A 144,179-nucleotide genomic window follows, 5' to 3' on the forward strand; every position below is an offset into this window, starting at 1 on the left:
CGTCTTTCCACATGCTACCCGTGAAAAGTTAAACTTAGGAAAGCGTGGACACGTACATACGATTAATATAAATGAAATTCTACACAAAACGCAGCTATTCTGTAATAGCCACACGGATGTTTCAAATACGTTAGTGTTCATTGCAAACAGAAACGTAGTAACGGCACACATCCCTAAAATCAGTGAGGATTGTGCTGTCAATCATAACTATTAAAAGCAGACAAATATTGGATTTATCTGCGCTGTTGTTGCATAGCTACGCGAAAGGAGTTGGGGAGGTGGGGGAGGAACATTACGGACACTTGGAGACGAAGCTGCAGAGAGCTGGATCAATGTTTTTTCCAATTAACGTGGCATTCCTGCGGTGGTGGTTGGCCCCCCTGGAGCTGGACGTTTTGGTGACTGTCACACCGGGGTGTTGGCCCCGGGGCTTTTCTCTGGGGGTGGACTGTAGGCGGTGCTGAGGCTGACAGGAACACAATTCAACGCGTTGTGAAACGCTAAGGGTGAAAGTGAATCTCGACAGTCTGATAGCAAGACAAATACATTGTTCGAATGCAGTTGAAGAGAGTAAATAATAATAAAAAACACCCTGTCAATTAACGACTCGATTCAATCCACCACTTAGAGCGACTTCAGTCCTTTACAGCACTAAAACCTCAATTTCAAGCGCATCTGGTACTTGATCTGCAGCCAGAGGTTTTAGTCCTTCAACGTGCTTGTGTTTCCGTCTCAGGGATGCACCGGTGGAAGAAATTTTGACACTGTTTTTGGTGTAATAATAGCCAACGTAAACAAATACGTTCATGCTTCTCCCATCGTTATTTGCATTCTTGGACAGCGCAGCAGCAGCGTCCGTCCCGGCTCTGCAGGAGCCCTCTGCGAATGCTTTCGGTTTTTCATACTAAGGGCTTAGCTCGCTTTTTAAAATACAGAGCAAAGTTGTGCGAGAAGCTGACCTGGTTATTTTCTCTGTCACCAAAAGACAGTCCTGTGCGCTTTCTGCACGGAAAGTACAGCCTGGGAGCAGGCGAGCCCCGCGGCCCCCCCGGGAAGCGCCTGGAGTGTCTTTCCGCAACGTTTCATTCCCTCAACCCCGCTCTTAATTTAACCCCGACAGCCTCGGCACCGGCTCGCCCCCTCCGGGGCTCCCTGCCCTCAACACAGGTCGCACGGAGCATCCCGGCAGCGGCGGCGGCGCCGCTGCCCGTGCCCCGGCGGGGGGACGCGCGGGAGCCGGGGGGTCTCCGGCGGGACTCGCCGAAACCACCGGGGCTGCCAGCCGCGCCCCGAGGGCTTCTCCCCAGGACCTCAGGGCTCGGCCCAGGCGGGGACGGGCCCCAGTGTGGCGGCGGGGGCCGCGGGGACCCGCGCCCGCCTCCTGTTTTCAGCCGGAATTTTTACGGCCGGTTCCCAGCCCCGAGTCGCCGCTGCAAACATCTGGTAGGAGACCGCCGCCGCTCGCCACGCACAAAGCGCCGCTTTCTCCTCCGCGCACACCCCCCCCCCCCGCCGGGAGACACAAACCCGGGGCTCCGCTCCGCTCCGGGGGGGTGCGGGCCGCCCCGCCGTGGGGGGCCCCCGCCGCCCGGCGCCAGCCCGCGCTGGCGATGGGGTGCGTGGTGGCGGCGGGTGCGCGGGCGCCCCCGGGGCGCCCCCCGCCCCCCCTCCCGCGCCCCGGGCGCCGCGCCCCGCCCCGCCCCGCCGCCCCGCGCCCGGGGCCGGCCCGGACTGCGCGGCGCCAGCCCCGTGACATCAGCCCCTCGCCGCCGCCCCCCCCGCCCGCGCCGCCCGGGCCCGGCGGCGCCGCTCAGGCGGCTGCCATGGCGACCGGGGCTGCGCCCGCGGCGGCGGCAGGCGGCGGCCCGGCCCCGCTTCCCCCTCCCGGGCGCACCTGCAGCGGGGGCCGCCGCCGGACGCCCTGCCATGCCGGGGGGGTGGGGGGAGCGGAATGGGGGGGGCGCAGAAAGGGGAGAGAAAAGAGTAAAACGGGCAACGGGGGGTGGGGGGGGCGCCCGCGGGAACGATGCCGGCGCCGCTGCCTCCCCCCGCCGGGCTGCCCCGCGGGGCCGCGCCGCCGCCACCCGGGCGGGCAGGAGCGCGCCGGGCTGCCCCGGCTGCGGCGCGGGCAGAGTGCGGGGAATTTCTGTCCTGTCCCCGTCCCCCTTCAAAAAAAAAAATATCTTCTGTGAGGAAAAATCACGCTGTGTGTGAAGGTTGCCTGTCCTCCCGCGTTTTAAGGTCCTTAAGAGCCGCCCCCGGTCGCGCCGTGGCCCCGCGGGCCGGGGCTCCCGCCGGGCGCCGCGGCCGCGGGGGGTCGGGCAGAGCGCGGGGGGCTGAGCCGCCGCCCCCCCCAGGGACCGGCGGGGTCCCGCGCCCGCCCTGGCCCAGCCCCCTGATGAAATTTATCTAAAACATCTAGTAATAATGTAAATGGTTTTAATTGCCGCGTATTTAAGCCATCAAACCAGACTAAAAAAAAAAAAAAAATTGTTACAATTGGCCCGTTTCCAAGTCATTGACACCATCCAACCTATCCGAGCGGGGTGTCCAAATAGGTTCTGATACAGGACTTTTCCGTATACCAGGTGAAATATCTCGCTAAACCCGGCTGCTTTTAACTACCCGGTCCCTTTTGTTTGCCTCACGTTTCCAATTCATTCAAAGAAGTTTTAGAAGTTTAGGGGTTGGCTTTTTTTTTTTTTCTTTCTTTTGAGCGGGAGGGAGAGAGTAATGCATGCAAAATATTTAGTTACAACTTCTGCGAAAGGCACCGATCTGTAACAGCATTTTCTACTTTCACAAAGGATTTTCCTGTTACTTTTGTTCCGGTCACAAAATTAAAAAAAAAAAAAAAAAAGGCAAAAGAAAAAAAAAAAACTTGGGGGAGAGATAAGGTCTGGAAAACAATCTGGAATTGCCAGGCTGTTGGTGGGAGCTCTGCGGGGCTGGCGTCAGGAAGTCTGCGCCGCCTTCTATTACTGTTGATCCAGCTTTGTGCAGCTGCACTCAGTACAATTAGCTTGTAGAAACAATCCTGCTGTAGGCAGCCTCTTCCCTTCAAAGTGCTTTTCTATACTGATCCCCTCACATCATGATGCTGGAAATCAAGTCACAAGCCGACCACTGTTTGGCCAACATCATCTGTGGGAATTCATTAACCTCCATCCCAGAGATGCAACAAGAGATTGTTTGTCCAGAACTAAACTTACAGCTTAATATGATGTAGCCCATACAGGAAAAAACCTGTGTCCCCATTTTTTTTTTTTTTTTTTTTGTCCATAACAAGAAACACATTGTGCAGCTTTTTCCCTTTTTTTTTTTTTCCTTTTTTTTTTTTCGGGGGTGGGGAATGTAGCTGAAACCAGGCATGAGCCGGCTCCTGCTAAAACTTTGCCATCAAACTGTTTTTTGGTTCATCGGGCTGCAGTTTCCATAGAAGCAACTTATCCCCGCGATCATCTTGTTGGGTGCACTTTGCAAGCTCATTTCCCGTCTGAGTTTGCTCTGCTGCTCTCAGATGCTGCAGCTGACACATTTCCTCCCGGTGCACTTTGCACCCACCTCATCCTTGCCCAGATGCTCAGGGCAGATTGTGCCCACAGGGGGGTTTCATCGCACTCTGCAGCTGCCTTGGGGGAAGGGATTTTTTTTTTTTTTAATAAATTTTATTTCGGCTTTCCCCTGCTTCAGTGCTCAGCTCCGAGCCATGCAAGCCTCAGATCCTCCGTGTCGCCCCCCCCTCGTCCCAGCGCCGCAGTGGTGGCTCGCAGGGCCGCGGCTGTGGCCACCGGCCCTCTGCCACGCGCCTGTCACGTGCTGCCGTGCGTGAGCGCTGCCGGTGGCTGCCCCGGCCCGGCCCGGCCCCGGCGGAGCGGGACTGCCCGTGGGACACCGCTGCCGTGCACCCCCTGGGAAGCCGGACCCTGATGCGCCCCACCTGCGTGGGCAGCCCCGAGCAGCAGCGGGGCGACGGCTCCCGGCTCCCGGGGCTGCCGGTGAACCACGGTGCTGCTGGGAGCACGAGTCCTGCGTCCCGGCACCCCCGGGCTGGCCATGGCAGGGCTCCTCAGCCCCGCCGGCAGCACCGCCGAGGGCAGGAGGCCTGGCATCACCGCTCCCCCTCGCTTCCCGGTACCCCACTTGGCCCTGGGGGTGCGCGGCGTATCGCTTCCCCCCACCCCACTCCAAAGCCCTCCGTGTTCTTCAGGCAATGTATGGATGCACCTTCTCTGAGTCGCATTTCCAAACTCCACTCGTGTCTGGGCCTTATTTGCAAATGCCACAGATCTGCCAACTGTAAGATTTCTTTTCCTCTCCCCCCACTATGCTTTTAAATAACGTTGCTTTTGTACAGTATCATTCCCTTCACCCCCACTTTTAAACATCCCTCCGCTGCTGCTCTTATATTCCAAAAGCTGGGTGTTGTTGGAGCCTTGGGAAGTATTGTGAGAAAACATACATATTCTCTCATTTTTCCTAGACTTCTACTTTTTGGCCAGAAGTGTTGCACTATATGATGGACAGGCCTTTGTTCTGATTCAGTTTTGACATGCATATCATTTTGTGATCACACTCCCAAACTGTTCTGCAGGAATGTCTTTTACTCAAAGTGTATTTTCTAGCACCTCCCTGCAAAGAGGGGTGTTTCTACGTGAGTTGTGTTGTTTTGCTGGATCGTTTATATAAGTCCAAATTCAGACACTTCGGTTCTATTGTCTTCTTCTGTTCTGTAGGATTTCTAATTTCTGAAAGTAGGACCAGAGCCCTGAAGGCACTTCCACATAAGCTGCCACCTGCGAAGGGCTGTTGCTTACCTGATACTACTTGAAGAATGCTGCCATGAAATCTTCCTGAAAGCAGCATCCCTCTGGCACAGTAAGTGTCACCGGTGTGAGGTGTATTAAATCCATGTATTAACTCTTAAGGTTTTACTCAAAAGCAAATATATTTATTTTCTAAAATCATTATTTTATTAATGCAGTGTCTATGTTTTAATTAAGTTACATAGCATGTCTTCTAGAGGTGCTTATAGCAAACCAGTTAGGTGGCTCTCTAACTTAACGTGGTTCTGCTAAAATCTGGGATCAAACAAGTTCACTTCTTAGCGCATGGCTTCCATAGCAGATGGTTTTCATGTACCGTAGCTTTTCTAGTGATGCCTTTAAATTAGTATAGGACTAAAATGTTGCAAATTTTGCACTCCCAACTCTGGAAAATTCATTTAGAACAGAAAAGGGAGAGGGGCCAGACAGGAGGTTACTAACAGTACCTTGCATGTGGTAAGGAATAAACCAAGGAATAACAAATGGGCTTATTCTTTCTTTTGTTAATTATCTGGCTGGCTGGTCCAGCTCCCCTTGGCCTCCCACTTTGGCCTAACTTTGATTTTTAGGTACAGGCCTGTGGGAATAAAATCACAAAATGCTTGTCTTAATTACTCTGGAAAAGGAAGGGATTGGGAATTGGATTGGTGGGAGTAGATTTTTAAAATCTTTTCCAGGTATGGTTTTAAACACACCCCTTTCAAACTGTAAAATTATGATCATTTTACGTATAGATGTGTTTGTATAGTATGCTCTGTGTGTTTGTTCTTGCTCAGTAATAATGTTTCATGAACACTGGAGAAATGGAGTCTGTATGGCAACTGTCATTTCGTTGCTGGTGAATCTATAATCCTGCCTTCCTGTTCACTTCAGACTGAATGCCTCAGTTATGTGATAGAAAGCCTTGCAGTATCAAGCGGGCAGTACTCATTTAGTGCTTTACCAGCGATATTGTTGGTTATGTTAGGACAGGACCCACAGCATTCTCAGTCCTTTTTCACTAACGTATAGAGCAAAATTTTCAGTGGTTGGGAGAGCCTAATTCCACTCAGGGTTTGGATACTGGAAGTGCAGTTTAGCAAAATGTGTGCACCACACCCCAAATGCAAGTGCACCCTCACAAGTCCTGCTGAACCACATGAGTTCTAGTGAAGTTTCCTAGGCTGTTAAAACTTTGCTTCTTTATAGGCCCAGGATGAGCGTTATCTAGGTTAAGCTGACTTTCTTAGTGACTGTCGCCTGCATAAACCCGCCTGGGAATCACAAAATAGGTATGTGTCTAAATCTCCTGAGAGGCCTGGTCCAGAAGGTGTGCTCAGATCACGCTTAAATGCACATTGACAGCATGGAGCTTAGCACAAAGAGCAGCAGCTGTAGCTGCTGGAAAGTTCAGGGGGAGAGAAGAAAAAGAACTGCTGCTTTTTTATAAGCAATTTTTCTCGTGAGAGCATTTGCCCTGGAAGCGAGAGGCTCAGATTCAATGTTCTCCTCATCAGAGGTGATACAAACGCCCTCCTGCTTGCAAAGCACCCCTAACGACCAGAGTAGAGATAAGGCTAAGGTGGAGGACACCCACCCATCCTGTTCGAGCTTGCCACGGTAAAGAAACATGCAAATTTCAAAGGGCCAGAGGGATTATAAACAAGAGGGAGCCTGACACTGTAGCTCAGGGGTAAAGGCATCTCCTGGATGGCAAGAAGCCTGAACGCTGAGCCTGGCCTGGCAGACTCACCCATTCTTGAGGGTGAGGTTGATCTCACCTTATCTTAGCTATTTAGAGGTTTGGTGTCTATAGCCAGTGGGAAGAGAGAACAAGAGACACCTGCAGAGAGTGATTCATTCTGTGCCTGTTCAACACCTCTCTCCGGATGGAACGAATCTCCTCACTTGGGGCTGTCACTCCCTGTCAGTTCTCAGCAGAAGTTAGACAATCCGTTTTGACCAGAAGCCTGACTTACAGATGCCAAGTGAGGTGAATTCCACCATAGATGACTAATTTCTCTCATTCATCATACCCTATTTTAGCCTTTAAAAATCGGGTATGTAATCAAAGTTAGTCATTTGAGTTCTGTCTCTGTACAATGGTCATTCCTTCCATCAGGAGGCTGGAGTGAAATGTCCTGGGATGATGTGCATCTTTCTCTGAGCCTGTGTGTCCCTAGTTTGCACTTGTGAATCCTGACACTAGGTGTCTGAAAGTTAAGTATGGAGCTATTAATGTCATCGTGCAAACTTCTTTTCTGGACAGTCTAAGTGACTAGAGGCACTACATACTATTTTTAAGAAAGCAGCCAGTTGCATAAAAATATGCATAAAAAAATGTCTGAAGATATAAAGAGGCTATGACTGGGATTTTCAGAAAGCTGAAAGGCTCCTTATTTAAATCAAAGGAAGTTAAGTACTATGGAAAATATCACTAAGCGTATATATTGCATTTTATGCACTTGCATACCCAGAAGAATCTGTCTCTAACTTCTAAAACTGAAGGTTGGATGCCTTTAAAAATGTCACCTTTAATCCTAGCCCTGAAGAGATGAGCATATAATTTTCAGTTTCAAAAAGCTACAGGTTTTCATTTTTGATAGTGTGGAGTAATGCTGAGGTGTACTACAAGATAAATTCCAAATATGTACCTCATTGTTTCATCAGAGATCAGAAAAAGGTCACCCAGCCTTCTCACCAGATTACAGGAGTGCAAGTGGGTTTTTGTGCTAGTCTAAGTTTGATCCACATATATTCTTAGAAAATGGGTGATTGCAGGAAAAGACAAGCTCTGTGTTTTTATAATTTAATGTTTGTCAAAGGTCATCAAAGGGTTATATCCAGTCACTTTTTTCAAAATTTGGAGTGTAGAGGCAGTGGTGGACGGTAAATGTCCAGATTGGTGAAATTAGAGTCATATGTTCTCCTGATGGATTTTTAGCTACAAATACAGTTGGAGATGATTCCACCACATTGTTCATGTCAGTCGCTCCATAAGGCTGAATGCCTTCAACTATTACAAAACACATGCTTGAGAAACCCTTCTACTTCTTTTATCAAAATACTTAAACTATATGTGCACCCAAGATGTTTAAATTTGGCATTGTGAAAGTAATTGGGAATGGACTCAAAATTAAATTACTTAAGTCCTCAAGCTATTGTTTTCAGCAGAGACAAGAGGTCTGAAAACATTAAAAGGATGTGCAAATTTCTTAGAATATTTTGGGCCAGAATGAAACAGCTAGTTTATACCTAGCTGAGGATCTTAGTTGTCCTCTGTTGAACAGTCAGAATTTGGACTTCTTCCAGTTTCTTAATTTCCTACCTTCTCACTCTGCTTTGTTTTCACTTTAGTAGCAATAGTTTTGTGCTCCTTATTCTGTTTCACAGCTCTGCAGGTCTCTTAAGGGCTCTGGAGATGGAATTCACCTCACTTGACTTAAGGCATGTGTCTGGTTGACGTCTACATCTAAGCCTGTCTTTCAAGACTCAGTTTACAAACAATTGAGAAAATCGCTGCTCTGTGGTGACTTATTTCTTCCTAATACAGAAGTCACACAGAATCACACAGAGTCATCTAGGTTGGAAAGGACCCTGGAGATCATCTAGTCCAACTGTTCTAGCACAGTTCCCACCTATAGTATATCCTTAAGCTCTAAATCGACCCTACTCTTGAACACCTCCAGGGATGGGGACTCCACCACCTCCCTGGGCAGCCCATTCCAACGCCCAACAACCCATTCTGTAAAGAAATGCTTCCTAATTTCTAGTCTAAACTTTCCCTGGTGCAACTTGAGGCCATTCCCTCTTGTCCTGTCACTTTCTACTAGGCTAAAGAGGCTCAAACCCAGCTCTCTGCAGCTTCCTTTCAGGGAGCTGTAGAGGGCGATGAGGTCTCCCCTCAGCCTCCTCTTCTCCAGACTAAACACCCCCAGTTCCCTCAGCTGCTCCCCGTACAACCTGTGCTCCAGACCCTGCACCAGCTTCGTTGCCCTTCTCTGGACACGCTCGAGTCATTCAATGTCCTTTTTGTAGTGAGGGGCCCAAAACTGAACACAGGAATCGAGGGGCGGCCTCACCAGTGCCGAGTACAGGGGTCAGATCCCTTCCCTGTCCCTGCTGGCCACGCTATTGCTGACACAAGCCAGGATGCCATTGGACTTCTTGGCCCCCTGGGCACACTGCTGGCTCCTGTTCAGCTGGCTGTCAATCAACCCCCCCAGGTCCCTCTCTGACTGGCAGCTCTCCAGCCACTCCTCCCCAAGCCTGTAGCGCTGCTGGGGGTTGTTGTGGCCCAAGGGCAGCCCCCGGCATTTGGCCTCATTGAAACTCCTCCAGTTGGCCTCAGCCCATGGCTCCAGCCTGTCCAGGTCTCTCTGCAGAGCCTCCCTGCCCTCGAGCAGATCAACACTCCCACCCAACTGGGTGTCATCTGCAAACTGACTGAGGGTGCACTCAATCCCCTCGTCTAGATCATCAATAAAGATGTTAAACAGGAGTGGCCCAAAAAAAGTCTAAAAGACTCTATCACTATGCTGATACCCCCTCGACTTCTGAGCCCAACTGTCCTTAGCCCAGCCAGCATACAGTTTAACTAGACTGACTGGCTCTCAGACTTTTTCGACAATTCTCCAAATTTTCTGTTTGTGTGACTTGATATGTTTTAATTAAAACACTTGACAGCAACATGAAAATGAACAGTGACTAATATACTTTAACCAAGAAGTTGTTCTGGCTGTGGTCTTGTGGAGTACTGGGGATTTACAGACCACAGCGTGTAACCTCTAGGCTAGATGCTCATAGTTGTAAGATTTGTGCATTTCTGCACCATAGTTCAGCCTGTTGTTAGCTGTGGTAATCTTTGATTGCAGGACTGCTTATTCGTTTGCAGTGTAGATCTGACTTAAACAGTGAGGGAGGTTGCTTTGTGTGGGGGCCTTGCCTCAGGTTTTGTAGAAGGTATGCAAGGCGTTGTGAAAGAGGCAAGACGCTCCCATAAAACAGCTGAATTCTGCTGTGGAAGACTTAATTCAATCCATGCCTCTGCCACAGAGTTTTTTGTGAGATGATGGACAAGTCATTTAAAGCAGACTTTTGTCAGGAGACTGTTTACCACATGAGAAGTCAATGGGAGTTGTTCTTAAGTATGTAAAGTGTAATGAAAATGCCAAGCACTCTGAAGTAACAGGTCCCATCTATCACAAGCTTGGCAGCCAGAACTAGAGTTATTAACCAGTACATTTTCTGGTCAGCTGCTTCACAAATTACCATTAGGTTTAAAGTTAACAGCTTTTTTTTTTTTTTTTTTTTCCTTGAAAAGGGAATATCCCTTTTGAGGGGATATTATATTCTAGTAAGCGTGGGAAATGATTCTGGGGTGGCAGAAGTTCATTCTAATAAGGGACATTCCAGTCTCCTTTCCAGTAAGCTTTTCAGGGCCCATGGATTGCTTCTAGCTCCTGCTCTCCAGCTGGTGCAGAGCCAGTAATGTGACCATCAGGGACCAGGTGACACTGATGGAGAGCGGGAGAAGAAAGATGATGATGGGTTGGTTGGCTTGAGCTTGATAGGGCTGGAGGACCAGGGAAAGTACCAGTCACAGCTGGATGAGGACTTGGAGCTAGAACAAGGAAGTCTAAGGATTAAAGGGGAACAGGGGAGAGGGAGAATTCAAGTTTCAGATCTGTATTCATTGCTTTAGGTTTCTTTCATTTGAAATGACAAGCTGAAATAAGCAACACTATCCAGAAAGTGAGTGCTTCTGAAGAAGTTCCCTGTATTTCTGTCTCCTGTTAGGACAGCTTGTGAAGTAAACTGCTTCAAACTGTGGTGATTTTAGCCCTAGCTAGATACGTTTCCTAGCTTATGGGAGATACAGGTTGAAGACTGATCCAGTGAAGTCCTTATAACCCTCACATAAGAGACACTCCAAAAGTGGTCACCTGGGACATTCACCCGGTGCAATGGAAATTCTGTGTGGCAGTCTGAACTGGGAAGAACGGCATATGAAACCTTCGTTTTCAACATGCCTTTTAAACATCAGACCACTTCTTTGAAAAACTCCTGAGAAAACACTCAGGAGAATATTCTTGGTTTTCTTCTGAAACATCATAGTAAGACTGCTGAAATCCTGCAGTTTCACAAGGTGGGGAAAATCATTCTTCCTGTATCCATTTAGTATCATTTGGGGTAAAGGGTCTTTCTGTAGGATCCAGCATCAGATTAAATATATCTGATGTTAAAATTTGGATGAATATTTGGGGGTATTTAACTCTGTTTGCAGAAATCATTTAGTGCAGAGTGGCCGCGTTCTTCTTCAATGGTTTTGTCTTTTTTTTTATGTGAGCTTCTGCTTTGTTTTCAATAGTGTTTGTACAGATCCTGTCAAGGAAAACAAATGTCATGGGAAAGTTTTAGGTAATTTTTTTTATTGTCTGGGTGGTTTTTGCTGTAATGCAGATGTTCCTTTTTAAACCTGATAAAGGCATTACCATTTGCGGAGATGATACTCCTCTGTATCTGACAGCTGCAACACACCTTGCAGAATTGTTTTAGGGAGCAATCAGCAATGTGCCAGTTGCTCTCTTTTCTGCTATTTTGGTAGTGTTTTGTGGAGTTAAGCGCATGTGTATAAGCTGCAAATGTACATTCCTTCATAGAATAAGCAGGCTGTCTGCGTGGATCAGCTGTTATGGGGGTGGCTGTGGGTAAGATATGAAACAGGCTGTGGAAACTCCTTCGGTGGAGACTCAGTATTCTGGATGCTTTACGCACGTGGGGCCTGATGCAAATCCAGTGAAACCCAGGAAGACTCTCCCTGTCAGTTCACAGCTTTGGATCCAACTTCAGGTGTGTTTGTGAATGTATATGAGGGATGTAGCTGGTATTTGGCTAGTATAGCAGTTGCCCGTGACAGCGGGGAGGGAATTGGTTTCACTGCTCTTGAGTTGGCAAGTGAATTTTATCTGATGCTTTCCACTTGCACGTAGCCAGCCTGCTTAGGTTCTAAATAGATTCTGCCCTCAGACTGTAAAGAACAAGATAATCACTTTATGTTATGTACTTGAGAGCTAAATTATTTTAAAAGTCTGAAATTAGCAGATGAGGAGGAATTTATTTGCCAGATACATTCAGAAGCAGCTTGGGGAACCTGTCAGAGCCCAGCTTTAACTGCTTAACTAGTGGCTGTTCAACTTAATAGCTCTAAAGCATGCTTACAGTATGAGGGAGACCAAAACAAAATCCCAGGATGCATGAGATTTTCTTCCAGACAACAAAAAAATGCCATCAGTTCACAAACCAGACTGTTAAAGAGGAAAACCTGCACCTACAGCCACTAACCTCACATTATATCCTCTGTGCTCCAGACAAAAAAGAACCTTCCTCTTTTTTTGGACTCTCTTTATCCATTCTTTCCAGCTCTATTAACTTAGCGCTTTGCTGAACATGACCTTTGCTCTGCTAGCGATGTTGGCCTTTACCATACCTTAGTCCTTTTCCCACCCAGATATCTTCATGCTTTCCTGCATCCTGTCCTCCATGTATGGAACAAAGGTCTGGAAAATTCTCTCCAGCCGTTTTCCTTCAAATCACTCCTTAAGATGCACTCTGACCCTGATGCCTATGGGGCATTGCTGATAATAGCTAGGCAGAGTGCAAGTTGAAGTGTTTTCTAGGCAGCCTATGCGAAAACATGCTCATGTTACTTCTGCCATGGTTTTACTACCAATGCCTTTCGTGCTGGGGAGGACGAGGCCATAATGCCATTTTAGTAACCACCAGCTGTCACTGGAAGCCGACATAGATAAGAGCAGCTCTCAGCAATGCTGGTTGTTTCTTTCCCTCTCCTGCAGTCACAACTCTACCAGTTTGCTTTTAGCCACTGGGCCTCTTTCATTCTTCATGACTCTTGCACATCTGTGAATTTAGCTGCCTTGTCTTGCTGAGAGATTGATACAGAGTCCACCCTTTCAGAATATGTTAACACATTTTGACTTCAAGCATCAAAGGTCATTTTGGAGGGGTGTCTTTCTTGCAATATGGAGCCACCGATCTTAACCCTTCAGAGTGGCAGAAAGGCTTCCTTCCTAACTGCTATTACTTGCCTAACTGCATGTGGAAGGGGCAGGCATCCTAGCTAATCAGAGCTTCAGACAGGCAATTCTTCAAATTGTTTTAGGGTTTTTAATTAAAACTGTAGGCTCCAGCATCATATGGCAGAGAGCCAGTATCAGTCATCTGACAATAGCCTTCACCATCTACCAACAATAAGGGAATTCCTCAGCGTATGCTCCGGAGGCTTCTGAAATGCTGTGAACGGGTAAGACTGCTGTTTGCAAAGCACCCTGCAACATTCAGCCTTGCAGGTCTGCTGATTTTTAAATTATATAAACAAAACCCTATAAGCTCCACATAGCACAGAGATACTGATTTCTGTTTATACTGTCCGGATCACAGATGCTGAGCATGAATGCATGAACAGTCCTTTTGTATGGTGTTTGACACTTTCTGCGGCTGTCTGCACTGTTTTTTAATATACAGAATCCCTGATTCTCCACTGCCTTGCACCCTGTCTATTCATTCTCACCCCTGTGAAGTGAGGGTAAAACACTATCAAAACAAAATGGTACCATTTTGCATGTTTTCCACTCAGTTTGTACAGGTGTAAATAACTACAGAAAGAACAGAGCAGAGCAGAACCTGACCCACAGTCTGTCTCTCAGTGCGTCAGGGGTCTTGAAGTGGGGGGATGACAGAACAAACACAAGCTGTTACCTTGCCATTTTTGCTAATGTTTTTAAATCAGGCAGCTTGTGAGGATGACAGATGCAAAAGTCAGGCAGTACTTAGTTCCTGTAGTCCTCACGTGATGTCTTCTCCTAGAGCAATAAAAGTGTTACCCGTGGCATGGATAGATGCTTATGATAGCTGGTATGGGAGCAGAGTTATCAGTGAGAGTCATCTTTCTGAGTTGTTTAGCTGGTGCACTTAGTCCTAAATAAAGAAAAATCCTTTGTTCCCTCTGCTGTTTGTTACATTACCTTAGCTTTTATAAACTGTTGTAATGGAGAGTGACCTCTTCAAGCTGTGGTGAGCCTGCTGCTTTGTCTCTTGGGTCCTGGACATGAACAGCACTTACGGTTTTTAAAGTTTGTTTTTATTTTTGTCCTTAGAGCAACAGAAGACTGTACTCATCCCAACTAATTTTCAGTCATCTTCTAATACTGCCTGCAAGTAAGCACCCAAGCCTTCTTCCAAAAAATGATAGCTCTTTCCCTTTAGCCATCTTTCTCTTTTCACAAAGCCCAGCTTTCTGACACCTTCCTTACTTTCCTGCACACCACATTAGACCCAAGTGCTTGTTTTTACCAGGACACAGAATTTAAGTTTATTTATGACTCGTTGATAAGGCATCACTGTTACCCCTTTGCTGGATGTGTGTCATAAATATATAATATATCCTGTCCACTTTGGGCCTCAGACTGCCCCAGCTTTCTTTTTGCTCTTCTGATTTTTTACTTAGAGAAATCCTGTCCAGTTACTCCTTCAGCTGACACTGTTACCCACTTCGAATGCTATTTTCAGGCTGCCTATGAAGATTATCAGGGGCTGGAGCACCTCCCCTATGAGGACAGGTTGAGAGAATTGGGGTTGTTCAGCCTGGAGAAGAGAAGGCTCTGGGGAGACCTTACAGTGGCCTTACATACTTAAAGGGGGCTACAGGAAAGATGGGTGGTGACTTTTCATCAGGCAGTGTAGTGATAGGATGAGGGGTAAAGGTTTTAAACTGAAAGAGGGTAGATTTAGATTAGATGTAAGGAAGAAATTCTTTACTGGGAGGGTGGTGCATTTCTGGAACAGGTTGCCCAGAGAGGTTGTGGATGCCCCCTCCCTGGCAGTGTTCAAGGCCAGGTTGGACAGGGCTTTGAGCGACCTGGGCTAGTGGAAGGTGTCCCTGCCCATGGCATGGGGTTGGAACTAGATGATCTTTATGGTCCCTTCCAACCCAAACCATTCTATGATTCTGTGATTCTATGTGCTTGTAATGGAGAGGTTTATCACCTTAGTGGTTCCTGCAGGTAGCAGGTAAAGCTTCAGGAGAAGGGCCTCCTCTCTGCAGTGCCTTCTGTAGTCAGTGGGCTAGCACTGCTCTGTGCCTTACTTCTGATAACCTTCAAGATGTTGTATAGTGCTGTTTTTTAAGCGTTGTCTCTGGAAGGGAGGATAAGAAAGTCAGCAGATATTGTGTCCACAAAATAGAAAGTGATAGAGTGCACTTCACCATTAATGCAAGAAAAATAATGTTGGATTGTACCAAAAAAATCACCCTCCCTTCAAAAAAAGATATTCAAAGCTCTCTCTATATAAGTACTGGCAAGATTTGAACTGAATGAATGTTACATAGGCTGTTGTAGTAGCTAGGAGTAGTGGGGAGAAGTTAGTCTGTTTTGAAATCAGAACAGTAAATATTTTTGCTTATCATCAATTAAAATCTCAACCTTACCATTGCATTAACATATCCACTCATTTTTAGAAACTATGTGAATTTTCATGACTCATTTGAGTGCTTTGTAACTATTTGTATGCAAATGTGACTCATTAAACATTCTCACAATCGCACACTTTACCCTCCCCTTGGAGTTCATGCACAATCAGGAGTGGTGGTGTTCCTTCTCCTTACAAACCGTACCTTTCCTAAATACAGTCTTGCGCCTTTTTCACATTTATGATAACATTCGAAGAAATACTTGTGCCTGTATTTCAGAGTTGCTTTCAAATGAAGGACTCAAAACCAGAAATAAGCACTTCATATCAAAAGTAGTTTTGTTAAAATGCCGTGTTCTCACATCTAAATTTGAGAGGTTTGAAAAGGACTACATGCTTTCTTCTAACTTCCAGAAAAAAAAGTAAGTTATGTCCTTAGAACAAGCATGAGAAAGGTAATGTATCCATCAATGCGTGTGGAGACTTAGAATTAAATTGCCATCTTAACCATAGCTAGAACAAACAGCTGATGAATAAATGTATGTTGGCTAGAGTAAATACAAAGTGTAATGCCAGATGTGGACAGTGCAGAATGCAGAAAGGCAGTAAACTGAGTAAACATCAAATGAAGGATTAGCCTTAATTGTGAAGAATCAGTTCCAATGAGAAACAGAACTGGGGATCTCTTTTGTCCAAAAGCAGGCTGAGGTACCTTTCTCGCTAGAAGAGAAGCCGCCTCATCTGTCATTGCTTTCCCATTTGAGGCTCATCAGCAACAACCTGCTGCATATAACATACCGTTCAAAGGCTGCCTTTACTTCTGAATATCTCTGTCAGGGCTGTAGGCTTTACAGCCCAGCAAATTTGGTTTTAGCTTTTGTCTGATTTTCCAGAATGCACCTTCCCATTCTCCATAAACATCTGTAAGACCTTCTGCAGCAACATCCTTTGCAATGCAGTCACACAGGGTGTGTGATTGTCACTGGTAGGAAGTATGTTTTTGTGTTTCAGTCTCTAGCAAACTCCAAATTACTATGAGTCTTCCGGAGTTACTTGTTCAGAAGCGATGTTTTTGGAGTTCAGATGGGACACTTCACACAGGTGTGTCAACTCCTTGTGTGTGTGCGCTTCTCAAAGTGTTCATGCTTTCCAGATTCTTTTAAAAAGATATTTCCACTTTTTTTTTTTTTTTTTTTTCCCTAATAAAGTAACCCTTGAGAATATAAAACAATTCTAGAGTTTAATTGTGCATTGGACATTCATCCCCCTCAAACCCACCAAAACTGCTGTCTCTCAGAGGTCTACTGTGTTCCACAAAACTTATTCAGAGAGATGCACTCTAAAATCTTCTTACATATTTTTGTGAAGCTTTATTGTAAGTAAGTGTGGGATTCACCTCACAGATTAAGACACCAGCATTCAGAGGCTTGATTTAGTTGCCCACATGTAGGAGTCCAGCACTATTTGAAGTGTTCAAATCTCCCATCTGGACTGCAGCTGCTGCTCCAAATTGGTAAAGAAGTCCCATATGTGGTGTGCCATCCTTGTCAGCCCTGCATGGATTCCTTGGACACCCAGTTTCACCTCGTATGACACCAACTGTAATCAGTGGACATCTAGTCAGTACACTGGGAGGAACCATGAAGTGTGTAACCAGCTGCCCAAATGTACATGTCTACTTTTCGGTCAGTTGAATGGCTCTGTAACTTTTGACCACTAACTCACAAATTGACACCTACAGATAGACAGTAAAATAACAATTGCTCTTATTCCAGGAGCTAATTTCCACCCTATGTGTCATTTGTTTGCTATACCACACCTTTCTGGAATGGCCTGTGCACCCAGCACAGGGAGAAACTGCAGAACTGAAGCAAAGATTTGTTATGTTGGTCTACGGACAGGCCAATGCATACCCAACTGTGCACCTGCTCCTGTGCCATGCTGGTTCTCAGATGGTTTGCTTCTTTGGAAGTTCTTGTCTGCTTATCTGCTTCTGGTGTTGCTGCCATTAGTAAGCAGCCCTGTCACAGGTACTTGGGCTCTGCTGTAGTTACAGCTAATGTGGCCAAATTTTATAAATGCCAGTGAACTCAAGTATCTCCTCACTGACACACCTTTGACTGTTAGCTGGATGACCAGGTAGAGGCTAACTAAGGTTTTTAAGATGACATGAAATTAAGCAATTTGCAAAAGATGTAAACAAACTGTCAAGAAGAGAAAGTGGGGGCTTGGTACCTGCTGCAAGTTCCAGTCTGATGCATAACCTGCGAACATGTGGATCACTGCAGGATCAGGTCTTATGAAGGAACCACTCCTTCTTTTAATGACAGCATCATTAGAAGTGCAGGTATATAGATCTCTTGAATTAATAGTGCAACAGATTGTTCCTGCTGCACTTAATAAGCGGTTCAATATAACAACCCCAAGCTAAAATATTCGCAAGTTTGTGAACTTCAAAGCAAACTTTGCTTCTTTCTAAACAGTCTTACAAACAGCTAAGCATATTTTCTCCCACCTCATCTTTAAAGAAATTACAAAAGAATATATACAGCAGGACTGAAATTCCTGCCAGTCCTTCATCTCTATTTTCTTGGCATATTGGTAAGGAATCTGGAAGCTGAAATTTACTGTTAATGAGTACCTTATTTTATGGATGTGTTCTTGTTCTGTGCACTAATGCTTATCTGAACGGTTTGTGCTCTTACAGAGGGCCAAAAATACATTTAGAAAATAAATGCTGAAGTAACCAGTGAGCTATTTTGCTACTTTGTTGATTTTTTTTTAGTTTGGAAAATATGGGTGTCATTAATTGAGCTAAATTTCTTGACTGATTTATGTATCAGTTGATTATAATTCTACAAATTGTTTGCAATCTTCATTTCAAGGGCTAGACAACCATGGGAAAAATAGGTCTCTTGTGGTTTGTGATAGATTAAATGTAGAGGCAGCAAATATTAGGGAGATGTTGGTCAGTGCAAACAAAAGCTGCAGGTAGTTTGATTTAAAATGTGGATGAAGTGTACGTAAACACAAATGTCAACTGGAAAGCAAGTGGCAAGGACAGCAACTCCATAATGGAACAGATGAGGGGGAAGCTGAAAACACTCAGCTAGAAATGCAAAAAACCCAAACCGGACCAGCAGTAGGCAGGAAGGATTAAAAGAAGTGAGATAAAAAATAGAAATGCTGTACACTTACTGCTGAGTTCCAAGAATCACTGAGTAACTGTTGCTGAAAGCTGGACTAAAAGCAAGGGAGGTGAACAGTCAGAGGACTCTTTGAGAGGAGAGTAAAAGAATGTGTCTGCCCTTTGAAAGACAAAGGTAAAGATTTCTGCTGGTTTTATCACAGCTGAATTGAACACTGTGAGCTATGGAGAAGAAACGTCATTGTCTTTATCTTGTTGTGGTCCTGAATTTACATACGTGATTCATATGATGTTTTACATTCTGTAAATTGAGTATTTATACTTAAGAAAATTTTCAGGACTGAAGACCCTGAAATGTCTTTCCTTGTTCCTTCACTGGTAACAGAGCATAGTCTCCTCCATACTTTGTGCTTTTGTGCCTCAAACCCCAGCTACTACTTCTAGCTAGGAAAATGTGCTTACCTCTGTGTCTGTTAGCTTGTGTCCTCTTCTGAGTGTCTAGCAAAGCTTCTGTTCATGTTGGAGATTTTTTTCCCAGCTCATTAGTACAACTGGAATTAACTGATTAACTTGCTGCAACAAATCCCTGCGTAGATGTGAAGTAGACACTGTTTCATCCAGGGTGAGATGCACTGAGAAAAGCTGTGAAGGATTCTGCCTCCCTTTAAAAACTCTTGGGAGTTTGATTCCAACCAAAATGATGTTTTAATTTGTTTTCTTTCGTTACAACTCTAGTAAGTGTAATAGAGGACCAAAGTGTCTCTAAGTCCTGGGAGAAAGGGAAGGGAATTTTTTCCCTGTCTGGTGTAGTGTCACTAAATCAAACAGCCCATACCGCAAGTACAGAGGTGGCAGTGAAAGCACTGTTACTTACAGGAATGCACAAAGGAGCTGGAATACAGGTTTCCACCTGCAAGTATAGGTCTGGTTGGCTGAGGAGACAGATTTACCCCCTTAATTCCTCCTCACCCTCTTGTGATTAGAGCAGTGCTACGTGCGAGCAGGGCTGAACAGCTCTGACCCAGGAATAAACACCATTCTGACAAGGTGCCAGCATCCCATTTCAAACCAGCAGTCTTTTCCCTCCATCAGCATTACCTTTGACACACATCTCCAAGGGTTTATAGCTAGGTGGCAGACAGGGAGATACTACATCGCGATCTCAGAATATTAGGTGTAGTGATTTAGTAAATACATTGTGTGAGCTGTTCATAGAGGTGGATGTTTGTATACTGGGTTAAAAGACTTTCAGGCACGATTGCATTGTTCTTCATAGTAGCCTATAGGAAGAAGCAAGCAGGGGAGATGCATAATACCTAGATAATAGATAAGCAATCCCTTTGCAAATATCGGGGAAGCAATTGCAACACAATGCCATACATCTATGCCCCAGGCTGCATTTAAACAGCTATTCTGCCGAAGTTGGGAATAAAGAAGTCTAAAGTGCATTGAATAGTTAAAAAGCTCTTTCCAAGAAAGGATGAGATCAGTTGTCAGTAGGTGTCCCAGACACAGAGAATGCCCAACTTCTTTAGCATCTGTCCTCAGAGACTTGGATCAAGTGCATCTCCCCGATCCAGCACTGAGTATTTGTCCCCCCTCCCCCCTGCCCTCCACTGCTCTCAGAGGGGCGAGTCAACATCTCAGCTCTTTGCTATGCAGGAAAGCTTGGTTTTAACCAACTTGGAAACAGCTGCCTGGAGAGAAGGAGATGTACTGCACCACGGAGATGGCATGTGTGATTTCTTGAGGATGCTGATCACATTTCTTCTTCATAACTGTCTGGTGCCAAAGGGCATGCAGAAAACCTTGGTAAAAAACATCCGCTTGGTGTGCAGGGCTGCCGCAGCAGCCTGCTGCAGCAGGACTTTCTAACCAGGACTTGAAACTTGCCTGGGCTTTGCTCTCAGTTCCACATTTTTGCTGCAGCAGTTGTTGTGTCAAGGGCCAGTATCACTTCACAGGATGGGGTCCTGTACAAATTCAGAGGGACCAGAGAGGCCCGTAGGTAGTGTGGTATTCGTCTTTGCTCTGTATGTCCTGCTCGAACAGTTAACATTGTGTTAGGTGGTAGAAACTTTAGTGAACTTGAAAACTGAAGCATGGACAAATGGAGTGGGCTGACTCTGACTCAGCAGCTGTTTTTCATGGATAGGTAAAACGAAGTCATTGCAGGAAGGGTATTCTTTTGCATAATCTACTATAGAAGTTCCATATGTTTTTTCTGTGGAATGTTGCTCTGCAGATGTTATTTCTTCTTGCATTTCTTTCTATTCCTATATAAACAGATTATTTTTTTTTTTCCCAAATTGCCCTAAGTATTTTAAGGATATTGTACATTCTGATCAAGTGATTCTTCATTCTTCGTGGGTATAGGACAGGTTCGGATGAACCCAGGGTAATGTTTCTGAGTAACTGTGCTTGTGGAGCTGTCACTGTGCCTTACTGCTGTCTAGCCCTCTGGAATTAAAAGTATAGAAGGAATATCCTCAGACTTGGACCTTTGTATCCTTAAATATGACAGATTTAAAGCTGTCAGGTTTAAATACATGCTTGGCTAGTCCCATTAATAATGGATACTTCTGAGTTAATTCACCCGTGAGAAGCACATGTCCTATCAGTATTTTTTGCTGCTCTTTTCCAAATGAGTAACAAATACATCTCAAGAATCATGATGGTGCACCTTACTACACTAACCACAGACAAGAATACTTTATCCCAGGAACTAATCCAGCACAGATGCTGTCACTTAGCTATAATGCAGCATCTAGTTGAGGTATCAGTGACTGTATGTGGTCCCATATCTCCCAGGGAATTGTTTCAGACCCAGTGGGGGCTCCCCATTATGACACCCATTAATTGTTGGTCACTCATAAAGTGTGTCTTCTATTACTGGACACACTATTAAATAGTTGTGCCGATGAGAATAAGAAATTTCTCAATTTCTGCTCCGAAGCTGTTCCTGATTCTCTGTGACTTGGTCTTATGCTCAGTCTACCTTTAGATGGCTTTACTTTCAATAGCAGGTCCATCTTTGATGCCAGTTTTGGCAAAGCAGTCCTGTGGTCATTGTTTAAGTAGAATGAATGCTGAGCTCTAGGATCTGAGTGATGGCTAAGTGACACTCAGAGAATGTAAAAAAGAACTTGGAAATGGCACTAACTGGGTCAGACCTATGTCCAGCTGCCTAGGTGTTCTGTCTCCAAAAGCAGATACAGGAGATGTTATATAGGGGGACCATACTAGCCTGACCAGTTTCTGCAGTTCATTCCCCTTGACCTCCCTAGCACACAGAGCAGTTGTAGTAGGGATGTTAAAGTGTAGCTCTTCTTAGCCCTTTCAGTATCTACTTATGGAGTCTTGGTCCATCAAGTTATCTCATTTTTTTTTAATGATCCTACAGATGCAGTTTCCTTCTGCATCAGTAAGTTCCAGAAGTTCACTACGTGCTGTGTAAAAAAGTACTTTTACCTCTTTTAAACTGATCTCTTACTGGTTTCATTGTGACCCCTAATTCTAGTATTGCAAAAGTTGTTGAAGAGTTCTACTTTCAACTTTTCTACTACCTTCATGATTCTATAAACCTTACTTATATTCCCTCTCTCAGCTACTTCCTCTTCAAATTGGAGCCCTAATCTTTTTTAGTCACTTGTTCCTTCTTAGAGCAACTGCTCTATTCCTTTGCTTGTTTTAGTTACCCTTTTCTGTACATTCAGTAACTACTACATCCATCTTGAGATGCTGGGACCAGCACTGTGAAGAGTACTTAAGACTTGAGAGGGATACCACAGACAGTTTCTCTAAGAAGAGTCTTTAGTCACTTGCCTCATAAACCCACTGTGACTCTGATCCTGAGCCGCTATCTGTTTGTAAGCCATACTGCTTCCCTCAGTTACTGAGTTGGATGGATGTTATGCTAGGGTGCAGGAGAGGGATTGTGTGTGCCACATCTTTCTACTTTCCAATCCAAAATGCCAGTCTACCAGGACACAGTGTTACACATACAAAAAAAAAAAAAAAAAAAAAAAAAAAAAAAGTATTGGGATACATGCCGACCAGAAGTGGAATACATACTGACAAAACATCTCAAAAGCCTACACTAACTGTGAGGAATGAACTATTCTTTTCAGTCAGTATATGGCTAACCTTGGACATACACATCTATAATGATACCTGGTTTTATGGATCGTATTTGTCCAAGTACATTATTACTGTGAGAAAGATAGTTTTTCAATAAAAAAACTGTTGTCATATCAAGTCAGTATCTACATATTCATTGCAGATGGTATATTACAGAAATAAACCTTCTCATATTTATTCTTTAACAAATATTGAACCATTGCCGTTGAAGTTCAGATCCATACATCTGATGAACCAAAGGAAACTGTTAGAACATAGTTGCCTTTAACACAGTCTCTCTTTAGCAGTTTTTCGTATTGATGGATTTACCATTTTGTGGTTGAACAGTTTTTTGTCCTGAAATATTTCTAAAACCTCATTCTGATAGAAATCAGAAAAAAATAAGTTCATCTTGTACATCACTACTTTGGACAGCTCTATCTGGAGAAAAATAAATAGAGCAGGTATAAATTAAAAGAAAAATGGATGAAACAGTCTGAGCTGGAAAGAGAAGAGTGCAAGTTTATTTTATTTCCTTGGTTGTGTAGGAGTCTTGTTAACCAGTATGTAATGCATAGTCATGTAATAAAACATGCTAGACATTAAAAGGCAAAAACCCAGTTCACAGATGTTGTAACGTTATGAGATAATTTTAGGGAGTGAATGGGGTGAAAAGGCTGGATTTGTTAGAGAGGAAAATACCTATGGAGGCCTTTTCTGTGAGCAATACCATGACTTCATTACCATGTCAATTCTGGGAAAAGGCTCTGATTTAACACAGCAGTTGGCTGGATCCATATGGAGCTGATGAACCTCTGAATGAATAGTGAATGGAAAAACTGCTGGAATCTGCCTTCAGCTTTGTTCCCAGGATGACCAATGTAAAAGGCCTAAGAGCAATACTGCACAGATGGTGTAAAGAGGTAAGAAATCTGCAGGGTTTAGTTTACTTTTTCTTATCCTACACTGTTTTGGGTTTTATTTTTTAACCATTTTTCAGTTTCTCCAGCTCTATTTGCTTAAATGTCTTTACTCACAAAAAAAATGTGAAAAAAAGAAAAGCTTTCGGGAAATGAAATTAATTCAAAAAACATATGTAGCAGTAAACATTTACATAAAAATACTATTTAAAATGTTGAGTTTTGTATGGTATAGAAGTAATTGAAAGCATAATTATGAAATCCTGAAAAAAAAAAAGCTAGTTAAAAGTTTAACAAAGAACTTTGGAATTACTTCTTCAATTCACCCTATGTTGTGGGAATATGCAGATGTTCACATTTACACAGTCATGTATGTCCACTAGGGTTACATGCTTTTATAGTCTGAAGCATCATCACAAGTGCCAATACAGTAAATCAAAAGACTCTCTGGCATTATCTAGTTTCCTTTCTGGCTTTAAAAGTTAGAACAGATGTCACAAGAGAGGACAAAATGGATTTTACCCACCGAGAGGAGCTTTTCTTGCCATCATTAATAGGAGGCTCCTTGAAATGCTAATGTACACAGTTTGTGTTGCCGGGTTTGCATAGAGATGGTGGGAAACAGCTCTGATCCCAACAAAACCTTTTGTTATTAATCAAGAAAATCTGCTCTTCTGAAACAGCAAAGCACTGAAATGGTGTGGCTACTTGCAATGCAGAGATCTCTATAGCAATCTCCAATGAACAAAAATGTAATAAAAACTGTTCAGGAGTTCTACGAGATACGGCACATGTAGCAATTTATTTGCAGTGATTTTGTACACAGCTTCTACTTCCCTTTGCCATTTCAGCATGAGTATTTACAGTGGAAAGATTACACCATTTCTGTATTTTTTCTGAATCTCCGCTCTTTAAAATCGTGTTTCATTTCACAGCAAATCTAAAAAGCAGGCTTGGGGCAGAAAGAACTTTGAAAAGCAAGCTTTTCTTCTTGAAAAAATCTATCGTGGAGCATGAGTTTCTATTTGATTTGGTGTTAATACCATGTAAGATATTTTTGCTTCATTAGAATATGGGATTATGAGATCTTGTGAGCCCTTTGTGAGTACAAACATACTCTATGATATTAGGACTAGTATGCTTCTCCTGTTGTAAACAGGACTTAATAATTTTTGGTAGTCTTTAAGAGAAGAGGTTCAGACCCTGATGTTGCTTTGTGACATATGACCTCTTATTTTTAAGAAATACCAATGCAATTAAATCACAAAGTACTAAGTGCTGTCAGACATTCATTGCCTTGTATAGGATGCCTCAGCAGAAGCCTTCTTTCCCAAGTATTTGGAGTATGAATTAAAGCCAAAAATTCAAGGAAAACCCGAATTAAAATGTAAATTCTTTGCCTGGTATTACTCATCACTGAAATCTCTGGCCCAGTCTCTGATCAGAGTTACATTAAATTCCCTATCAATTTATTGTACACCAGTTCCACAACACATTAATGTGTCCTTTCACAGATTCATTGTGCTGAGACTTCAATATATGGGCACAAGAGAATGAATTAAGGATGAAGCATTAGCTCAGAGTTTAAGCCTCTTTTAATTTCCTTGCCTCTGTGGATCTAAAGGTACTTAACATTTTGCATTGCCATAGATTATTGCACTTTAATTTCCATTGGTTTTTTTTTTTTTTAATGATGGTAATAAGCAGATAGTAAAAATCAATAAAAATAACATTAATTCAAGGTGTTTGAGAAGACCATCATGCAGTTACAGGATAATACAAGATATGTAGTAAATTTTAAAAGGAGAATGTTTATTTTTTCATAGCTTTGTCTGATACAAATTTGGTAAATCCAAGAGGAAAGAAAGGAGTGGGATAAGAGGGGATGGGGATCTTACATGAAAAATGAGTGAAACATCACTGATTCCATCACTGGGGAGCTGTTTCAATAGTAGGAAATAGTGTAACGGGCAAGCAGGGAAAAACAAAGCTATAAGAACAACTTTGAAGTCAGAAGTGACTTTGGTATTGTAAGAGGTCTATAGAGAAAATGACCAAGGCTATCTCTAGATGCTTCCTACAAAAGGATTATCTGTTCTCTAAGTTTCGATGTGTAGAATTTTTCCCAGTCTCCATTTTCCTTTTAACTTTACAGTTAAACTTCTGATTTCATGAAAGCTGCATTTCAAAGGGGTCCGAAGTGCCTCTACTCCCCGTACCAAAGGGTCTCCACCACCTCTGCTGCTGAACATAAGACCTTGCTGCTCCTGTGAGTGTGGCCAGATTAACTTGTATGAGGCTGCACTGAAAAGCTCAGTTTGCAAGGAGGGGGTACTGTTCCTCCAAAATAACAAGCAACAACAACAAAAAATCCTACCGAGAGTGCTTAGTGGGACCTGCTAAGGCTTTTGTCAGGGACTAATGACTTTGACCTCACTGTCCAATCCCTCAGCGTAGAGGTAAGGATAAAGACTGTTTCTTGGGAAAAATCTTGATTAGGAGGGCTAAACTATCCTGTGTCAACAAAACACCCTACAAACCCCTTGTCTTAATACCACTGACAAAGTAAAGTCATTGAGCAGAAACATGTTTAAAGCATATTGTCGTATGTAAGACTTTTGTCTACCTGTAAAGTTTCAGTGATTTAACAAAAGGAGGTTTTTTTCAGGAGTACTATGCTTAAAATTGCTTCAAAACTTTGCAGAAGCTCAAATGCATAGGTTTCAACCAGGCTGGAAATCTACACTTTAGCTTGTGTTGCTAAATTATGAGTTAAGATGAGACATGGTGGTCTGAAATATATTCATGAAAAGATTTTCAGATAAACTGGTTTTTAAGCCAGTGTAAATTCTTGTACAGACAGACACTCGACCTGAAGATTTTCATCAAGTATTAAATGTTAACTGACTACTTCCCTGTACAGTCCTTGCCAAATTTTGTTCTCACTTCCTCTGGTCCTGAGTAACTTCACTGCATTTGAAGTGGTTATTCTAAATTTGTCCCAGTGTAACAGACCAAAATTTAGCTTTAAGAGTCTCTTGGAGGGTACTGTCTTCTGTCAGTGTGTTTATAGATTTTTGTCTCAGTATCTCGAATAGGTGAGCGGTCCAATACAGGTATGAACCCTTTACCTACACTTCCTTGTAGGGAAATCTCCTTGTCTCGGTTTTTGTATACCTGAAAAAATGGGCGTGAATTGATATTAAATGAGATCTCCTCACTTGTTCCTTTGGTAACATTTTATGGCCAGCTTAAATAGGCAAGGTGCAAGAAATCAAGTCCCATTTCCCACATGGGAATTGCTGTTCCTGGCAGTAAGTGTTTATAAGATCAAATTCCTTTTTGTGGAGTAAAAATAATACTTTTGAAAGCCCAGCTGTATATGTAAATTATTTAGGGATAGATCTTCAGTGAGGTTTCTAAAATGAAGCAAGTATTTATGATATGAGGGCCTTCAGGCTTTAGAGAACCGTATATGGGCAAGCGGCAAAGAAGGTCAGTCTTTCTGTGTATTTAAATCGGTCTCCAAGCTACTTTGAGTCTTGTATCATTTCTGCTTTCTTTGCGTCTTTTTCTTTAAACTTCCAAAGTCAGGTAGCACCCTGCAAGCTGCGTTGAATCCAACACCTAAGATAGCCTTATAAACCCTGCGGACATTAAACTACTGGAAAACAGATTGGGTTGGTAAAAATAAGCGTGTATGTTCTCAGAGAACCTGAGAAAATCACACCTTCACTTTGTTAAAAAAAATCTGTTTGTGCCACTCCAGTAATCACTTCATAACTGGTGGGAGAGCAGAACATATGTCTCTGAAGTGGTAGAATATAAAAGCCTCTACCTCTAATCCTATTTTCTTTAAGAGAAAAAAAAAGCAACAAAACCCCCCAACCTTTTCAGTATGTCATCTGTAAAATCTGTGCCAAGGGTTTTCTGCTTAAAAATCACAAATGAAATGTAAATTGCTCATGAAAGCAAAATGAAACAGAGTTTGTTTTGGTTTTTTTTGTTTTTTTTTTGTTTTTTTTTTTTTAACGAGGTGTGTAATGTAGTAGGATTATGCACTAAAATGCTTGCTTGAAGCAGGAACAGAGTATATAAAGAGGAGCCCAATCCTGGCCTCCTCACTTAGGCAAACTCTTAATGTGTTGACAACTTTTGCAAAATGCCTTAGCATTACTACAGCAATGTGCTGAATAACCCCTAGTCTGAAAAGGGGGAACCCTCTGAAACTTGGGGGCCAAGGCTCATCCCTGGCACTTGCAGTTTATAGGGCACGTCCACCTATTGTGGAGGTTCTTCTCTGTTCAGTTTTAGCAAGGTACCCTTGTTAGAACTGTTACCCCTTTAGAAGAAATCGAGTTTAAAAACATTATCATGGAAGGATAAATACAAATTATATTCTAGTAGAGCTGGTTTTAGTCTGCTACTTGAATGTAGAAGGCTGCAGCAGCTGTCATGATATCAAATCTGCTATTTCAGAAGCATTTTGGTACCTTACCTACCAATTGGTAGCTATGCTCTCCTGTTCCCTGCTTAGAAGGGCAAGGTAGCATCAGGAATTTGTGACCTGGGAGGGAAGATTTATTTTGTTTTTCTATATTAATTATGTGGGTATTATGTGTTATGTGGATATTAATTTCCATTATTTTTAATTTTTCTATGAACATTTTTAATTCAGTTCCTTGTTATCAGTTTGTTTCTTGCCATGAATTTGTTCTGCCTTCTGCCCCTTTCTTCTTTTTTAGGATGAAACTTTGTATGCTCCAAATAGCTGCTGATTTGAATAGGAATTTGACTGCGTCAGGCCAGCAAGAGTAGGTTATAAATGCTAAGGCATTTTGTGATGATTTCTGTGAAACTTCTTGGTTAATCCTTTTGCTGTTTTATTAGCAAGTGGAGTCCTGAAGAAGTAAAGTAGTGTCAACAAGGGTGTTGTGAATGGCTTTTGTAGCCCTGCTACAGCTAACGAATCCTATGTGCCTGCTCTTCCAAAAGCATTTCTTGGTCAGTAGTTTATGAGGGCTGAAATCACCTCTTCTCAAATTTACCTTTTGGACTCTGCACCAGTGTGGTAAATATTAGGTAATGGGATATTTACAGAGGGATCATTCCCATAAAGAATAGATGGGACCTGGACATTGATCTGCTGGGGAGGGGATGGAAAAAGAAGGGGGCTTCTTTTCTTTCAGGGGGTTGGGTGATTAAAATGGTCAGTAGCGTGAATGCTGTAATGTGTGGCCAGGCTGCTGCTTGAAATAAATGCTAAGAAGAAATCTCAGTCTAATGCTACAAGCATAGAGAGGAGATGATGGCAATTTAAAATGTAATCAATGGAACAAATGTATTCCTCTTTAACACTGTTGAAATCAGCATGGTGACAAGTTGTGCCTGGGAGACTTTGGTCTGGCAATGTCCAAATTACATGTGAAAATACAGACTAACTCCTGACATTAGACACAGGTGTCTCAAGAAGGTTGTTTTTGTCAGGATTCAGTTGCCCTTTCACCTTCCTTACAGACCAGTCCACCTCATCTCTTCTCCCATCTTGATAACCAGCGAGGTCTGACGACTGGAGATCCTGCCAAGCCTGAGCTAAACCCCAGGGCTGTTTGGTGGGGGATCATCAGGTTACCCAAATTTCCACTTTTTGTTCACATCTGTGACCTCATCCTTCAGCTGGTTTCACACAGGTTAGCACCAGGCTGTACATCTTCCCCAAAAGGCAGCAATTCCAGTCTTGGCCTTGGCACTATGTGGCTTCAGGTGTGACTCAGATGGAAAAATACCACCGAAGGAGTGACTTGCACACCACCCACTTTTTAGCTTCTTTCTGGCTTGAGACCTCACTTCTCTGATACAGGCCAACAAACAGTCCAAGGATTCAAAAAGTACTTACCTTTAAAATCATGCTCTGATAAATAAATCTCTTTCAATTGATACAGGGCACATAGCTCTTTGCTAACTTTGATTGCACAGTGAGTGTTAATGGATATATATTATGTGGAAATGAAAGCATGCACATTACTGTGTGTATTCGTCATTTCTAGGGAGTTATTTATTCAGGTAAATAATAAATAAATAAATAAATAAATAAATAAAGTACTCTGCTATGCTTAACCTTTATTAATAAAAGTAGTACTTGGTGTGGTATGATTTCTTAGAAGCAAGCCAAAATAGCAGCAAAAAGAGTAGGTAGAATAGATGTTGTCATGAGGATTATAGCATTTACATTCTGGTGATGATTATATATTCTAGATGCCAAATCAGATTGTATTATAAAATTCTAAATTAAGAAAATATTGTGCCTAATTCTATGTGCCATTATTTTAAAGCAGATCTGGATGAAAAATACTGGCTTTTTTTTTTTTTCCTTAAAATAGCTCTTATACAGCCTTGGACTCTGATCTTTTCTGCTTCTTTCACTTCACTTTGCCTTTGTTCTTACTCAGAACACAAGAAATAAGTCACCGATTTCTGCACACCTTGCGTACCAAGAGGACCAATTCCATATTTATCAGAGCGTCATACAGCCCTTCTTCCACCTCTCCCTCCTTTTCAGGTAAATTCTACTTAGCAGTTCATTTCTGTTTAACTTTGATGGTTTACAGTACCCTGGAAATCCTCATTAAACTATAATGAATAACTTAAAAAAAAAAAAAAAAGCAGAGTTGTTTGTCTTGCTGTGTCTTTAAATCTGACCTTTATTGTTTAAGTTGCATTTGAAAAAAAAAATGTGTCAAGTTGTTGAAACATGAGTGCACTCCATTATGCTGTGCTCAAGGCACAGAGAAAATCCCATTGAGGCAGTAACACCAGCCAGTGTTTACAATGCTACATTTTAAATGCGTATTGGAAAAACAAAGATAACAAAATGAATTTTCTGCCTTTAACATCGCTATAGTTAAGAAAGCATAATTATATCAAATGCCAGGATTTCTTTTCAACAGCAACCTAGTTGGCCAGTGACTGCAATGAATCATGTTGTGGCTTGAGAATGGAAATTTGCTCTGGCTGTGTGCTGGTGCTCCCGGGTCCCCCCAGGCGTGCGGGTCCAAGCACAGAGGTGGGTGGAAGAGGGGCTATGGAGGAATGCGGTTACCTACTCTTGTCTCACCTCTTCTGCGTTTCCTCTGACTCATGCTGTTGTTTTGTGGTGGATTTCCTCTCTGCTCCCCACCTAGTATATATTCGGAAATTCAAATGTATATATGCTCATTTTACTTTGCCTCAGGCTTCTTGGCGAAGGGAGAGATCGTTGCAAGCCCAGCACCGCGGTTGCATACTGGGCTTGCAGTCAAAGCAAGTCAGGCCTGCAACAGTGGCGGTGGTACTGGAAAAAGAGGTTATTTTGCTAGGGTAAAGGGAAAAATAGAAACAAGAGGATCTCAAATAATGAAAGAAAGCTTAGTGTGCATGAAAACCTGGCACTTTTCTAAAAGACATACTGAGTCAACTGGAAACCAAGTTACTATGGTCTAGAGCTATTTGAATGACATTTGTGAATAGTTTTTTTTCCCATTAATTGTTGAATAAATGACTTGGAAACACATTTGCCCCTCTTTGATGAGCTTTATGTATGGTTGGATACTCTTCCCCAAATAAATTATTCATAAATTTTGAGCAATCAGTGAATATTTTATTCAGAATATTTTTTTCATTATTCAGTCCTCTCTCACATGGACTGTGGGTGAAACTCCACCTGTGTTGAAGTTAGTGAAAACATTCTGAATTATTCGACCAGGATTTCACCCAATTAAAAGTCTTTTGAGAACTAAGCGTTGCTTTTACTTATGGAACTTTAGTTTAAGTGTTAGTGGTAAACTTGCCTGTGAATTTGTCGATGGGTAGAAAAAAATGAGCAGGAATTACTTCAACTTTCATCAGGCTAATTCATTTAAGTTATAATTTGAATCGGGATATGTGAATGCACAGTTAAATTCCTTCTTTCAGATTTCCACAACATGATATTTCCTGTCATCTGAAGTCCCAGTTTATGATGAGTAAAATCCTATGACAATTGTTGAATAGGGCTCAGGTCCTGGGTAGTTTTCAGTTTTGAGTATTATTAAAGCTATTCGGGAGTATAACAGTTTTTGCATTTTTTAAAAAAGTTGCAGCAATCTTTGAAAGTGTTCAGAGTTTGGGATGTGTTTAACTGTTCTCTTTATTGACCAGATAAAAATGGTTTCAGATGTTTCCAAAATTTTGGCAAAAAGTGTAATTTTTAAAATTGAGAGTTTATTTGCATTTTACCACCAGTTCTGGTAATTATAATACACCAGCCTGAATTCTCCCTGGAAATATGACGTGAGTCCTCACTTCCTGTCTTAAATTTGCATTGTGTAACTCCATGCAATTAAGGCATGGCTGGCATTATGCCACTGTTCGTGGGAGAAATTATTCCTATGTAAATACTTCATTTTTGTATCGTTAATTGGCAAATGGTATAGAGTGCTTTGGGATCCATCTGGAGAAAAGTTACTGCATAAGTGTATGGTCATTATTACTGTGTTATCTCGTTCCTTTAAGATACACAACTGCTTTGTTATTTGCTGAGCTCCAGGAGAGTACTTGGTACAATACAGATATATAAGGACAAAATGCTACTGCCCCATGGAGCCTACAATAGACTTGACTTAGTGAGACAATAGGTGTTGAGCTGTGTGAAATACATGGGTTGAATATTCACATTTCTTATTAACAGAGATTTAAAAATCTCTCTATAGCATTATGATTAAGAGTGGGAGAAATGCTCTGCAAGTGAATGAGAAATGAGGGGAAAAGTAACTTGGTGAACAACAAAAGCAAGAGCAAAGCCTAAAAGAGGGGGGCAGAAATATGAGAATGGGAGGAGGCTTCATGGGCATTTTAGAGATAGCTTGGAAGGAAGGGAGGAGAGGTTGGGAAACTTGTGCTGTTTGACAGATATGATAGAGCGAGGGAAGGGAGTTGTAAAGGAAGATAAGTGGGTACAGAACAAAGCAGAACAGTGATTTGTATTGGGAAATGTGGGTTGCATAACCAGGGAAAACGATGACTGCTGATGTCTGGGGATGGAGAAAAGATGGAGAGGTGAAGATGAGTTGGTGAAGAGTAAAACTTCATAAGGTGTAGATTCAAGAGCCTATGTAATATGAGAAACTGCATATGTTTTTGAGGAAAGAAAGCTGTTTGAGATAAATTCAGAGATTGATGCTGTGATACTGTAGGAACAGGTGATGTGAAATTTCTCTGAAATGGGAAGGACTGAGGTAGAAGGCAGGGTTTGGATGTGGGTAACTGAAAGTGTGACAACCATTTCAGGAGCTGCCAGTTCATGAATTAACTAATTTATTAGTTGGCTTTAAACTCAGTCAGATCTTTCTCTAAAGCTGGAAGATTCAGCCAGGCCTTTTCCTCAGCAGTAGGAAAAATCTGCTGAAAATTTTTCATTTAAATTTTTTGATGGAAAATAATTTTTTTCCTCTGTTGCTCAAAGATGTTGCTAGAATTGAAGGTCCTGTTTGATATGACATTGAGGATTCTGTGTCTTTGCATGCACAATGTGATAAGAAGGCATCTTAAAAGTAAGGTACCAAACCAGAGCTTGATAGAACTGAGAATCATTCCTGGTTTTCCTTAGGTGTCTGCTGGGGGTTTGGACAAGTCACTATTTCTGTGTCTCATTTCTTCATAAACAATGGACATAATAGTTTGTTTCTGACTTCATTTATCTGTTTAATGTGTCCAGGATATGATCCCTGGAAGGTTTTTGTCTTGGTCTTATCTTACTTCACCAAAAGACTGGCAGCTCCAGACTTGATTTAGATCTGAAGTGATTGGATTGATGCTTTTGAAGTGTCTTTCCATCCTTATTGGCAAGACATGGATCAAAGGGAGACTGTATTCCATCTGTATGCCTCACAGATATGCCTACACTGTATAGGGTCAGTTCAGAGATTAATGTGTCTGTGCAATGCAAAGCATAAATGGGAATACAGCATTGGAGTGTTTTAAGTTCTGCCATCTTAATTTAACTTCTCTTCATTGCCTGCATATGGAATCAGGTCTGAAAGCTCTGGATTATGGATGATGCTATTCTCTTGAACTTGAACACCACACTGGTTGTGATATCTAAGTTAGTCATATACAAGTTGAATACGATCCCATATCTAAGCAAAAATTATACTGATGTAGTATGGTAATCCAAAGATTCAAAATTAAAAAGGCAGGCTATTGAAATCATTATCAGATGTTGTGCTGACATACCTCTACTTTTCTCTAGAGAGAAAAAGGGTTGGCTGTGGCAGTTGCGTGGTATCAGTTGTCAAACAACCTTTTAGCAGAAACCACTGTATAAAGTATTTTTCTGATGTGAGGGCCCACATGAGACTTTTTGTAAATACAGAAAACAACATTAATCTTAGGTGTAAATTGTATCTTCTGTAAGCAGGCTGTGTAGATTGATGTGGAAGGCTTAAACAAATGAGAAGAACTGTTTAAAGCATGCAGTTAAATTCACTTACTATTACCTTGATTAATGGTAGGTTTTTTATGTATCAGATCATTTTGTGCTAATTCAGTACAACAGTGTCTGCCTAATAACAATCAATAGTAAATGATTTCCTGCTTAAATATCAGTTGAAAATCAGTGATTTCCTGCTTCCAACTGCACTTAGTGTCAATCATTGCATATGGCGCTGCTCAACACAAGTGATTTGTCTGTTAACTGCTTAACATATATATATGTTTATATTTAAGTCTGGTTTCACCGGGCTGGACTCTGAGACATTACTTCTGTTGAACTGTACATGACTACTTCTAGTGCAACAGTCTCAGTCCAAATGAAGATGCCATTCTGCTAAAGTGAACATCTTCAGACCTGTCCCATAACTTAATGGATCAATGATTAGAACAATTCTGAAAGGTTTTTCTACTCCTCAGTAGGTGAATTAAGCATATGAAACTCAAATCTACTTTAATTATTTCATTCTGTGCTTGAGGAATATCAAGCCTCTTACTGGAAAAGCTGACTGAGTCAAAATGTGGCAAAAACATTCCGGTGAACGGAAGGCTTGGAAGTATTTTTCATGACTGTTTTTTCTTGTGATGCTGTTTTGCTTCCAGTCCATTTCTTTTTGTGAAAGATGAACCAAAATGGCTGACAAAATCATAGGCACAAGGCATACATAAGGTGGCATTCTGGGCTGGAAAACCATCTTGCAGTGCTGCATAGTACATCATCCCTCTTTCCATATGTCTTTGCTTACTAGTGAGGATGAGTAGGTGTTGAAGTAGGAGGCACTACCTGAATCATCGGAGGGAGAAATAAATTGCTTGGGTAGGCCCATCATCCTAGCTGCAGGTAGACAGGTACCCTACTTTTGAAGTGCTCAGGTGGCTGTGCATTGAGAAATGTATTTCTTTTGTCTGGCTTTGTTTTCAATTTCAGAACTCCCTCTCCTAGATAATTACACTTCTTCGAGGAGATCTCTTTGTTAGTCTCAAGCAAGACAGATGCTTTGGCTTGATCTGGTAATAATGCTGTTTGGGGGCTGACAAGCTGGGTGAATTTGCAGTGTGGTTGTATACATCCTCTTCAGTCACCAGTGCTGTGTGTTTAACTTCTCAATATGTTCCATCTGTGGTAGCTAACATGGGTATGGAATTTATGACTGCAAAGACTGTAACATACCACAATACAGGAGTGCCTCTTGAGCAGAAATGATGCTTTTAATCAGTACATTAAATGTTGTTGTTGATTGACAGATGGCTTTTTCTATTTTCTGGAATGAATGTACTTGAACTTAATTGTAACAAGGATATCACATCTTGTATAACACCTTTCATGCTAATGGGTATTACAGAATTTTAAAGTCCATGTGCAAGGAACACTTCATGCACCATGGAAATGCAACCACCTTCGGTAAAATGCAGAGAATTTAGGTAAAGAGAATGTAATTACCCATGCTGGAATTTGGCCAGCACACTGAGATTAAAACCCCTAATCTTACAAAGAGTACCATGGGATCTCTAATGACCACAAATGGTCAGATCACAGTTTTATGTCTCTGCCTATAATGCTTTACTACAACAAGGGTATTTGCAATTGTATAGTGCATTCATTATAATTATGCAGCTAATTTTATTCTCATTGTAATTTCCAATAATAAAGTTACAAAAGTGCCACTAAAATGTACGAACAAAACGGTACGACATGTTATTATGTTAAATACATTTTGGGGGCATATTCTGCTCTCATTTATATTGGTATCTTTCTTTGAAGCCAATGGAATTCCTCCAGATTTGTGCTGGAATAACTGACAACAGAAGTTGTCTTTCCAAGAGAGCATTTTTTATGCACATATATTGCAGATATGTTTGAAAAGTTAAATATTTATATCCTGTCCAAATATGGGAGAGTCTTTCTTCTTTTATTTTTAAAACCATAAAATTGTTAACAGACCCATGAAAAAAGAATATTACGGCTCTATGTCTGTTGGTTAACCTTCACCACAAAAATTGATCTGTGGGAATTTCTCACAGTGTAACATACTGTATCCAATTCCATAGTTATTACTGTAAACCTATTAGTGCCACCTGGGTTTGCATATCCGCAATGCTGTCCAAGTGAAGACAGATTAGCTCTATCACATGTTATGCCAGAGGGACAGCCTCACGAGGAGTCTGCCCTCAGGGAGAAAAAAAAGGGCTCAGACCTTTAATGAGAATACAGTGCTTTATAATAGCATTTGGTGGCCTAGAGATTTTCTGTCAAGTCATTTCAAATTAAATTGGCAGCCTTGCAATGTTCAGCCCATATGAGTTTTTGTGTGGCATATATTGTTAATGTTAAACCAATTCTCACATAAGATCAACAGAACTTACAGAGGCAATGTTTGCATCAGTTACTGTTTTTAAAGTCTGGGCCTTTATGAGCTACTGAAAAATGCCTTTTCCAGAGCAAAATTTAACTTTGGGCTGAATTATTCATGTGTAAATTCAGGCAATTTATTTGTGAAATTATTTGTAAATAATTACACTTTTCTATACAGTGTAATAATGAAATTAGTACCAGCCTAGGAGTGAACCGAATGACTTTGTTAGCAATTAGTGTGACTCCACTCCCACTCCCTCAGGCTGACTCCCACTGAAAGGGTGCAGAATTTGCCCCTGAGAACTCCATTTATTTTTGATACTTCCAGGACTTTCCTTTTTTAAAATGTAACATTTATGTGATATTTTAGTCCTTCTAGTGTCTGAAAATTTAAAAAGCGGATGATACTTGAAGATAAATTGCTATCATCATGCAGGAAGTTTTTTCCTTAAGATTTTCTCATATTTTTCATTCAGGGCTCAGCCTGAAAAAAACCACACTGGTATCCTCTTTCTGTGAGTACTGATGGATTATTCTGGGGGAGACTGGGGCCCATAACCTCAAAAGTTGGTAAGTACCATGCTCAGTGGCATTCAAGAACTGGATAGCTGGACAGCTATGAGGATGCCAGTTTCAATTTCCAGTTATGCTGAGTTCTAAGAATACCTGCAGGATTTTGAAAGTTGATAAGCTCTGTTACATTTAATGATAAAGGAAGTAGTTTTGGCATTTCTGAGTGTAGAGCATTAGCTGTAACTAGCGCAATATAGTATTAGATGAAAGTTTGCTTTCTAGCTGAGCAATAGGTTTTGTAGAGAGGAAAGTATAACACACTGAAGTGAGTGAAGGAAGGGGCTATTTCTGTGTTTTGGAGCTACAGGTTATCTTAGTTTATTATTGTACCAATATTAGATTAATAAGATTAGTCATGGAATAATAAAAGCAGCTTTTGTTTTTATTAGGGAGCATGTATTTTCCACATTTTTCCTGGAAGGCTACTAAGATCTTCCATCCCATATTCATTATGTGCACATTTGTAAATCAGGCATGAGTGATTACTTTTGTTAGAATTATCTAAGTAAAAATGAAGCACCACAGTCATGAAACAAATTTGTATTTCCCTTTTTATTTAATATAATCCTTGTTTTGGGATACAGTCCAAGACTGTGATTTCATAATATCTCCTACCCTCTGTATTCTGTTTTGTAATTGAAGGAAAAGTGATGACAGAAAATCATCCTAATGTGATCACATTCTTATATGTAACTGTAAAGAGAAAAATCCAAATCTTGCTTCTTCAAATTGGAGGCGTAGGTCCACTGCATTTGATAAGAGATTTACTCTGCCAGAGCAAGCATGACTTGATCCTGTGTGGTGTAAGCTAATTTTTTTCCTATCTACTAAATGTCTAGTCTTACTTCAGTGCATGTACCTTGGGCAGAATTTAGCTCAATTTTCTTAATTTGCAATACTGGACCAAATTAATCTGTGCTGCAATTCTATTGAACTCTTTGGAGTTACTAAATAATTGGATTTGACCTAATACACTTTTCACTGAGTGCTATCTTGCTTTTCAGGGAGGTTAACACAATAACCATTTCCTATTTCTGCACTCAAACATAAGCATCCTTTCTTTTTCTTTTAATTCTTGCTAGAGAAAGGAGAGAAGACAAAGTGCTGCTGTAAATAGTGCGAAATAACTAAAGGGTATCTACAATTGCCTTGAAACCTCACTTCATTAGTTCATGTTGAAAAAAAGTAAAATTCCTAGGGACATTAAGACAGCAGGAATTTTCCCACTGTTGCACCTGGTTATTTTTATAGTCCACTGTCCTTCTGTAAAAGTCGGGTTCAGATCACATAAAGGTGATACACTGAGGAGTCCTGTTTCTTTCCCTTGACAGTAGAGGAATCTTAGGTGATTTAACTCCAAAATAGCTACAAATAGAGAAAAAAAAAAAAAAGTCCAGGTTAAACATTAAAGTACGTTGCCACTATTTGTAGTGGTGCCTTTGAAGTTCAAAAGCTAGGAATCAAATTCTTCAGTGTGCCTTGAACAAGCTGCATCTGATATGGGAAGGTGGATAAAGCCGGGTGTCTCTTGGAGGCTTAGCAGAATATTTTGGCCTGAACTCACCTATCACCGTTTCATATGGTGAATCTTGGTAACAGAATAACAGGATGCGCGAGCCTTTCTCTGTGAAGCTCTAGATCTTGATTATGTGTCTTGATCTCAAAATTATGATATATGCATTAAGGTCTACTATGTGTATGCAACACTGGTGTTACATAAAATGTTCATGTGCAAAGAGTTTTTTCTTCATGTGTGAATATTTTCAGGTTTGGGGCTTTAAGCAACAAATTCACACTGGCAGCGTTAGTAAAGTTGTCTGTATTTTCTGAGGAATAATTGGCCTAGGAAGACACTATACTGAATAGGATTTTAAGAGCTTAATTTGAAATTTATATCTATATGCCAGAATCAAATATATATTTATAGCTCATATGAGTTATAGTCAATTGATTTGATCGGTTATTATTAAGATTTGAGATACTGGGCCTAATTCTGTACTTTCCTAAAGGTTGCGTGTTCTGACTTAAACCGTGTAAGATGCAGGTAAGGCGTTATTTCCATTTTACAAGCATCAGTGTTCGTACCTGCTGAAGAACTTGGAAATTAAAACCTTAATAGTAATGGGCCTTTCATCTGACGCAATACAGATTGTGAGTCCACGTTAGGAAGCAGTGCAGATGGATAACAACACATCTGCAGAAGGAAACTGTTGGTGCTCTGGGCTGGGTGCCTACGCTGCGCACATTTCAGGAGGGTGCTTCAGGCTGATGCTAGTCTAGTCCCATGAACAGAATGTCAGTAATCTAAGTGACTAAATGAGGGCTTTGGGGAACATATCTTTCTTGTTTAGCTCTGAGACCACCCAGCAGTGTGAGCTCAAGTGTGGTAAATGAGGAGGATTGGGAGGTTCGACTCAAAAGGGTCCTTGTGATCCAGACAAAGCAGTAACATAGATGCACCCACATGGAGTGATTTGTGCATGAGAGTTGCTCACTTTGTTAAGCGGCTGCTTTTAAACCTTGGTTTGCTTTTCTTGAGACTTTGTATTTAATTCTTCTGCCATCACTAACCTGTTCAGGAAGAGCCAGTGCAGGTGTGTGGTTCCTGAGAGCATTGACCAATGGTTTCTACCTATCTGGCCTTGTTGTAGAAATGTATCAGCACAAGCAGATGAACAGTGATGATATGAAATGCAGCTGTGTGATCTGAATGTCCTTACTGAGTAGGCTTTGATTAGCTAGTCAGCATAGTAGTGTATTTTAAATCATTTTTTTCTCCTTGTGAGGTGTATTGGTATGCCTCGGTTCACTGAACACATCCCCGAACACATCACCCTTGAATATCACAAATACACATACTCTGCATGGATTGCAGTGAGGCTTGTGGTACTTATGTAGATGCAAACCAGGAAGAACCACAAGGTGGAAAATAAATTTGAAACTCTATCTCGCTGAGGAGTGGTACTGCAACTGAAAAAAAAAAAAACCAGTTATAGAAACTAGATCCAAACACATTGCTGATTATTCCTCTGCAATTCTCCTTTAAAACTTCTGATGGTCTTTAAACTGTTGTACTAATGTTTCAAAAGAAATGTAATTTTACAGAGTGACTTGTCTGGGAATAGAATGAGATGGAACATCTGTCCTCCTGAACTGTTGGAATTGCTTGGCTGAAGCAAATGCAAGATGAAAAAAATGGAGATAAAAAGACAGTTGAAAAAAAAATAGGACTTGTTAATCTTTTCTCTAAAACACATACTAAACTTTTCAAGTTAAATTTACTCATACTATTTCCTGCTATTTTATACTACTACATCTTCCCACATAACAACTGAGTTAAAAAAGGATAAAAGTAAAACTGGTTTCATTACTGAGATAACAGCGTATGCTAGGACAATTGAAAAAGTCTGATGCATTTTCTGATCACAAAATAGAGTTTTATGTTTTAAAATGATGTGAAGGAAAACATTTAATGACCTAGACTCTTGTATCATATTGTCAGCATCTCTCATTATTATGATGATCCTTATTTTGTTCTAAGCTGGCATTTTAGAAAACATACCGGAATAAACAGCCATTAAGCCTTCCATGCCAGAAAGCACTTTAAGACTAGTAAAAGGTAACATTGTCTTTTTTAAATGTTTTCAGCAGCCAGTAATCTATTTTCATGGTGTTCTGTAAACCCTATTATCAGGGCTGCAGATTCCTACACATGACCAGTCTTCAGCAGTGAACAAAAATGGCATCTAAATCCCAAGTGACACTCTTAAGTACTTGGCAGCAGAAGGGCTCTTCTGAGGAAGATTAAGTTAATGGAAGCATTTGGGTAACATCTGCATGACTCTTCGTCCTGGTATGGCCAACTCACACTGCTGCAACACGTGATGGAGGATTTCTTCGATTATCACTTAAGAAAAAAACTGGCTGAAGTTCCTTTCCAGGCATTCATCAGACTGTAATATATGTGTGAGAGTATATGTGCCATGTAAACAGGCGCAGTTATAAAGGGTGGCCAGGACGGACTTCGAAGAGGACTTAATAAAAATCAGATTACTAGTTTAATGAAAAGTAAAAGAAATTGGGGGAAGATTTGTTGTTGTAGCTGCTGTTTATTTGTCTTATTTACAGCAAGACGTACTGTCTTTTCAAATCAAGTGCTGCCGCAGGCACACAGAGCCTCGTTAATACAGGCGATTAATGCACTTGCCCTTCACCTCAGTTGACCTGGGTTTAAATCTGTTATTTTTTTACAAGTTAGAGGAGTTTATTGGCCTTTCTTTAGCCCCTAGCTGGTGCCTTTCCACCTCATAAAACCACTTCACAATTTGGCATAAGTGCTGTTTTCTGGTGTGAAAAGACCCAGGGTTGCAGCGGCAGGGAAGAGGCAGGTCACAGCTGAGGGATGTCTGTGGAGGGGCATGGGTAACCTCACCCAGGGACTGACTAGGTTGGACTGGTCTCACTTGGTTTTGCAGACTGCTTTTGAAATCAGGGAGATCCTTGCTTGTCTGCATAACACAGTGTTGGTTTCCATGCCTAGGTTGAACAGAAGTTACCTGGTTTCAGTTTCCATAGGACTAATGTTAAAAGAAGAAGGATGAGGGGAACATAAAGGAGTCAATTATACTGGTACTGAACAGCACAATTTATATTTGTGTTGAGATGTGCTGAGAGTAAGGACCTGGCAGAGTGGAATAGAAGTCTTAAATTCTTTGAAAAGGTTTTTATTCTCTACTGGTTATTCCCACTCTTTCAAGCCTCCTTTCCTGCAAAGTCCAACACTGCTGTCATCAAGAGGTGATTTACATCAACAGCTACAGGGGGAACCTACAGACCACTGCAAGCTCCATGGAAGTGCCTCCTCCTCTTTATTTCAAGAACTGGCTAATTGGAAAAGCATCTTGGCTTAGTATTCCAAGATTTGGAATAAAAGGTCACAAATTACTGCAAGTCTGAAATGAGATCCATCCTGAGAAAAGAGAAGACACTCAATTTATTTTTCTTTCCCCATTGAAAAGGAGTGTTTTAGAGGAAGTTGGCATTTTCCAGAAGAAAGCCTTGGAAACTGAGTTTGAAATTTGTGTATATGAACAGAATACTCAGCATTTTGGCCAGTTACACAGAAAATAAAAATTGAAGACCATAAACCAGCCTGAACTTAAAAAAGAAAAAATACTGTCAGGTTTCGCAGGAAAGAAACAGAAATCAAGGCAAAAATCTTGCTGTGCCCAAACTCTGCTATTAAGTTACCATTCAGGTTTGAGCGCTAGAGAAGTGTAATTCAGATATATCTGCAGAAATTTACTGTCTTTTTCCTTAGCTTCAAATTCTAGCATTACCATAAGAGAAGCTGACTAGTTGTTAATAATTTCCAGAAAGTATTTATTTTCTCCAAGGTATGTATTCCTAGAATTTCCCCAGATTTTGTTTAGGTAAAGGAGGAGTAGTTTTTCACTGCAATTACTTTTTCTTTAATCTCTTTGAAAGGGAAGGCACTGGCAGGCAAAGATTGGTTTTGCCTGCAGATTTCATCTTTGAATGATGTTTTGTGTTTTAGGATGTGGTAGACATCTACTGTAGAACAGCACACTGGTTTCAGATGTTCTTTCCTTTTTGTTACTGGTTACCAACTTTTTTTTTTTTTTTTAATAATGCTGTTGCCCCAGGAGAGCCATTTGGAAAGAGACATTGAAAATCTGCTTCAGGGCAGTGTCAGCCAGCTTAAAGTAAAGAGCTTTCAGTGGGTTAAATTAACCTGCTAGCTTTTGTGATAGGAATGAAGAGGAGCTCTGCAGTGGGGACAGCTACCTCTTTCAGAGGGATGGTAGCAACCAGCAGTTTCTTCAATGAGCAATGGACCCTGGCTTGTAAAGATTTTCAGTGTTTATACCTAGAAGTTGCTTCTACTAATGACACTGTTTAATGTGTCATCAAATTGCAGTGCTTCTCTGGGTGGTAGAGCTCTGGAGACATCACAGGGCCATGGGTTTTCCAATTAAATATGCAGTGAATTAAGGAGTTTACATTTCCTGAGAATGAACAGATGAGTAGATTAGTCTTCTTATGAACCAGTTAAGTAAAAAAACGCCACCGACAGACTTAATAGCAGATTTTATTTTGTAAACTTTATCAAACTTCTGATCCTACTGACCTACCCATTTTAAAAGCAACTGGACAGAAAGACCAGTATGTTGTTAAACTAGACTCTGTTCATCACATTCACAGCACTGTCAGCCTGGAAGCAAAGCATCTATCTGTGAAAGTTCGGTGTGGAGGGAGGCGGGAGAATCTGTGGGGTTTGCTGGGAAGGCAGGCCCTCAGTCACAGCCCCAGTCTCAGCCCCAGTTTATAATCTGCACTTCTGTGGGGTGAAGTTTAAAATCTCAACTGAGTTTCTAGGCTTTTAGTTTGGTCAATTAAATGTAATAATTTATAAGACCGGAACACCACTGTCTGGCAATATTGTGTGTTGGCATTGGCCTGAACACCTTGCAGATGAGTTTAAACAGTTGTTGTTATATAAAAATGCTGAAGACCTGTCATGAACTAAAGGATGTTAATTTAAGAACAACACCAACCTTGTTAATCTGTCAAAAGCTACCTTAAAACTGGTGCTTTTCAGTTTCTGATGGAGTACGTTCCTTGGGACAGGTCCTTAGATACTGCGGACAGTTGTGCTGAAGTCAAGCAAGTGATAGTAGTTTGCAGCAGCTGAAGTTTTGTGTTTTATGTGGCCTGGATATTTATTGTAGGGCTGGATTGCATGCAAGGGATCTGACGGTGGTGTGCCAAAAGGAGAAAGAAAATTCTCTTTCTATGGAGCGCTGTCAAAATCTTGCTTTTGTACTTTGAATCATCAGGGCTTTAGCTTTTAGGCTTGCAATAGTTTAAAGATGTCATAAATATTTCTGATATTCTGTTAAATGCAGTCTGCTTTGATTACCAAACCTTGCTTGAATATTGCACTCAGGGGAGTAATGATAATAGTGATTTACCTACATATAGTGTGTAGTATATCAGTGTTATCAGGCGTGACTTTATTTTAGTAGAAACTTTACAATACAAATCTAATCTGATAGTTTTATATGATCTCTGGCTCTGGATGTTTGAAATAGGTTGCAGCTTGTGTTGTAATGGTTTTGTTTAACACAGCACATGGCTTTTCAAAAGCATTTGAGGGCTAACCTTTACTCAGGGTTTTGTTCTTACCCACAAATGGCCATTTTAATGATGACTCACAAGAAACTGAAATGTTTCAGAATCCTGTTGCCCTAACTTTGATATCTTGTTTGAAGGTCACCCATTTACATTTAGATGCAGTGAACTGTGTTCTATTGTCTGAAGGATTCTGGAAACTTACTGCTGAAGAGGATTCAGGTGGCTTAGGAACAGAAAATATCTTCTCTTACCTGCTGCCTGTTGAGAAGTGACCCTGCTGTAACTCCTTTCTTGCTGCTACTCCTAATATATCCACGAGGGAGAGGAAACCTTTGCTACAAGCCCTTCAGCAGAGAGCGGATTCAGGGTGACTCGGTTACATGGTGCGTTCTGGGGCCCAGTTTCACTTCACTGCATCTTTCCAGCAGTCCCAGAACTCTTCAAAAATGTGGGTGGAGATCCATTACACATGCTTACTATGGTTACTCGCCATGAAAAACAGTATGAACAGCCAACACAGACTCCAGGTGGTGGATCAACATTAATCATAATAGACTCAGGGGCAGGGGATTGGCAAGGTACCACAAGAAATGGTTGTACATCCATACCCTTGAACTCCATTTCCTCCCACAGTGGACAGCGTTATGGAGGTAAGTGACAATGCCTCCATCTTCTGTTTCCAGCTGTCATAAACTATGATCTGCTGTATGCCCGTGTCCTTTTGTTTGCAGGAAGAGGGTGGCTGCTGGTACAGTAGACTTTGAAATTTTGTTTTTTGAAAGCTTTATCCAAAAAATAATAAAGGTAGAAGCCTGTCCTTCAAATTCAGTTGGGTTTAATAGGAACAGCTTTTAGAGAGATTACATATTTGTCAGCACACTTGCCTAAAAGACCATCTAGGTGATCTAGGTGATGAGCCAGAAGGATACATCTTTTCTCCTCTTTCCTCTCTTCCTCACTCGTCTGTTGCATATATTTCTGCTTATCTGAACCAGAAAGGGAAATGGCGTGGATATGGAAGAGAAGCAGGAGTGTTCAACATGTTTGCAGGGTGCTCACAACAGGCCTGTTGTGTGAGATACAAGTGGTGAACCAACTAACAAGAGAAGAAGTTTGGGCTTGTGGTTGGCCTTGTGGCCGAGCTCTCTAGCTGGCGGAGCAGCTGCAGAGGCAGCCGGGGCCAAGCTGGCTGTGAGGAGATGGGGAAGTAGATGGGCTCTGGCCACTGCCCATCCCTCCCCCTTCCCTCAGCACAGAGTTGTGCAGGGAGTTCTTTTGCTCAGAGATTGTTAGGACACAAGTTGTGCCTCCAATGAACCACAGAGAGGAACAGCTACCAGAGTTGCTGAAACAGGGACTGTTAGATGCTGTGAGAGCTTGCTCCACTTCTGGAGGATTTTCTGTGCCCCATCCTCTTTCGCTAGAGCTCCATCTCCCTCCTGTCTGTGTCTTCCCACTCCCCACAGTCCTTTCACTTCATTTTTGCTCCTTGTCTGCTTTGTTTTATCTTCAGCTCTCCTGGCCTATTTCTCCTTACTTCGTTCCTCATCGGTTCCTTGTTTCTTTTAGTTCTACACACCCCAATTCATCTAAACCCTGTTAAGAAAAAAACATGCATGGACCTCTTCTGAAGTTGTTTCTATCACACAATTTGCTGGCTGTGTTACTGCCTTTCCTCCAGCCCTTCCTCCATCATTCTTTGTTTTGACTGTGAGAGTTCCAGGCAGGGCCTGGCTTCAGCTCTGTGTGTACAGAGCCTAGCAAGACCGAAGGCACTTCATTCTCAGTAGTCCTTAGGCACTGATGTTGCAAGCGGAATTAATAGTAATTTGAGTGGATTCGATTGCCAGTGTGGCCACAGACTTACAATGCAACTGTGGGAAAGTAAAGTCTCCGGGTGTCTCTGACTATCTGTAAAATAATACTTTCCTTCTAGCCTTTAAAGAAAATACATGATTGAAACTAAATAAGAATACATGGCTGAAACTAAATTGGATTTTTAAATCTCTTTCACCATAAATAATCTTCTGTGTGGTTAGAAAGACAATTTAGATATGCAGTTGTTTTTAAATGGTAAATTTTTGGCTTACCTGTCTGCTTCTCAGATGTTACATGATTCTGCAGTGTGATGTACTGATTTTCAGCGCATGCATCCACATGTGTACGTAAACACATCCACATTTCAGTTCCGTTGCTGTTCCTCCTTTGGAGGATCTCACTGGATCTGGGCATCTTGGAAGAGACTATTGCAAGTTTTGTCCTCTCACCAACTTGTATCTTTTGTGCCTGCACAGGTAGGGAAAGAATAACAGTGGAGACATATGTATATATGCATGTTCACATGGCTGGCGCATCTGTAAACTAGAAACAAGGCAATGGTCAGAGCTTATTGCTATTGCATGAGCTCACTCAGCAGTGTTACAGATGTGGCAAAGTGCAGTGAGACTAGTACAGTATACACTATGGTCAGACTTGCATAGCTCAAGGAAATATAGTGCATCTTATTAATTATGGATCAAATATATTTTGAGATCCTCTGGTTAAAGGCAGTATTGAAATACAAAGCACTGCAACAGAACCATGCTCATTTGCACAGTTGACTGGGAGACCTTTTGTGGCTGAATTAGTTTTGCAATTTAGTAGGTTAACAAACCTGGCACAGCAAAGCTCATGCATTACAAATTGCAATTATTCAGTGTATTTTGACAACAATATATCTATTTTAGTTATTTACAATGCTTAATGACTTTCTAGGAGTTGTTCAATATAATTTCTTTAATGAAAATCAATGAAATCTTATTTATAGAGGCTGAAAGGAGTCAGCCATATGGGGATGCTGGGCAGAGATGAAGGTTGGGGTCTCTTTCTTCTCTCATCTGCACACTGGCTGCTTGCCACTGCTGTCTAACTCAGCCTACCGTCTCTTCTCAGAAGTGCTGGAAAAGCCTCTGAAACCAGCACTGTGGCTTGATTAGGGACTAGTTAAAAGAGAGACGTTTTTGTATGTATGGCATGATGTACAGAAGAGTATGACTTGTACTATGCCATTGTTGGTAATTGCTTGATACTAGCCAAATAATGGATGAAAAGGTGTTTTCTCTGTAAAGTAGGGTTTGTGAGTTTGGAAAGAAAGTAATGTTAAAGTAAAAGTAAAGATCTTTGGTATCTGATATGAAGTGAATTTGCTTCAGTGAGACAGGTAAGGTTTCAGATGACACAGCTTTCAAAAATCAAATTGTTTGTCACACAGGTGTTAGTACAGAAAACACTTGCTGCTCAGTACAAAAGACACAACCTAGCAACACCGTGAACAAGAAAGTCTCCTAATCACTGTGTTATGACTCTGTCTCAAGATGATGCAAGGTCTAGAGCACAAGTCTTGTAAGGAGCAGCTGAGGGAACCGGTGCTATTTAGCCTGGAGAAAAGCAGGCTCAGGGGAGACCTTCTCACTCTCTGCAACTACCTGAAAGGGGGTTGTAGCAAGGTGGTTGTTGATCTCTTGTCTCAAGTGAAAAGCAGTAGTACAAGAAGAAATGGCCTCAAATTGCACCCAGGGAGGTTTAGATTGGAAATTAGGAAAATTTTTTCCACCGGAAGGGTTGTCAAGCACTGGAACAGGCTGCCCAGGGAAGTGGTTGAGTCACCATCCCTGGAGGTATTTAAAAGACGTGTAGATGTGGTGCTTAGGGACATGGTTTAGTGGTGGACTTGGCAGTGTTAGGCTTATGGTTGGACTCAATGATCTTAAAATTATTTTCTAACCTAAATGATTCTATGCTTCTATGTAGTTCCCCTTTCTTGGCCTGATGGATCTGAAATTCGCACTCTCAAGGTTCAGGAAATCATCTGTATTTCCTTTGAGCTCAGCACATATCCTTTTTTTCTCTCCAGCAGTGCAGCATCTCCCCAGTCACTCTCACCAACATTCCTGGCAGTCCTGCATTTTGTATCTCTTGCTATTCCAGGCAACCCAGGCATATATGCTTTGCACATGTGCCAAAGCCAATAGTTTTTGCTGTTTCCAGTGTGCTGGTGGTTGAGACTATTTTCTCACTGCTTAGCACTTCACTGTCATTTGACACTGAGGGCTTTGCTGTACGGTGTGCATCTCGCGGTACAGAACAGGTAGTGTGGGCTGTTTAACATGTCCTTCCTCATGCTGGGCAGACGTCTCTTTTTTGAAAGGGAATTCCCACCTTCTTCTGCTTTGACCAAGGGCCTGTGCTGATACTTTTCTCCTCCTTCTACCCTCAGAGAAGTCAGTGCTTCCCTTGCCATTGGGCTCAGCCTGGTGGTTGCCTTGTGGCCATCACCTTATCCTGAAGTCTGGTTAGCTTGACTAAAACCAAAGCTTGTCCACAACCAACATACGTGTAAAATAGAAAATAAAGCATGCCTATGCTAATAATTTCAAACTGCAGGCTTAGCTAGGCCCTAAACCAAGTTTAGGTCCAGTAATTTAGGTCCCCTAAACTAGGTCCAGTAATCAAGTTGTTAAGAGACTGTACATACTGACACAATTGGTCCGTGTCACTCTCTGTGTGGGTGCACCTCTTCCTTCACCAAGGGACCATCCAACAGGTGGTCTGTGGCTGCTGAGCCTCCCCTCTAAAGACCAGAAGACTTGAGAAAGATCTGTAAGACTAGGAACAACTCTAAACAAGGTATTTGAGTATGAGCATGCGTCTGATAGACTGCAGGCATGCTTTGCAGCCTGAGCCTGAGCCTCTTCTGGGGGACTCCGCAGAGCAGTTGGGATTTGCAAATTAAATCCAACTCCAGCGTAGACATGAGTGCTTTATGTAGCTCTGCTTTTGCATCCCAGAAAAACCTGCTAGTGCTCTCACCTTCTTTCTTGTTAGTACCACTGTTTATATTTTGGGGTGTATGAAGGGGAACAGCCGGTAACTTATTTTACTGTAGTGTGAGGAAAATCTATTTAAGTGCCTGAGGAAGGAACTGCTGGTTGCAGGTGTTCATGAGAGATGTGTTCCTCTTCTCCCCTGAGCTCCTGGAGGGGAATTCAGCAAAAAGGACCCGCTTGTGGAGCATGGTCCCCGACTTCCCCAAAGCTATATAAACACAGCAGAAATGCTGGTGGGCCCTGGTGTGCCGAGGGTGTGTCCCCCCCTTGTAAAAAAGAAAAAGGTTTAGACAATGCAAATGCACTGTGTTTATGTATATTAACCTGTGGAGTTTTTACCCTTTTTTTCATACATAGTTTGGGCTGGACATTCTTGGTTCACATGTAAGGATTCTTTCCATTCCTGTTTACTCAGATTTTCAGGATGATGAGCAGCAAATAACAATAGGTGAATAATGAATGAATAGCAGATAGTAGTCCAGCATGCTTATCACTAATAGCCTGTTGGCATCTTGCAGGCTGTAATTTGCCCACTTAAAATCTGACCTGGTAAAACCCTTGTACACATTTAGAAGTGTATGAATAATTCACTAAAAATATTTTTGGTTGCTTTCTTAAAATTAAACATGTCAGTAGTTCCCTGTGAAGATGATGTGTTTACTCCCATGCTTACGGGCACTGCATCAGGCATCACTCTTTCACATATTCACAGAAACGCTTTATCTCTGGTGAAATATGTCACCTCCTTTCTTGAGCTGAATGCTTCATTCCTCTCACTCACAGATCTAATACCACAGTGAATTAAATGTATTGATGAATCAGGATTGAAATCTACAGTGAATATGATTTCTTAAAAATAATTCCACCAGACGTAGTTTAGAGATGTCATTTTCTGTGGGCACATATGCTCTATGTATGGGTATATAAAACAGCGTGTGGGAATGCGATGCTATTTAACTCATAAACGGAGAGCAGAATTTTATTGGTCACAGTAAATATTTGTTCAAGGAAAAGGAACGGAGGTGAGTAGAATCCATATGAAAAGAAAGCACGTTAGTACCCAGAACACTGACAATATTGTTCAAGGACAGTTTATCCTTGTGGAAAATATGACCCCCTGTAAAGCTGCTGAGTCTGTTTGCAGATCTTTTCAAAATAGAGTCCTTGCATTTGCCATTTTAGTTTGTTTTGGCTGTTCGTGTCCAAACTACATTCCTAGCAAATTGCATGAAGTGCTTATTCCATTATTTCTATTGTTATGTTTCTCAATAGAATGTGGTTATCTTGAGCTAGTGTCATGCTTTAGTACATTAGCACTAAAATGCACTGACGGTCTTGCAAAGAGAGTGTAGGGTGACTGACATTGAACTGGTACCTTGTACCTTGTACCTTGTCTCTGGAGATTCCTAAACCAGAGGTTGCTTTCAGTTTAAAATGAAGAAAGAATATTTGCATTTCTTCATAATCTGGTCTACTCTTGTGAAACCATGCCCTGTGCCAGTTCATATACGTCCTGCTCAAACTTCGTCCAGGTGCTGGGATTTGCTTGACTGGTCCTAACTGGTTTTTGGATGAGAGGTGGTTTAATCTGTCCTGAGTTTATATTTTGCATGGCTTCAGTTTTCACGTAATGAGCCAGCTTTATCTGTCATGTGCACAGTTCTGCTTTCTTCACGTCCCAGTTCATAATTTTGTTACATGCCTTTTGTCCATAGAAAATAAAGGAATCAGGGAACTGAAATTGAATTAGACCCAAAACGTGCTTGAGTTTCCTGTTTTTCTTGTATTAAAATACTTTTTCTATTGAGACCCAACATGCGGCAGTTTCCTAACCACAACCACAGGGACTGCGAGAACACCCTGAGTTTTGTCACAGCACAGCGACAGGGGCAGATCTGGAAGCGGGGTGGGGATGTGCTGTGCAGAGCGGTGCGGGGAAGACGCTGTCCCTCCACACTGGCAGCTGCCCTGCCACTGGTGGACAAATGAGTTATTTTGTTCCTGGACACTGTCAATGACTAGGTTTGTGGTTCACCTCTTGTCCAGCCAGATGTCATCTCTCCCTTTCACGCTCCTTCCCTGCTTTTTTTTCCCCTACCTGTTCTTTTCTCTCATCTTGTCTTTTTTCTATCCTTCCCCACTCCTTTCACTCTGCCCTCATTTTTTCTCCTTCCTTAGTCAAACAGACCTACTGAAATATAAAGCCTGACCTCTTCTAAAGAGGGGGAGATTGTCCTTTTACTTTTTAAATTATGCACCTGCCTAGATGTTTTCACTGTGTAATTGCTATAGTCACTACTGGGAACACAGATAGCCCCTTTAATATAACCTCTAAGAGCCTTTTGATTTAAAACAATGTCTTCAGTTTTATGGCCTTTCTCAGCTTCTGGTAGTATCCTTCTGCAAAGACTAAGTGAAGAAACAAAAGAAAGCAGCACAAGACCTGCCTCCAGCAGTATTTCCACAGCCATATTACTAGGGAGGGCTGCTCACACTGAGGTCACTGCTAGGAGGGCTCATTACCGAGTGCAAAATACATTCAAAAGTTACTTTTTATAAGATTAACAGCTCCGTCATGAAACCCAGCAACATTTCTGGACTTGTGGGAATCAGTTCTGCTGCATTCCAACCCGAGATGTCCTTCTGACACATTTTTTTTTCTGTGGAAACACTCATAAATTTGACCCTGGCACTTGGAGATGAGCTAGACCCATTCAAATACAGTCCCTTCGAATCCACCCTCTCTTCCTCCTTTGTCCTAAGAAGGAGGTACTCTCTCTCTGACTCTTACATCTCAGTAAACTAAGAGATATTTTAGATATCTTACTGTTTGTTTTGGATTAAGTGGCGCTGTTTAGGGAGTAATGTTCTCCTCAGTGTGAATGGGAGGAGTGGAATTTGTAGTTCCCGTCTCAAAAAAAAGATATTTTCACAAAAGATAAAGAAGCATTTTTATGCATATGTAGGAAAGGGAGGCCTGCTACAAGATCTGAATTCTGGATACCTCCCAGTTTAAGAGAGCTGTGATTTAGACATTGATAAAGAACCCTGTTCTTAATGGTAATAAAATAAAATAAAAAACCCCAAACCTCAAACATTATTATCTTAAATTGCAATGATTTTATTTATATTGACAAATTATTTAATAGAGATTAATTGGATCCTTAATTTAGACACTAATTTGATGATCTACCCAACAATGAAATAAAGACTGTTGACTGTTTATCCATGATCTCATATGGAAGACAAGTACAGTGTTATTGAAGTGATTTGCATACTATCTGAAGCCAAATATTAATACACACATGCCCTTCCCAAGTTTCAGCCCATCATTAAAGCTCTGTGATCTTCTTACACTAACATTTTGGTCTAAGCTTTACTGCATAGTAAGAAAAAACTTCGTTATACAATCAGGCAAAATGTCATTGCTGTGTTGAATAATCATTTTCTGGAGGCTCTGAATGAAACCTTTAATTAATATTTCATCTATGGCCAGGTTTACTACCTTGAATAAGCCCTAATAATATTGCCATTTCCCAGCTTTCTTAAAGATGTAGTTTTGAGTCTGTTTGCTTGTTTGCAATTATGTCTAAAATTAACTATTTTAGTTATAAACCTAAGAAAACAAGGAGTGTAATCTTCTAATGCACACAGAAGTGGGCCCTGCACTGGATATTTTAATGCATACTCTCTCATTATTTTTGCACCATGTCTTTCTTATTAACTTCTGATATGGGCTATCACTTTCCTCCTTAAAAACCTCAGGATCACAGTTCAGTTCGAAGGCTGTGCGTGTTGATTGGACTTGTTGTTATTGGGGCCTTTTCTACCAGCACTGTTTTCCCCTGCTGTCAAATCTCCCCCCACCTATTCATCCCTCCTCCATAAGGTCTGTTTGACACTGTTGTAATGACCCCCATTGGGAGATGTACAATTGGATTTCTAAGTTCCCGCATGGCTCCTACTTTTTAATGTTTGCTCCTGAGTCAGGACCGTATGCATGGCTGACTGAAATAGAGTGAAAATCTGAATAATTTCTGTTCTCTTCCCTGGATTGTATTGCTGTTTGATTGCAGAAAAGAAACGCACCTCTAAAATGCTTCAGGAATCTCATACTCTCATGTACAATTACGTTGCAATATTTTGGATGCCTAATCTTTCCATATATCTTGGTAGTATCTCTCCATTTTTGTTAGAAGGAACCTGATTTTCACCAGGGCTTTACAGTTAAATACAATGGACGCTGAATTTTTTTATTACGTAGCAGCATGCCTGACGGCCAGTACAGGCTCTGCTCCAAGTTCCACTTGGTCATAAAATATGTGGCAGCATGAGGCTAAACTTGTATGCTAGTAGAACAATGATCTCATAGCTAGACGCTGGGGTAAAATTAGCTTTGGTCAAATTTACATTTTAGAGCAGGGATGAATGCTTATCCCCAGTGTCCTAAGAAAGGGAAGGTTATTTCAGTGAATCTCTGGCTTCCACAAATGCTTCTGGAGTTCACAATCAAATTGTTGCTTCCCTATGAACGGAGTGTGGGGGTTAATGTTTCTTCTGCTTCAGCCAGCCACAATGGGTTCAGCTCTACTGTCTAAAGTACACACAGGCTTGTATCCTTACATCATTTGTTGATGATTCTCATTCTGCTGTATACTTTGGCAGGGAGTGATGCAATCTATCAGAAACTCTAAACAATTATCATCTTTTGGGCTGCATACCCTTGGTAATCCAGGTAGCAATTACCCAATCTGAATATTTGGCAAGTAGTTTGTAATCCCTGTGGAGAAAGCATATGCAAGCCTGGCTCTGACCTGATTAACTTAGTTCCCTGACTTCACCGAGCAATACTGAACACCTAAGGGGAACTTAGTTCCCTGGTACCTCTGTCCTGAACATCAGTAAAAGCTAATCACCCCTTCTGGATTTGGTGTTCCCTTTCATCTTGGGCTGGCTACATCCCAGATGGGTGCAGCTTCTGGCAACATGCCCTACAACGTAGGTGTTATTCTCAGAACAAAAGTAGAGGGCTGCCAGATGTCCAGTGTCACCTGCCCTAAGGAAATTTTCCTTCCAAATCTCTGAGTGGATTGTTTCACCAGGTGACTGCGCTTGTTGTTGCAGTCTGCTGATGTGACCATGTGACAAAATGCACTGCTTGCTTCCGTGTTCAAGGGAAGTGGAATTTAACTTGCTCAGTTGTATTTTGCAGCTGCAAAGAAGGAAAAAAATAGAAGTAAGAGTACAGTACAGGATGGGCCAGCATGTGTCTTATTTCCTCCATTCTGGCAGCACTCTCGGGGAGGAGGGACACAGCACCCTGGCAGTGACTACAGGCCAGATCCCAAAGAGTTCAAGAGCTGCACTCAGGAGTGGAAGGAGAGCTAAAGTGTTAGGGCCATTTTAATCCCTAGGTGACAAAGAGCCTTGAATACAGAAGGCTGTTCAGTTTGTAAGAAGTCACATTCATTTCATGATGTTCCCTTTTCTTGCTTTACAGAGGTGGCTGTAGATGGCCTCAGAATTTTCTAATTTTTTTCAGTCATTTTTGGACAAGCTTATCCCATGCTCTCTTGTGTGCTGGCAGACTTAGTGAGATAGAAACATTACTTGTGAGCTAACTTCCTGCAACATCGCCTTCTCATTCAGGCCTCCAGAATTTTCTCACAAAAATATATCCGATGTCACTAATATGAAAGGGTCCAGCATGGTTGAGCAGGTCCCTTTCCTCAGCCAACTACATCTGTTTGATATGTCCAATAGCAGGACTGGTTGCTCTTGACTCACCAAAAGGAATAGCTTCTGTTTTTAGAGATGAGTTGTCAAGGGTGGCCCTTGACAAGACTTGAACTCATTCTCCCTGAGCTTAGTGGGGTGATTTAACTGCTCATCTCTAGCCAGTAAATCTGGTAGTCAGAAGCATGGCAAAGAGACACAAGGAAGTTCTTTTAATCTTCATGCAACTTCATGGGTGAGGTCAAGTTCTTACCCTGTGATTCACCAGCAGATTTCATCGGGATGAAGGGGTGAACATTGGTTCCCTCATGCTTCTTTGTCAGTTCCCACATATCAGCATTCCTCCCCATCATGGCATAAGGAAAATGGATGTGGCTCACACTTCACAAGTTTCAGGTAAAGCAGAAATCAAAACATCAGAGATGTTGAAGTTTATGACAGTGTTGTAAGTGATGGGTCACTTTTCTCCCTGGGGAATCTGCTTAACTCCCTCAGATTTTTCCAGAAAGAAATTTAAAAAAGGAGGAGGGCAGTCAGGAAAGGAAAAGGTGCTCCCATTTTTTGTGGTGTTACTACACAGAGCTGAGCTGCCAGGTTAGTAAGATCTGCAGGGAGATTGTGGTTAGTGCTGGTGGTTGACTGGGCGCCACTGCATTCCTTGCACAGGACTCAGGCCAACGGCATTACGCCATCAGCTCTGAGGGATCACCAGCAGCACCGATTGCCAACAGGAGAGGAAAATGCAACTGAGTTTTTGATACGTAGGAAGGATGAGCTTTAGTGACAGTCTAGCTGTTGTGTCCACTGCCATGCCTATCCCTGGAAAATGAAAGCGTCATCATGCCTGTCTGCAGTCTTTTTGGCCTGTAACAGACTGGGTGCTGTCAAATGTAATAGAATGTAAATATTTGTGGGGTTTTATGTTTTTGTTTGTGTTGTGCTTTTTTTTTTTTTTTAAATTATAAACTCCCTCAGTTCCTTTCTTCTTTCTCTTTAGCAACAGGCTGTGGGTCATTAGTATCAATAGCACAGATCTCTCTCATGCCACACCTAAACTAAATTGTCAATAGGAGGTTTTGTAGAAGATTCACACATCATTCCAGCAACTGTAATATCTGTTGGGAAATGCAAAAACACCAGGTGCATAGCTGCTGGTTAGAGTTTCCATTTACTTTACCTGGGGCTTTTCTGTAACATGCAGCAATGTACGTCACATGCAGAAAAAAAGTAGGTGGAAGGTTCTTTCCAAACCACATTGACCGAAAGAATGTACGTGTCAGGTAAGCTGTATGCTGATGTGCTCATGTGTTCTGCAGTGGCAAGGGTTACCTTGTCAAGGAAATCTTCCTGGTGCAGGTGTGCATCCTAGCAGATTCATTCAGACTGAGAGATGAGAATGAGCCCTCCCTCATCTGACATGTACAAACAGCATTTTATCCATTTGTCTCCTAGGACATTTGCTAGCTGTCTCGTTAATCTTTTACTTGAAGTCAGACATATGTATTGATGGAAAAACAAACCATAGACCACAGACCCCCTGCCTTGCATTCCTCATCTCTTCAGAGTAACACTCACCATAGAACCGTGCAGAAAGCACCGATATGTCAGTGGGCTTGGAGCTGCATTTCTTTCTTGCACTTAAAGCACCTCTTCCACTGCTGTACTCATAAGCAATTCTTCCTACTTATTAGTTGTACTGTTGAGTAACTACCTACCCCCTCCAGTCCATCACACACATCCCCTTCCTTATTTGTGTTTTGCATATGTATGATGCCTCCTGTATCTCAGAAGTTAAGGAGGCTGAGAAACTGGGACTGGAATTTCTTCCTTTTAATACCAAGTCACAGGGTGCTCTGTGCACCTCTCGCTGACCTTTTGGAGGCTTTATGAGCACCATTAATTTTACCAGCTTCTAACAGACCAATTCAAGGACAACAAAAATTCAGGGCCCGATTCTCAGCTGGGGGAATTGTTTTCAACTTTATTAAGAGGGAATAAGAAACTTCTGAGTCAGAGTCAGTAGCAGAGCATAGAAAGGGAAGTAATTTCAGGAACAGAAATATCTGTAAAGGTTAATCTCCAGTTATCTTGTCTCTGACTTCATCATCATCTGGTCGCAACAGACTGAGCTAAACAGAGCCAGGTTAGCTCAGTACTTAAACAAAAGAGCCTGGAGGTATTGTCTTGGTGGTGTTAAATAGTGATCTTCTATCTTACCCAAGCAAGCAGATTCTTTTGCATCTTGCATCACTGCATTATCTGAGCCTTTCTTGCATGTCTGCCTTCAGGCCTGCCAGGCTGATTGGTTGGGATTATTGCCTGAGGTTTTCCAACACTAATTTTATTTTTAATAGTATTTATTTTCTTCAACAAAGCTCTGCATGCTCATATGCTGCATCTCATTTTAAGTGCGGTCAGAATTACTTTAAATAGTAATTATTTGAAAGGAAAGAATACCCTCCAAGTCCTGTAAGAATATTGTTTATAAATATTTGTGCTTTGCATCTCTGTAAAGGAAAATTACTAAAGCAGAACAAGGATTTCTTTTCAGTTCTCTTTAATCTCAAATTTATGCTTTGTACTGTATGACATGGGATTGACCCTTTTGGGACTGGATCCATCCTGAATTCATATCTCACTCAAATCCACATTTGTACATTGTGCAGTGTGTTTGGTCAGGAAGTTTTCGCCTGTCTGTTTCAAATAATCCATAGTTATAGTGCAGTCCCAGTAAAATTCTCAGGAACTCTAGCAGGCTTTGTAAGCACTTCTTTAGGTGAGAATGTATCCTTCAACAGGAATTTAGGTCTGATACAGTGATAGAACATCTCTCCTTCTCCCCTTCCCTCCCCACCCCTCTCCATTACATTTCTTCCTAAATAATTTTTGTTGTTGTTGTTGTTTCCAGGTTCCCTTCACCAAAAATGCCTCAAAAAACTTTGTGCAGTGCCTAGCACAAGGCAGTTGAGATCACAGCTTGTTTTGTAATACAAATCACCACTTAAGAGTTAAAATGGAGAAGTCAGTTAGTGAGTCTTCTCCAGGAGGTAGTCAAAGGTTTGTAATAGTTAGTTCAGCTGACACCCCAGGAAAGAGAAGCTCTCTGTTCTGGAAGCCAGTGTTGGTGATAATGGTGAGACCTTTGCCATGTTGCCTTGCCAGATCCTTCAACATTGGAATAAAAGCAAGTGCTTCTAGCACGGTCCTGCAATTCAGTCATCAGTCCAGCTCAGTCCTTAGTCTTGCTGTGAAGATCAGTCACAAAGCTACAGCCTGCTGTGGTGATAGCAGTATGAGGGAACTAGTAGGAAATAGTCTTTGTGTACTGCATTTGGCAGGCAAACAGTTAAATTAGGAAGTTGTTATTATTATGGATTTTAGTCTGAGTAATCTGGGCCAGATTTGAATTTGTAAACCCATCCTGAAAAGTGCATCAATCCATCTGTAACCCTGGGTTCACTGAAGACATTGAAGTTCAACATGTAGGTTAAAGTGAAAATTGCATTCAGTATTGGTTTTTGTACAGACTAATTTGTTGGCTGTAAAGCAGTATAGCTAAAGAGGAGGCTAAAAAGCTAGTGAAAGTGCTGTAGCAGCTCACTGTAAACGTCTAAATCCCTGGCGGAGAAGCTACATCCAATTGCTGTTACTTCTCTTACTCTTAGATCGATGGTAAATTCTTCAGGGAGCAGCATCATCATTTTGTTCTGAATTGTGTCCATGCTTGGTCTGCGGCTGTGCCTCCTGGGCTCAAAGACGTTATAATGATGCAGATGGATCCTCTCCACCTTTGCAAGTGTCCTGAGAAAGCCAGGGTCTGGCTGCTGCTTCTTGGGTGAGCCACAGGAGCAACCCCCAAACCTTCCTCCCTGTTACCCTTCTTATGGAGGTGCTGGAATGAGAAGGAGAAGCAGCACCAGTGTGTCTGCCAGCCTGTCCTGCCTGGCTGGGTTTCATTGTTCTTAATTTCATCCAGTAATTCATTCAGGGAACAGTAATGCAAAACTTTGCATCCTAGCTGATTTCTTGCTCTCTTACTAAGTCTCCACACCCTTGTCGGGGTCAGCATCCTTCAGGTACCCACAGCCCACTGAAGTCTCCTGCACACCCCCCCCCCCTTCCATCCCCCCAGCAGCTTGCTGTCCTTTAGCCAGGTTATACATATTTTTTCAATCCTGGTTGTTTATGGTCTCTGAGCACAAGGCTTAGCAGAGAGCTACGCTGCCAGCGCTGCGAGACACCCCAAAGGGAGTTTGGCCGAGGCTCTGCCTGTTTTCACACCTCTCTGCAGATGGAGGCCATGGAGCCCGCTCCCCTCCCCGGCGCCCCTGCAGGCACCCTGCCCGCCTTTGGCCTCCGCCGTCAGAACGACTTTGGCAACTGCCACTGCTGGATTGCATCACCGTGTGTGTCTCCCAGGTGGATGCAGCTTTAACTTGCCTATCAGCCTGTCTATCTGGTATTAGGTTTGTATCTTGCCTGTCTATCCAGGGTATCGACTTCTGGGCTGCTTTTGCAGCTTCAATTGCAGATTGGGCACGGCAGCGCTGGGATGAGGGTGCTACATCAGCAAACATAAATCCCGTAGTTGTTTGGGCTTGGACCGCATTTTTATGGCGTTGCAGGAAATGAAGGTTCTGCACGCCGGAGAACCGCCGGGATAGGTGATGCAAGGCGAGTGCAGCATCAGCTCGTGTCCCTCAGAAGCCGCTCAAGGGAAGGGAGCAGCCCAGCTAACTGGCACCATCAAGGAGACGGCCAGCTTCCCCTCCCGTGATTTATATGGGGTTTACGGTGGGGTGTGGCCAAATTGGGTCGGTGGGAAGCAGGCACATACTGTTATGTGGGATTAGCGAGGAGCAGACAGACGGCAGCGCAGGACTGGGCAGGGGAGCCCGCACGTGGGACGGCTCAGCCGCAGAGGCAGCTGGCACCGGAGCACTGATAAGGAGGAGAAACAGATGGTCACGCAAGCCCTTACACACGCCTTCCTGGTAGGCCTGCTGGAGGCTGGTCGACATCCCTTATTCCCCAAACAAAAATAAATCTTTTCCCTTCCCTTGTTTGAAGAATTCATGTTGCTCATTAAAGTTTACTGCCATAAACATGCTCTTGCAGTCTTTGCCGGGGTACATTGCCACTGTTTGTGAATGACACAGGATCAGTCCCTTTTGTGCCTCTACCATGCTGTTGTGACACGGTTACAGAGCCCGGTCCTTACTGCTGCAAGCCTGCCATGTGGAAAGAAAAGGGGGGAAAAGGACAAAAGAAAGAGAAATACATATTATGTAAGATTCCCTGAAAACAATTCCGGAACTGGCCTTGATGCCAAGGGGAGCGTGTCGCAACTCGTAGGTGTGCAGAAGTTAACATGACAGACTGCTGAGCAATATTCATTTAAGAGGTGTTCTGTATTGCCGAGGTCTGAGCGATGCGGTGTGATGTGGCAGTTGCTGTGGAAACCCTTTGGTGATGCGGCTGAGAGCAGAGTACAGCGGAGAAGGTAAGCAGAGCCTAGGTAACACCTAGGTGGAGGATGCAAAGCTCCAGCGTTCAGCATCCTCTCTCTCCTGCAGTTTCTTGCTTGCAGGCTCATGTTATGCAGCTCTGTCTATTCTCTGTTACTACACAGCCACCACGGGGATGAGGTTTGGAAAAAGCACAGAATGTTTCTAGTAGTGCAGATGTTTTCAATGAATTCACCCTTCAGAACTGAAAGCGAAGGAGGCCTGGAAGGGGAAGAGTGTTTGTAGCGAAAAATATTCGGTTCATCCATATGTAGACCCAACGTGAGCCTGGGAGACACTGAGTGCCCCCTGTGAAGTGACAAGTGCCCTCAGTCTTCACTGAAGTTCTGCTGAAGGCAGTGGGTATGTCTGCATGGCAGTTGCAGCAATGACTGCTTTTTGGCTCAGTAAATTAGTCTTTGTGGCTGCGCTCCGGCTCCTACAGTACGTACACTTCAGTATCTCTTTAGAGGCTTGTCTGATGAAAAGGGAAAACATTCAGCATCTTGCCAGATCAGGGCCTGGATTTTGAAATATTTTTGTAGGTTAAAATGAGAATGCATATTCATGGGCTTGTTTTCAGGCGAGCTGAGTACTTGTAGCTTGCAGAGTTGGGTGCAAGTTTTAAATATTCGGAGTCTCCAGAAATCAGTCTGGGAACTTTTTCTCCCCCTGATACAATCCTTATTGCCCTTGCCTCCATCTCTTCTGCTGTTATATTGTATTTTAGCTATGAAATTGTGCTATTTAAACCAGTTATGATACCATTTGTTTGGGAAACAGTAGAAAATCTTCTCTCTCTATCCAGTTTGGGAGTTTACAGTGCTACATGTAAACCCCTGTGTGACTTCCATGTAGAATCAATCAACGATAGTGAAACCAAGTGGAAAGGCTGTGAATATCACTCAAAATAAGGCCCCCTTTCCTCCACCATGGCTCTAACTCAGCCAGTGACCTGGAATATGGCCCTTTTCACTCACTGCAAAGCCTTGGGGTGCAAATTTACCCTCTTAACACCTTGCAAAAGAAGCCCCAGGACCCACGCCCCATGGCTTTCACATCTTAGGGAACGGGTAGAGATGGAAAACTTGCATGAGGATCCTTGCCACTGTAGTATCTCAAATGCTAACCTAATTCTAGAGAGTACCATCAGTTGTAATCTTATGTGAATAGGCTTTCTAGTGTTAGAATATTTCTGCAAATATTTTAAAAGGTGCCAATGTATATACAAAAAAGTGGGTATGGTTATAGGTCTATCTATCTGTACTTCTGATTCCCTCTCTCCTTATCCCCACATCTGTTTCCAAGAATGTCATACCTGGAAAGAATCATTTCAAATTAATTCAATTTGTTCAAAGCAGCCTAAGCTTCATCCCTCACAAGGGCCACTCAATCACATTACTGCTCCTGTGAACTCCTAATGGGACACAAAACAAGTAAAAGTAGATTCAGGTGATCTCACATATTAAACATACTAATTACATCTGGCAACAAAATTACTTTGTGAATTTCCTTTAATCCTGTTTTTAAATTAGGCCATATGTATTTTGGCTCTAGATTTCATGTGCTTTATTTTCTATGAACTTCCTTTTAACCATGTCCTGTGGCCAATTCACATCCAATTGTTTGAAAATCAGTCTTAGGTGATAACTCTGGATGATTAAAGGTGAAGTGTCTAATTCTGCTTTCAAATCCACCTTGTCCTTTGAAAAGCTTAGTCAATATCTCATATGGGAGATTCAAAGCTGTACCAATCTGACTGTCTCTACTAAAAACCCAAATGTTATGGAACTTTGTGTTTTATGAGAAACTTTCCCTAGAGGAAAACTAGCTTTAGGAAAGTGGGGATGCTTGCTTTAAATCAGTAGTACTTCTCACCCTGCTGCTTTATAACCTTACCTATGGGGGAATATGAGCTTCTTTATATAGTTTTGCAGTGACATTCTGACTAACAAGACTAACAGGGGACATGCTGACTAACAAGGGCTTCTTCTTGAAGTCCTTTTCTGTACAGTCTACCTGTAGAAAGGTGGGCTTGCTGTTCAAGGACGTCTGTGTTGTTAGCTACAATGTTAGTGATCAGTATCTACTTGAATAAATAATCATCCATGATGGGTGCACTCCCCTGTTGTGCACGTTGTAACTTCACAACACCAAAGCTCCAGGTGGTGTCCAGGATGTATGGTACCTGAATGGATGCTTTTTTAGGGGATGAGAGCAAATTCCCTGTTACTTCTGGAACCTAGGATACTGGTGACACTTTGATCTCTCACGCTTCCTGTGGTACACTCCAGCTTTTATCTATTTTAGTATTGTATCAGTAACAGTTTTAGTTTGTTCTCAGGTTGTTAGGAGTGTTTTATGGTCTGTGCTTTAGTGTGTGTGCACGCGCGCGCATGTGTGCATGTGTGTATTACTGAGAAAATGTCCAGGGGCCATTCTGGGTAGAACATCTATTAATGTGATCTCGGAGGGACTGGCCTTGGTGAACTACATGGTCCTGCTCCTCCTCATTGTATACTGTACTCTCCTGACTGCACCAGTGACACAAAATATGCAATAAATATTGCACTCTATAGCAGCAGTACTTTCACTTAACAGATGTGCCAGCAGAATTCTTTCCTGGAGTAGCTTTCTAGAGCATCTGAGCCAACCATTCAGCTGGTGTAACCTGTTACAGCTCTGTCAAATTACACAGGACTCCATCAGTTCACTGCAGCAGAAGATTTGGCCACCCTTGTTCCATCAGGAATTAGTGGATGGGAAATTTACCTAGACATACACCCAGACACAGAGCAGCACACACCCAGAGTACACAGAAGCATGTTCTTATCAGAGCTCCTATTTTGCTGAGATGACAGTCTGGTATGTTAGAGTGAGTTTGTGTCAAGTTCTCTTGATCTACATGCACTTAGTAACCCCTGCACTGGACAGTAACGTCCAAGAACAAGGAGAGGCTGCCAGTGATACATGTGTTTATGTGTACACACATGTGCACATAGTGCAGAGAAAATAAGTGGTACTGTTGAATAAACGTCCTATCTGCAAAGGTGTGAGGTAGTCACATTACTCAGGAGTGTGCTGAAATGATTGATGCTAAAAATGTTACACTGCTGCACTCCACACAGTGCACATTAAAGAAAAGCCAAGGCAGGACATATTAAATTTTATTGAGAGTGGGTTTTGCAACTTTTTAAGAGGCCATGTGCCATGCTTCCTTTTTTAGGATCCAACTACCAAAATTAAAACCAGTAAATCTTTCTAAAAATAACTTGAGAAAAACTTTCCCCTATGTGAAAATGAAGCATGCTAATGTCCTCATGTGCCTTGATTTTCCAACAAAATAGCGCCTTGTCGGAAAGCGCAGTCTATTCCCTTTTCATGATACCAAACTCCGTGTATCACCCCTTCACCTTGTTGCTGATGGTGTGAGACTGGATCAGACCAATTCTAGGGCTCAAGCCAGTAACGTCCATAGGGATGGGAGGATGCTCTCCACTAACGGAGACAGAAGACCCTGACTGCAGCAGGCTGCTTGAAGAAGTGAACAGGATTTGGATCACTAGATCTGGGGAAGATGGAGTTGTGGGAAGGTGAAAGATTTAAAAGTCAATCAGATACAAATTTATTGCATGGATTTTAATGAGGAATGTGTGCTTTGTGGGCATGGCTGTACGCATACTCACTGTTTGCATTCAGTGAGCAAAGACATGTGAAAGGTGTTTGCATAACATGAATGGGAAGTAGGTAGGGTCGTTTTTTCTCACAGTCATACTCTTTCTGTTTATATATCTATAATTTACATTTATTGCAAAATATTATGTACTCAGACTGTGGCAGAAATTAGGCTTGCTATTTCACTATTGTATGTTGAATTCTTGGGGACAGACGAGAGAGGCAGTAAAAATAAGTAGAGTCTTGGGGAGGTGATCATTTCCAGTTAAAGGGGCATACAGTTTGCATAAGCAACAAGGAAAGAGATTATCTTTGCGATTTTGGAGAATTTCCTCTCTGCATACTTGGAGGCAGAAACAGAAGTGCTATTCAGATCTTTTAAGACCATACCTTTGTGCCTTCCTCCGCATCTAGAAAGTGCCCTGCCCAATTTGTGCAGCTGCAGTTTGAACAGAGGAACAGCGACCATTCCTGTACAACTCTCTCTGTTTGGTGGGGTCTAATAGGTGGTGAGCGTGGAGGGAAACTCCTTTGCTGCAGCTGGCTAGAACCAAAATGTGAAAACATGGGTGTAAAGGGCAACTCTGTGTGAACTCAGATAGCTTTCCCATCTCTTAAAATCTCTGAGTCTAGATTTTGGAGTCTGTCTCCTGATAAAATTGTGCGATATGTACTGTAAGTGCAGGCGGGAAGCTTAATGCTTTCTGGAAAAGGTAATGAGTGAAGGCTGCAGCGAGCACCAGAACAGCCTTTCCTTCCCTCAGCCCACTCTGCCCAAATGAGCACTTTCTCTGCAACCATTGGCAGTAATAAGTAATCTTCATTTGAAACATCTCTTGTTACAGCCTTTATTGTACTGGCAGTAAGTGCATAACAAGCCAGTGCTATACTATTAGTTTTGTACTGATAGAAACCCAGTCAAGCCAAACACAGAAAATATTTTTTTTAAATGTGTTCTGAAATGCTTTCTTGCAGTGCTAAAAACAGTCTACAGGAGATGTTGAAAACAAAGTGCAAGATGTAGGTACCATGTGTTTGCTTTTTAAGACTGGGGTAATGCCTAGGAAAATCTTTGCTTTCAAAATGTGCTTCAAATGGAAAGCCAAATTCACTGCTGTATAGTCATGCAAGATTCCAGTGGGGCAAATGGGGCTGGACCCGTTTGCACAAGCAGTTAGTGCAATCCCAAGCTAACCTCGAAGCGTCTGTCTGGCATCTGTGGGACATTTACCATGAACTGCTCTAGGAGCTAGAGCCAGGCCCCCACAGGGGCCATGGTTCCTCAGGGATCCCTTTTTGTTCATCTGAGCCATTTCTGCCCATTTCAAAAACTGTAGCCAATTAGTTGTAAAAACAGATGTGCCTGTGATATTTCTCTTCCCCTAAAGGTTACAGCCCAGATCGCTCTTGGTGCTTGCATGGCAAAAAGGCAGGAGGCAGGGAAGAGGGGAAGGAGCAAGAAACCTTTGCTGGTGTGTTTGCACATCTACTGAGACACAAATAAGGGGCCTAAGGAGGAATCAGGCTTTTTTTCCAGTAACAGCCCTTGCAGCAGGGAGGATCAGGGAAAGGCTGGGGGAACGGCAGGGTACACTTTTCTTCCCTGTCTCTGTACCCATTGGGCCAAGGAAGCCAGGCACAAAAAACGCAATGCAGTTGCTTGGTTTTCACTTCATCCCACTCCCTCATGTGCTGGGAGTTTTGGGGATTAACCTAAACCTTGAGAAGCGAGGCACCCTGGCTCCCTTCAAGCAGAAGGTGTCAGTCATCAAGGTCCTAGAATGTGCACTGGGAAGGAGTCTCCATACTGGCTGTAGAGGGAGTTGGAGGAAATGAGCACCTCCAAGGTGAGATTACCCATTGACACTTACACAGTCAACCTCAGGTAGGCTGGGACAAGGAAAAGGCGGCCCTGCAGTGTTCCCTGTGCTGCTGTGCCTCCCTCGTGGCCAGCAAGCCCCTCTGTTTGGGCTGCTGTACCATGTGAAAATTTGCCATATGGCTTGTGCTTGGGGGAACACTCTGGTGCTCCTCAGGGTTGCTCCCCGCTGACCCCCCGGGTGGTTCCATGGGCTCCTCAGGAGAGCTGGCCTCTCAGCACCTTGGAGCTGACTGTTGATTCCTCCCGTTACCACCTCTTTTACTCTGTGTGTGGCATCGGAGCAGCCAGCAGGATGTAGCTATAGACTTGGACTATTTAGGGCTGTCATTGCTGCTGACCAACACGTACAGCAGGTTGACTCACGAAGGAGAAGGGATTCTTTTTTTAAATGTAGTTTTTCAGGCTCAAGCTTTTGCACTGCAGTGGACAGGGAGTGCCGCTTAACTAGAAAATCTGCTTTAAGAGAAAGTTTCCTCATTTTGTTTTATGGTGGGGGGAAGAAAGGTTGTTCTCTTGCATGAAATATGATGGGAAGGCCAGAATGCCCCTGCCAGAGCCTGTGGGACAGGGCAGTGGCATGAGCCAGTGTGAGCGAGGTGAGTCGGACCTCAGGAACTTCGATGCTGCGAGGGCTGGTGAAGCTTTGGATCCCCTCCTGACTGCAGATCTTCACAGCAGCATTCCTTGTGTGACAAGCCTTTTTCACATTTCCCCATTCAGCTGATTGTGGGTGCTGCGCTATTTTAAACCCACATGGAAGTATGTTTTTAGGACCATCTGCTACCGGCCCTAACCCAGATGATACAGTTAGAGCCTGCCCACAGCATCCTCCCCTCCTTCAGACAGTTCCAGGAACAAGTGGTGAGTCAGTCCCGCAGCTGAACTCATATTTAGCTAACCCTGATATCCTGCCTATCGGAGAGAAATGTACAACGGCCTTCCCAGGTGCAAAGCCCTGTTGTTTCCATTAGTTAGAGGATGCTTGGAATTAAAAAAAAAAAAAAAAAGACACCAAAGCAAATGTCACATTAGTTAGTGCATTGACTCCTCTCATTCTGCAGTGAGGAGGGAAAAGCTGTTAGTCACCATGCAGCAGCTCACCCCTCTTGCTTTTGCTTTAAGGCTGAAGGGCAGTTTCTGCCCCGAGCTGACCGGCAGACTTGCAGGCCTCCCCTTGCTGTTAGCTGCAGCCGTGCTGCTGAGGTAATGGCTCTCCCTCCTGCTGAAATGTCTTTGCACAGCTGAAACATGGTTAATTTTTGCTTCGGGCACTGGGGGGTAAGTGTAGGTATCTCCTGGAGTGGTCCAAAGGCCAGTGTCACCCGTCAAGGTCCCTGCCTTCTCTCATCTAGCAAATGTTGTTAAACACATGTATGTGGATCTGGATGAGGCTCTTTTCCTCCACCTGAGGAGCTTCCTGAGTCTGAATAAATAAGGTTTCAGCCAATGGATCATCAGAAATACCCTCCTGGAGAGCTGCATGACTAAGAACTGGTGTTTATAAGCCATTACTCGCTGTATTTTAAACTCCTGCTCTTTGATCCCGGTATGATCCAGCAGCCACTTTCTGGCCGTTTGGCAAAACCAGCAAAACGTGCCCTGCTCTGTCATCACATTTCTCCTGGATCCACTTAGCACGCTGCACCGTTTGCCGCCCAGCAGGTTAATGACCCATAATTACCTTCTTCATATAATGAGGAAAGCTCAATATCTCTGCAGCGTATGTGCTAGCATCCAGCCTGGGCACAGCCTTCCAATGTTAAATGATACCTGAGGCCCTGTCCTGCTCCCACTGAAGCGGCGGTAAATCCCCCACCGCCTCCGCACAGCCGCCAACTTCCCAATTCTGCGGCATGGAGAAAAAACTCTCCCTGATGCTGCTGGCAGCATTACCTGCAAAATGAGTATGAAACCTGAATGTTGTTTTATTTAGTCTGTACGGTAAGTATTTGTGTGCTTCCATGTATGCACAGATCAGGCCTGGCTCTGAGGAGCTTTTGCTGGTATCCTCTCTTGATCAATGCTGATTTAAATAAGCATCATGAACCTAATTATTCAGTGCTGCTCACATGACACTGAATTTGCTATGGTCCCCTTGAGACAGGCAGGCTTTATCCTGCTCAACAGAAACACCCGCAGCTGTACCACACTCTGCTTCAGGCTCCTTGGAGTTACTTCATCGTCGCCTGACAGCTGTGTACCCTGACCATTATCTGGTGGCCACATACTTCAATAGCAGACTGTATGTACTGTATGCACTAGACTACAGTGTGACCTGACAGCTTGGCTTCCTCTCCCAGAGTATATCTTCTGCTACTCTTTAGCATCCTACAGTTTATCTGTGGTCAGCTTTCTTACCCATTTCCTGCCAGCTGCTACTGGTCTTTTAGTCAGCTCCGCCAGACATACAGGCAATGGTGAGCTTTCTGAGCCTTTTGCTGCATTATTTCTTGGATGTAGGCTTTGCAAAAGCTGCTCTCAGCTTTATATACAGGATTTCTTCGTATGTAGTGTCATGGCAATTAAAGAATGTCACTAAGAAATACGCCTCCTGTTTATGACATGGCATTAATTTTATTTCAGTTCTTGCATTGTTGCAGTGTTATGGTTGAGGCTTGATGAGCACAAGGTTGTTTCTAGCAACAATTATAACTCACTGCCTCAGCACAAGAATCCCAGAATTTGGTATCCTTCTTCCCTCCTTTACCGAGTTGTCCCACAGAGATGTTAAAGCAGCTGAGGGCACAAGTTCCTGCTCTGAATCCAGAATTTGGTATTTTATAGGATGGTAATTCCTCTGCCTAAGCCTTGTGGAAAATTGTTACTTCTCCAAGCTGTGACTGAGCTGACAGCACTGAAGTGCGGTTCATGTGCTGAGCTCAGTTTGGAGGTGTCTGTTGCTGCATCAGGGTACAGAAACTGCAGCGGGTCAGTTAGCAGTGGACGTGTCCCTTGTTCCTGTCAGGTCAGGTTTTAGGTTTACTGTTGGAACTATTTTGGGAAGCACCCACTCTGGAGGAACCAAGTATTTGGAGTTCAGGGCTATTAAATGAGCCCTGACTTTCCCTGGGTGGGAGCTTTGTCCTGGGAGCACCCCGGTCAGCCCCAAATGAGCATTCAGTGGGGCAGAAATCAGCTCCCTAGACTCTGGGGCTCCAGCCTACTGAAAAAAAAGGCTTTGAAACAGTGAAAGAAGAAGAGTTCAAAGCCTTGCCCAAAGAATTTCCTTTTTTCTTTTAGTTTTTAAAAGAAAAAATATATCACTTTAAACCTCTATGAGGTTTATGAGTCAGCATGTAACAGATCCTTATACTGGGACATGGGACAATGCAGAAGTTCCTGTGACTTCTTGTATGTTCTTTGCTAAGTTCTGACACGTACCATCAGTAGCTGCATCCTCTGTGATTAGCGTAGGGAGAGCATGGATAAGACCACGTCCTGTTCAACCATTCAGGCTAACTGCATGCCTGGAAGCAGGAGTGCTTAGGCCAAAGGCAGACCACATGGAAAAAAATCAAGAGGAAGAAGAAATTGTGCTCACACTGCGGAGCTCACTACTGAGCTTTTGGGGGACTAAATGTTCATGGCACAGTCTCTCAAATGAGAATCAAAGCAGAGATTTCTTCCTGCCATCCAAATGGTAGGAGGGATTGCTTCCATCCTTCCCCATTCAGCATTCATTCTGAAACCTAATGATGATAACTGGGGTGAGGGTTGTATTCTTGTTCTGAAACATCTTTGGGAGGAAGCTGTCAATCTCAGAAATACATTGAGGATGTCTGGAGAGGTTTGGCTCACTATCCTAGAGCCAGCATGTGTGCATACTCTGTGTTCTATGTCCAGCATTGTTGCCTGCTTATCTCCTGGTCATTTCAGTAGACCTATCTAGAAGAAACCAGTTCAGCTGAGCAGCACAGAATGCTAAGATGAAAACTATTTGTTAGATCTTTCTGTGCCTGCTGTGGTGCTCCTGCCATCAGGGAGTTATACTTTTTAAGGCATTGATGCATTTGGCTTATTAAAACTCTGGTTCAAGTGAATCCACTTGACCCAGTGATGCCACTATAACTATGCATCTCTCCATTATTTACCACTTCAGGAATTTTTTTTAATCAGACCTAGCTTTCAATAGCAACATTTTTTCATTTTCTCCAGATAATAGGTATGTCAGTGGTAAATGGAGGACTAGGGAAAATGTGGGCCCTCTCTGGAAGGAAACGGGAGACCTGGTTACCTGGGATATGGGGAAGGCTGAGGTACTCAATAACTTTTTTGCCTGTCTTCGCTGGCATGGGCTCCAGCCACACTGCCCAAGATGCAGAAGGCAAAGGCAGGGACTGAGAGATTGAAGAACTGCCCACTGTAGGAGATCAGTTTCACGACCATCTAAGGAACCTGAAGGTGCACAAGTCCATGGGACCTGATGAGATGCATCTGTGGGTCCCGAGGCAATTGGCTGATGAAGTGGCACAGATGAAGTGGCTAACCCACTATCCATCATATTTGAGAAGCTGTAGCAGTCTGGTGAAGTTCCCACTGACTGGAAGAGGGGAAACATAACCCCCATTTTAAAAAATGAAAAAAAAGACCTCGGGAACTATAGCCTAGTCAGTCTCCTCTGCCTGGCAAGATCATTGAGTGGATCCTCCTGGAAACTATGTTAGGGCACATGGAAAATAAGGATGTGATTGGAGACAGCCAGTGGCTTCACTGAGGACACGTTGTGCCTGACAAATTTGGTGGCCATCTACAATGGGGTTACAGCGTTTGTGGATAAGGGAAGAGCAACTGACATCATCTACCTGGACTTGGGCAAAGCCATTTGACACTGTCCCACATGACAACCTTGTCTCTAAACTGGAGAGATATGGACTTGATGAATGGACCACTCAGTGGATAAGGAATTGACTGGATGGCTGCACTGAAAGAGTTGTGGTCAACAGCTCAATGTCCAAGTGGAGAGCAGTGACAAGTGCCATTCCTCAGGGGTTGGTGTTGGGTCTGGCGCTGTTTAACATCTTCCTTGGCAACTTGAACAGTGGGACTGACTGCACCCTCAGCAAGTCTGCCAAGGACGCCAATCTGTGTGGTGTGGTTGACACACTGGAGGGCAGGGATGTGCCATCCAGAGGGACCTGGACAGGCTGGAGAGGTGGGGCTGTGCAAACCTCATGAAGTTCAACAAGGCCAAGTGCAAGGTCCTGCATGTGGGTTGGGGCAATCCCAAGCACAAATACAGGCTGGGTGATGGGTGATTTGAGAGCAGCCTTGCGGAGAAGAACTTGGGGGTATTAGGGCATGGAGAGTTGGTTATGAGCCAGGAACGTGTGTTTGCAGCCTAGAAAGATACCAGCATTCTGGGCTGCATCAAGAGAGAAGTGTGGAGAGAAGGTTAAGGGAGGTGATTCTCCCTCTACTCTGCCCTTGTGAGATCCCCCCTGGAGTACTGTGTTCAGCTCTGGGGTCCTCTGGACCAGCCCCTGTTGGAGCAGGTCCAGAGGAGGCCATGAAGATGATCAGGGGGCTGGAGCACCTCCTTACGAGGACAGGCTGAGAGAGTTGGGGTTGTTCAGCCTGGAGAAAAGAAGGCTCTGAGGAGACCTTATAGCGGCCTTCCAGTACTTAAAGGAGGCTACAGGAAAGACGGGTAGGAACTTTTATCAGGGAGTGTAGTGATAGGACAAGGGGTAACATATTTCAACTGAAAGAGTGTAGATTAATGTTAGATATAAGGAAGAAATTCTTTACTGTGAGGGTGGTAAGGCTTTGAAACAGGTTGCCCAGAGAAGTGGTGGATGCACCCTCCCTGTAGGTGTTCAAGGACATGGGTTTGAGCAACTTGATCTAGTGGAAGGTGTGCTTATGGCAGGGGGGTTGGAACTAGATGTTCTTTAAGGTTCCTTCCAGTCCAAACCATTCTATGATTATATGATTCTATAGTTGCTCAGGGTAGCGAGCAGCAGTGGGCTAAGAAGAGTGTTCTGTGGGATCCTATTGGACATCTTCTGAAGATGGGGATGATTCAGTTAGGTTTGCCTTTTTGAGTGCTATTGGCTCACCAGCTTTTAATCAATTTAATATGAGGTACATTAATTTTGGATAGTGCTAATTTTAAGCAGAATGCAGTGTGGGATTGTATTAAATGCCTCACAGATACTGAAACCCATGACATAGAAACAGCTACCTTTGTCAGCTGAACTTGTAATTTCACTAAAAAGCAACACCAAGCTCATTTGACAAGACTCTTTCACAAAGCCATGCTGATGGCTATTAATTACACTCCCATTTTTTAAACCTTTTTCAACTCTTGACCCACATGAGCTTGTCTGAGCGGAGTGAAGCTGCAATGCAACTGAGACATGGGGGCAGAGGGAACTTGCTGAGCTATGTCATCTCCAGGCCAGGAGCTGCACTGGGTAGTACTAGTTGTGACAAAAAAGACTGCTACCTTGTTAACCCTTACCATCAAGCCACTTGATTCCTTGATCAGTGTTAGGCTAACCAGCCTGCCCAGGCTGCTTGTTTTACCACTGACACCTCATGAGCTTTTTGCCAGCCTTCTGGAAGCTCTTCAGTCGTCCAGGACGTGCAAAAAATCAACATGAACGTTTTTGAGAACTCTTTGGCACATTTCTTTAATATGCTGGGGTGCAACTTACTCAGTGTTGCTGATTGAAAAATGTTCAGTTTTGATAGCTGCTGTTTAACTTTCCCCTATGTAACTGATGGAATAGAAAGTGTTTCCTTATCGCTGTGAGATAAGAATACATCATCCTGCTACTTTCCAAATACAAACCTGAAGTATTTATTGAATACTTCTGCTTTTATGAATCATGACTGACAATTTTGAGATTCCTATCTAGGTGTGGAGCTATCCCATTGTTAGGATGTTGTTTGTTCCTGATACATTTAAACAGTTCCTCTTTATTGTTCTTACTGGCTGCAGATTTGTGTGTTGGTGCCTTTAATTTCCTATGGTAATTTCCTTACCGCTGATATATTTACACCCACACTGTCAAATCCAGATGCAAGTCCACAGTCCAAACCACCAAAGTTTTAATGAACCCAGGCCCCTACTTTTGTCTTGACCCAGTACAAAAAAGCATCTATAATGCTTGGATTGAGTTTTAATTCCTGAATTTCACACCCCTTTCCTTCAAATCCAGGAGAGCTGGCATGTTTCAGAGCCACCTCTTATTCAGTGGCTCTCAGTGGTTTAGCATGAAGATTAGAAAAAAAAAAATCCCATTCATTTAATTCCTGTGAACCAGGAATTAACTGGTTTGTACTACAGCAAAAATATCTGGGTTATTTTTTGGGTGGTGTGCATGTACTTGTCTGCAGAAGTAACTGGTGGATGGGACTGCTCATCCTCTGTTAGCATGTAGGGCTCAAATCTGTTGCAGAACTGCCTGCAGAGACCAGAGGATTTCTGCATGTAGGGAGCAGCTATTGAGTACAGAGGTGAAGCCCTCGCACTTTGGTCCAGGTGCTGCTGCAGTGTGTATAAATAAGGGAAGATGGGAAATAATGGGACAGTGGGGAGTAATGATTTCCTTGTAATGAATCAGGGCTGAAGCTGTGCACGTTACCTCCCTGTCCTGCTGAGCAGCTACCTGCAGGAGTGCTCAGCCCTGGGTGTGTGGCTGGGAGGGTAAGCCAAAGTGCTGCCCTGCTTTGAGTTTGGAGGTGGGTGGCAGTGGCATCTGGAGACATTAGGTGGGATGAGTGGGACTTTCTCATTGCTTCCTCCCAGCTGCTGTGGGGGCTGTGAGATGTTTTTCACCCTTCTTGCTGTTGTCTCTGAACCAGCACGCTGCCATCCACTGCAGTTGTGCACGGGATGTTGTGCCGCAGGGGCTGAGAAAAGCCCTTCTAGGTAACAGCATGTGAGTTGTTATTTTTGATTGCAACTGGGTGACCATTTATTGACTCTTCAGCTGGGTAAAGTTATTTAGAAAGTTAATGCATCTGGAAGAATGCTGCAATTCTGGCTTAAAACTCTCCTCTCTTTCCCAGTAATAGACTTTGATTTGCTGTAGTTCATTTCCCTCTGAAGCCTGCTTTTTGTAGATAACATAAAGCACTTGGCATAGTGGTTGATAACTGAATGTCTGAAGCATGACATTTTCCTAGATACAGTATGCCATATGAACACTTGTCTTTTGTATCAGAACCCATAAACAAGAGTTGACTGAGGGCAAATAGCTTGCTCAGGTCCTTTGGAGAGACAGGGAGTGAGAGTTGGTGCTGAGGGGAGTGTGATGTGGTCACAGCTGCTTGAGGAGGACATGTGGGAAGAGAAGGCAAAGCCCAAGGGCAAATGATCCCTGTAAGTCAGCTGGTAGCAAGTGAGATGCCTCATGATGTGGACAGAAAAAAGGTATTTTGGAAATTCAATTTCCTCCTTACTTGTTTTTCTGTCCAGTGATTAAAATACTGACATGTTTTTCTGTCTTTGGAGCACAGCAGTCCACCTCACCTCCCACCTGCCCCAGAGCAGTGAAACCTCAGAAATTGGCATGAAGGACCGGGACACCCCTGCTGGGTTTAGTCCTGGGCAGCCATGTAGGGGTAGATGATGGTTGCCCATGCCTAGCCCTCTAGCGAGGCAGATAACCTTTTGGTTTCTCCCTCACCGCCGACAAAGAGAAGCTAAAAATAGTAGCCAGTCTTACAGAGTTCTGAGAAAGTTAATTCCTTAGTATGAATAAAGCCCTGAGCTTGGTGGCTGGAAAGAACTCTGTGCTGTAAGATGGAGCATTATGTATACCAGTGAATATGCATAGTATATTTTAAAAGTAATGAAGCTTCACACCTTCAGCTTTGCTATTAAAGCTTTGCTGAGTGCTGGATTCACAATGCTGCACTGCTGAGAGTTATTAAGGGTGCGTGTGAACGGAGGGAAGATGAGTGCCCTTCTCCTTGACAGCCCTGAAGGTTTTACAACAGCAGCCTGGCTCCAGCCAACACAGGACTTACCCAGAAAGGTGAAGGAGAGAGAAACTGGTTGGGTCTTGAAGGGCAGCTAGAAGGATATGGCAAATATGTAGCTCTGGTGAGTCAAGTTGAAGATACTTGAGGTTGAATTTTCAAGCCTCCTTTCCTAAACTGTGAATGCAAGCTGCAGGCAGGCAAGTATAGGCCAGAGACGACTCAAGGAAATGCTGACTTGCTCATGAAAATGCAGATTTTACAGTTGTGTGTGTAAGAACATTTGCATAGCAAGTAAGAAGCTGTGAACTGCTTCCCTTGATGCAGACTGAGTTTAGCCATCTTCAGTTTAGGCTCAGTTTTAAGGGAAAGTGAGCTAATTACTGATTCTGGATGAAAATCAGGCATCCATTTGCCTCAAGTTTTTGCATTCTGTTTCAGCCATACATTTATGAGATATCCAGAGGTGTGGGAACTGAAACTGAAGAAAATATTTGCGGGATTCCACAGAGACGGAAGCTGCCACTGGTTTGCACGTGTGAATTCTGCCAGTGCATTTTAGTGGCTTAGAATGAAAGTCTGGTGCTTGCTCATAGTGAAAGTTGAACACAAAACTGGCCATATTCAAATTCACAATGCCCAACAAACTGGAGTATGGGGGCTTAAGGCAGAAGAGAGGGGCATCACCAGGTAAAGATGCTGTTATATTTATTTTAATGCTTGGAGTTCATTAGGGTTGGGTGAAAATCATTAGATGAAAGGATTCTGAGTAAACCAATTTAAAATGTAATTATTAAGGACTCAACCCAGTGTGTGTGTGCATGTGTAATTATGTTTCTTGCCCATGTGCACTATCCTTGGTGATTTTGTTCTGCAGTGAGTGCAAGGGGGAGGAAGGGACGTGCAGGGGAGTAGCTGCACGAGGAGCAGCTGCTGTTGACGAGGTGCTTGTGCGGGGTTTATCCTGCAATCTGAAGGTGCACTTTTAGCTGTGCCGTGTCTGTGCAGAGTGGATGTTTGAGTGGGGGAACTTGTCCCCTTCAGCTGCGTTTGGCTCTTCTGCCTGACACTGGCCTGAGGCTGGAGCCTGGAGCAAGCAGACCAGCACAGCATCAGTGCTGTGCGCATCCAGGAGCCATGCAGGGCAAGCCACGCGGATCGTGTGGAGGCACCTTTGTGAGGCTGTTGCATCTGGGCTTTCCTCCAGCTGTTTTTCTTCTGTACTCTCATATTACTGAAGGCACAAAAGAACAGAAAATGTTCCTAGCATCCTTCTAAGTTAAATAGGGAACACAGTGAGGGAGAGAAAGGAGAGAAGAAGTCACCAGTGGAAGGTGGGCTGTAACAGGGAAGTCGTTAAAGTGGCAAAGTCAGGAGTGCTAAAATGCCATTTATCATCAGTGCTGAAGGGCGACTGCTTGCGGGACTCGATCCCAAACAATCTGTCAGAGTTAGGTAGTGAGCTATGCATAGGCACATTTAGGACAGAAAGTGAAAGGACACGCTCCAGCTGACTCATGCACTCATCCATAGCGTGAGAGTTATCCTTTCTGTAAGAGATGCAGCCATAGCTGGGCAGCTGCTGTGCTTCACGTGACTCCTGCCTTCATCGTACCTGGGAACAGAGGGCAGGAAGGAGCCTCCTGGGACAGCGTGCTCAATCTCTCCTATCTCATCCTGTAATTCCTGATGAAGCACAGTCTTAAAAAACAAAAAAGCAGTGTTGTGCCCATGTTGTTTCATCGTTTCCTTATGCTCTCTGCTTTCTGTTACTGGCCTTAATTGGGTTGTTAGCTACTTGGGGCCGCAGTGTGCTTCTTGTCCTCTCATTGTTTGCTGCAGTGGGCCAGTATCACGCAGACTATCACGTCGGCACTTCAGACAGATGTGCTGACATTTTTTGGACATGGGCTGCAAGATAGAGATGTTCCATTGGGACAGGCACATTTTCACAGCAGGAAACCCATGTTTCTGTTCTGTCTTTTGATCAGTAGGTGCTGGTGTGTGTCTGAGTTTTCCGGTGATTTTTCAGCACAAACAACTAATCTTTTTCCTACTTAATCATTCATTCGGCACCAATGTGTACCTCTGAGTAATGGCCTAAACAACAGACCTTCTAGAGAAATCTTGCATTTTGCTAAAACCACGAATCAAACTTTGAAAAATTGGTGCGATAAGAAATAAAGCTTTCCAATAAAGAGAAAGGAATATTTCAGCTGCTGTCATCTTAACTCTTAATACCTTCTTGCAGGAAAGAACTATTTTTGGAAGATGGCAAGGGAAATGAAAAGAGGTAGCAGTGCCTATAGCTAATAACACTGACCTGTTTTCCTGGCATTCCTCCAAATGCAAGGCCAGCTTTGCTTGAAATATAGGTGATTCATCAGATGAATTGCAAGCAGATAGTGTGGTGCAGAAGCACAGTCATAGACACGTTATTTCAATAACCTGAGTTTTAGCTGTTCCACTTTAAAAACTAATGAAGCAAGTAATGTTATGACACAGATGTAGGCAGTGAAAATGTGTCAGAGAAAGGCAGTTAACCTCTGTGCCTCTGTGCTAATAAAGTCTGTCAAATTAGTAAAATATTTTTTATATATTACAATAGCTAATAAGAAATATATAGGCCATGAGTATTCAATGCCACAAGCCTTGTGGAATCTACTTTGAAAAGTAGATGTTAAAGCTTCATCAAGGAAAAGCAGGAGGGTTTTAGATCTTTGCACAGGTGTAAATGACTAAAAAGCCACAGGGTGACTTCTTCTGGGGAGGGTTGTGGATTTCTGAGGTCCCATTGGCATTATGGCCCTCTTACTGCAGCTAAGGTTGGGCTTTTATCCCCACATACAGCCATCCTTTAATCACTTACCTGTTATATTATTGATTCTCTGCCTGACATTCATGGGGCATGGAGCTGAAACATGACTGATTAAAAAACAAAGCAAAACAGATTCTGTAATCCAGCTACCTGGCTGGAGAAATGGGATTATATGAGATGGATGTGTGGAGCAGGACAAAGTTCTCTCCAGTCCTTGTCCTCTCTCTTTGCCTCAGCATTCGTGATCTCTCTCGCTGAGAGATAGCATGAAGATGATGTAGAGTGTGAACCAAAGCTAGGTCAGTTAAATGCAGGCTTGAAATTCTTTGCTAAGTGATGGAAAAGTTATTGTGGACAAAACAGACTGCTCCCATGGGATAAACAGCAGTATTTCTGAAACCAAGTGAGCTTCCTAATGCATTAATGTTGTAAGCGTTGTGTTATAACCATCACTTAGCTACTTCATGTTGTATTTTGTACAACTTAGTCTATTGGTGAACATCCCATCTGTGGTTCTGTCACATTGTAACGTCACCAAAGTTTCTGGATGCTCAAACATTGATGGTACAAATACACTGAAAAACATAGACTGACTTTGTGTATGTCTTTTAGGACACACAGTAGTAAAACATTATTTTATCTTGTTTGCAAACACTTCAGACCAATGCATTAAGGCACCACAAGGTTAAAACCCCTTATTACTTCAGCAACAGTCACCTGCCATCTTTTATCTTAAAACGAAAGCTTTATATTGTCGTGTCGCATATTCACAGTCCTGCACAGCCATACCTTGTGCTGCTATGTGTGATAAAAGCAAAATTTTATCAAAGGCTTTCATATCTTAACTGTGTCCTACCTCTATACCTACGGAAGTATTACTGTTAAAGGTGTTAAATAATATTTAAATATTAATAATTAACAACAAACACCTCATGTAAGTTATTGAAGGGCACGTGCTCCTGATTATGGCCTCTGTCCTTGTGCTCCCTGACACCATACCCTCGTGCCTTTCCTGGCACAAAGGACCTTACATGTGTCTCCTTCCTACCATGGTCAAGACTTCTTGGATGGAAGGTATCACACTGAATAAGAGGCACAAACCTGAATGACAGCCTTTCCTGGGGACAGACAGCCTGTAACCCTCTCCTTTTGCATACATAAATCCTTCTTCAGATTTCGGTTGAGTCAATTTGTATGACTTTGACTAATCAAGCAATTGATCTGATCACTCACATGACCACCCACTGGGGTGCACATCACATCTTGCACAGTGTATGGGAATGCCGGTAGCATTAGCAGCCATGTCTCAGTGACAGTTCCTGATGCAGCCATCTTTTGCCTGAGCCTTCATCAAGCTGGCTCTTGTTGAATTGTATTCAGAAGCTTAAACAGCCCTCAACTGAATTATCCACTACAAAATATGAAATTTGGCTGGACTTGATTAAAAGAAATGGCATAAACCATGTTATTTTAATCACAAGTGAGTTGTTGCCTTTGAATTTGTTCTAATCAAACATCAGATCAGATTAACTACTGAAAGGACCTTGCTTTTTCACCAGGTGGTCTTGAAGTAATGAATAGTTTGATAAGTTTTGAATTCTTTTAAACAGGCTATTGCTTGGGAAGACAGCTTTTTGTGCTTTTTCAGTTACACAGTGAAAATTATGTTAGAAGCTATTTTTTAAATTTCTTATCTGTATTTTAAGAAGCTTTGAAGGGATTAATTAAGCATCCAAACTACCTGCTGAGGTAGGTAAATATTACTATCTCCGCTTTTCTGATGGGGAATCTGAGGCACAATGTTGTGTGAAGCCTGAATCCACCATGTCTCTGTTTCAGAAAAAGACAAGGAAGATCAGCACCTGGCAGGGAGCAATTAACAGATTAACAGAATCAGGTATGAGTGACTTTCCCAAGGTCAAACTATAATGTTATGGACAGTTGCAAGCATTTGAGTTAATGAGTTACCGATGGTGAGCTGAACTGTGAAAACTCACAGGATATGTGCTCCTAGTCAAAAGTGATGTACATGACAGTAAACTGCTACGAAACTCAGTGTTTGTGGGGCCTTAGGGTAGCCTTGTCATGGCTCAGATGATTCCCTAGGCCACCACAGCATCTTGATAGCTGGCGGTCCTGTGTCCCTCTGTTGAAGTCCTCCCCCCTGTGGCGTGATCTGTAGGGATTCAGAGATCTGCTCTGCAGATCCAGACATGGGAAAGGATCTAAAAGAGACACTTTGGCTCTGGTTGCTCTCGGTAGCATCTGTGGACTTCGGTGATTCCCACACCTGAAATGTGAAACATTTTCTTGTATTCAAGGAAGTTCTTCACTTAAACACTTCCATCAAATCCAATCTTTCTGTTGGTTTAGTAGGTTTTACTAAAAATGGCAGAATTAATATTTGTTTGTATTTAATGATAAGCCCGTACAAGAACCATCACTCATCTGTGGGCTGAGAGCAGCCCTACATCTTGCACTCTTTCTGCTTTCTGTTCATCTGTATCCCAGTCCTCATCAACAGTTTCCCGTGGGAATTGTTATATTAAAAATGTAATGACAGAAATGTTGTTTTGTACAGGACTGTTCAGGAAAACGATGAATGCTGTGCAGATGTGCGTATTAAAACCTCTGTATCTCTAGGAAATACACTGCTGTGTTTTGATAGGTTTTTGTCTAAAGCTGTAATTAACCACAGTCAGCAGCACGCTTGAAAGGGTTAAAGGAAAATAGGTTTGAGGAAATATTCAAAGCCTTATGTAGGTGCTGCATATTCGGCAATGCAGTTGCATGAATGCTTGCAAAAAACGCTATGGGAAGTGTGTCAATTGCCTCTCTTTGCAGATGCACGTAAGTCTGTGTAAGCAAGATGCTGGTTGCCACATAATTAGAGCACGGGGCTGTGTCCCAATGCCCCAATTTCTGTTTGTGACCCTGAAGTGGCCTGGCATGTGACAAAGGACAAAGCATTCAACTTCTCCAGGTCAGTGCCATCAACAAAGCAGGGTGACCACACATCCGTGTGAATCAGCCAGTGCTGCAGTGTTAAAAGTGATATCGAGCTGCCAAGTACAACGCTCAGTGTTAGTCACAATATTATCTTCCTCATCAAATTTGTGTATCTGCTATGTCCAGTTTGAGAGCTCAGAGCTTATTTGCAAAGTGTGTTTCATGAACACCTGATAGATTGTCTAAGGGTCTATAACAAATATTTTCCTTTTTTGCTTCTGCTAAAATTTCCCAGGCTCCTACACAAGTCTGTGGAATAAATTTCAGTAAGATGTATGACCTACCAGAAGCCTAGGTACTTTGCTAAGATGCAGTGCATTTCTTCAACTCCGCCTTCAGTACTGAAAGCATGGATAATAGCAGGCATCAATAACCATATTTTTAAAAAGCTATATATAATGTATGAAAGTATAAATGCATTATATAGCTATATTTAAAAAGTGAACTGCATACATTATTTTCATCTATGAAGATTTCTCCCTGGGAGGAGAAGAGAGAAAAAAAGTAAGATCAACATGTGACAGATGCACATCAGGGAAGTGGGTTGTCACACTGCAGGGAGGTGTTGAGATATCACAACGATGGGTATGCTATACAAACCTGAGCAGAAGAAAATACGCTGTTTGGAAAATTGAGCAGACGTAGAAATCGTTAACTGACTTTGTGAGAAATGGGGCTGAGGTGAACTGCAGTTTTTAAATAATATGCAATCTGGAGAAGTCCCTGTAAAACAGGTGTTAGAGTTTCAAGTTGAACTTTTTACGTTTGTCCCTAAAGGCAGATCTGTTAAGTTTTTTCTTTGTGAGGGTATAGGCTTGAGGGGAATCACCTGTACCACAGCGGTATCCTTTGCTTTTGGAAATGGGACTGCAATCTGCTGCCCATGCTGCTCCGAACTGACCTTTGAGTCTGCTCTTGCAATCCAGTATCTGTTTTCTGAGCTTAAGCTTTAAGTCACAGGCTTTGCAGCAGTCTCCCCAGAGAGCTTTGAGGCAGTTCATCAAAGCAGGTGGAAGGAAGAGTATGTTGTAATAGATCTTTCATTCTTGCATATGAGTAACGAGGAGGAACAAAACATGCTGTCTGTGGACATAATTTTTCTTTAGAAACCAATCATACCAGGACTATAAATATAAGCAATGTACTACAGGTGCTACGTACAGCCCTAAATATTCTTCTCTGGTGCCAAAGTTTGTGTATTGGTGTGATTTTGTAATGGACAGAGAGAAATACTGTCTTATTTTGTGACAGCTCAAATACTGTGTTAAACAAATTACTCCCAGGACAGCTCAAACGTTTTTATTGTCTGAGCAGCTCAGTCCAAATGATTAGTTTGTGTTCAACTTCCTAGGTAAGTTAATAAGCTTTTTAGAGTAGTTCATGCTTGCAGTTTAACTGGTGTCTCAGAATTTATGCATCTGTTTTGCCTGCTCAGCATTAGCATTGCTCATTCGCTAGTCAAGCACTTATTTCCTAAAGCAGTGCCTTCCCCTTCTCAGTACCCACACTCCATTCCCCCTCAAAACTTTGCCTTCCTGGTAGCTCTTGCATGTCCTGAAGGATATGTACCTCTACCTGGGACAAATTATTCCTCGCTGGGCCTATTCCAACAGCATTCAAGAACTTCCAGACACCGTTTGGAAATGAGTATGAAGTTGAAGCTAGCAGCTCTGCTGCCCAGGAGATTGAGTTGCTGTCATACTGCATCTGACTTGCATCAGATCAGAGTTTAGGATTTGGGTGATTTGTTCTTCAGATTAATGTCAATCTGTTTTAAATTAAAACACCCTGGGGCAAATCCTTTGCTATGATCAATGAACTGTCTGGCTGCAGTCAACCAACATTACAACAGACATGAATTTGGCCTCCTGGTTTGTTGCCTCATCCCCTAAAACATCACTTTCCTTATGTGGTTCAGACATCAAGCCTTTGATCCTATAAGTTGTTGACCGTCTTCCACTGAAATCAGTGAGAATGAAGGGTGCTTCAGTGTTCAACACCTTGTTGATCTGGGCATAAAAAATAGGCCACATATCTGCTCTACCGAAAATATAATTATGGTGTATCTGTGAGCAGGAAATCTGCTTTGCACCTGTTTTATCACAGGAACAAAAGGCGCAGGAAGTATTTGGAAAATGAGGAACACACCTGTGTGTGAGTGTATAACAAAGCATCTTTATATATAATCATTTGCTGTAAGTCATTTTAGAGTTGACAAGTTGTTTTTCAAGTTCATGTCACCACTGCCTGATACATCTAATTAGTCCCGTTCTCCAGCTGACAAATATCAGCTGCTCTTTCTAAAACATGGTTTCTCCCTTAAGTACATCCCTCTGGCAAAGTTAAATATTAATTATCCTTTTTTAAATTTTATGATTATTCATGGGTGCTAATGTCACTACACAATGAATGGGTAAGTCAATACCACAAAATATTGAGTGTTGTTTCTGAATCTCTGCAGCAGTTGAGATGTACGGAGCCATGCTAGAAATGAATGTGGCAGTTGCGTCTGGTCTGTGCTGACAGCCATGCATGTCAGTGGTGAGACTCGGAGCCCTGGGGTGTGGTGGATGGGGACACGGCCTGGATATGGGAAATGTACATTCTCTTCCCAGCTCGGACACCGGCCTGTTTTATAACTGCACAAATAATTTCTTCTTCTACTCTGCGTATTGAAATTGTAAGGCACGGAACAGCCCAGATACCTCCACAGGTCTGAGTTTTGTGGACTTACACTTTTGCTGAATATTTGGGTAGTGCTAGTCTGCTGGAGCTTGTTGGAGTTCCTGCTGTCCTCCCTTCTACTCTTTGTACCAATGATTGTGGGAGCTAGTGGTGGGCATTTCTCTTAACTCTCTGCCATGCTCTGCCCTACAGCTTCAGCAATTACCTCTTCCCTAATCTGCTGCCACCCCTCACACGGAAGAGCGCAGTCCTTCACTGAGCAGACGTGCATCGTCCTCATCACCACATCAGTAGGTAGCTATTTCACTTGGATCCCATTTCTGTTTGTCTGCTTTCTTTCCAGGTGACCACAGCCAGTGTCTGTAAGCCTTCCTTTCAAAGCCAGCCTGTCTGCTGGCCTTCAGGAAGATCAATATCCATGCGGTGGGAAGCAGGCTCAAAACCGGACACTGATCAGGGAGACACACTGTAACTGTGTTTCCTGAGACCAGTTATAGCAGCTGTACCCATCCTATAACAGACTCAGCTGTCCCCACAAAATGAAGCTGCCCATCTTGTCCGCTTTGCTGCCACACTGACATGAAGGCTGATGCAGTCATTTTCTTTCCTCTTGGAGGAGATTTCTGGTTTTGTTCCATCCAGTCGGATTTGCAGCTGGACTCATTTTCTGGCCCCATTCAGGGGCTAACGTAGGTGTGCAAGCCCTTATTCTTTGTGACTTTCAAAGCATTGTGGGCAACTTTGAAGCTGTTCTCTTCCTCAGGTGGCACTTCAGGGTACGCAGACTCACTTCTATCTCAATGTCTTTTGCTCACTGCAGCTTGATCCATCCGGCTCTCCATGTGGATCAGAAAGATGCTGAAATACAGGAGGATCTCTTGTAGCTGTTCTCTGCCTTATTTGAGTTTCTTACCTTTCCACTGACCTGACTTTCTGACCTAGCTTTTTTTGTGAATGTTTTCTAGTATAGCTAGCATTTTCTTACCCACATCACACAACCCAGCATGTCTGCAGCCCAGTGTGCTAGACTTGGCTTGCCTCCCTTTCTGTAGCCAGTGAAGTAGTTGGAGTTCAGTTGATTCACTGAGCCAGACTATAGAACTGAAATAGCAACTGACACTTGTTAGAGCTTGGGCTAACATTTTTGCAATATGTAGATTAAAATTAAACTCGCTTCTAGAGCAGTATGTTTTAGAAGCCTGAAGTGTTTGTGGATATATTCATTGTAAAGATAAAAATTAATAACATCTGTTTGCATTGCGAGTGCCCTGCTTAGGAAACGGAGTGCAAATAACTATGCCTGGGTACCTGCCACAAGTTTAGGTCATGGTTTTATTACATGAAAATTTGCACGTCTCTCTTGTGTTTTTAAGTGTCTAAAAAAAGTGACACCTGATGGAGGTTTTGTAGAATGCTGGCTTTTTGCATGTTAGATACCTGCTGAAGATCCAACTCCTGACCAAAAGAAACTGAGGTGGGTACAAGCAATGTGAACATGAAAGCTCCCAAACTGGCAGTCATGGAGGATATCCAATCATTATAATTATTTCCAAGTAATTTAGCATATCTCTAATCATAATATGAGGTCATCTTGATGCAAAATAATGTCTAATTAGACACAATCCCTTTTCAGATCCTCATAATAGATCCCAGAGAAAAACCTTTTGGCTCCTCTTACTGGGAGCTTTTAATTCTGAATTTACAATTTTTTTTGTAATTTTTTTTTTTTTTTGATCAAACAGAGCAAATCAATCTATTTGAATTAGCTAGCATTTCTTCTTTGGTTTCCTAGTCTCCCTCTCTGTTACTTCTCCTTTTCTTCCCCTTATTTGGATGTTACTCTAATTTATTCAAGTTTGTTTGCAACCAGTGCATCATGATTTCAAGCCATAGGTGGGCAAGAGACTGCAGCAAAGGAAAGGCTGCAGCACTGGGGAGGAGGGAACGTCTGCAGAAAGGTCGTGTTGGTCACCTTCATTTAGCTACGACACTTTCTTGCAACAGGACTGGTAAGGGCAACAGCAGAGTTAAAAAGGATTATGGGGCTGAGATGGAACAGTGTAGCAGAGCAGTAGAAGGAACCACTCCAACCACAGAGAAAGAAAATGATAAGCACCCAAGCAGGAGAACTGACTGATAAGCACTTGCTAAAAAACATCATAAGCTGAATATTGTTTGACCTTGATACTTTATAAGAAAGTCCCTATGAGATCAGATTTGGAAAGAACACCTGGGCAGCATTCACAGAAAGATATCTCATCTTTATCAGTCAGTGTTTGTACAGCCACTTGCTTTTTCCAGTATTCATACATATCTATTCTTTTACCTTATGGAGATGTACTGTATGCTCCGTAGCTCCCCATGGAGCTGTGAATCTCTCTAGCTGTGGGAGGTAACGCTGTCTAGTGGTTTGAGGTACAGGCTGGGCACCAGAAACTCCTGATGTTTCTTGTCCTGGTTCCTTTCTTAACTTGTTCTGTATTTTCTGCATCTGTCAAGCAACAGAAACTTTTGTCAGGATAGTGGTGTCACTGTGTCTTGGAAGGGTGACAAGAAAGCCATGTTTATCACATGGTCTATAACGTGACACACTTTAGTTTTGTCTGGAATGTGAATGCTCAAAAAACAAGGAACTGTAAGTTAGATGGTGATTTTATCTCCTTGTTTTCCTCATCTGTAAAAGATACATAACAATGCTTATATATCTAGCTCCCTTGACTATTGTGAAGATTAATTTATGTTTGTAATGCATTTTGAAAATAGAAATTGCTAAGTAGCATTAACTCAATCAGAAATTGTTTTTCTGTTAAACAAGATCTTTATCTTTCCTATAACTTGCCTCTGCTGATTTCAGCTTGAACTTAATGTATTTGGAATTAAATCCAATAGGAGAAGTTTAGATTCAGGGACAGAATGACCATGAGAGAGGAGGAGGGTTTTGTAAGATAGTAGATTGCTGCTTGGAGATGCAATCTACAATCTCAGTTTGAGGGCCAGATCAAGGTGAAATAGTGCTCTGGCCTAATAGATGCATTCATCTAATTTTCTGGTCAATTAAAAATCAGCCCAGACAATGCATGAAGATGGTGGACATTAAATAGAATCTACAGAAATATCTCAGGGAACAAAAGAATACAAAGAAATTGAGTCTGCTATGTTAGAGCAGTCAGGGCAGTCCTAGTAAGAGGCAGTGCCCGTTCTGGGAACTTCTCTGTGCTGAATGAACTGTGGTATTCAGGATTACTTCTACACTTGTAAATAAAACGGTCCAAGGAACTGTTTGGTGGCCCCAAGGCCAGCTGGAGTGTCATGGCTTTTGACCATAAACTTTCTTCCTCTCCCACTCCAACAAGGTGGCCCATCCAAACTGTGTATTTGGAATGGTCCCAGGCTATTGCTGAAAAGTGCCCAGGCATGGTTTGAGAGCGAGCTGGTTGCTGTGGGACAAGTCCAGGATGAGGACTGCACTGACAGTTGAGCAGCAGGGTGAGGCTGTGTCGGTACTTGGGCCCATGCCCTGGCCCTCTCTAGTTGCTTAGTGCAGATAGCCTATACATCTCTGACTCCCAGCCACATCCTATTGTTCCTCCAGTCCTTCCCTGAATTCTTGGCTTGAATTCTTGTTTTATTTGTCTCAGAAGAGCATTGCCAGGATCTGAGCTACCCTCTGGAGTGGGTCAGATCACACAGCCCATCGCTGGGTGCTTAATGAGCAGAGGGAGGCGTGCAGTCCTTTGGCACGGTGGGAAGCGCAGGGCTATATGCTTGGCTGGACAGTGCGTGAAGAGTAAAAGGGCCAGTGCGCTGCCTCAACGCAGTAGTGCATGTACGGACCACGATGTGGATGCATTCATAGGACAATTATCTGAGCTGTCATTTCCCAGTCATAGCCAAGCTCTTAGGCTGTAATAACATTGAAGCAAGGAAGTGGGTCTCAGCTAGTAAAATGCCTTCTGTATGCAGAAGGCAATAGAAGCTTGGTAATGCTATAGCTTTGGAAAGTGGGATGGAAAGTGATTATGAAGCCTAAATAACTTATTCTAGAAAAACTAATTTCTTGTAATTTGAAAAGCTAGAGACTATCACGTAGATCATTTGTAGGTTTCTGTGTGTAGTTACACATACAAGTGTATTTACTTGACAAAACACTGGGAAAATGGGATGATGATCTGAAATTAGAGGCTGACTCAGATGACTGGAATTCAATTTGTCAGCAAGTGAAATTAGTAACAATGAATAGAAGACATAAAATTACTTTATCAAATTTCCTGCACAGATCTTGTTTTACAGAAGAAAGAATGTACAGCACATAAAACCAACTCAAAATATTATAATAAATGTAAAATGATAGTCACTTTTAGCACATGGCAGAAAGAAATGAAAGAAAAGCCCCAAACCCACTGCAGAAAAGTGCAGATTGTGTCATTCGTGCTTAAACTCTCCCAGTTCCCATGAAGCATGGGGAAAGGTCTGAGTATACAATCTTTCATTAATAGAAAGGTGTTCTCCTTGATGAGAAAAAAAGGAACTTTCAGTCTTGCAAGAACCTCAGAAAGGTTCTCCTCAAAAAGGAGAAATCACAAGATGAGGCCAAAACATTTAAAAGGCTTTGGCAAGTTCCCTTTCAAGTTTTGGGGGACTTCTAAATAATTTTGAAATTCATAGACTCTTTGGCCTGTGACAATATAAATTGTTCTGTGATCTATATTGATAATAGCAACTGGGAAACAGATGAAGTCTAGCAGAGTCTAGCAGAAATCTAGCAATTTCTAATTGCTTGTAATCTTTATTTAGGTTAGAATAAATTTAAGCGGACAAATAAGAGCCTGAGAAATTTTTTATATGCAAACTGAGCTGGAATGAGTATGATGTCTCCTACTGGGACAACTAAAATGCAAAAGCCCATCTAGAAGCTAGGAACAGGGGCTGGGCTATGGAAAAATAGAAACTAGCATTCCTTGGCTAGGAAAGTAGATGTAATCATGAAATGATTGTAGACTCAAGAAGCATTATTTCTCTGCAAGTATATGCCCTCTAATTCACCTGAAAGATTCTTATCTGTTTTCCCTTGTAAAGTGTGCATATATATGTAGATTACTCTTACAGATTTCTTTGCTTCCTTTCATGCTTCAAAACCTATGTTTTTCTATTGTAAAGAGGATTTTCACTTGTGGTTGCAAGTTGCTGTGGGAGACTGTCCCAAACTAGACCTACTTGCTGTATCTGGACTGGAGTTCAGGCATGGAGATGGGTGTGATCATCATGTTGGAGACACAGACCCAAGCTGAGGAGAGTCAGTGTCAGAACTCTGTGATGAGGGGCATTGAGTTTATCTCATTGGGGCTCTTGTGTGACACCCTTGCAGCACTGGCTGAAGCCTTTCTGCTGCATCGTGTATGGGAGGAAGAAGGGGAAGGTGACATGAACTTATGAAAAATGCGGTGTTGTAGGTTCAAGGCTTAAGAATCTCTCTCCCTGTCCGGCCCCACCACTAGCACAGGAAGTGTCTCCAGTTCCCTCATACCTGAAATTTTCATGGCTTGGTTTGTCTCTGTTTTGGACATCAGAAAAACAGCCTGAAACCCAGACTGGTCCTTGAAAGGTGATCTTTTGAATCTATTTCATAGTGCTGGCTCTACAACTCCTCTGAAGCCAAAGGTTGAGAAGGAAGGAAGTAGCCAGGAATCTGGCTGGCTTTAACTCTCCTTAAACCTGCTGGTTGAGTGTTCCTTTATCAGATCCTGTAAGATGTTAAAGCTGGTGGTCCAGCGAGTACACAGGAAATCTCTGATGATTATAGAACCACAGTTATAAGGCATACAGTGAAATTCTGAGGAGCTCTTTGGACTTGATGATGTGAGTAGGTAGCAAGCCAGGGGACTTCCAGAGACCCGCCCTGCTTCCTGGGCAGGGTGAAAGGGTGAGTAAGGAAAGGAATCAGAGACAGAAAGGGCACATAAGTCCCCTTCATCCTGGTCTGCCTTTTTTTCCTTTTAGACATGCCATGGAGAGAGGGGACAGGGTCTCTCTCTCCTCAAGAAAATGTACACTGTTGATGGACCTTGCTTAGGATGAGCAAAGACAGGGAAGGTTTCTTCTGTCCAAAGTCTAAGAGCAGTCTTGTTGTTTTAAGAACAACTCTATTAAATAAAGTGATGGAAAAAGAGGCCTTTGATTCAAACAGCTTACACCCTCATCCTGCTGTAGTTACTTCCCTGTGACAGTACTGTGTGTGATACAGTCTCGGCTTCACATGGTTGCCAACCCTTTCCCTTTATTTTTTCATGTTTTTAAAGCCATTTCAAGTGTGCCTGTGGAGATTCCAAAAATATTAATACAAATGACATTAAAAGATGTTTCTGGTGCTCCTATTTAGACTGTTCTTGGCAGAGGGCAGGGGAGTTCAGCTAGAGCTGCCCAGGCTTGCCAAAGCCAGCTGGGCAGCAGGTTCCGTCTCCTCCTCCCTCCACCGTGAAGAAGGGAAAAAAAGTCCGTCAAGCCCTAGATAAACTTTGAAAATCTTAACAGAAAGAAGTGGAGAACAGTCTAGAAGCCAGATGTGGGGAGAGAGAGGAAAAGATATGGGCAGTTGTGAAATGGTAGAGGGGAAGGGATTTATCATGGGATGCTAGTAAGGGCTGCGGAGGGGATTAAAAACAGGCAAGTGAACATTACTGGAGGCTGATGATATTACAAGGGAAATAGCTGCTTGCTGCTGGCTGTGTAGGAGGCTTGTCAGACTTGGGGAAGTAAAAGCATAGTGCTTACATCAACAGGATTTTTTTTTTTTTAATGTCATCTGGTCCTGTGTTGCATTTGGGCATGATATTTAGTGACCTACCTACATGTGACACATTTGCTGTAGGCACTGTTGGTTGCTGCAGCTGGCAGGGACAGAAAAGCTTGCAGAGGGGAGCTCTGGAGCATGGGGGCCCAGCACTGTCCAAGCCCTGAACAGGTCCAAGCTGGGTACATCAGCATCAGCACCAGAGGTGTCCCACTGGTGATTTAAGCCATGTGAGTTTCAATCTTTCAGTTTGAACTTTGTCTCTTGGGAGCCACTGTACTGCAAAGAAAATGTATATTTGATTATGAGTGAAAAGGAGTGCCTGAGCCATCTTCAGTGTCTTGAAAACAGAGGGAGGGAGGGAGGGAGGGAGGGAGAATGCCTGCCTTCTCCAGCCCCTCAGTAGCAACCCAGGTGCAACTTGGAATTGCTGTGCCCACACAAATGCCATAACCTGAGCCTGGGCTTGGTCACATTCAGTGTTGGCCAATTGCTGAGTTTTTCCCTGCATAAAGAGCCCTGTGTGGCCATAAAACATTTCACAAGTGAAGGAAGAGACCTGAGCTGTGCCTTGGTAGCTCAGAGGCAGTGTGGGAGAGCTGAGTGGAACCGAGCTGGGATTTAACTGGCATCTATCAAGGCCCTATCTGGGATGAAGCCCAGCTATGTCTCCTTAGGTCTTTCCTGCATCCCCAGTGTGGGCTGGATCAGCTCTTGCACACCATGGTAGATGGCTAGCTGCCAAAGGAGAATAGCCAGGGTGAGGTGTGAGGCAAGCAGCACCCTTCTACAGCCCACCCTAAATCACAGGAGGCTACACAGACTGCACAAGCTGTGGGAGCCAGCCCCATCTCTGGGCAATCACCAGAAGGGAGTGGGTGACCCCATGTCGCTCAGTAGTGCAATAGCTGTGCAGAAGCTACATTCAGTCTCTACTGCTCATTAATGCCTTTTGGTCCTTATCCAAAGCTATGGGGTTTTCAGTCTGCAAGGAGCAGACAGTTTGGTAGCGTTTTTACTGTAACGTTTCATCAGGCTGTGACCCATATTTGGAATTGCTCAGATCCTTTCTTCCCCACTACTGTTCTTTGGCACTTGAGTGTTGTTTTCTTGGTAGTGATGCTCTACTCTTTTCTTTGGATCCCAGCTGGCGTTTGCTTGATGTGGACAGAACACAGGAAGTTCTCCAAGGCCATTTCAGAACATCAAGAAACAACAGAACACCACCAAACCCTTAAAGGTTTGAAATGGTTTATCAGTCAGTGACTTTGCAGTGACTGTTGTGGTTCACAGACTCCCTTCTGTATCACTGGGCCTAGAGTTTTATTGCATGAAAAGGAATTGGACTGGATAAACCAGTAGTCTTCCTGAGGACCTAGCATGGAGTGATAATCACACAGTATTGCAGGCAACAGAGAGAATAGGAGCAATAGTATCCCATACCTGAGTTATTGGAACATGCCTGCCTGTTCATGTGAGCCAGGAGAAAAAGATTGTTTTTCCTTTCTGAAGAGGGAAAATTGGAGGTAAGCTGTGCCAGAATCTTTCCAGGTTTAGAGAAGTGGAGGAAACACCTGCTACGCCATCAGCATTCTTGTTAACAGTGACTGCATGAGCGACAGAATCTGTCCCTTCCGGAGATGATTCAGACTCAGAAGACTCTTGGTAGTGATGACACGAACGCCTGGTAGCTCCTGAAAGCAGAACTAATGAGCAGTGCCACTCACTTAGCGTATGGTTTGACAACAGATGCACATGTTGGTAATTAAGTATTTGGCTGCATTGCATTATTTTATTTTTGGATTTCTCAAACACACACCCATCGCAATCTCTAGACACATTTGCATGATTTAAAAGTGTTAAACATATCATAACAAAGGTAGAGAAAACAGCATGGGAGAACTAAACCCCATTTTTCTGAAGGGCTCAGTAGCACATAGGCCTTCCTGTGCACCCCAAACCTAGGAAACACAGACCCTGTATGGCAAAAATATACACAGCAAATCATCCCAGGGACTCCTCCCATGCTGAGTGGAGCTATCTCTGTGGTTTCAGACCAAACTCTTGGCCTAGAGTTTTTTTCCACTTATGATCACATCCATCACTGCTTGTGACCCAGCAAAGGCTTGGAATGACTTTGAACTTCATGAACTTCATAAATACCTGAATGCAATTACACCTTGCAGCGCTAGAGAGCAGATTCAAATACTTCATCTTAGAAAATATCTTCTGGAATGCTTTATTCTGTCCTTGCATGCCAGCAGTTAATGTGTGTCAACATGTTAATGCTGACCTCAGCTACAAGCTGCAGAATATGTACACAATGGTGCTTGCTGGAGCATCTTGCTCCCAAATTTTGAACCTTTTCTAACTCAGTCCAGATACTTATTAAAGCTCTCCTTTGGAGCCCATGAAGCTTTGCTCTACGTATCAGATGTACCAGAGGAATAATTGCCCTAGAAATGATGGAATTGCTTCCCAGCCTGCTCTACCCAGGTTTCTGTGGTGGGATGTTGGAGGAATTAGGGTGCATCATAAGGGTGCATCATGCCCTTATGGAGAAGAAATGATGACCGGGGAAGTGACATAGTCCAGGAATAATGCATGACATTATGGTTTTCCCTTATAGGGAAATTATCCTATGGGTTTCCTTTTGCAGGAAAGTTGAGAGCTAGGCAACTATGTTGAATTTGAGTTCATTTTGAGATTCTGAAAGCCACAGAATTAGTGAGAAGATTTGTTCTCTATCCTGATGTTAGTAGTGGTACACAGCAGAGGTCCAAGGTCTATTGGAATATCCCTGTAAAACTACCTGTGAAGTTGCTAAGTATTTTGAATGTCTGGAGTCTTGTCTAGAAATTCTCAACCTTGTTTTATAATTCAAAGAAATTCCAAGAATTTGTCATCACTGACTTCAAAAGTATAATTGTTCACAGACTGTGCCATCTTTCCATGAAAAGATAAAGGAAAATCTTCTTTTTTTCCTCTCTATATTTGTAAGCATCGTTCTAGAGCTGAAATTTTACTGACTGAGAGGTGTCTCTGTGTGTCTTTCTGTGTTCCTGTTCACTGGCTGGAAAGTCTGCCTGTATATACCAGAAAATGACTACAGTTTAGACTAAAGTAGAGGTTAGCTATGCTTAGTGAAAAAATAATTTAAGTCAGTGCTGACACTGAGAAGAACATTTAGAATCTTGATGGAGAAAGAAATGAGAATACTAAGAAGAAAGATGTGACCAGGCAGCTCCACCTACAAACTTTAACCCTCCAGGGCAATCTCAGGTTTCTGCTATGAGCTAGCGTACAAAACAGATTACATCCTAACCTAGACTACAAGCGTGAGAGTATTGGAAATCTGTTGCAGGTGTTTGATGGTAAACAGTGTTTATAGCTGCCAGGATGGAAACATTTATGTGTGTGTGAGTGCAAGTGGAGGGCAGGCCTCAAACTTTCACCCCATAACATTCACATTTCGGTTTTGCTTTGCTGAGTACTAGATGCCCCGTGTTTTCAGTGAATTTAAGAAAGCACTGATGATTTTACTTGAGTATGTCCTGTGTTAAAATTTGAAATGCTAGAACCACCTGAGAAGTAGTGGGCTAATTTATCACAGGAACAAAAATATACAATGGAGACTGAATGGAAGAGGATGAGTTCTGACAGGCATGCCTTTACTTTTTCAAGCAAGTATTTTTTGCTTGGGTGGGTGGTGCATTAGTTATATATACAACTCATGCTTTTAGCTACAGCAAAATGTGAGAAGACATAATAATAGCTCTTCACGTTAAGGCTTCCTCTTTTTTTTTTTTTTTTCTTTTTCTTTTTCAGTTTAGTTAGTTTGAGACTTTAGATTATTCTCTTTCTGAGAACTCGGGGGAAGTATTTTTAATACCTCTCAGTGTGAGTGGTGACTGGGCTGCCCTTAGCCTAAGATGAAAATAGAAATAAATTTACTAGGGAGTTGAGCCAGAAGGTTGGACTTCTAGTGCAAGACTCCTGATTACTGCCTGTTTCCCAAGTCAGTCAGTAAGATAAAGAAAACAAACATATCCATCCAAAATACAAGGCAAATACATCTTTGATGACTTTGTGTGTGTGAAGGGCTAAATATGCTCTAGTGGTATCTTTTTTCATAGGGGAAAAAAAAAAGTAGTATTAATATAACCAAAAGGGCAACATGTTTACTAAATTTTTGCTCTACACACAGTGGTTGACAATTGCCCACAATGAAATTGCAGCACAAGCAGGACTAAGGAACCTGTTGGTCTCCTCCATCAGGACTGTGTAGGCTGGAGCAGGCAGGGAGGGGACAAGAGGTGTTTACCACAGCCCCAACACACCCACTGCCAGTGCATTTTGTGGGTGGGGTGGGTGTTAAGGAAGGGAAGGTTAACGAGCTTGTTAAGCGATCTTGTGCAGCAAACCACTAAGGGAACATCCTGCCTTCTTGAGGTAAAATGGTCCTCCTTGCTTTCCCTTTTGGAAATTGCAGTTCTTAACTCTCACTTATGCCAGTCTAGAGTAAAAAATACAAGAACATGAAATGGCTGGTCCAGCTCTGTCTTTTGATAATAGTCAACCAGATGCCTGGGGAAAAGTATACAGGGCAAATGCAGGAATATTTCCATATAAATTTCCTTCCTTCCTTCACCACAGAAGTCCGTGTCTAGTACTCAAATGGATGTCTGTCTTGTGAATTTGTGTAACTGCATCTTGAGATCATATACTATTCACAATATCCTTTGGCAAGGTGCTTCTCCTTTTAAGTACCAGTTCTGTTGAGAAGTACCTCTCCACATTTTGGCTGTTCCCTGATTTCTATTTTGTGTCCCTCATTCTCAGTGATCATTTCTTATTCACCTTTTCTGTGTCACTTTTTGCAAGAATCATACCCCTTAATTTTCTATTCCAGCAGTGAAACATCTGAAATCCCATCATGTGTGCACCTTTGCATGTTCAATGGAGGCTGTGATATGGGGCTGCAGAGGGTCTTTCTGGCAAGGAGGTCTTCAGTATAGGCTTAAGGTGTCTCCTTCCTTGACTACAGAGTACCCATATAGGCACTTGTCTTCCTCAACTCCAAGGGGAATGGGCAGACAGGTCTGCTGAGGTGTCTGACCTCAGGGAGCCGTGAAGAAGTCATCCTTGTTTGCTTAATGCATGTGAAAGAGGTGCAGGGGTGAGGGAGCACAGGGGTGAGGGAACGATGCATCCTGCTTACTTCAGAAGATTCAACAGGACTGTAAAATCATCCTATTAATAAAATGACACCTATTTGTAAATTTTGGGAAGGTACATCTTAACCCCAATCCAACATAACAGAAAAAATCTTGAAGTCAAGTGAGGTAGAACTGATTAGAGTTCAGGACTGGGATGTGCAAAGCTTCATTCACTCACAGAGTCCTACCCACTGTGAGCTGCCCCAGGAGGGGCCGGGCAGGCTGAGGAGCAGAGGGCTCAAGCAGGCATTTCCACAGTGCATAGGCTGACAGCATTTGAAGATCAGAATGCCCAACTTTCCTTTTTTTTTTTTTCCCTTTAAATTGGGCAGATGCTTTAAAAAGCAGACATTTCTTCTTTAATTTGAGGCTGTTAATTCATTTATAAACTACATGTGCTTCATGAGTGATTATGCTAATGTACTTAAGACTATTTAAACCCTTGTGCTGATTAGCCTAACCATTCATTTTAACTACATTGTACAAATAAGATGTTATCTTAAAAATGTGTCTAACAAAACTTCCTAATCACAAATATGCTACTTTATTGAATGCATCTATTGGCTTTACTGAATTCAGCCACTTACACTTTTAATTTTTAACATTCTGTTTTGCTTTGTATTCATGTATACTATATGGTGGGACTAGGCTGGTGGAATGCATGTAATGGCAAAAATAACCAGTTAAATTTATATTTCATCCTGTCTCCAGGCAAAATAATTTTTGGGATACACTCAGCTCATGCATGCAGAGGAGCAAGCAGGCTGTAACCCCTCCGAGGCAGGTGGGATGCATTGGCTTTCTGCCGTGAATTAGCACAACATGGCCCTGGCCCTAGTTTCTGTTATGAGGTCTGCCAGGTGCTACGGGGCTGCAGGCAAATCACTTAGCCCAGAGGGTCTGGTTTTCCCCATCTGTATGGGGTAATGATGCTTAGCTACCTTTGACGTTTACTGATGAGAAGTGCTATCTGAGTCAGAGGCATTGTTATTAAAGGTATCTGGAGTGGTGATTTCTTTGGGCAGCTTCATGCTGAAGGTGGCTGAGGCCATTCTGGGCAGGTTCCCCTGGGGCTGCCGTGGTATTGGTGTTGTCATCTAGTGTCATGATCCAGGGAGTATAAAGAGAAATGAGGATCGGTGCTCCCTCTGTAATGCTCTGAAAGCAGTAAGGGTATTTTGAATTATTTGCTTGATATAAAAAACTTGTTGCCAGCTTGCAGAAGGTCTTCTGCCAGCAGAATCCCAGGACATGACTCTGCTGGAGGCACAGAGCCTTTCGATTTGGAGAAGAAGCAAACCCATTCTGCCATCTCTGAGGGAAAATGACAGAGTTCTTTGACATTTTTGTTGGTACATATTTCAGTAATCTGTCTTTATACAAATTTAAATTAAGAAGGCTTTCGGTTGTGTGTTGCTACATGGCACCGGCACACCATGAAGTCAGGAAGGCTGTCCTTTTGGGAGAGGGCTGCTGGGCAGAGTGGCCCAGTCCCTACCTGGCCTGCCAGCATCCCAGCCACATTGGTTATGGGGCACAGCCATGCATCCCCCCAGCCCCGAAAGGAGCTGAGAAGGACCAGTGGTAACCAGGATGGGCACTTCTAAGACCTGCTTTGGCTGTTTGTTTGGGCTGGCTCTTCCTTTGTGGACTGAGCAGGCATTAGAAACTGCTAACTGAACTCTGGGCTTTGTGTGAAATAACTGCTAATGTCAGAGTAAAACATACTTAACTCATCTGTAAATTACCCTCATCAACAGCAATGTTTATGCCTGATAGAAAGCCTAAACACCAATTATGGTTGTAATTTCCTGAGGTGCCATCCGGGGTAGGTGTGCAGGGTGGAGATGTGGAGAAAGGGAAGGGGCTCTGCGACACAGGGTCATGGCAGCAGCTCCCCAAGGAGCCCGATAACTGCCTGCCCTGTGCTGTTAGGATCCCTGGCAGCTCACCTTGGCATCCTCCAGCCTCCTTATCTCTGCAGCAATCTCAGAATTATATCACAAGTATTATTTTTTCTATTTTTCTAGATCTGGTGCTGCTGGTGCTATATGGAACAAAAAACACTGAGGTGTTTCCTGCCCCAAGATGGCCACTCTCTGAGTCACAGCCACTCAGGCAGGATACGGAGAGTAGGCTGACTTGTGTTGTGGTCCTTGTCTCCCTTTGCTATCAGAGTCACATTCACAGAATCAAACAGGGGTAATCCTCCCTCCCATCCTCTTCTTCAGGGGTAAACTGTGTATTGGGGAGATTGGCAGAAGGTATAAAAGAGAAGAAAATGTGGGAAGATAGCAGCTGGCCTGATCATGGAGGGTGGGATGCGAGAAATACAATAATACACACACAAAAAAAGAGGCAGAAATGAACCAAGAGGAGAAGTGAGGATCTTGAAGGGGTGATAGACAATGCTGTTTTGATATTTACATTTTTTTCTGTACCTGATAGACAGTTTGTTTCTAGGAGGCTCTGTACTCTGTGCCCTGCTTGGGTACACATGCAGGAAATGGATCTAAACTTGTCCTAAAAGTTCACAACTTGCATTGACTATTTTAAGAACTCTGATGAGTAAAAGAAAGCAAATTCATCCCAGGATCCATCAGTGGCGTAAAACTATAAGCTCTGCATAGAGCATCAGATAATACAAGTGGAAAAAAAAAAGTCCAAGGTAGATATCTGTATTGTATATCTAACACTAAAACTACTTTCAAAAATGTGCTGTGGAAGGAACACATGGAAGAAGCTATGCTACTTTGCTGAAATGTGGTATTTAAAGACTACTTTGACCAAAGGGGCAACTGCTTATACACATGCAGCTCCATCAAGCAGAACCCCTGCACCCGCCCGTTGGGAATAGTGACACCTGTGCACGCGGGTGCTGGCTTTTGCATACACAGAAGCTGCTTTTAGGGTGCATGAGTGCAAGCACTCCTCCCTGAACATCTGCAGGTGCGGCTGCATGCAAAGAGGCAAAGGGAAGTTGAAAGGAGGCAGTAGTATGTGCCCTTCATGGTAAAAAGTCATGAGTCACACTTCAAAATACTGTAAGATTCCATGGTTTTAGGCTTATCTCTGTAACCATTAAGGCCAGAGTTCCAAGGAAAGCAGGTAATAGCCTCCAGGAAAGAGGATTGTGAGCTCAGCAAAGTGTGGGAGCTGACAACTTTACCCCCAAATGTCTCAAAACAGCTGCAACTGAATTGCCCACAGCACAGAGGTGGTGGCACGCTCTGTCACCATTGAAGTGTAAACTAGGAGACCCTCTTGCTGTCCTTGTAGAAGTGGGGAGTGAAGCAAAAAGCTGCATAGCTTGTGGTGATGCAACTCCCACAAGAATGGCAGCATCAATGCAGGGATGTTGCACATCAGCACAGCTTCCTTCATACACATGTGTACAAAATGCAGCCTAAAAATGTGTGTGTGTAGGTTCTGCTTTGAGATGAGGCGTGTCAAGGTCAAGGTAGATGCATGAGGGTTAAACACCCATCTCACTGGGTAACAGTTGCATTTTATTTAACAGATGTACTTAGTGTCATAAGAGAGTTCTTAAGTAGAGAGATGTACAGAAGGTATGTTGGATGGATTTTTAGGACGGATTATAGAGCAAAATGAAACCAACAAAATCATGAGCACAAAACCATGCTGGTTTTTCTTCCATGACACTACTTAGGGGAGTTAAAAATCTTATGTACTTTCTTTATTAAAAAAAATAATACCAAGATTTGGATTTGTATGGATTTATCTGAAAATTTTTCATGGTCCTGAGAGCCACATTGCAGGGAAACTTACTACTGAAAAGCAAATAGATACATCTAAAAAAGCAATATGAGTAAGAAGAAGACCTAGTCGATGATTTAATTGGAATCAATGGGAATTGTGCCATTTGCCTTTGATGGCAGCTGAATCAAAGCTGAAACACCGGCTGTAGTTTATTTTAGATTACTGCCTGTCTGAGTTTAGATTTCAGATATCTCCACAGGGTTCCTTTTCTTTTAACTATCTACAATTTATGGCAGCAATATATATTCTAAATATTTTCTTTTACCAGAGGATCAGCTGAGCCTGTAAGGTCTGTGGGTGAGACAAGCCCTTTCCCTTTTTTTCCAAGAGGGAGGTCTGGGAGGTGTGAGTCTAAGGGGGGTGGGTATTGCACCACAGGAGGATGTGCCTCGGGACCAGGCCTCCAAATCTGTGTGAATGCAAAGGTGAAAGATTCAAGCAAGTTGTACTACTCAGCACTTCTCAGGTAGAGATATGAAGAGCAGAAGCCAGCTGAGTAGGCTGGAGACAGAGCCTGCAGGGTGAAAATCTCAGCAGGTCATTGGCTGAGAACTAAGCTCTAGGGGTGAGGAATCAGTGGGGAAGTTGGGGTGGAAGAGCCTGATGTTGCCAAATAAATCCTTAATCTTTTGGAAAGTGCTGCATTGTTGTGAAACAGAGCACAGGGGGAAATATCCTCATGTAGGGAAGAAGGGAAAAATAAGGCCAGAAGTAAAGAAAGAGGCTTGCAGAAGGCAACAGGAAAATGGTATCCATCTTGGATAGAGGTAAGATTAACACTTATGTTTGAGTAGCAGTACTCTTCTTGCTGGTAAATGTATATGATTATCTTCGGGTGATGAATGAAAAATAGTAGTCACTTAGTCTTTGGGAGCAAATAAAGTAGTTGCTGAGAAGTCAGCATCTTCTGCAGCCCCTACCTGCTCTTTAATACTTGTTAGTGAGAAGGGACAGGCGGAGGTCTCTACAGGAGGTTTAGACAATAAGACAGACAGGGAGGAACAGTGGTGAGCACTTGAGACACTGAGAGTGGTGAACACTTGAGCACTCTGACCTGGAGAATGGGTAACTTTGATGTTGGAGGGAGAAGACAAGTTTTAGAAAACAGAATCCAGGAAAGAAGTTGTGAATGTTGGGTAAGGGGAAATGTCTGAGGGGTTAGGGTACAAAAGTAGCAGCATCCTTGTGGAGGCATATATGGGAACTGTAAGCACATGTTGAGCTTTGTAACAGCCTAGCCAGGAATCACTAAAAAGTCACTAAGAGGTGAGGTGCATCTTAAAGTTGTGGTTCGTAGAACTTCAGAGTTCCCTGGAGTACTCCTGCAATGGGTCATTTTGCTTGACAGGTTTACCAAGGCAGAGCATCATGACTGTGTATTCTCCTTATCCCTTTTTATCTAGTCAGAGGAGAGAAATGCTGGACATGAAATAGGCACTCAGCTCTGCTCCAGTCCCCTCAATAGCTAGGATCAAACCATTGATCAAGCCTTCATATTTCAAAGGCATAACAAAAATCCTCATGCTCTTCCCCTTATAAACTCTCTCCCACTGATGTGTATTACTGAAGGAGCCCAGAGCGGACGCTATCTGACAGTGTAACAGAAAGCAACTGATAGGCAATTTGCTCAGCTAGAGCAACCAGAGCTGAAGAAGTAATATAACCTGCTATAAGCGAGGACAAATGATGACTGAGGTGTTTCTATCTCAATAAATTGTACAACACATGCTCTGCTGTCCTTGGGTCTGATTCTGCATTTCCTGAATATTCTAATGTGCAAACAATGTTGTGAGTTTTGGGCATGTGGGGAATGTAGCTAAGGCTTGACATGTAAAAGGTGCTAGCAAGTTATTGCCTAAAGCACAAAGGCCACCTGGACTTGTGTCTACAAAGGTTCCAGTGGCAGTAACCAGATGAGGTTTTGTTGAGTTGCTCTGAATAGGAAGAACATTTTTGCTTTGCTAAAAGAAACTAGAATTTCTGGAGCTGAATATTAATGAGACTATTCGAAACTAATATAAGAGTAGCCTCTCTCTGTCAGTTGATTTGAATATTGTCACACCGAAATTAAAAAAAACCCTCAACCCCCCAAACAAGTCTAAGCAAAATACATTGTATCAATTTTTAATTTGTTAACATTATTTGAGTGTTACATGCTTTCTGCATCTCTGAGTCGCAAATGATGAGATACATCCTCCAGTTACCTGTACTAGGTTCTCCTTTCTTATTTCAGTGTGATTACATTGTGTTGAAAATGCTTAGGGTGAATGCATGCATTCGGATACTCTTACCAAAACCTCTAAAGAATGAGAACAGTTAGCAGTATAGGGGACCAAACTGTTCACATTATCATTGTTCAGTTTAATAATTCAGTTTCTCTTTAACAGGTCTTCTCTGTGTGGTTTCATGAAAGATAATTTTTGGAAGAAAGTTGTGCAGGAGTGGAGAGAGTTCAGGATCAAGACAGATCTCCACAAAGTGAAATTTATCTGTTCACTGTGAACCCAGAGCTCGACAGTCAATTATGACATATATATCAGCCCAGAGGTAAACACAAAGAAGTTCATTAATGTGGGTGGCATGATTGGCATGAAACAGAAATAGTACTTAGCATTTATAAAGTAGTATTATTATGGTTAAATTAAACAGTTTAAATGTAATGGTTCAAACAGACAACATCCTTTTTAAAAGTAGGAAACTGAGGCTTATTAAGGCTTAATGACATGCACAAGGTGACATCGTCAGTTTGAGGGATAAGCAACTGAATTAGAAGACCTGAATTCCATTACAACGCTCTACATTTGGTGATAATCCACAACAGAAAGAATGAATGGAAATAAAAAAAGACAGATGGAGAATGAAAGGAAACGTGCCTAAGTGTTTGAAATAAATACATACAGTGGGCAAGAATGAAACTGGTAATTGAAACCTTTGCTCACTTTTAAAAAGAGTTAAATGTATTTGCTTGCTGTGCATTTGGAATAACAGGCTACTGAAAGGAATGATGGGGCCTGTGAGAGAAAGTGAAAGCATTTAGTGAGGATGTTGCTAAAAGCTATATTTTTGTCTCCATTTTCAGGAAGGCAAAGGAGGACAGATGGCAGAAATTTCCCAAGGGAGAAAAGAGAATTACTAGAGAAGATCAGGATCAGACCTGCACAGGTGATCATGAAATTGAAATGCCTGAAAACTCAATTTCTCAGGGTCAATATAACCCATGCCTAGGTAACCAGCTTCTCTGAATTCTGAAGCAGATGGGACAACAGGAGAAAACTGGGAGTTGCTGGAAGACGGGTAAGACTATAATGTCAGTGATGACCTGGAGAGAATCAAAGTACATGAGAGTGTTATCAGCTGGATGGTTTCTATTTTATGTGTGTTTCTGCACCACACACATTGCTGGAGTATCAGAGCACCTTCAGTAGCATCAGCCATGTGGTCCTAGCTCTCTCATCCTCTCCTGGGAGAACAAATGTGTCTTGGAGGGCTTTGTTTCGGTAGCATTTTTTTGTTATTATTTGTGTGTGTATTGTAAAATATTCGTTGCAACAGGATCGGCTGGAAGTGCAAGGTTGTAGGTTAGGGAGGTGGCTGCATTTCACAGTATCAGTTGCTCATGGAAGAGGTCTGGTTGGACTGGAAATTGCTGGAGATTTAGGAAAATAAGAACAGGCGCTCTTCCTCCGTTGCCATAGCTGTTGACCTTATCTCCAGCTGATTTGCACTGCTTTCTCTCTGCTTTAGGGATAAAGACCTTTTTCAGACATGACCATCAGACTCCAGCTGTACATAGGAATGCAGTTCTGTTCAGTCCCTGTCTAACAAACAGATTTTGTGAGATGCCTTGTCCCTAATTCCGTGGGAGCTAAATCCCTAAACATCTTTAAAATCTGTGTTGACTTTATTCCAATTTTGTCCATCTATCAATTGCACAAGTGCACACAGTGTCCCTCTGTTTTTGCATCATTTAGGTAAATACTGTAGTATGAAAAGAGACAATAGCCATGGGGAGGGTGCTGGAAAAGTTGAAGAGGAGTACAGTGATACAGCTTAATACTGTGATTTGATTATTTATGGTCAGCATAATTGTGTGAGAAATACTATGTCTACCCAAAAACAATCTGGTTTTGACTTTGCTGAGGAAATGCAAAGTATTTCAGTGGATTGACATTGTGATTAGAATTTAACTTACGGACCTTATGGAACAAATGGATATTATAAATGTAATATAGGATCATCAAGCTTATTCAGTGCTGAGGAGAAAGCTTCTAGTTTTAGGGAGCCTCTTCCAGACCAGTGTCCAAAGTGTTATCAACAGAACTGATACCTTCTCTCTCTTCTTAGTGGATGTCACAAAGACTTGCCAAGGGAGGCGTGAGCTCTAGGAGATACTCAAGAAGTGCTTCGTTTCCTATGTTGATGGTAATGACTGTTCCTGTTAACGTCAAATCCTCTTGTCTGGTCACAGCTGAACCGATGATGGGCTTTACAATCATCTTGCTGGATCCTGGTGGGACTGCTCTGGAAGAATTAATGTCCAAAGTAAGATAAATTTCTGGACAACTAAGAAAAAGCCAGAGAATATTTTGAGCTGGAACTAACAAGTTACCAGTGCTGACCACTGAACTGTGTTGGAGACACTTAGGCACTCCTGGATTTCATATAGCTTCACTTTTATCTCTCAGAATTTTTATTTTTCTTTAACAAAGAGCATTTTTTCCTGATATTAAGAAACCCTTACTCTTTATGTCTTTATGTCCCTTACTCTTGTGTTACTACTAATTCTAACTTATAAATATTGAGGGTGTAATATACAGTATGTTACTGTCATCTAAAAGGTGCAAGTACTGATGCAAAAAGTCACTTGCCTTGCAAGTATGCCTGTTGTTGTCCACAATAAATATCTCTTTGAGGGAAAGAATAGATGGAGAAGAGGTCATGCGTGGCTTATGTTGATTGAAGCTATGTTTGTGCCCAGTACAGTAAAGATACTGTTCAGTACTTATCTTCCTTGTGAAAATATTACCATTGTAACAGTACCAACATATCTGTGTGTGTCAGTTGTCTCTCAAGCAAGCACCAGCTGGGGAAGTTCATTCTGCCACATCACATATGTAAGTGGTCCCTCTTACTTTAGTTGAAAATCATCCTCCTGTGTTCTACGTAGTGTCAGCTGTTGATGTGATCACACTGCTGACACTTCTAAGTTCATCTGTTTGCATTTTGTTAAGGTGCCTTACCAGGCAGTGCTGTCGGATGAAGCTTTGCCCAAAGGCACTCCCGTGCTCGAGGTTAGGTGGGATGTTAGGCCCAGCTGTGAGTTGTGTGTGGTACATAAGGTTCACAAGTCTAGGAATAGTCTTTACAAGTTTTGCCATGCGCTTGAGAAGCTCAGCTCCTTTCTGCCTCTGCACAGTTCACAGTGCTTAGTGGTTTAGTTCCGCTGTTCTCACAGGCCTTCCCCGTCCCCTTCCCAGCAGTGCTGGGGAGGAGAGTTTGTGCTCACACAGCATCTAAGTCCAGATCAGAGGTGTAGCTTGCTTGAGTAGGATGCAGGTGGTGGGAGTGGGAGCGTGCAGTTGCTGGCAGTGGCGCTGGGTGACAGCTAACCAAGGCAGCTTCCTCCTCCCACGCGCAGGGCCCCGCCGAGGAGCGCTGCGAGCGCGGTGCCGCTTGGATTGCTTCTCTGTTCTCGCTTGCTGCTGAGATGTGCCACAGGCTCTCGGTCGCTGTGGGTGGGATGAGGTCACGTCCTCTGTACCACGTCAGAATGGGAGTGATGAGCATCTCCCATCTCAGTGCATGAGGAGTCAGCTTCCAGAGAGGTTTGGTAGCACAGGCAGTTCTTGGTGTGTTGTCATCCCGTGAGGAGCAAGTTTGCTTTGTTCAGACTTATTTCTTACACCAAATACTGACTGAAGTTACATGTTGGTCTGTGCCAGCAGCAAATTTGTCCCTGGTGTTTTCATCCTTCAGTTTTTTAAACTGTATTCTTATGAATGATCAATGTGAAATGGGCTATGAATTAAAGAAGAAAATTAACTCTATCTTAGTTCAGTGTTAGGTATTCTGCATACTTTAAATCAGATGTATATAAGATGGTCAATCTCTTTCTCATCCCGTGGCAGGACTTTAGTTTCTCCTTGATTAGATATGGTGTCTGGCTTAATATGGGCTGAGGCTGGTTGAGTAGACCTGGTTATTGTATTTGCTTGGGCAGTAATTGAGATTGATACCCACTGAGATCACAGCAAGAGTCAAATGAAATTCAATTCTATTGCAGTCAAAGGTGCTGCTTTGTATGATGCCCAGCACAGTGGTCCATCGCTGGTACTCCTCAGTGCACTGGTAATAAAAATACTAAGTAATAAAGCTACAGTTGATAATAGTTTAGTGAGGATGTGTTTGAATTGGGGGTTTACAAGAACAAATCCTCACCACATCTCTTGCCTACCTTTTCAAGGAAATCTTAAAAACCTTTTTTATTTTTTTTTTCCTCTTAAGTCTGTATTCTTTTTATACCTGTGATTCTATGTACATTGTGTATTATGAACATCAAGTATTCACTTCTTCCCAAGCTGCAAACTTTTACTATGGATAGAGTATCAGTACAAATAATATATAGGAACTAAATTTACATTCTTTCTTTTCTTTTTTTTGGCGGGGGGTGGGGGGGGAAGCAATTTACATGTTATGCTTCTGGATCCTAAAGCAAAAGGAAATGTGTTTGACGCTAAAATTGGCTTTGTGGCTCCAGTTTTCTCAGCTCTGCACCACCTGCCTCTAATCAAACTGTCCAATTACAGGAAACAATTGTTTTCTTGCTTTCTGTTAAGTGCAGAAATTCATCCACTAAAAGACTCTTTACCAAATGTTGCTTTTAACAAAACCACTTTCACAATTTATTTGAAAAAAATGTGCTGATGTTTATGTCCATCATGCATGTTAGGATCCAAACATATGGTCACCAAGATCCACACAAGGTCATTAACAGAATAGTAATATTTATCTTAACTGATTGTAGGGTTTGGAAATCTCTGTTGTACTGGGAACAACTCGGTGGACATTAATAGAGTTTCACTATTGTGGTAAGATGAGAATCAGGCCCTGACCTATAATTATCACGTACATGAAAAGCACTGATAATACAGAAGGGAAATTGGTCTCCCTAGATATGCTTCCTTAATGTGAGACAATGACTTCAGGCTGTTTCTAAGCTGCAAATCTTCCAGGTGAAGTCTTGCTGGAGTAGAATAAAGTAAAATAAAAGGCAGAGTAAGAGGATCCAGCTTTGGTTAACAATGCTTTCCTTGCAAAATTAGATCTCACACCAAATTATAGGCTTACACTCAGTCAGTCCTACGGAAATACATGAGTGAGATCACATAGAGAAAGTGAATACACAACTTGTCCTCTCTCATTTTAACAATGATGTTTACTGTCTTCACCTAAAAACTGATTTTTATTTAAAAAAAACCAGACTGATAAGGAAAATATTAAGAATATCCTCTATAATTTAGGAGCTTACTGATTATACTAAAGGTATTTGATCGCCTCACAAACTTTGTATGAAATAAAATAGACTAAATAAGAATGTAATGATCCTAGTTAAGAGGCCTGTATAAAAAGACAACTAAAACAGTGTATAAAAAGACATTTAAAATGCAGTACAATTTCCATGAGAAGCATAAGACAGTTACTGGAAGTGACTGAGTAGAGGAAACATGAGGAGCTACTATTCACTGTCTCATAACATGAGAAGGTGGGGGGTATTCTATGAAATTGACAGTTGATAAATGCAAAACAGATAAATGAGTAACTTGTAGGCATTAACTAGTAAGCCATCAGCATGTGGAACTGATTTCCATAGGAAATCTATATTAAACTGCAGCACAATTGGCAGTGTTGCTACAGCCATGTTGAGAGGGTTGATGTACTAAAAACTACTTTTTGTTTCCAAAATGTGTTTAATATGTGTTTGCATACTCACATACAACTTGCAGCTATGCTAACTGGATCAATAGACTGTGATTTCCTCTGTTAGTTGAATCAGTAAGGAGGTGTTTGGTATACACTAGAAAAAGCTTTGGAAATTGGATACAATGCACTATATGAGAATTTCTCTTTGTCCTCATAATTGTAGTTGTCTATGCCTTTTTTTTTTCTCCCACACTTTTCAATTTTTCTGCCTTTTAAATGAAGATCAAGAAGGGAACAATGCTGGAGATTTCTATGTTGGCTGGCTTGTACTGTTTAGCAACTTTTTGTTTGTGTGCTGAAGTGGGGGTTGGGGAATATATCACTTTATTCCTCTTATTTCCAAGATTGCTTTAGTCACACTTGAACGGTTAATCTTGCTGCATTTATATGGGTAGCGCAGTGGTATATAAGATAAGAATAAAAATTCAGTAACTATAGAACAAATCTCTGTTGCTTTTAAAAGAGAATAAAAGAGAAGAGTAACCTAACACAAAGCAAATGTTGCTTGCAGTGCAGTAAAACCCAGACAAAATCTGAAATGCTCCATAAAAAGGGAGCCAGCATGTTTACCAATTATTATTCCTATGGCATGGATGATTGTTTCATTTTATTGTGTAACCTGTTATTTATTACAGTGCCCATCAACATAGTAACATCCATTCTTCACATGATAGGTGCAGCTATATTTTATATATGTTAGCCAAAAAATGTGAACAAATACAGCCTGACTTCTCTGGAGCTCTAAGCTCCAGAGGCCTGAGAAGCCAAACTAATACCGTGAACCATAAGTGCTTGGGCCTAGTGGAAAGTAGATATGAAGAGATGCAATTCTCAGCACATTGCAGTTTGTGCCTGTGTCTGTTTCTAAAAGGAGATATAAGGTTTGGTGCTAAATCTTGGGTAATGCAGAGAAGAGGATTTGGAGAGCAAAGGAGGTTCAGAGCAGTGGAGAGTGCTGCCTAAAAATTCTTCGTATGGGTGAAAAGGAACATAGGTATGTATGTTCTATATATATCATATATATAGATCTCTATGGAGTTTTTAGAGTTATAAGAAGCTGGAGTGGTGGATGTGAAGGTACTGGGGTGAGAGTAAGGTTAGTGTGTTGCAATGCAAGGATGAGGGGTATGGGTATAGAATGTGTCCTGGCACAGACACTGCAAATGCTGGGAATTGGAAAAAGAGGTATCATACAGGGATAATTTGATTATTATAAAACCTTTGCCCTTGTTATAAATTGACCCTGTTTTTCTTACTGAAGCAGGCAGACGTTGTCCTCTGATTTCCAAGTTTCCTTTGATATATTCCACTTGAATCGTTATCCACTGTTGGTGTCTTGCTTTCCAGTTTGTAACATGGTCACCCTGCCAGCTGTGTGTGTACGCACATCTGCACACATGGAGGGTTACTGCCAGCCTGGCCCTGCCACTGGTGACCTGATGATGTTAGTGTATTTGAGTGCATGGTCAAGATCAGGGAGCAGAAAAGAAATGGTATGTTAAAGAAATAAAGGAAGATAAAAGCGGAATTTCAAAGCATCGGCGGTTCTGCCGGTCCCATAGTGACACCTCCCACCTGGAAACACGTGCTGCACATCCTGCGTGCCTTATGGCGGTGCAGCCTTTCCCTGCTGTGGGGTGGGCAGCAGGCAGTGTGAGCTGAGATGGAGAGCAGTGAAAGCCTCAGCCTGCTGTGAGGACTCCCTGAGGGGTAAGAATGCCTCTGCACATCAGAAAAAGTTTTTCTTTAGAATTTCTGCTATTGCCAGTTGTTTCAGGTTCTGGTGCATAAACCTTCCAGTGTCATATACTGGAAGGATCTAGATTACACAGGTCTATCTAAGTGGGAAGAATATGCTCATTATTATGGTTTCACACCCTTCAGCTCCCTCTGGGATTATCCCCAGGCAATGAAATTTTTATGTGAAAGAAAGAGGCACACACAAATTGCCCAGATGCCATCTTTGCTTCCTGCCCTTCATGCCCCATCTTACTGCATTTCCTCCGCATTTGTCACTAACCAGAATCATGTGTTGGTGTGGGGCTTGCAACTCATTTAGTCCTATAGGAATAAAAACCCTGAGTTTAAATATGCATATCTGATTTTCCCTTCTGGAAGAAAAAATGGGGAAAAAAAGACTTTTAACATGTATGCCCCACATAGTTATGTAGGAATGTCCAGTATCCTGCAAGAACTGACCCAGGGCCCAGCAAGTCCAACAGCCAGCAGGTGCCCCCAGATGGCTTCAGAAGAAGATGCAAGAAACATGATCTTCAATGCAGTGGAGAACATGGCTGAAGTATCACCATGTTAGCAGAGATTGGCCATGTGATTTTAATTGGGTAATTGTCACGCTAGCACTGCCAATGACACAACCTTGGAAGTGGCTGTCACAGAAACTGGTGACCCTCCTTTTGAACTAAACCCAAGAACTATTGGTCAGCCATCCCTCTGGCAATTCCCTTGCGGGTCAGAATGGTATTTGGGTTTGTATTTAACTGTATTGGTCAAAACGGTAATGAACAAATTTAGCCTTTTTATTCTGGTCACAGTGCAAGTAGTTTCTAGAAAGAGACATAGCCTGCAAGATGATGATGCTGGTCACGTGGCTTTTTGAGTGGGTAGCTGAAACATTTTAAGTAACCAAAAATAATAGTAGGGAACATACGATAGCTTTTTGTTATGATTTTTATTTCATAGGACAGTCTTTAGCTAGTTATTCATGCCGAAATTCATTACTTTCAGGACTCACAAATATATTTTATGACTATCTAACAGCTTGTCTGCATATTGGAACACAACCTCACAAATAGCAGCACAGAAGCATTCGCAAAATTAATTTAATTAGTATTCTACCAGCTCTGGAACTTAACTACTGTGAATAGGTGTTGCACAGGCAGTATAGTTTAATGGTTCCTGGGGTATTTTAACTCAGGACTCCACAACCTAGTTTTTCAGCCTCTATGCTTGTGGAAAGAGGGTCGCAAAATCTTTCAGTCCGCCTAGCTGTAAAATGGTATGCATATATTTAGGTAGCTTAACTAAAATTGGTAGCATGCATTGAAATATTTGGATGAAAGCTGCTTTACAGTGTAAGCACAAAGTGTTATTATGATTAGAAACATTATTATGTTATCAACAGTGTGGCTTACAATGAAAACCCATGAACTTCTGTCTTTAGGAGCTATTTTTTTTTTTCTTTTAAAACATGTATTCAAGAAATCTAAAATAGACAAAATAAGGACATAGATGTAAAACAAATAACAGTGATGTTAACTTTATTAAAAAGCTTCTTTGTGGTATCAGGCAGGAAGTGAAACTGCTTTCAAACTGCAAATATTTCTCAATCATTTCATGCACCAGCAATCTTTGTAATAGGTTTTCTGTTGGTTTTTGCAAAATGTTCAGATGAGCAGATAAAAGTTCAGACACAAGGGAAAGGCAGTAATTTTTCTTGGATTTCACTAGCTGTGTATTTCATTCCGTGATTCAAAGTGACCTTAAAGTCTGTCTTGAAGAACAGATGTGCACATTGAAAGTTTGAGCCCTAACTATTTTTATAGTGTCATTCCTTTTTATAAACCAGCAGCACTATATGCTAGCAGCCAGCTAACCGGCTCTGGGTGTTGACTCATGCTTGGTGACAGAGTTCAATCAGAGATAGCTGAAGTAGAAACGGCTCCCAGCTATCTTACCCACCCTCTGCTGGGGATGCTGCCTTGCCACAGGGCTAACTGAATGCGATGTGTGCCTGCACCCCAGCTAGGGGAGCTTATAGCCTGCTGTACTCGTACAAGATCCTGCTGGATTCAGCCTGTAAACCCTGCTGACTCGAGAGGGGATACTTGTTCTGCTAAACTGTCCCTGGGATGGTAGCTTCCAATAGAGGGACAGAGGCGACAGCTGGCAACGGTAAATGCTTGATCCATCCCAGTTAAATCCACCAGCGAATGTGAATTGAGACTTTTAGGTTTTGTGCTACTTGGAACTACTTTTCTGGCTCTAAGTATCATGTTATGTTGGTCCCAGAGGGTCAAGTACAAAAGTATTGAGCACTTAGAGATACTAAATGCCCTTACTCAGTGAATTAATGGGATTTGAGAGCACTTGGCAATGAGACTGCTCAAAAAAACTTCCATTAAAACTGTTGTTTCACAGAAAAGTAGTTTCTTCATTAAAAATGGAAAGCTAGAAAACTGAAACTTCAGCTAGCATATTCACTGCTGCACCTGGGTCAGACTCGGAAAGCACAAGGACCAAGTGTTAATTAGGTATCTCTTGACTCAGTAATTCTTGCTAAAAATGCTGCGTGTGGGGCATCTAGAAGAGCAGCAGGTGTTGTGGTAGATTTTACTTGTTTAATCTTGTAGTTTCTAGACACCACCACCCCAGTCTCTGCATTTATTCAACCACCAAACATTTGCTCTTGCTGTACAAAAATGGAAATAAAAAGGTAGAAAAAGCAGATGCAATTCAAAATTTCCAAGGTAATTCAATATCATAGTGTTCAAAAATGATCTAGTTTGAACATTTATTGCATTACGTTTCAGTCAAATGTTTGTCTAAATCTTGACAAATTGAAGTTATGGTAACTTGTGAGAAATTTGTTTTTGAAAACCTTTGCAGACCTTTTCTGAGGATGAAAACACTTTAATTTTTGTAAGAACATATGTTAACAATGTCTACCAGTTCTAGACACAGGCCTGTGATTTGGGAGACCTGGATTCAATTCACTTCTCATTGTATGGTTTTCAACATATCACTTAGTTTTCTGGTGCCTCACTTACTTCAGCATCTGTAAAACAGGGGTGTTGTATTTAACGTGCAGAGGTGTTGCGAAGTTCAGTACATTGAAGAGTAATTGAGCACTATGGTTGTATAGGACAGTGAAAAGTTGGAAGCTGTACATTTGTTTTTCCCTGGATTCCTATTCTTGACATTTTGCTTTGCCAAACAGGGAAAAATCACAAAGTTCTGTAAAATCATAGCAATCTGCTGTTCATGCTCTGTTTGTGTACTCCAAAGCCTGTAAAGTTCCATTAGAATCTTTATAGTGACTTCATATACTTTGTGTCGGGCTTCAATGACCTCAGGAACTGTATGGACCAATGTGTTGATTGTTCTCTGCTGAATGTTCTCACTTTTCATAGGCTGATCTCAAGACTGCTGAGAACTTGTCAAAGTCAATGTTCATTAGATGCTATGCTCTTGTGTGATATCCATAAATTTCACAAGTGTAACGCTAACAGGAAGAAAAATGTTTAGTACCTAAAAAAGATTGCTCCATTTGCTCCACTTGCTCCTTAGAACTTTTAGATAGCTAACAATAGCAAGGTAAAGCCTACTGATATCATGCTATGTTACAGGAGGGCAAACAGACCCCTCAGTATCACAGGCAATATCATTCATAGGACAAGACAACTAAAAGGAGGGGATAGAGCCTCTTCAAGCCTTGCAGGGAGTCAGTGGCTGCAGGCTGTGCTCTGGATGTTCCAGGAACCTTGATTCATTATTTTTAGTGCACTGTTTGCACAGCATTTGTGAATCCTGTAGAAATGTTTATAAACAAGTGTCAGATAACAGAAGTACTTGATGAGCTCTCTAGTCACACAAACTGCAGATTGAGAGGCACTGATGATAATGAGAAACTGAATGATTTTGAACACAATTTAGAGATGGAAGGGGATGGTGTGGTTTGCACCCAAATGAGTTCATCTGCCCAAAATGGTTCGGTTCTTAAAACTGTTTGGTGGACCAGGTTGGGAGTTTTGAGATCATGGAATCATTCAGGTTAGAAGGAAACTTAGGTTTCTTGCCAAACCTTCTACCTAAAGTGGGGTCAGCTAAAAGATTAGACCAGGTTGCTCAGGGTCTTGTCCAGTCAGGTATTGAAAACCCCCAAGAATGGAGATTGCACAACCCCTTTGGGCAACATGTTCCCCTTCTTGATTTCTACTGCTTTTACTGCAAAAAATATTTTTCCTCAGATCCAGTCTGAACCACTCTTCTTACAACTTATGCTTGCTGTCCTCCCACTATGTACCTCTGTGAAGAACCTGCCTCCATCTCCTTGATAATGTCCTCATAAGCACTGGGGGGCTGCTCTTAGTCCTGCCAAAGCTATCTCACCTCCCTCAACCTCTGCTCATTGGGCAAGGGCTCAAGCCCTGGTGGCCTTCTGCTAAACTCACTCTGGTTTGTTGATATTCTCTGTCATACGTATTTACAGGAAGAAACATAATTCCTTCAAAATCAAAAAATTATATGGGAAATTTCAGTTTTCCCTGTAGAAAACTGTTTCCAGTTCAGAGGTGACCCATGCAGTCAACTGATGGCCTGCAGGGCTTCTGCCTCACTGGCTCTGCAGCGTTGCAGCTGTGGTTGGGGCACATTGTCAGCTGGCATTGACAAGGGTCTCACTCAGTTCCAGAACTGCTGAAACATTACTCTGGAGTTTCCAAAATGAGGTACTGTATAATTTCAGGGAGGAGAATTTCCAAAACTGCAACATTTTGTTCTCTAAATTGACTTTTCCTTCAGTTCTCCTTTTTCCTCCCCCCCAAAGTAATTTTCTTCAGAACTGACTTTGCGTACGGTACAAGCTGAACCTACAAATCCTTTTATTTTAATTTACGTAAAGGATTGTGAGAAATAGGCTGGAGAGCCTGTCATTAGTAAGGTGTTTGTTTAACAGAACAAAACTATTTCCCTCTTTACTGTAGACTTCAGATCCTGAACAATTATTAACTTGTAGCCTTCCCTCTTCCTTCCTTCCTTTCTCTTTATAGTTGGACCTAAGGTTTCGCATTTCTTTCTTATCTGCTGCTTTCAACATGTTAATAGCAAATTTTTGTGGGATTGTAGAGGCAGAAAGCAGAGGATGTTCCAGCGGGGATGTTAAAGTAATGGTAATATAATTAATTATTTTAAATTAATAATTATTCCATTATAGATATAATTCTAATTTTTCACATGCAGGCAAACTCAGAGTGTCCTAGGCAAGCTTGAGAAGGGGCTGTGTTGCTAGTCCTGGTGCACCATCTAAATCAACTTCCTTTTCTTCTCTCACCCTCCCTACTCTATCACTTGGTCCACAGCCGTGTGGACTTGGGGCTGACTGAGGTAGGTGACGTAATCAGAAAAGCCATACATTTCTGCCTGGTGTGGCTTTGTATTAAGAAAATGAGGCAAAGGGCCAGTAAATTTCATTCATCCGCAGAAGGTGCCTCACAGTGTGAGACTGAGCTGGTGGACTTCGGTGTGGTGGGAGGTTGTAAATGTGAATGCCGTGCTGGATTGAAAAGGGCCTAGAAAATGTTATGAACAGTTGTAACATTTAAGACAGGCTTAATTAAATATCATATTTCAGGACATTGGCTAGTCTCTGTAGGGATCAGGAAGGATTTTCCCTTATCCATATAGAGCATTTTGTAATTGGCCAGGTGCATTATGGGGTTATTGTCTTTCTCTAAATCTGAGGCAGTGATTAAATGCCTTTGTTAGGAGTGGGATGCTGGGCTTGAGCAGTTGGCCTGATGTAACATGGCAGATTTGGTCTTCCTTTAGATTGTCAGTTGCTTTCCCTTGTGATTTTTATTGTGATTCTCACAATATCTGATGGCTTTTTAGCTCCTGGATGAAGGTAATGGCATCGAGAATCTTGACTCTCACCAGGATACTAATTTTTTGGCCCTTCTATCAGTACAGTAAGGTTTGGAAACGTGACTGAAGCCTCTGAAATAGAAGAAAACCCAGACCATGTTTTACTGCATTGTATATTGCATTGCTTGCTAATACTGTCTTTGTATGTTCCAACTGAGAGCAACTATGTAATCCATAACCTCATTCTGTAGTGAAAATAAATTAATCAAGTGGGATAATGTTTCTGACCTTTGAAGTGCTCTGCGAGATGGAGAAGAACATGGTTTTTATGCCTGCATGTTCTTCATGACTCCACTAGTTGTGACTGCAAAACTATTTCTACACAGACATTGAGTGTTCATGTAGCTGGAAGCCTGGAAAACTTTAGTCTTTTGGAATGAATGAGTGGAGAATCTAGGCCCAAAGCTAGTTGTTTACATACGCCTGCTTAACTCCTACCCGGTACATGACCCAACTTCCTCGAGACATGTTTCTGCTTAGATCTCTCACATTCTTGAAGTCCTAATGTAGTCATGCAAAGGGTACAGGCTTCTGAAATGGTGGCTCACTCAATGCAAGACAAACGTGAGGTGTGGGATTTTGGCCAGGATGTGTCTGCAGATGCATTCTGTTATCCTGGTGGGAAGTGCCGGGGAGCACCAGCTGAGAGCTTATCTACTACTGCTTGTAGCAGACATACCATGTGTTTCTGACTGCTGTGTACAGATACACAGCTTTTAAAAATTTTGTACTGGGGCTAGTCACCAGCTAGATCTGTCAGCCAGCTGCTTATGGTACCACAGAATGGGAAAGATAATTTTACTGGGGCAGGAAAGTGTAGAGGAGGGTCAGAGGAAACTTGACCAGCCTGTTGTGTCTTGCCTGTTGGAGGTACATTAAAAGCAGTCCAATTCCTGTGCTGTATTTCTACAGGAAGACCAAGATTGCTCTAATTAAAAGACCTTTTGTTAAAAGACTTCTTTTTAAAAACCTTTATAAAGGATTTACAAGTCATTAAGATTGCTACTAATTTTCACTGATCATTGTTCACAGTGAACTAGGAGCAAAAATATGTATGGTACTGGTCATTACTTAAATAAGGAAGGGCCAGACCCTACCCTTAAGCGCTTATAGTTATTCCTCAGCATATGTCTCAGGTGATGCAGGAAATATGAAAATGATCCCAAATTAGTTTAGTGTGGAAGCTTCTGATAATGTTTTAATAATATGGACTTTATGCAAAAATTTAGCTTTCTTCTCAATAATTAATGGTTGTGAAAGCTTTAATATGTATTTATTGAGTATGTTGCAATACTGGCACATGAGCAGAATAATAAGGAGTTGTGTATGCATGAAAGGGTTTTCATCTGCATGTTGACTTTTAATTCTTTTTTTAAATGCTGAACAATAAAGCTTATTCCAAATTAGAATAAGAAGATGGGTTATTCCTCCAGAGTGATGGTGGTAAAAAATCTAATTTATGTTGTATTAATTTCCTCTTAACTGTTTGCAAGATGATAATAACATGGTGAAATGTTTAGGTTGTGTGCAGAAATCAAAACTGATACCTGCAGATCTTTGTAAAGTAAATTTGCAGTGTATGAAAAAATTCTTTGCAGAATTTGCAGAAGCTTGTCTGGTGCACATATGCATCTGCGTATTAGTGAAATTATTTGCTTTTAAGTGAAAGTAAGTGAAGAAAAAATACTAATGACACCCAGAGGCAGTGCAAAATGGTTTCAGTTTCTTGAACAGGGCACCTAGATGTGAATCATCATATTTTCACTGTCAGAAAAAACTGAGAGGTTTTTCCTCAGGGTAACAAAGGTACATGTCAACTGTCTAAATATGAAAGCTCAGTGAAGGCAACACACATTAGTTTTACCATGAGGTAAACTCCCTCAGGTCAACCCCAGGCAGGGGGTACAGGACTCATCTTTGCAAGTCACCTCATGGTAAAACTTGTAGTGCCTCATCGTCACTATTTTTTCACCTCAAGGTAGCTGATGTGCAAGTTAGCTACCCTGAGGTTAAAATGCCGCCTCTATCAGCAAGCACCAGCCCTCAGATGCGTACGTGCTGGCCAACACTGTGCTCCCTGGCTGTCCCCAGGTGTGACAGTCAGCCTGTACCTCTGCCTACCCCATCTCTTTCTGCCTCTCCAGTGCTCTTCATGACACGGAATAAGTCAAGTGTCCCTCCTGACTTCATTTCAAGCCAGTTCTTTCACCAAACCTGGCTCATGAAAAGTTCTCAGGCTGTTAGATGGGCCCTTTTAACTAGTTTCGGAAACGTGTGATATTATTGGAAGTCACTGTGTGGTGTGTATTCTGCAGCCCCAAATGCACGGTAGGCACCGAAGGCTCCTTGCATCATGCTTTTCCCTCTGTGAGCACTCTCCAGGGTCCTCTCCCATCTACTGCATCTTCAGGCATTCCTGCTGGCCACAGTTTTGCTCTCTTATGCTTGAGTATCCCCATTTCCATCTCTACCTTAGGAGGAAGAGGGGCTTCTTTATCTCTCTCTTTCATATTCATCTCATTTACTGAAGGTCCCTTATTTGTTCCTGTGCTAGGGGCTGGGAATACACTTTTCCTTCCCACTAGTCTTATCTTGCAGAGAGCAAAAAGAAGTAAATTATTCAGTTGCCTGTATTTTAGCTGTAATGGGGTGAGAAGCAGATGGTTAATAGCAACTGTTATTTTTATTTGCAGTATATAAACTGTTGCAGGGGGAAATAAAGGTATTGGTTTGGCTGGGGAGAGGCAAGGGATTGCACGCACCCTGCACTTTTCTCTTTGGGTGAATGGGTTGTCATCAAAATCATATGGTCTGTGCTTTGATTTGTAGAACTTCTCCTGAACATTGGGCTTGCCTGGAGATGACATTCACAAGTTCCCATATTGCAGACAGACAGATGAATGCCCTCAAGCTGAAAGTAAGACCTTGCCTGACTCAGGAAACCAATGTAATTTGCCCGGTGTTGTTATTGAAGGTAGTGCTATACTCCTGTGTATCTGAACATGACAGCAGTTACAGCGTGCTTATAATCAGCTGTGATAGTGTTTATTTTAGAAGTCGAGTGAATCACTTGAAACCTGCTTGCTGAATGATTTTATTGGGGAAAACTGTTGCCTTACAGTTATGTAAACTTACAGACAACCAGAAAATTATGTGGTACCAAGGCATCACAATACCTTAGATATGTTGTAAGTATGGAGAACATCTCAATTCAGCAGGTTTTATTTGAGAGTGCTGTTTGCTTGTCAACTACTCTGTCCTAATTTTCCTTCCCCTGGTGAGAAATTGTTTCCCATCTCTTCTACCCTTACAACTCAAAATGTCTAGTATTCCAGTACACCTCTGCCACCACTCTACATTCCTGTTACTGAGTTATTCTTCAATACTGATCACTATCTTCTCCTATCACAAAGCTTTAGTAGCAAAGGGCCAGAGTATTCTCATCACATCTGTTTGACTCCCTAGATGTGACTCTAAGCTCTTCTAAACCTGCCCAGGACCAAACTCTTGATTTGTTTGTGAGTTCAGACTTCTTATCCCAGGTCCTGTGAGTGATCTCTTCATGTGGGTGGCCTGTGTGCTAAAAGGTTGGGCCTTGCATTTTTCTAGCCAAGTCACGTGTGGGCCTCTGGAATCTCAGAAATTTTCCACTTGATAGAAGAAGGGGACTTCAGAAGCACTGCTATAAGTACTTAGAAATATAGGCTCAGAAAATGTTTCAGTGTGCTGATACCCTACTCTCCTACCCACTTTTGGGAAATGGTGGCATATTTCTTTAAAACTGCAGTTTGGCATACTTGTGTGTGTAGGCTGGTTTTGACCAGGGTTACTTGTCTGTCAGCAGAAATGGCACAAGGGCTTGGAAAGCTGCAAGACACAACTTTAAACTTGCATCAGCTATATCAGTGTACTTTGTCTGGTGAATTTTGAATTGGCCCTTGTATCATGATGAGAGCTTCCCGAGCTTCAGGATGCTCTGAAGGGAACTCTACCCCTTAGAAGTCATTACGTTAAAGGTTCAGCAGATGTATTGAATGAATAACTTAGATTCCTGGTTTAAGATGCAAGTCACTGTTTTTGACATAAGTACAGGCTTTTATTATTAGAGTATGGCCTCGAAAGAGGCAAAGTACCATTTACAAGTGAGAGAAATAGCCAGCTTCCTTTGCCTTTAAGGAGAACATTTTCATTTTTTTCACAAGTAGATATGAGTTTACAGTTCTTGAACACAAATGAGTTAGGTGAAGGCTTCTGTAAGCAATATGATGGGTCATTAAAGGTCCACAGAGGAGGCAGTAAGTGGTGACAAGTATCTGCAGGTGAAAGCCAAGTGGATAAATATAAGGTACTTTGGCACCTGTTTTCTTATCTAACCTTTTAAGACTGTCATTAACTGTTTCCTGTTTATCCTTCAGTTGAAATCTCTGCTCACCTTGAAGAAGCCGATTGTTCGGTGGGAAGACTCATTAGGAACTGCATCTTGCTCCATCTCAGCAATTGCACAGTCATCCCTGAGTTTTTATTCCCAGTTCTGGTTTGAATGGCTGTTTTAGGAAACAAAATGTTGCTGAAGCCTGGTATCTTTGGCCATTGGAACTTATTTGCTTTAAAGCTAAAAGTTGTGTGGGGTTTATTTTTTGATTTTTTCTTTTTTCTCCTTCTTTTTGGGTCCCATTTTAAGACTAAAACCAAGAGGTATCTCAGGGGGTTTATGGTTAGCCTGCACTATACAAAATTACACGCAGTAGGAAATCTGGGGACTTCTCTCTCTTGCTTCAGTGACTCTAGCAGCTTGCCCAGCAATCCTACAGTGACATGTTGTAAGGGTCATGGGTTTGGAGGAGAGCCAGTGGTGGCGTTAGCAAGCAGCATTCCTTATGACTCTACCATTTTTTCTTTTTTTTTTTTTTTTTTTCTATTAACCCAGTGCAGGCAGCAAAAGTAACATGTCTGAACCTGTTTCATTTTCTATTCTGTTAGTTACCCACTTTCTTCTCCCCCGGTTCAGGGTTAGTGGGGAAGAAAGGTTTGAGAAAGGTTTGTCTGTGCCCAGCAGCACTGCAGGTGTCTGTCCCTCTGAAAGAGTCCCAGTGGTGTGGGCGTGCTGGAAAGAAAAATCCCCAGTGACTTCACCCAGCTTGGCTTGTGGTGGTTACTCACAATGAGGTCATTTTTTTTTTTCTATTTTTTTTTTTTTTTAGCTCTGCATGTTTAATGCTACATCTGAGTTTTTGCATATGAGTGAAACTGCAGCTCCGGGACTGATTCAGGGAGTTTTCTCTGCAGAGTAGTTTTGGTGAGTAAACACAGATAAGAGGAAGCTGGGTTAATCCAATAACTCCTCCCTCAAGGGCAGGTGCAGCAATGTGGCTCAAGGTACAGAACAGAGGAAATGCCTTGTTGACACAGGTGATCAGAGCAAAGTGGCCAAAATTGATATAATGATATTAGTTTGCGATTCAAAGCCCTGCTTTTTCAAGGCTGCTATTTTCAGACCTCCATAGCACATATCTGTCCTTTCGCCTCAGTTTGGTCAGACATCCTGTTGTGGGTGACTTCCCAGCTCCTCTTTATGATCTCTCAGTAGCTGCGTTGCTGCAGTGTAGCTTGGACTGTGCTGTGTTAACCTATGAGGATTATTAAAATAAACTCTGAGTCATATTTGAGCTGTACGTGGGATAAGATGGTTATCAAGGTTTATTTTTTCTTATAATTAGGTCTCTTAAATATTGCCTCATTAGATATCTTCCATGACTGTTGGAAAAGTCCTCAGGGGGCTAGCAGTTGTTTGTTTTCAAGGGAAGTTCACATGGTAAATAGCATACAGAAACTTACCACTCTGTGAAGGGTTTTTTATTAATAACAATTAACCAGACATTTTTCTTAAATCCTTGGTTCTTGTCCTGAATTCTCTCCAGCCTTTCCACTGCTATTACAACTCTGGTATTCTATGGCAAGTAAGAACATAACATTACAACTGTCTATTCACACATGGGAGATGGGGAGCTGCATTTAAGAGCCCATCAGATAGGGAGGTAAGAGGCTGCTTAGGTTTGTATGGAGCCACTTCCAAGTTTGGCAAGCTGGGCTGGAGTGCCTTGGCCCAGACTGAACTCTTACTCCTGTCAGCACTGATGGGTTTGTAATGGCTCTAGGCAACTCCTTTCCATTGTGTCCTTGAATATTTAGCACCCAGGGTTTCAGGCTCTGTGGTATTCCTCTCCTTTCTCCATGATTGGGGGGCTGCTTGGGTAGTAAGCACTGTATGCTTTCCCCTGCTCCACAGTAGCATGAGCTTTCTGTGTTGCCCGTCCCCTGCCCTCCTTTGCTCACGTGGCTGTCCGCTGGCTCACCTCCATTGCTTCATGCCTCTATCTGATAAGGCTGGTGCTGTTTAGATATGTTTTTGGGAGGTGTCAGAAAATATCCAAGGAGACATAGTTCTTTCTTTAGTCATCTTTTCTTCTAACCTCAATCAGGAAATCTTGCTCTTCAAATTCTACTTCTCCAGTGGTCACCACCATTCTCGCTGCCTCCTGTCTCTGCCCTCACTTCCCCTTCAAAAACAGGAATAACTGGCTTGCTGCTCCCTCTCAGAGCTCGTGGTCCACTGAGTGTGTGGGACACCACACGTGAAGTGGGAACTGCTCTGAGAGAGAAAAAAAGGATGTTGGTGGTCCTCTGAGGCATACATCTGCCTTTCTGCTTTCCACCATCCAATTATCTCTAACTGCCACAAGTTTTAGGTGAGGTGGTTAGATAGAGCTAACTGCATAGTGAGATCTCTCCAGTGATAGCTTTTGCAGTCAAACATTGCAAGGTTTTTTCCATTTATTTCTTCATCTTTTCCCTCCTTGTATTCTCCAATTTTTTTGTTTGCTAATACTGGGATATCTAGGAGGTATTTTTAGAAAGAATGGTGAATCCAGAATGTTCATAAATTTTAGTAGAAGTACCTTTTTTTTTTTTTTTTTCTCCCTAAAAAGCTGTGCCAAAGGTGCATACGTTATTTAATAATTGTCGGTATTATTCTCAGTTCCAGGGTTTCAGCCCTGGTAGTCAGGGACAAGGAGAAAATAACGTGGTGTAAGTGATCACTCTTATATCAGGACCAATGAGTAGTGAGCAGAGACCATGAGGCTGGGACTTGTTTCTCTGCATGATTTGATGGATTGATCCATGATCTGCAAACAGGAAGAAAAAGGGGATAATTAACAACAAACATGAAATTTGGAATGCATAATTTGACTAGTTGAAGCCACAGATTAGCTGTATTTTCAGATTCAGAGACTATTTGGAAAGGTTAAAGCTAGGAGGAGTTCTGGAATAGGCTGCATCAGCAAACTGGTACATTATTTACTCTGGCAAGGTTTTCAGTGGTAGGAAAAGCTATTCCAGGAGGTGTTAGTCTGGGCATGGTCAGCACTGGCTCAGAGTTTGTATAAAATGCAGATTCAGGAGATTACTGGGCACAGAAGCAGATTTTAGGAGTTGTAAGGCACCTCGAAACGTCAGTCTGTTGGACTATTGGATCTGCTAAGATATTCTGTTCTCCTCACTGGAAAAGAGGAATTGGCCCGTGCTGTGGAATGACTAACAAATTGTCTCTGAGGACTGGCCAGTTAGGTAGGAAAATGTTATTTACCTGAAAAAACCCACAATGTTTTTTATGCGTATTCAAGACGCTAATAATAAACTGTCAGTGGAGTTCTGCCGTCGGCTCATAACTGTGGTCATCTCTTCTTCACAGTATGACTGAGTGTTAGCATTTGTCATTTCACCCAAACTACTCATGCGCTAAAACTAACAATTTGGTGATCACATCTCTCCTGGGAGGTTTGGACGTGAATCATGGAAGAGGTTTTGGGTCTGTGCCACAAGTCATGGGAATTGTGGAAGGAAATTATTATATGCTAGATTTATTTTATAGTAAACCACATACTGTCCTAGAATTAGGCCCCTACTTTACATTCTTAGGAGCCAAGTCAACGAATCTTAACTCAGATGAAATTCCTCTTGCAGTTGGAAAAATTGTCTGTCCCAAACATAATTTAGGTTTTCATTGGCTTCTTGTTTACAGTTTCTTTTCTTTCCCATATATTTTCTCTTTGAATTCAGGCTTGCTCTTTTACATGAAAAATCTGCCTTGATGCCGAGTGGCCGGTCAGTACTTTTAGTACTTCTCTTCTCTTTCATATAGTTAAAGATATTTAGGTGAGTGTCCTCACTTCACATTCTGGTCCATATATATATATTTTTTTTCTCCTGCAGTCTCACAGGGAAGGCAAGGGTTATGAACATCTTTCTGAAGATGGTGGATATCTGAAGTAGACCCCATTTAAGTCTAGGTTTTAGTACATACTGGCCCAGGAACTAAGGGCATTCAGTACATCGCACACATAAACCAGCTGAAGGGCCAGTGAACTCAGCTGCAGCAGAACATTCATTTGCTATTTGATTGTCCACTCTGAGTAACTCACTTGTGGAAAAAGTAGACAGATAAACCTTGTGCACCAGTTTCCAAACTGTAGTAATTTCACTAGCATGCCTTAAAAATACCCACCCCCCCCCAAAAAAAAAAACCAGCAAACCAACAACCCAAACCCAAACACCCACCCAACAAACTCCCAAATGAAAATACCTCCAAAACCCCAGCCCACACTGCAGAAAGGAGAGCAAAAGTTTCACAGAGTTGCTGGGTTCATTCTGCCAAAAATGTAATGTCTGCCATATCTCAGGTAAGGTCTTTTGCAGGAAACTAAAATAGTTAGTGGGAAAAACTCCTAAACCAAGCTTTTATTATTTTGTAGAACTTGTTTTTATATATGAAAAATAATTAAAAAGGAAATTCAATTAAGCTGAAATTAACTAAGGCTGGATAGATTCACCATAGGAAGTGATGGTATCTGGTGCTTAACAAAAACCAACTTGTCATGCTCATCCAAATGGTATTATGAGATATGTACTGAGCTTAAAAGAACTAATATTCCCTTTGAAAAGAATAAAAGATACTCTTTTAGAACTTTTCTGAGGCACAGCTGAATGGTGAAACCAAGCTTTTCCATACAGATATATGAGACAGAATTCATACTCCACCAAATGAGACCTTTATGCTTTCACCTGCATATTATGGCTCTAATAAACACGTTATCAGCTCATGAAAATGATGACAAACAGGTGACTGGAGGATTTGATAAGTCAGCAGCAAAGATTAACAGATATTTCTCAGGGAAAATCTACCAGAGATTCCTTTATTTAAAACAATTGCAACATGTGAATTTACTGCACTTAAATCATTACTGGCAATTAGTATGTGTCAGAAAGGTTGCAGCTGGCTCCAATTACAGGTAGAGCTTTTAGAAGCTGAACTTAATTGTATGTGTGATAGTGAGAGGCTGAGCAATGCATACCAGCTTAATGGTGCTCCTAGTACAGAACAGAGGGCAAGATGTTATGAGCTGGGACCTGATTATTTTAACTAGGCCTAGTCACTGCCTTCTGGGAAATAGATATCGTAAGGGAAAATTGCTGGGAATGTAGCAGTTCACCTTGCTGAGCTTCTTCAGGTGGTGGGGAGAGCTTAGAAAATGTAGTACTTCTTTGTCTCTCTGCAGTGGGTTTGCCCGATTCAAGGTCTTTCAAGTCATATCTGACCTGGGCTGTGTAATTCATCCAAGCTTAAGGCCAACTCCCTGCTGCCTCGAAGTCCCTGCAGCTGTAGGCAGGAGTGATTTACAGTCTACCTGTTTTTTTCTGATGGGGCACTCCCTCTTGTGTGACTTGTCATATGTGAAAAGCTCTTTCCTTGTATGATGGCAGCATGTTGGACTCTGTGGTATAAGTCTTGTGGACTTACAGCCACGTGCTTGGGATGTTTCTGCTCTAGTCACATTATCAGGATTTCTTTCAGCTGTGTAACGGGCTATGGCTGTGCTCCTTCATCCTGCCTATGGACCAAGGTGACTTTTCTGTTATTCCAGTTCTCTCTCTGGTTGCCTGAGTGTTCTTGTCATGTGGCAAAATAGCAATGTTTGAGTAGAAGGCTAGTATGTGTCCGATCATATGTCAGGAAGGGGGATCACAGTATGTTCACTGCCTTTTCATACTTCCATAAGCAGCAGTGTGGTCCACCTCGCCAGAGAAATTTATCTTCAGTGCTCTTGAAGTTCCAGTTATATCAGCAATTGGTATATCTCCTTATGAGCTGTGTTGTCTTGCTTAACTCCTGTGCCCTGTTACAGGAACCTTGAAGTATGGAGAGTAAGTATTAATATTCCTGTCTAGGGATTCAGTGCTGCATATAAACCTGATGTGTGTCCCAGTGTCAAGATGATGCCCTCAGGTGGCTTGTACCCTTACTGCTGGCTTGCAGAGGGGCTTTAATGGAAGAAAGGAGAGGGTATAAATCATGCTAACTTTTGTCTCTTTCCTTCCCTCTCTTGTATGTTCAGTGGAGGAGAGAGGCGAAACCTTTGTGATCCATGTACTGCTGAATCTTAGCTTCCTTTTTCCAATAGAAAGTTATATCCAGACTATTACATTTTGAAATATTTTGTTGGATAATTTCATCTGTATGTTACTACTTCAGCTGAACTTATTGGAGAGCTGTGGTATGACTGTATTTGTGTCTCCTTGTTCATTAGCCAGTGAATAGTGCTTGTGTGGGTAGAAGGCAGGCATTCTGCAATGTGCTTGTACTTGGGCTGATGCATGGAGTGCAAGCATCCTATTGATTCTTTGTATTGCTCATAAACCCATGTTTGATCAGCAGGACATCTACCATGAAACTCATTAGAGCTGCTATTTTGGGAAAGCAGGGTGATGTTTCACATAACATGTTCTAATGTGAAAAGGATGCAATGCTTGTAAAACTAAACTGGAACTTTGTTAGAGAATCATTAAGCATTCCAGCAGTGCACACAGACCAACTTTAAAGTAATTTGTCCAAAGTCTTCCCTCTTACAACTTTTCTACTTATGTCCAAGTTCCACAAATGTTGATATAATGTTGATAATTTGTTTTAAATCCCTAGTTCTTTCTCTAGGATTTTGAGATGGTAATAATAATAAAGTAACAACTGGGACCTGGAAAAAGAGTCTGGAATTCCCAAACCCTTCCTATGTTAATGCACTTTTGTTTGTATCAGCAGAGGTACTTGCTGCTGTGTTGTTAGCTAGGGTAGTTATTTGGAAATAGTGTTAGTTCTCTGTGTGAGGCCTCTGCAAACAGAAACACTGCTGCCTCTCTCTGTGTGATTTGTTCAAAAGCAGCATAACTGTTTTTGACACAAATATATGCTGCCTCTACAAGAAATGATCTGTTCTACCCCATTTATTACAGTTCGCAGAGTGCCCACTGAGTGCTGTAGGGTCTGTGGCTGGATTTCCTAAGCAGTACCATATTGAAAATTCATAATTTTCATAACGCAGTGGTCCATCCAGTGTCACGTCTACTGGGTTGTGCACTGTTTGTTGCTGCTAGTTCCTGAGCACAGAAGTGCCCACACAGGAGGTGGAAATCCGAAAGAAACTTTGAATATGTTAAAGCAATTCATGTTACATCCCTTTCCCAGCTTTGACTCTGTTCCTCAGGATAAAGGCCTGTTGTACATGTGAGAGGGATGACATGTTCAGGGCACATGAAGATGTGCAGCTCAGTGGAAGGGGTGAGAGTGTTTGGAAGTAAGCTGTATTAGCCTTTATTGATGCTAAACCTAACATTTTATTCTGCTTAACTGCAAAGAGAGCTGAGCTTCAGCATTACTGGACGCAGACAAGAACTGTAGAAAATGGGAAAGATAAGGTGTGCTCATTGGGCGTGCATCCCTTCTCACAGACTCTCTGGAAGCCACCAGAGGGTCAGGGCAGGGTTGTCTGGGATACTGTAGGGCCACGGGGCTGTTCTGTTGTCACCTCCCTGTGAATGCCCTGCTGGCATTGTCTTAGGGCTGTGAGCTGCCTTCAACCCCTTTAGTTGTGTGGGCAGTGTTGCCAGCTCCATGTAGTTCCTGCAGCTCTACACACACACCAGAGACAGCTCCTTTTATTTTTTAAAATGAAAGCAGAGATGCCTGTCTAGTAAAGTAATTGCTGGGGTGATTTTTGCCTTCTAAGAAACAAAGCATTGGTGTTCTTAATGCAAATTTAAAGAAATGCAACACTGCTTTCAATGGAAATTGCCACAGGGTATGCAAGAAAGTTCATGTCATGAGAAAACTAGGCTGCTAATGGGCTGTCCCAGGTCTTGCTGGACACATCTTCTCTTTGAGGACTCCAAGAACTGTACAGATGTCTTTTAATTAGACTTCCACGGCTGAATACTGTGCTTACTTTGTGGGAACAACCTCCATCTTAGGCAGTTCACTGTGAAGAATGGAGGTTGTAAATAGATTCCTCTCCCTTAGTGGACTTATTTAATGGAAAAAGGTTCTGGGGGAGTAAAGTTCTGGGGAAGTAAATACAAGCTCATACATGGGATGTATTCTTTCATGTGCAGGCAATTTGTTCTCTCACAGCCCATGCATTAGAAGAATATAGGAGCAGTACAAAAGATTTAAAGTTGCAACATTACAGTACTAAATAAGAAAACTCCTTGTCTTTCTTTAGAGTTGAGTCCTTCTTCAAAATTTTTTTTTTGTTTGTTTTCAGTTATTATAGTCATATCACTTACCAGCACTGTCTATACAGGTATGTTGGGGACTTTTGTTGAGAGCTGGGGTCTGGGAGGAGGGCTTTCCTGGTCCTGTTAGCTGCTATGACTGTGTCCTGGGACATAGCATTTTAGATTTCAGGGCTCCTGAACAGCATGCCATGAAACAGTTATAGAAGTAACTGTATAGAGAGGTGTAGCGGCATATGAGAACTGCAGATATGTAAAATTACCTGTAAATTCTTCACTGAAAAGCACTCTCAAAATGTAAATTGTTATTATTTTTGCCTTTGATTACAATCCATTTATGGCTCTGGACAATGTATATCAACAATGAGAGAACTTTTCTTTCCTTCAGCAATCCTAGCTCTGTGAAGTTACTCTCAGCTCCAGAGATTCAAAAATCCTTACATGGCTCTTCTTGCTGTTTCTCACCCACACTCCCAATTGAGACTGTCTAAAATGGCTTTATTTCTAACAGTTTGCATTATATTCATGATTATAGCTTGTGTGTGAAAAGAAAAAGGCTTTAAAACATGACTTGGTTGGACTGCGATCCTTTTTGAGAAATGAGAGCTCTGATGACAAAGCCTGAGGATCCTGGTGCTCTGGGAACAGCACTGGCTATTGCAGAATTTGGAATGAAAATAGGGAGGCAGCAATACTGGAGGTCACTTTCTTTTTTTTTTTTTTTTTTTTTTGTCCCACCAAAGACAGCAGCAATTGAAATTATTCTTACTTGCAAAGAAGCCTCCTTGTATTTCTGTTTGACTTTTAATAACTTGCCTTCTTGTCTCCCTCCATGCTTCAAACTGTGGTAGCATGGAGTTCCCTAATGGCCCTAGTGCCATTTTGAAAGCCATGGGACAAATCTGTCTTCCTTAAATATCTGTCTAGTGTAGAAGCAGTTTCTTATTTTCACAGGTTTGTTGTCCCCTGTGTGGGAGGCAGACCCTATTTTGTTTCTTCCACTGCCATTCTCATCCCCCATATTTCCTTTACAATATCTTCTCTGTGTTGGGGCATCAATAGCTGGGCTTCACCCTCCTTGGGGCTCCGACTGGTGGGAATTTGCCTTAACAGCCAGTCCTTTCGTAGCAGGGCTTTTTCTAAGACCTCTCACTCCCTTGGGAGAAGCTGTCAGCCCACACAGCTTGTCCTGAACAAGGGAATATTTGAAGGTTTTACTTAACTCACTTTCACATTTTTTCACAGATCAGTATTTTTTCAAGCCCCGTTATGTTGTTTTAATTGAGTCTTGCCACTGAAACAAATGAACGTTGTGTCACCACATCTCAGTTCCTTTCATACAGCCACAGCTAAGAGAGTTTGGAGACGGTGCTACCTGCAGAAATGTTGAAGCCAATGCTATGTAAAATCGTGATGGATTACATTCAAACTACTCCGTACATAAATCTGGTCACACCAGAACAAGAACTGTGGAAAGTATATAACATTAATATATACTCATTACATTCCTCCTTTCACAGGCTTCAAGGCTGGCAGGCTGGCAGGGGGGTGGGGAACTTCAAGTAATGAGGAGTTAGATTTAAAAATTTTACTAGAAATCATTGGAGTTCTTCATCAAAAGGGGGGTGCCCTTAAAAAAACAGTGCTTCTGTGGCGTACAATGGCTTCTAAGAAGTAATGAGTCCTGATTGTTGTCTTTTTATTGGTGGAAAAGAAGCCTTTCTCATTTTGTAAGTTTATTGAAAAAGGCAAGATTAAAAAAACCTCACCTTGCAAACTCTGTTTAAAATTTATAGTGCAACTTTCTACTCCCTTTGAAACCAAAGACAAATTTCCTCCTGATTTTATAGGGAGCAGTATAAAGCCCTAAAAAGATAAGTAAAGATCTTTCTGCCTCATGTGGAAATGTGTCATTAGGTTCCTCCCTGGATGATATGGGCTATATCTTTACAAGCATACACCAAGGACTGAATTTGGTCCTGTGGTTAGCATTTTGTTAATTCAATTCGTAGAACCTCTACTCAAAATGAAGGCCTAACTGCCCTACAAAGTGGGGAGGAGGAATATAGAGCAGGGAGCTGTGCAAGGTAGGGTGTGTCCTTCCATGGCCAGACCAGGAGATCAATACCCAGAGGGACAGTTTTGAGCAGCAGTGCCTCACATTGGCACTTACATCTCTCATACTGCTCATCTTTCAGAGCTGCTGAGCAGTTAGTGCCTCTAAAAATCCATCTCTCTTTTTCAGGAGATTAAGTATGAATTCAGTCATGTAACTTAAGTCCCAGATACGAAATTTTTGCTGAGGAACTCAGCTGGTTCAGTCGAAGGATGCCATGTTACATCAGGTTTTGTTTTTGTTTGTTTTTTTTTTTTTTTTGAGAAGAGCAGTGCTTTAACAGGTAGCTCAAAAGGAGGGAATTTCCTTTCCAGGCAGAATGAGCAGTGAGGTCTGTTGCTGATCATCAAGTCTGTGGTTTATTTAACTTTTTTTGTGCTGATAGGGCTGCCAGGCTCCATTGCCAGCAGCATACTGGTGGCACTAAGGCTTATATCTGACTTCCTACAGCTGCAAATGCTGCCAGTACAAAGATTTCACAATGCCTGGGACACAGCCCCTGGGATGAAGGGCAGCAGCTTCTAACTGAATTCAGGCAGTGAGAGAGGCTGTAAGGGAGGGTGGCTTTCTGCAGAAGGGAAAGCTGCTCATTGTAGGAGAGCTGCACCCTGCTTTTCATTTACAAAGTCCACTGCCCTTGCTGAGTGCATTGTTGGTTTCTTATGCCTTGAAATGTTTCTTTCCCAACTCTAGATATTTTTTTACTTTACATCTTTCACTTGGGTCTGGTTTGGCATGGTGATCCCTGTTACCTTCAGACTGAATTCCTGCCATGGAGGATGAGGACCGAGGCAAGTTGGAGACTCAGCTTGTGCAAATATGACACCTTTGTATTCTTGGGGAGATGAGCCACTACCACTCCAAGCCTTGAAGTTCCTCCTGGCTCCCAGGCTATTGTCTGTGGTCTGGCTCATCAGAGCCATGTGTTAGTTATGACCATCCTTGATTCGCTACAGCCAAGCCTTCGAGGCCAGCTCCTGCTCATGACAACTCCTGTTTAGTCACCTTTATCCTGTGATTCGTACACCTGTATGGGCATGCAGTTATGTTCCTGCCTCTGAGCTCAGTCGTAACTTGCCAGTCAGCGTGCTGTTTTTACATTAATAGATGCTGGGTCCCTTCGTGTTGCTTATTTTTCTGCTGAGGTTTGATTTTGAGAAATGCTATCCAATTCCCATTTCAGCTAAAGCAAAGGGCAGTGTTGTATGCAAAGAGATAGAATTCTATAGTCCCTCATATAACTTCCTGTATAGATATAAAATTTGCAGTTCTAAATAAACCTGGAAAATTCTAGCATATTGTTAAGGTTCAGATTTTGATACTGTTATGTTCCTTGACACTCAAGTTTTGTCTCCAATCAAGAATAGGTATTTTCACTGCTGAGATGTTCAGGGACTGCTTTCTGGTGTGAGCTCTCTCTGTGACTCACTTCTCTGGGCTCCTAAGTAGAATCATAGAATCATTTAGGTTGAAGAAGACCCTTAAGATCATTGAGTCCAACTGTAAATGGTTTGCTCAAGGTATTGTAGCTGTTGTTATCCTTGAGAGTTACACACAGGTCATGGCTGATATAGATAACAAAACAGACACTGTCTAAAAGAACCCCTCAGTCCTGAGAGCTGATGTAGTTAATAATCCTTGATCTTCACTGGTTGCTTGGAAACTTGACAGTGTGCTTCAAGGGTAGACTTGGTATTTGCAGTTTTAACTAACAGGCAGCCATGCAGTGGGATGCCTACTGGGGTATCATTAGGATCAGAATTACTGAACCGTGTTATAATCTAACCCAGGATCACATCTGAGTTTTCACAGTCAGCACAAGACTCCCTCAGATCAGGTAGCTGTTGGAGCTCAAGTTGGCAGTCAAAGAAAACAGGAAGAATTTGAAATTGGGGTCAGAATTGGTGACATGACTCTGTCTCTAATGATGACAGGTATGTCAGGGATTTACTGACATTTTGTACTTCTTTTCTAAAGGTGGGTCTAGATATGAAAACTATTTCTGAGTTTTTCTGATTCCTTGTCATAATTGTATTCAACTTGATTCTACAAGGGTAAATTGGCATGGGAGAACCCAGGCAGAAGAGAAATGTAAATACTACAAATCATGTTACAAGACCATATCAGCAGATTCAGCCCTACCTAAATGTGGGTGGGGTGCCCTCACAGAGCCTCTGCCACATCCCATCGAGTGGACAGTGCTGTATCCTTTAGTGCTGGGGAAAAAAAGTCCTCTTGTGCACTCTAGTGAAACTGCATCTGTAGGATAGACTGTATTTATTATATACATATTAGAAAAATGAGGTAAAGAAAGGGAAAGAGGTTATAAACATAAAAACGTGTTCATTTGTTTTCAGCACAGCATGCTACATGTAGCACTGTCAGGCTAATTGGTAGTGGACTGAATGACTCCAGGCTCAGTTAAAATCCTGAAATTCCAAGATGGGAGAGTTTCTTTTGAACTCACTAAGTGAGAGATACTGAATTTTGGGTGCATTTGAAGTTTATTTCAGATCTGACCCTTGCAGTAAAAACATGTGTAATATGGTGGGTGTCTGACTTGTGATATGCCCCCCCCCCCCCCCCCCCCGTAACTCATTTTGTGACATAAGTTGATAATGGGCCCAGCTAGCATGCACAATGCTTGTTGTTCCAAAATCAGAACAGATACGCAAGGATAGGAATGAAGCTGAAGTGTGGAAAAGTTGAACACAGTCTCAGGCTTTTCCCATAGGCATGAACAAATCCCTTCAAGCCTCTCCCTTTCTAATTTTAGTGATAGAGATGGTGCTTTTGCAGGAATTTATAATTGTTGATTTCTTTACTTAGAACTTGCATGACTTGTTTAAACAGCATTGCAGTTCTGGAGTTCTTTTGCAACATCTTAGAAGGGCACTAAAGCAATAGAAGACAGCCCAGGCCTGACCCCAGGGCAGATGAGATGTGTTCAAAAAGTCTTATTCACTTCTTCTTTCTGCAACCCAAGGTGCAAAACATGATTGCACCTGGAGTACTATTTTGTCCAAGGCACAACTTGCCCCTCAATATTGCTTTCCACTTTCATGCCTTTTTATGGCTCTAAAAGAATCTGAAGGGGGTTATGCACAGTTCTACTCTAAAAGGATGCCTTTGTTTTTAATATCTCTGCCATAAATGCTTCTCTGTGGGTCCTGGAAAGGATTGTACTTCTGGAAGTGGAACATCTATGTACTTCCCTTGCAGCACACTAGGTTAAAGATAACATGATGTTAATTGCCTGTTGCTATAATATCCTTGTGGAAAAGCTAGCGTATTTCTGGAATAGAAGCATACTGCAGGAAGTCAGTGCAAGTATAATCCCCTGGTCTGCACAGACTGTCAACGTGCCCTAGAGCAAGTTAGTTGGTCTCTGTGTAACTCACTTTCTTATGAGTACAATTGAAATAAGAACGCTTCCTATTGTCTTTGTACACTGGGCTGAGAAATGCGTTAAAGACTCTAAAATACTTGTAGTCTGCAATGGTCAAGCCATATAAACCATGAAGGTAACTGTTAAAATACCTGAATAAACAATTTGGCCAGTAGAGCCTGGGTTCTCCATGAGGTATTGCAGGCACTGCTTGGCCTGGCTGTGCCAGCATGCTGTGCTGCCTTGTATGTCGCTGTTAATCAACATTTCCCTTCCTGAAAGGATTTGTTGAAGTAGCACCCTTTTACTCCATCTCAGACAATGCAGGTTGACTAAAATCTTCAGGAATGCTCATCACAGACTCTAAGCTTTGAGATGATGCTAATATCTCATAAGGGATAGACTAGCCAGAGGATTCTGCTGGTACTTGAGTGTTAACTGAAGGTGGTCAGGGTTTCTGCACTGGCCTAGATCAACCCACTTCATTGTAGTTCTCCACATACTGCATCTTGCATCAGATCTGTCCTGTTAAATCACTGGAATTATTTAAATAAATTATTGTTATTAATTTATTATATGAAAAATTTTAGAGCAAATTCCTTTGATGTGTGATATCCTAATCACACCCGCAGGGCATTAGCAGGCACAAGGCACATCTGAAGTGTCTCTAATTCCCTAGTGGTGTGATTATATCTCATAATATTCACAACCCCCTGGAGCTTCTTTACTGGTATAAATAAATCAATTATTTAAGTCAAATACTTTGATCATTAGAAGCTGCCAGTGAGTGCTTGAATGTCTGAGCTGTGCGATTCACCATGAATGATCTCGCCTCTCAAAATGCTGAGCAGCAGAGCTGAGTGCTACCAGCACTTCATTTCAATCTGCTTTATAAATTAGATTAGAAGTCAGTTTCCAATACTTCATCCTGGATAGCAAAGAAGAGAGAACTTTACAGGGTGGAATTATGAGATATTGCTGCCAACAGATCCTTTTATCATTTAACACTGCTGTCATAGGTTAAATATGAGCTACTGTTCATATTAACTAATAGCTATTATACTGAAAACTGACACAGGGAATCCAGTTAATGCACCATGTACCTGGTTCACACTCGCTGCATCATATTAACTATTATTTGCACATATGGATGGAAAGTAGTTTTGAGTCACTTGGGATATATGGCAAATTAGCATTTTATATCATATTAATGAGGTGCTAATTGCTCCTTGCAACCTTTTTTTGTGCAAATTGAATGGGTCCTATTTGCATTGTCATGTAACTGCTGTATTACCTTGCAGCACTTTCATTAGGATGAGGCAGCACAGAGTTCATCAAGGAAAAATATTAACAATTCTGAGATAATTAGTTATGAAACTGATATTGTTTAAAATAGCGCAGAAATACGGCAGATTTTTTTGGTTTAGCTTGGGAATATTTTTTAATAATAGGTTTTATAAAATATCTTTCATTTTGCATATATTAAACTGACATCTTTACAAACACAGTTCCCTGCTCCAATATTTTCTTTTTCAGTTCCTGTTTGTCAGGGTGTTCTGCATCTTCCAATGAAACATGAAACATAGCAAAAAAAAAAAAAAAAAGTAGTAGTTTATTGCTGGCCATTTATTTTTAAAATGAATCAGAAGTCTGAAATTTTTGAAATTATGAAATAGGAAAATATCTCTTAAGGTATTGAATTTACAGGTGTCCATATGTCTGACCAAAGAGCAGCAAAGTCTGTAAAACAATTTAAGAGATGTTGAAGATGTTATGGTCTTAATAATTTGAAGAATCTTGTTAGCTATCACAGATAAAATTCTCAATAAGAGTAAAATATAGTAGTTGATATTTTCAGCTAGGACAGGTATTTTGTGGGAGAGGGAAGAGGTGGAAAAAATGATGCCAAAAAAATTGAAAAGTAATTTTATGCTAAGTTGGGGATGTTTGCACAATTGTGGAGGAAACATGATTAATTTCTGAAGCCTCTGTGGGGAAGGCACCCAGGCAACATGACATAAATCTATATTAGAGGATTTAAATGCTTTTGCCAAGAAAAAAGTGAGCTGAACTTTAGGTAGAACAGCCCTTTGCCAGTCAATTCATCCAGATTTAGGGCCTGCACCTTTTTTTTTTTTTTAGTGAAGTATTGGATATGGACAGATTGCAAGTTACAACCGAAGGCGGTATGACAGCTTTATTGCTGTTGCATGGGCAACATGTTGTCTTTGATTGGGAAATAGTCTGTGGACTTAGAGAAAGGTATGTGCAAAGAAATGCTTTCAGATATCTGCACTATTAAAACAAAGGTTGTTAATACAGATTGACTAGTATTTTCATTCTCTCTCTTTTTGCTGTGATTGCCTATGCATTTGTGCAAATGTAGATCTTCTGTACTCATTAAAAACGTAGTCTCAGCTTGAGAGAAAAATTGAATGAAGAAACTGTGCATAATATAGTCCGTCAGAGAATATATTCTCAAGTGTCCACAGGGGAGGGGAATTAGGACTTGCACCTCAAACAGACATCCTGAATGCTCTATCCAGCTGTACAAACAATTCACAGGACCTTGTCCCAGGTAGGCATGAAGCAATGTAGCAAGTAAAGATCTTCTTGCTGACTTAGACTTAAGAGTGTTTCAAAACAAGCACAAGAAGCTCAGCATATTTTTTAGACCTGAAGTCTAGATAGGGGCATTTACAAATTGCTTTGTTTTGTCTTGTATGTGATCCTGGTTTACCTGATGTAAAAAATGTGGATCATCTGGATTTCAGCTGTATTCTGTCCACCCAGGGGCCAAACCAGAAATACTTCATTATGGTCCTACTTGCATCCGATTTGTTCTGAACCAAAGGAATTATATAGGTGAGCTGAACAAAACTGGCTTTGTGACAACATCTGCTTTTTGCCTTTGCAGAATGCTTTCCACCCTATCTATATAAGCTTCAGTTTGCTGAAGTCTCTATGGGGAAAAATATTTTAACTTTTTCTATATATTTTTTTAAATACTTTGTAGCTCTTGCTATGGTATTCTGGGAGACTTCAGTAGATGTGAGAACACAAATATTATTTTATTGGTAAAGTCTGAATGCATCAGCAAAGTCTTACCTGACAGCAGTGCACTGAAGCTGGCTGTATAGTGTGCGTCAGAGCTGAAGTTTTAATGGACTTGTTAGTTATCACAATAAATGTGGACCCTGCAGGGAATTGTTTACTGTATGTAAGAAGATGAGGTTCTGGGTGTGGACGGGAGAAAAGGGCGATGCGGCAACCTCAAGAATTTTATGGGTTTATGTTAAACAGCTGCGGTAACATGAGGAGGTTATCAGGAGCCTGAGGACATCCAAGAGCAAAGCTCTGGTAGAGAGATAGAGGAATCAGATGCACAAACATTCTTCCCTGCTGACAGGTAGGGCTGCACTGGTATATTCCTCTACTAGTCCAAACGAGTCCAGGAGAGGATCTGAGCAGAAAAGGGAACTTTTGGTAAATGAGGAAGGCTGGTTCTTGCTTCACAAGCCACTTCCTGTGTTACATGCTCATCTCTGTTCCAGGCATTGCTGACAGGAGTCCTTGCTGAGCCCTGGAGGCCAACACTAGGCTATGCAGCTTTTAAGCTCTGGTTAAGAGTGTAGTTTAAGCTCATGGCTACCAAAAGTCATTAACGTGCAGCACAGTGTTCAGTGGCCTGTGAGAAATGAATTCAACTTCCCTATGATTCCCTGCAGTTACTTTACCTGGATGAAAAGGCACCCCACATTTTCTTGATGTGCCTACAGATATCAAGAGCTCTGAGTGAGCGTAAAGCAAAGCCAGCAAGTGTGTGCTAAGTGGGAGACTGCAAATCAGGCTTGGAGACCTCTTGTGATGGCATGGAGGAGACTTCACTTATCTCTTACTTGTCTTAAAAAAAAAATTAAAAAGGAACACTTCCTTCTACAGGCTGATGAATAAGAAGCTTTTCAGACACCTAAAATGAGTAATGTGAAAAATTAATAGTTTGGAGTCCAAAGCAAAGTTTGTGTGACCTCTGAAAGGGAGGGGAGAGGAGAGAGAGAGAGAGTCTTTAAGGGAATGACAAGAATCTAAAAATACTGATTTCAATTTGCCATGGGAGGGAGCAGGAGAAACAAGCCACTGGAACAAGTTCCTGAAGCTTCCCACTAGCTGGAATGTTGAATAGCAGAGTGAAAACAAACATTTCTATAAGGTTTGCCTTCCCAGAAAAGATTAAGTCCAGTCCCTCTCGCCTTGCGTGCTGCTGATGGCAGCATCTGGTCCTGTCTGAAACAGCAAAGAAGGCAGGACTTGCAGTGCATTGATCTGGTACTGGGATTTTGTGGAAAAAGTGGAAAAACTATGGAGGATGTCTTACTTGGGGGTGGGGTGGGGGGTGTTCTAGGCTGCGGCAGGGTCAGCTTGTACACTTGTGAGGGACTGTGCTCGGCCTCTGGGCTGAGGGAGAAGAGGGGATGGTCATGCTCTGTGCAGAAACCCAAGGCAGCACCCTGCCTTCATCAGGGCTCTTCTAGGGGTGCCTCTGTCAGGCAGCCCTCTGCCTTTCCCCAGATTCAGAGTCCTCAGTGCAGATTTCAGTAGGCATTCTGAACCTGCATTACTCAGTTCTGCGTTTAGTGTGATTTCTGTCTGATCACTGCCTCAGGAATATTGCTCCTGGGTTAGGAGCCCCAGTAAACCCTGCCTCAGATGGCCCACCTTTCCATTGACAGGGAAGGGTACAGTGTGTGCACGTGTCTCCAACTGCCCAGGCAGGAAGGAAGCTTTGATATTTCACTTTACCTTTTACTCTTTAATATGGAGTTCAAGCAAAATCACAGTCCCCGTAGCTTGGTGTCTTTGAGAATAATGGAGTGACTGAAATAAAATGATAAATTGAAATTTGGAAATGGAAATGGCTTAAAATCAATGCATCTGAAGGTGACCAAGCTATTAACAGTAGATGAACTTTCTTGTGACCTGTATGCACGCAAAGATTGACACCTATAGAGGATCAAAGGAGCTCATGAAAGGCTGAAGTACATGAGAGGAAATTGAAAATGTGTAGGTTGTCGATCTCAAGAGTAGCTTTTATTAGTTATTGTACATAATAACTATTGTGTCAGAAATGAAAGGGATTAACTCTCACCCAAGGTACTGCACCTGAGCAAATATTGTCTTGCCTGGGTGAAATTTGTGCCAACACAAAGAAGACCTGGTATGAGGCTGTGTATTGATTAAGTCTCACTTAAGTCTTCAAAATGAGGATTTTGCAGGATTTTAGTGGTGCAGAAATTTCAAGACAAATTTCAACTCTTATATTACTACAGTGTATGTCCCCAGGGCTTCTGGAGTAATGTAGAGTCTCACCAGAACACATCAAGGCTGTTGGAAAGTACTTTCTCTGCAGACTGACCACTTTCTGGATTTGGGAGTTTCTCATGTCACTGAACTGAAGCTCTGAAAGGCTGTTAGAGAGAAACTAACTAGGTAAGTGGGTTTTAACAGCTGACTCTTTTATCCTCTGCTGTATTTTCCAGTGGTTCAAATGCTTTGGTATATGTGAGCAAGCAGGGGAATATTTTGCTGTGCCCAATAGGTTTTTCTGAGAAATACTGTAAATACAGGACTGCAGCTGACAGTTTGTTGTTGGAAGTGTGAATAGAAAACACTCAAAATTTCAGATGAAAACTAATGAACATTTTCAGGCCAGAGGAAGAAGATTCTAAGTCTGGAGGACAAAGGAAATATTTTTCATGATGAATCGTTCTGTCTAGATCTGTGTTCAGCAGATGACACCCACCTTTCAATCACACTCTTGCATCTGTGCCCAGTTTGCACACCTCTTGCTAAATATTTTCCTGTTTGTGGAAGAATGGTGAAATGGTTTCACAAGAACGCAGATCATTTGCTTGACAGCCGTTCCCATATTTATTTGTCTGTCTTCAGTGATAAGGCATGCCTATAAAATCTGGAATGTATCCACCAGAGAAAGGAGTAGGATATAATCTTGTACACATAGTATTTTCAGAAAAGCCTTTCTTAGTTCTTTGGGGGATTCCTGTATTTATTTTGTCTGCCCTTCCTCCTGCCACATTGTAGGCTGAGGGGAAAAGAAATGGGGAACCTCATGGTGTCTTTCTGTAAAGTTGCCCCTCCTGTATATTAGCCTGTTTCCAGGGATACCTTTTAAAGATGCCTCTGTTTTTTTCCATGTATGTTCCAGAATCACAGAATCATTCAGATTGGAAAAGACCCTTGGGATCGTTGAGTCCAACCATCAGCCCTACTCTACAAAGTTCTCCTCTATACCATATCCCCCAACATCTCATCCAAACAACCCCTAAACGCATCCAGGGATGGGGACTCCACCACCTCCCTGGGCAGCCTGTTCGACTGTCTAACCACTCTTTCTGTGAAATTTTTTTTCCTAATGTTGTCTAAACCTCCCCTGTTGGAGTTTAAAGCCATTTCCTCGCGTTCTATCACTAATTACCTGTGAGAAGAGACCAGCACCAACCTCTCTACAATGTCCTTTCAGGTAGCTGTAGAGAGTGATGAGGTAGTCCCTTAGCCTTCTCCTTCTCAAACTAATAAATCATAAGATTTATTCTCCAGGCCCTTCACCAGCTTTGTTGCCCTCCTCTGCACTCACTCCAGCACCTTGATATCTCTCTCGTATTGAGGTGCCCAGAACTGGACACAATACTCCAGGTGTGGCCTCACCAGTGCAGAGCACAGGGGGACTATCACCTCCCTACTTCTGCTGGTCACACTATTGCTGACACAAGCCAGGATGCCGTTGGCTTTCTTGGCCACCCAGGCACACTGCTGGCTCATGTTCAGCTGCTTGTCAATTAGAACCCCCAGATCCTTCTCTTCCAGACAGCTCTCCAGCCACACCTCCCCAAGCCTGTAGCCGTGCCGGGGGTTGTTGTGGCCCAAGTGCAGGACCTGGCACTTGGCCTTGTTGAAGCTCATCCTGTTAATGTTGATCCACCAATCCAATCTATCCAGGTCTCTCTGTATAATTCGACAGGGTGCGAGAAGCTTGGGGACACTGTCATATAAAACTATTCCTTCTGAGAGGATGTTTGAAAGTGCTTTGAAAATGCAGTGCTTTTGAGGGGCTTGTGTCACCTGCTACCCTTGCTATAGTTTCCACATCATAAAAATACTTCCCTTCCCTATAAAGCTAGTATTGAACATTGAGCACTTGCTATATGGCTGTCTTAACTAGAGCTACTGGTTAGTCTGAAGGATCATTTTGTACTTTTATTTCCAGATTTTTTTCTTAAATGCTTTGCAACCCAAATGTATTCTGATTTGATTTTATTAGATTAATTTATCCTGCACTCCCCTCTTCCCCTTTCTCTGTTTAATTTGACCTTACACATATAACTGTAAACAGTGTATTTTTATGTCCTGCATTGGTATATTGGCTGTGTTCTGATCTGAAGTTGATGAGTGATCTGAGGAATCCAGATGAACGCTGGTTTAGGTAAAAAGATAGCAGATCTTTCCCCAGTGTCATGCATGGTTCCCTATCTTCCTCACAGCTGACAGTAGAGCGCCAGCACAAAGATTGTTCCTCCTGGTGAAAGGAAGTCTAACTTACTAGGTTTAAATAGTACTGCAATCAGGGTGTTTATAGCTAGTGGTAATTATTTAAAATTTTCTGGCTGATAAATTGATCCCATCCTACTCCCATGTGTCTTTGGATATTGTGTTTCTTGTGCTGCCCTGGCCAGCGTCTAGTGATCACAGCTAACTCTCAACTGATTTAGCTTCACAGCCTTTGCTGGCAAAACCTTGGGCTTCTGTTTTGCTCTTTTGAGTAGCTGATAATCCGTGACAACAGTATTTACAAGTGAAAATGCATAGAACTTCTGTGCATGCCAGGAGCTTCTCTGACATATGAGGAGGCCGTAGGGTGGTGATGGCTTCCTCTGTCGTTCATCTAATATTTGCCTGGTGCAGCAACAGTGCAAAGCAGTTCATTGTCCTCACAGGATCCCTGTCACCATTTTGCAGATAAGAACATTTTTGGTAGAACAAGATCAAATTACATAACCAGCATTCCTCTAATATATATCAGATGGTGATATATAGAATGTGGTAATTCTTTATTGCAGCACCTTATATCTCCTTCCCAAGTTTGGCTGGAGACTTTGCATTCCTCTTGATTTCTGCCCTAGTCAGAATTAGTCCATCCTCTGCTCCAAATGAATGTCTGTAGTTTTCCCCTAATTTCCCAAATAAAAATGCTTTTGTGTACTTGGAGGTGAAGGTAAGCCTCAGAGGACTCAGATCATGGATTTTAAAACTTGCACCTGCATGTCTGTGAACGATCTGTGAATAAGCCCAGAGCAAGCAAGAACCTTTTCTGTGCTAGGTGTGTTTCTAGGGAGTCTTTCCTTTCTGTGGTCAACAACAAGTTTTGAAAAGTGGGGTGGTTTTCCCTTGGTATGTTTTTGATACATCAAGGCAAAAGTAAGGGAATATCCATTTCTTTATTATTAGGGGAGAAAAAAGCATCTAGGTTTTTTTTGACCGACTTGCTCCCGCTTTGAAGAGAAGGAGAAAGGAAGAAGGGGAGAAAAAAAGGGGAGACAGAGAAAGAGCATTAGAAATTTTTCTGTCTTATTTATTTCTAGCAAAAACATCTCTAGTGATCTTATTAGTATGGCATTTTCAGTGGAAATACAGTATTTCGGCTGGACAAAATGCAAGAATGTTTTATCTCATGGAATTTCCCACTCAGGAATGGAACAGTTCTGCGTACTGCCACAGCTGCCTCAGCTCCTAATATGGATTTAGCAAGTAGCTCAAAAGTACCCATCAGGACCCAAAGATGCAGCTGCTATGGTGGTTTTTCAAAACCTTAAAGGGCCATACCAAAAAATATCAGGAAAACACTTTGCTATAAAATTTGTTGGTTGCAAAATAGGAAGGATCCTACATTTTGTTGCTGAGTTATTAGCCATGTGTTTTGATTTCTGTCACAGCAGGTTCTGCCTTGAATACACTATGAAAATTGTTTTGGTTTTGTTCTCTGTGCACTGAGCCCAGGCAAAAGCCTTCTGTGAGGATGTCAGTGCCATTTTGCTCTTAGAGATTGTAGCTTTCAGCTTGATGCTGTCTTGTAATGACACTACCCTTGTTCAGTCCTTGTTTTGATGTTCTTTTGATGTAAGATGCATTTTCCGAATGAGTAGGTTTGCTCCTTGTTTATAATTCAAATTGCTAAAGCCTATTTTTATCGACTTTTTAATTATGCATCATTTAAATCCAGAGTTCATTTTCTTTCAGAAGAATCCTCAGAAGGCTATTAAATGCCAAGATACCACTTTTGGTTCAGGAAGTCCCTGAGTCAGAGTGCTGCAGAAGAGTGTACTGAGGAAGTATCACTGCACGCTTACCCTAATATCAAAATTTTCCCTAAGTTTGTGCTATTGGTTAGTGCTGGAGGCATGATGGCTCTGTGGTCTTCCCTGGTGCAGCTCCTTTATGTCCCTATACACACAAAATGTATGCATGTCTTTATTCCTCATCCTTTTTTGGATCTCACTTTCTGCATTTCTTATTATGCAACTGGAAGTCACTTACGGAAAGGTAAACGTTTTACAGTAATATCCTGACAGAGGTCCCATACTGTATCTGTGTTAGTAACCTGGATGGAGCCAGGAGCAGTGTCATGTAGTGACCTGTGGTGTTTAAGTGTTAGCACGCTCCATTGCATGGTTTTGCCTGTGCCAGCCAGCACTCTCCGCTGTGGTGTCTGGATATGGGCTAGGGCAGCAGCACGAGCCAGGGACTACTCCAAGCAGGCAGATACGGATGAGGACTCTTCTTTGGGGAGTGAGCAGAAGGACAGAGTTTAGCCATATGGACATGGGCTGTGCCATAAAACTTGTGCTCAGGAGCCGAGAATTGGCCCTGGATTGCTTTATTTTTGATTCCAAGGCAGGCCTGTTGATTTCTGCGCTGTGGTGCCAGGCCCTAGGACAGAATGCGTTTACAGCTCTCTGTATACAGGACATAATTTTAATGCTTGGCTCCCGCTGCAAAATATGTCACAGCAAACTTCAAGAGGATTGTTTATGTCCCCAGAACCTTAAACTGGAATAATGACTCTAATTTATTTATGCATATTTTGACAGCTTGTCATGTTTTATTCCGTAAAGCTAAATGTGGTCTCAACACCTTGGTGTTGTTGCTACTAAGTAATGATACCAGCAAGAGGTAGGGATTTTTCTCTTGAGCAGAGATCTTTTCCACCCTATAAGGATTTGAAACTACTGTCCTTGTGTCTGCATATCTGAGAAAGGACAGTGAAACAGGAGTGATGTGATCTAGCTGCATAACTGAGCAGGAACAGATTGACTCTACATCAGCAGTGAATGCTTGAATAGCCCAATAACTAGTGACCTTAGCATGGGACCTGTCACACGTAGACAAGAGATGGGGAACTCTGTCCTAGAGTAAAGACCTGAAAATGCTTACTTGCTCTCTAATATGACTCAGTTTCTGTTTTACAACTGCTGAACAATACAGTTTGGGTATCCCCTTAGGAGAGGCTCCGTGTCTTCTCTTTCTTCATACAAGTTTGAAAGACAGTTGGACCCCTTCTAGTCTGAAAGGGTTGTATCATTAATGGGTGTGATTGTATAATTAATGTACCAATAGTGTTTCCTGTGTCTAAGATAACGAGTTAGATCTGATAGTACATTTACAACTAATCAAGGTGTTCATAGGAGCATTGGAAAGTTTTTGTAAACCAGTAGGATATGATATTTGTGGGTTGTAAGGTGGTTTTGACCAGGAGTTCAAATGAAAACAAAAGAAAGCAACTGTAAAACCAAAGCACTAGACGTTAGATTCTGTATGACTGAGTTTCTTTTTCTGTTCTCTACAGCAATGTCTACACTATTAGAAAAATGGTCAGGAAACATCCCCTATCAGTGCACTGTCTACCTTAAAGTGTTTGGAGTGTCCCTGGCAGGCTTTAGACCTGGGCCAACTAGGATTCTCCCAAATAATTTACAGGCACCGTTGAGGGATTAACTCCAACCACGGACCCATTCTTAACAGGTACCTGACTGTCTTGTTTTGGAGGCTGAGGGTTAAACGATATGAATAGTAACTATCTGCAACCAGTAGCTGTAATCCTGAAGAACAGTCCCAGGCTTGTTCAGTTTTCTAGTACAGATGTAGCTAATGCAAGCTTACTTCTATACCTTATACACTTGGAAGCAGTGCTGAAATGGAGAAGGGGAGAAAGAATATGTTTAATATAATCCAGGATATATGGGGATGACAGAGATCACATTAACACAGACTTAATTCCTTGCTGAATATCTTCTATTGGCTCTAAGCAGTGGTAGCACAAGAAAAATAACATTCATGACAGGCCAGTGTGGATCCCTGGAGTCTTAGTAGGGACTGCTGAGA

At 42.2% G+C, this 144,179-nt stretch overlaps 1 long non-coding RNA gene across 1 annotated transcript; it reads left to right on the forward strand.

The window, feature by feature from the left end:
• The first annotated feature begins 1,070 nt into the window (after positions 1-1,070).
• LOC141967933 (uncharacterized) lies at positions 1,071-103,915 on the forward strand. The gene is made up of 8 exons (XR_012634785.1): positions 1,071-1,443; positions 4,737-4,878; positions 29,930-30,039; positions 36,813-36,906; positions 44,254-44,717; positions 101,352-101,511; positions 102,044-102,126; positions 103,309-103,915. It is a non-coding gene; the product is annotated as an uncharacterized LOC141967933 (long non-coding RNA).
• Positions 103,916-144,179: the final 40,264 nt, after the last annotated feature.

This window comes from Athene noctua, chromosome 1 (genome assembly GCF_965140245.1).
Source record: "Athene noctua chromosome 1, bAthNoc1.hap1.1, whole genome shotgun sequence".
Classification (NCBI taxonomy): Eukaryota; Metazoa; Chordata; class Aves; order Strigiformes; family Strigidae; genus Athene; species Athene noctua.